The sequence below is a fragment of the Gastrolobium bilobum genome, unplaced genomic scaffold, assembly GCF_033153095.1.
Source record: "Gastrolobium bilobum isolate Gb01-03AN ecotype WA unplaced genomic scaffold, APGP_CSIRO_Gbil_v1 utg28129, whole genome shotgun sequence".
Classification (NCBI taxonomy): Eukaryota; Viridiplantae; Streptophyta; class Magnoliopsida; order Fabales; family Fabaceae; genus Gastrolobium; species Gastrolobium bilobum.
The window spans coordinates 100828-245006 of record NW_026896638.1 but is presented as its reverse complement, the minus strand read 5'-3'; the positions used below and the strand labels follow the sequence as shown (position 1 = coordinate 245006).

The 144179-nt window shown below is 33.3% G+C and overlaps 10 protein-coding genes, 1 long non-coding RNA gene and 2 pseudogenes across 14 annotated transcripts; 8 read left to right on the top strand and 5 right to left on the bottom strand.

Moving 5' to 3' along the window:
- The first annotated feature begins 33064 nt into the window (after positions 1-33064).
- LOC133301196 (cellulose synthase-like protein G2) lies at positions 33065-36929 on the top strand. Its single transcript, XM_061500819.1, has 8 exons — positions 33065-33688; positions 33780-33887; positions 34459-34581; positions 34853-35065; positions 35173-35272; positions 35383-35552; positions 35645-35992; positions 36294-36929. The coding sequence occupies exons 1-8, from the start codon at positions 33083-33085 to the stop codon at positions 36843-36845; spliced, it is 2220 nt and encodes a 739-aa protein (XP_061356803.1). The 5' UTR covers positions 33065-33082; the 3' UTR covers positions 36846-36929.
- A 10375-nt stretch (positions 36930-47304) lies between these two features.
- LOC133301188 (uncharacterized) lies at positions 47305-59606 on the top strand. Of its 2 annotated transcripts, XM_061500808.1 has the most exons (25): positions 47305-47436; positions 47722-47956; positions 51772-51989; positions 52866-52971; positions 53060-53161; positions 53260-53319; positions 53465-53543; positions 53713-53860; positions 54279-54402; positions 54673-54853; positions 55174-55202; positions 55375-55523; positions 55861-55963; positions 56089-56184; positions 56274-56329; positions 56413-56536; positions 57157-57219; positions 57342-57401; positions 57488-57649; positions 57914-57987; positions 58076-58169; positions 58354-58490; positions 58578-58658; positions 58758-58863; positions 59385-59606. In XM_061500808.1, the coding sequence occupies exons 2-25, from the start codon at positions 47783-47785 to the stop codon at positions 59445-59447; spliced, it is 2589 nt and encodes an 862-aa protein (XP_061356792.1). In that variant the 5' UTR covers positions 47305-47436; positions 47722-47782; the 3' UTR covers positions 59448-59606. The 2 variants fall into 2 exon arrangements, with proteins under 2 accessions (XP_061356792.1, XP_061356793.1); XM_061500809.1 differs by lacking the exon at positions 47305-47436 and having other exon boundaries at positions 47699-47956.
- A 1248-nt stretch (positions 59607-60854) lies between these two features.
- On the bottom strand, positions 60855-65521 carry LOC133301187 (heterogeneous nuclear ribonucleoprotein 1-like). Of its 3 annotated transcripts, none has more exons than XR_009750151.1 (3): positions 65137-65521; positions 61788-63118; positions 60855-61306 (listed from the first exon to the last, which is right to left on the bottom strand). XR_009750151.1 is itself a non-coding variant. In XM_061500807.1 (3 exons), exons 1-3 carry the CDS (start codon positions 65356-65358, stop codon positions 61928-61930), a joined length of 1323 nt encoding a protein of 440 aa, XP_061356791.1. In that variant the 5' UTR covers positions 65359-65521; the 3' UTR covers positions 61320-61927. The 3 variants fall into 3 exon arrangements, 2 of the variants coding, with proteins under 2 accessions (XP_061356791.1, XP_061356790.1); XM_061500807.1 differs by lacking the exon at positions 60855-61306 and having other exon boundaries at positions 61320-62040; positions 62131-63118; XM_061500806.1 differs by lacking the exon at positions 60855-61306 and having other exon boundaries at positions 61321-63118.
- An 8033-nt stretch (positions 65522-73554) lies between these two features.
- LOC133301186 (nonsense-mediated mRNA decay protein 2) lies at positions 73555-74679 on the top strand. The gene is made up of 3 exons (XM_061500804.1): positions 73555-73650; positions 73757-73821; positions 73911-74679. Exons 1-3 carry the CDS (start codon positions 73555-73557, stop codon positions 74677-74679), a joined length of 930 nt encoding a protein of 309 aa, XP_061356788.1.
- A 572-nt stretch (positions 74680-75251) lies between these two features.
- LOC133301199 (uncharacterized) lies at positions 75252-80936 on the bottom strand. The gene is made up of 2 exons (XM_061500822.1): positions 80070-80936; positions 75252-75736 (listed from the first exon to the last, which is right to left on the bottom strand). Exons 1-2 carry the CDS (start codon positions 80306-80308, stop codon positions 75676-75678), a joined length of 300 nt encoding a protein of 99 aa, XP_061356806.1. The 5' UTR covers positions 80309-80936; the 3' UTR covers positions 75252-75675.
- A 17513-nt stretch (positions 80937-98449) lies between these two features.
- Positions 98450-101910, top strand: LOC133301197 (peroxygenase-like). The gene is made up of 6 exons (XM_061500820.1): positions 98450-98558; positions 98921-99070; positions 99164-99249; positions 99814-99908; positions 100022-100147; positions 101754-101910. Exons 1-6 carry the CDS (start codon positions 98450-98452, stop codon positions 101908-101910), a joined length of 723 nt encoding a protein of 240 aa, XP_061356804.1.
- A 2591-nt stretch (positions 101911-104501) lies between these two features.
- Positions 104502-105196, top strand: LOC133301185 (chloroplast envelope membrane protein-like; annotated as a pseudogene).
- Positions 105197-105367: 171 nt separating this feature from the next.
- Positions 105368-106067, top strand: LOC133301184 (cytochrome f-like; annotated as a pseudogene).
- Positions 106068-108159: 2092 nt separating this feature from the next.
- Positions 108160-109149, top strand: LOC133301198 (uncharacterized protein At5g64816). Its single transcript, XM_061500821.1, has 2 exons — positions 108160-108259; positions 108497-109149. The coding sequence occupies exons 1-2, from the start codon at positions 108184-108186 to the stop codon at positions 108928-108930; spliced, it is 510 nt and encodes a 169-aa protein (XP_061356805.1). The 5' UTR covers positions 108160-108183; the 3' UTR covers positions 108931-109149.
- A 4347-nt stretch (positions 109150-113496) lies between these two features.
- LOC133301200 (uncharacterized) lies at positions 113497-117608 on the top strand. Its single transcript, XR_009750152.1, has 3 exons — positions 113497-114302; positions 116148-116215; positions 117345-117608. It is a non-coding gene; the product is annotated as an uncharacterized LOC133301200 (long non-coding RNA).
- Positions 117609-118816: 1208 nt separating this feature from the next.
- LOC133301182 (stem 28 kDa glycoprotein-like) lies at positions 118817-119864 on the bottom strand. Its single transcript, XM_061500803.1, has 3 exons — positions 119485-119864; positions 119104-119313; positions 118817-118994 (listed from the first exon to the last, which is right to left on the bottom strand). Exons 1-3 carry the CDS (start codon positions 119862-119864, stop codon positions 118817-118819), a joined length of 768 nt encoding a protein of 255 aa, XP_061356787.1.
- An 8434-nt stretch (positions 119865-128298) lies between these two features.
- Positions 128299-132531, bottom strand: LOC133301189 (uncharacterized). Its single transcript, XM_061500810.1, has 3 exons — positions 132064-132531; positions 129755-131537; positions 128299-128945 (listed from the first exon to the last, which is right to left on the bottom strand). Exons 2-3 carry the CDS (start codon positions 131453-131455, stop codon positions 128775-128777), a joined length of 1872 nt encoding a protein of 623 aa, XP_061356794.1. The 5' UTR covers positions 131456-131537; positions 132064-132531; the 3' UTR covers positions 128299-128774.
- A 6134-nt stretch (positions 132532-138665) lies between these two features.
- On the bottom strand, positions 138666-143835 carry LOC133301205 (putative zinc finger protein CONSTANS-LIKE 11; the record flags this gene model as incomplete). Its single annotated transcript, XM_061500826.1, has 5 exons — positions 138666-138773; positions 138935-139057; positions 139199-139384; positions 139969-140718; positions 143827-143835. Coding segments are annotated over 5 exons (1176 nt in total), but the record flags the coding sequence as incomplete, so codon positions are not given.
- Positions 143836-144179: the final 344 nt, after the last annotated feature.

The window sequence follows — 144179 nt, the reverse complement described above, 5'->3', positions numbered from 1 at the left end:
TGGAAATTGCTCGGAGTAAGGAAGGAATTTCTTTAACTCAGAAAAAATACATTCTAGACCTGTTGCAAGAAACAGGTATGCTTGGGTGTAAGCCGGCAGAGACTCCAATTGAAGCTAATATCAAGATGGGAGTTGAGGACGGGGAAGATGTTGATAGGGAGCAGTACCAGAGACTAGTGGGAAAATTAATCTATTTGTCTCACACTCGTCCTGATATTGCTTTTGCTGTGAGCATGGTTAGCCAATTCATGCATTCTCCTAAGGAAAAACACCTTAGTGCTGTTTATAGAATTCTCAAATACCTCAAAAATACCCCTGGTCGAGGAATTTTCTTTAAAAAGGGGCACAAAAGGATGATTGAAATCTATACAGATGCAGACTGGGCTGGCTCTGCAATGGACCGAAGATCTACTTCAGGATATTGTACTTATGTCTGGGGAAACCTTGTGACCTGGAGAAGTAAGAAACAAACTGTTGTTGCAAGAAGCAGTGCAGAAGCGGAATTTCGGGCTCTAGCCCATGGTATTTGTGAAGGAATTTGGTTACGAAGGCTTCTGGAGGAGCTGAAGATCTCTTATTCCCTACCTATCAGATTATATTGTGATAATAAGGCTGCTGTCAGCATTGCTCAAAATCCTGTTCATCATGACAAAACAAAACATGTGGAAGTTGATCGTCACTTTATCAAAGAGAAATTAGAAGACGGTAGTGTATGCTTGACATATATACCTACCAAGGAACAGACGGCGGATATCCTCACCAAAGGATTACTTAAGCCGACCTTTGAGAATTTGATCAGCAAGTTGGGAATGATCAATATATATCTCCCAACTTGAGGGGGAGTGTAGAATATTCTAGATAGTATTTATTGATGTAGTTGGTAGTTGTATATTTATTGATGTAGTTTGTGGTTGTATATTTACTAAAGTAGTTGAGGTAGTTGGATGTACTCAATATAAAAAGGACCCATTGGGTCTCTCAATGAATCAAGAAAGTATTATTCAGATAAAACACTTCTTCCACTTCTTCTTTTCTTCAGAAATATATATATTCTTGAACTTTGATGTTTGTCCATATAACTGATTTTGGACTATCAAAAGAAATTGATGAATTGGGAAGATCCAACTCTATGTGTGGGACCACGGAATATATGGCTTCGAAAATGTTTTGTGATACTATCAAAAGAAATTGATGAAAGGGGATAGATTCTTATATGCACCAGGATTTATCGCATCTAGGATAACTCACTTGGGAAGGAAGGGAAGTTCTCATGTCTTGTTTTAAACATGACCGTAAGTTGTGTTTTTCTTCATCTGTTTTAAACATGACCTTCCTGAAATTATATTGTAACTAACTAATTGAATATATTTTTATTTCTTCATTTTCAATTCTCATTTCACTATACAAGTTAGATTTGGCAGGAATTTGATGTGCCATTATACTCATGCTATATTTTAATTTTTTGCGGGGGAAGGGTTCTTGTTCATTGTTCTCTGTAGAGTGTAGAGTCTTTCCATGAAATCTAACTTGCTTCCATTTATGAATTATAAATTTTGCATGTGTATAATAGGGTAAGATTTTTTATTTGCAATCTTCACTCTGTTCCGTCACTGGCTCGGTGCCCATCTTATTTGGTGCTACTAAAATGTTTTAGAGTAATAATTATGTTGCTTCTATTCTTATATTTGTTTTTGTTATGCTATAGTTGGATGTGTTTGCGGTTTATATGACAAACTTGTTCATTTATTAGATCTGCTTATTTATAGATTCTGGTGTAGACCCGGTTACAGGTTACATCAGATGGGAAACCAAAAATTCTTGATGTCATTGAAGCTTTGCCTTGGTGCTTATTATCAATATTAAATTTGAAAGGATCAGTGAATAATGGCCTCTACATGTTGTAGTTGTACTATTGACTTGCTATTTTTTCTGTAACTGCAGCTCTGATGCAAGACATGGAGAAACATTGTAATATTGAAATTGCTGCACAGGTTTCACACCTGCCATCATAAAAAAATGGTACTTGTTTCTCTCAGCACATGAATACTTTCTACTCCTTTATGTTTTTCTTTGTCATCATAAAAACGATCTTCAGCATCTGAAATACATGGATAAAGATGAAGCTACCCAAGTCCCCAGAAGAACAACAAGTTTAGGGTTGTGGTAGATATTAGGCCCTCCATGGAAGGTAAAGAATCTTTTCACCTGTGAATAAGTGGTATCTAATTGCAATAATAACTTATATGAAGTCAGTTTTGATGTTTCTTTTGTTGGAACTTTTAAGTTTCCATGACTAGATGGCTCCAAAGGTACCAAGCGAAAGCTTTATAGGAGCAGAACACCTCAATTGGAAACCTATGGAAGGAAAGGCAGAAGTTGGTGTATGTGGGAAATATGCATTCTATCTATATATAATGATTACTGATTTTCTGGAGTTCTAACTGATGGAAAAGATGTATGGAATTATTTACATATCCTTTTTAGTCAAGAATATTTATTTTACCTATCATTATTAATTGTAGAATTGGACATGTAACTCAAATATGTTTCCTTTTTTTTGTTGGGGAGGGGGGGTTGAGGGATGCAGCCTGCTGTGCCTATTCATCATGGTTAATTTTTATACATTTTTTATTGATTTCAATTATATTACTAATATTAGGAAGTGGTTCGGTTAGTTTGGATTTTCTTTTTTCCGATAGTGGGGACATAGATAATTTTTTTTTTTTTTGCTGTATTGCTAATCAAATATTACATGTCTTAACTCTTAATTTTGCAGGAGCTAAGTTGCTTTCGGTTAAGCAGTCACCATGTGGCCCTGCAAATTTTGAGGCAATGGTCCACACTTATGGCATTGCATTATTGTTCACTCATTCTAAGGTGAGATTGGTACAACGAAAATGCCATGGGTTTTTAAGATTTATAATTAGAAAAGACAATAAAGAATGCTTTTTTACTTTTCTATTATTGTTAATTATTTATAATTGTTTACATTTTTAATTACCAGTTGACTATTGTTGTGGTCACTTGTACTATTATCTTTACTGTTACATAAGTTCTTGTAAAGCAGTCCGGTTCCATTCTATTGAGTGCAATTATGACACTTTTATGGGATTAATTCCAAGATATTATGTCTGTATTATTGGACTGTAAATCTTATCTGGGTTGCATATGATGTTTCTTTTATCAGGACTGTAAATTATTTTAATCTTTCAAAAAATGGAAAAAATAAATAAACGTATTTTCACAATTTCTTTTATTAATCCTGATAGCTTTTAAAACCAAATAATCTTGCATAATTAATTTGTCCAAGTTCATGATGATAAAATTTTTCCCACAGACATCCAGTTATATGTTTCTAACTGGCATTCTCCGTCATGAGCATCTCTTTGGACCCACAAGGTAAGTTGAACATATAAGTGATTTTTTATCTTGTTATCCTGATGTGTTGTCTCCCTTTGTCCAGTTCTTTTCTACGTCAACTTGATTTGGAACTATATAAATCCCCTATTTTAAGGTTTAATTTTTTATTAGTAAGCCTCAAACCACTGTTATCCCCTTAAGCACCTCTTCATATTTTGTAGCAATTGCAAATTCTTGTACACCTCATTTTATAGTTTACTTGAATTTTATCCTCTTAGTTTGCAAGTAATAGTGTAGATTATCTGTTTTAATAAAAAAACTATTGTAGAATGGGTGTTTCTAAGTATTATCGCCTTTTCACAATTCTTCAAGAGTCCCTAACTTTGTGAGCTTGTGGCCTTCCTCATAAACTTAAGTGCAACTAAAGTTCTAACGAAACAGAAACAGGTACCCATTGGCTATGAGATTGTAAGGCAATATCCTTACTCATATTCAGTATCTGAATTTTTTTGTGTTTAGCTTAGAGCTTCTTCAATTAACTTGATTGCTGACTTCTTACATTCTGAAATTGTTATGGTCAGCTATGCATGGGTTCTATGATATTATCTTTAATATTGGCCTTTTTTTTCTTTGATAGGATTTTTTTTTATTTAATAAAATTGTATATAGGGCATTATACACTCAATCATATGGCGGTCAACCTTTACTGATCTTGGGAGTGGCAGAACCTACCGTGATCATGTACACATTTATGTTCAATTTTGCAAAAGAAAGACCAGAGTTGGGCCGGAATCTATTTCTGGCATGGACTCGATGGTGAATAAGTTTTTCTTTTGATTTTTTTTTCTCTCCATGTTTTCATATGGAGACCCTGATGCAATTGTGTTCTAGTACCATCCATCATAATGTTACTTAACATTATCCTGTTTTCTTTTATAACTTAAATCTTGATGTCTTGTATAAATTCTTCAATAATATCAATAAAAAAACTTACATATCCAGAATTGGATATAGGTTTTGGAGTTTGATTCACGTTTTACCGTGTTTTTACTATTTTGCACGAGCTGTGTTTAATATTATTTTATTTATTGATGTAATTTTATTAAATTGAAATATTTTTAATTAAAAAATTTCATATATTTAGCCACATTCATGATGAATGTGGCTAAAAAAATTTCAGACATAAATAGCCACATTTTCGAAGGCATGGATCAACAACTAAGGCATGGATCACAACATTAATGTCTTGATTTTGGGCTTGAACCACAACATTACTTCCTTCCTCTAAAAATGTGTAGCTTGTAACAAAGGACCAATCAACAACTAAGGCATGGATCAAGATTGCCTGGCTGTCGGATGAGTTTGTAGAAAGCACAATGGATAATGGATTGTTGGGAAAACTCGGTTCCCTCAGATCGGCTCAGGGGCCTTTGTGCGGAAGTCAATCAACAAGATCCTGATCTCGGATCTCGACAATACCTCGGCCTGAACTTCACCAGGTCAGGCAGCGCAGCGGAAAAATCAAAACGTAAACACAGGAGAGAGAGAAGAAGAACACAACCAGATTTAACGTGGGAAAACCTTCTCCAATGAAGAAGTAAAAAAGCCCACGGGACCTAGTCCAGATCAGAAATCCACTATGAAAATAATGGTTACAACGAATCAAATACACCAATGTGGTGGTTAACTCAACCTCTCCAACAATGGTGATAATAAAACTACCCTAGAGATGTTTCACTCAAACTCTCTCTAGAGATCTCTCAAATGCAAAGCATAAAGCTTTACTCAAACAATCAAATAATTTTTCTCTCAAATTTGTTCTCTCAAATCTGACCTAGCCTCCACCCACAACTAATGAGTATATATAGAGGAGGTGGAAATTAGGGTTAGGGTTTTTTAGGAAACCCCTCAAATGGGCTTGGGCTTAGCATTGAAGGAGGAAGCCCAACAAATCTCCCCCTCCGACTTCAATGCGTCGGCTTCAGCATCAACCCGGCTCCTTCACAGCAGTCTTCAAATTTTCTTGCTGGAACCGGCTTTGTCATCATGTCGGACCAATTTTGGTCAGTGTGCACCTTGACGAGTTCGAGCTCACCACCTTCCACCACATCCCGGATCCAGTGATACCTCACATCAATATGCTTAGTGCGGGAGTGATAGGTTGAATTCTTCGCAAGATGGATTGCGCTTTGATTGTCACAACCCAGCTCGTACTTGTCTTGATCATGGCTGAGTTCCATGAGGAACTTCTTCATCCACAACATCTCTTTGCTTGCCTCAGTAGCGGCAATGTACTCAGCCTCAGTTGTCGATAGTGCAACACATTTCTGAAGTCTTGATTGCCAAGAGACAGCTCCTCCGGCAAATCTCATCAAATATCCTGTAGTCGACTTCCTTGAGTCGGCGTTTCCCCCTAAATCAGAATCCGAGTAGCCTTGCAACTCGGCTTTGCATTCTCCAAATCGGAGACATAAGTCGGTCGTACCTCGGAGGTACTTAAAGATCTACTTCACTGCTTCCCAGTGCTCTTTGCCGGGGTTTGACAAATACCGGCTTACCATTCCAACAGCATACGCCAAGTCGGGTCTAGTGCAAACCATTGCATACATCAAGCTTCCGTCAGCGGATTGGTAAGGGACCTTCATCATTTCATCTTTGTCTTCATCAGATCTCGGACATTGCTTCTGGTTTAGCTTTATGTGTTCGGCTAGGGGGGTGCTCACTGTTTTGGCTTTGTCCATGCTAAATCTCTTCAAAATCTTCTCAATATATTTCTCTTGACTCAGCCACAGTAGCTTCTTCTGTCTATCTCGAATAATCTTTATTCCGAGAATCTGCTTTGCAGGGCCGAGGTCCTTCATTGCGAAGGACGAGCTCAACGCCTTTTTCAGGGCGGCTATCCTCGATTTATCTTTCCCTACAATAAGCATGTCGTCAACATATAACAACAAAATCAGAAAATCTCTGGCCTCATACCTCTTCACAAATACGCAGTGGTCGGCTTCAGTCTTCTCAAACTTATGATCAGTCATGAATGATTCAAACTTCTTGTACCACTGTCGAGGTGCTTGCTTCAAGCCATAGAGGCTCTTCTTCAACCGACATACCAAGTCTTCTTGGTCTGGATCTTGGAATCCTTCAGGTTGCTCCATATATATTTCTTCTTCTAAGTCACCGTGAAGAAATGTCGTCTTCACGTCCATTTGTTCTACCTCGAGGTCCATTGAAGCCGCCATGGCTAACACGGTTCGGACCGAGGTCATTTTCACCACAGGAGAAAAAATCTCCTCAAAATCAACTTCTTTCTTCTGATTGCAGTCTTTCACTACAATCCGGGCTTTGTATCTCGGCTTTTGCCCGTTCTCTTTATTCTTAATCTTGTAGACCCATTTGTTTTTCAGAGCTCGTCTTCCTTTTGGCAACTCAGTCAGCTCATAAGTCTGATTCTCATGCAGAGACTTCATCTCATCTTGCATTGCCTTTTTCCATTCTTCTTTCTCTGAGCTCATCACAGCCTCATCATAACTCTGAGGCTCACCGTCTTCAACAACAACGGTGTATTCATCAGATGGGTATCTCGTAGAGGGTCTTCTTTCTCGAGTTGGATATCTCGGCTGTTCTTCAGCTTGAGGACCCGGTTCATCAATTTCATCCCGGATCTCATCATCAACTCGGACCTCAGTGTCTTGGTCATCTTCAGCTTGTTGTTGATCATCAATTTCTTCATTTTCTTGATTTTCTCCCTCTGCTTCAGCTCGGACAGGAGGAACGAGTTCTTCACGTCTGACAGTAACCCGGACTTTGGGCTTCGAGATGTCATGAATGTTCTCATGCTCATGAAAGATCACATCTCGGCTTCTCACTATCTTCTTATTGATTGGATCCCAAAGTCGGAACCCGAACTCACATCTCGGCGAACCAAGATAAATGCATTCTTTGGTCTTTGCATCAAGTTTGGCCCTTTCATCTTTAGGGATATGCACGAAAGCTCGGCATCCAAACACCTTCAATTGATTATAGGCCGCTTTTCGACCTGTCTAGACTTCTTCTGGAATTTCTCCTTCAAGTGGCCGTGATGGTGAGAGGTTGATTAAATCAATAGCAGTTTTGACGGCTTCTCCCCAGAATGACTTCGGCAATCCGGCATTGGATAACATGCTTCGGACCTTCTCTTCAATAGTTATGTTCATCCTCTCAGCAAGTCCATTCAACTGTAGAGTCTTGGGGGGCGTCTTCTCAAGTCGAATCTCGGCCGCTCTGCAGTATGCATCAAATGGGCCGCAATACTCACCACCATTGTCAGATCGGACCACCTTCAATTTCTTGCCAGTCTCCCTTTCAACCATAGCATGGAATTCTTTAAAGGATTGGAGTACCTGGTCTTTAGACTTCAACAAATATACCCACACTTTGCGGGAATGGTCATCAATAAATGAAACAAAGTACTGAGCTCCTCCAAGGGATCTTTCCGACATGGAGTAGACATCAGTATGGACGAGGTCAAGAATATACCTGCGTCGTCTAGGTTGATCCGGTCTCACAAAAGAAACCTGGTGCTGCTTTCCAGCTAGGCAGTGCGTGCAACTCTCCAACGCTTGGCCTTTCAACCCGGTCAGTAATCATTTCTTGTTCAGGATCTGTAGCCCTTTCTCGCTCATGTGGCCGAGGCACTTGTGCCATAGCTCCAAGCTAGGTTCATCTCGAACAGAATTGGCTTCTCCGCCATTGATTTTTCCTTGCATCACGTACAAGGAGCATTCTTTCTTACCTCGGGCCACGACCAAGTTTCCCTTGGCCAGCTTCCATCTCACACTACCAAAGTAGTTCACTAACCTGGCATCATCAAGCTTGCCTACCGAGATTAGATTCAAACGCATGTCAGGTACATGCCTCACATCCTTCAACACAAGTCGGCATCCGACATCTGTGGTCAGAGTTACATCACCGACACCAACAATCTTGCTGGTCACCTGATTTCCCATCTTCACGACTCCAAAATAACCACCTCGATAAGAGGAGAAAAAACCTTTGTGTGGAGTAACGTGGAAGGAGGCACCAGAGTCAACAATCCAGGTGCAGTCATCATATGCAACATTCAAATAATTATCCTCACCAAGGAGGAATATCTCGGCATCAGGGTTGGCAGCCACCGCAATGGTGCTCTTGTCTTCCCTCTTCTTGGGAATAATCTGATCTGGCTTCACAGAGCCGTTCTTCTCGTCATTCTGCAGGGTCCAACAGTCTGGCTTCTTATGGCTTGTCTTTCCACATTAAAAGCACTTCAACTCATATTTCGGCTTTGACCGACCTCTGGACTTGTCTCGTCTGTCACGATCTCTACCCCAGCTTTTGCTTTTACTCCGGGAGTCAGATTTTCCTTTGTTCTCAGCAACGTTGGCCTCAGACGTGCTCGAAGTACCTCATTCTCTTCTCCTGGATTCTTCGCCCAGGAGGCTGTCTGTCACGACATCCATCTTCAATTTTCCATCTGGAGTCGAGTTATTCAGGGTCACCACCAGAGTAACCCAGCTTTCTGGCAGCGAGCTCAACAGCAGCAATGCCTGCAGTTCTTCATCAATTTTCATATCAGCCTTTGACAGCTGATTCACAATACCTTTGTAGGTGTTCAGGTGTTCAATCATGCTCATGCCGTCCTTGTATTCAAGCTTAACAAGTTGGCGAACCAGGTGTGCTTTGTTCCTGGGAGTCTTCTTCTGAATCATGGACTCTAATTTCGTCCACAACTCATACGCGTTTGTGAATTCGGACACGTGTTCAAAGAGGCTTTTATCAATATATTTCCTGATCGTGGCTACCGCCTTCCGACTCAGGATCTCCCACTCCTTATCTGTTTTGCCTGCCGGTCTCTCATCAAGGATAATGGGCTCATGCAGATCTTTGCAGTAGAGATGATCTTCCATCATCGGTCTCCAATAAGTGAAGTTGTCTGCGATCAACTTGAACATATCTCCATCATGAGTTATACCACTGGTCTCCATCTTGTCTCCCTTAGAACCCGTCGAACTCGGGCTCTGATACCACTGTTGGGAAAACTCGGTTCCCTCAGATCGGCTCAGGGGCCTTTGTGCGGAAGTCAATCAACAAGATCCTGATCTCGGATCTCGACAATACCTCGGCCTGAACTTCACCAGGTCAGGCAGCGCAGCGGAAAAATCAAAACGTAAACACAGGAGAGAGAGAAGAAGAACACAACCAGATTTAACGTGAGAAAACCTTCTCCAATGAAGAAGTAAAAAAACCCACGGGACCTAGTCCAGATTAGAAATCCACTATGAAAATAATGGTTACAACGAATCAAATACACCAATGTGGTGGTTAACTCAACCTCTCCAACAATGGTGATAATCAAACTACCCTAGAGATGTTTCACTCAAACTCTCTCTAGAGATCTCTCAAATGCAAAGCATAAAGCTTTACTCAAACAATCAAATAATTTTTCTCTCAAATTTGTTCTCTCAAATCTGACCTAGCCTCCACCCACAACTAATGAGTATATATAGAGGAGGTGGAAATTAGGGTTAGGGTTTTTTAGGAAACCCCTCAAATAGGCTTGGGCTTAGCATTGAAGGAGGAAGCCCAACATGGATGACAGAGATTTTCTATGGAAGAAACATAATCTGGACCAATTAGATCGCGAGTTATGGATTCCAACTTATTGGTCGTTCGATTGTAAGGAGATGGGGAACTGTGCAAAGCTCATTGCAATCTTTAGTTAGATTAGAATTGGCTATTGGAAACCCCTCTACTACTTTATTTGTCTCTCCTTCCATGGTTTTTATGCTCTTGCTAACCAAGAAAATCGATGTTTTGCTGCTCTTCTGTAGAATGAAACACCAGCCCATTGTCGTCCCTCTATGCGTTTTCGTGCTTGAAAGAATTCGTCTTCCCATTTAATAAATTGAGTCCATTTAATACTTAAAAAAGAATTTAAGTATTTGTGTTGTTCTTAAATGGGTGGGGGGTGGGAGAAGTTTCGTTTTTAAAGAATTTCGTTTCAAGGAAGCACAAACACCAGCCTATTCGTTTCAAGGAAGCACGGACACCAGCATTCATCTTCCCACGTAGCGTCCTCCGGTGTCAGATCTTGCCATTGAACTAGAACTTTAGGGATGCTACGACCCAATCCTCAATGGCGACGGAATGCTTGATCGTGTCGGACACATTCAAAATCACATGTCGAAATAGTTAACGTGTCTCAAAATGTTGACTGCATGTCGGAGTCGGAACGTATCAGTGTCCGATACGTGTCTGACACACATTTTTATTAAAAAAAAATGTTTGTGCTTCCTTAGTTTGCAGATGTGACCACCTAGTTTATATTGGTAATAGGAAATTACCTAGTTAAAATATCTGCTCCGACTAAAATCAGAACCGTGACATTCAATAACAAATTCTCTACGGTGCATAACGAATTAGGTAAAATAACTAGTAGATACAATGTCAGTCTACAATAATTGCTCGTGATGGGTTTAGCTTTTTTATCCCACACGCGTACCCACAGAAATCCTAGTGCTGCATTGTCATCTGAAGATGTCTCTGTTTGTTGACATCTGGTACTGTGGCAGTGACCAAAACAAAATTGTCCAGCAAAGAAATTATACTTAAACTTTTTATACATAATTAGTATATGTATTTAATAAGGAAAAATATTTTCTTATATTGTAAGAGAATTATTTTCTCTTATCAATAACTCTCGATTTTCATGCATTATTTTTTTTAATAGATATAGGTAACACAAGATGTGTCTATAACATGAAAAATATAAAACCCATTTAATAAGACAAAAAAATTGATTTATTATTATTTAAATAAAAATTAAAAATATAGTTATTTTTTAAATCAATTTACGAATCTATTGCACTCAGTTTCACTGCACATAAGCAAAATTAATCTCGTCTCACGCAGGCGAAACTCCCACATCTAGGCAAGACTCTATTCACACTATAACTGGAGTGAAGAGAATAACTTCAACCCAAAATTATAAGGTGTTGGGTGAGAGTCTTTTTAATGGTTTATATTATTCCTTAACACACATCCCTCACGCAAGAGTCATTTAGGTTTAAAGCATGGATATTACATAAGTCCAATTTTTTTGTTGGTTTACCTTATGTTTATTTAATTTCATAAGTGGGGAGCGATGAAGATCGAACTCGTGATTTTATGGACACTGAAGCTCTGATACTATATAAAGAACAATTTCAACTACAACCTTAAAGTGTTAGGTGGAGATTTTTTTAATGATTTATATAATTCTTTAACATGGAGTAATCTAATGAATATGTTTGAATGAATAATACGTCATATCCACCGACATGCTCTTTGGGCCCAATTAACATGTGGCCACGTGGGTTTGTTTGTCAATTGACAAATTACATAGTTACTTTTTGTTTCTTACTAAGCAAAATTATGAAAAACTGAAAGCAATTTCGGAAATGTTATTATCAGAATATGCAGCTTGTGCAATGAAACTCAGTTAGGTATTAATTGCATATCTTAGTGATACACGCTAAAAAGACATTTTATTCACCAACCAGGACGTGTGAAGGCCAGCCTGGATTGATTGACCAACTTGTCCGATTGGTTGGTTGAAACTAAACTTTTTGTTTGGATGAAAAATGAGAATCAAGTGATTTAAGGAAAGTGGTTCGAGTTGTTTCGTTCTAATTTCATTACTTTTTTGCGCCTAATACGGGTCATGAAAATAATAGTGATGAAAAAGAGTATTATCCTCACACGTATGGCGACCTAATTAATTACTTAGTACTAATTATTTAACCAAATCAATTGAAACGATAACATTATTAGAAAAATTCATATTTTTGACAGAATTTTTTCATTATAAATTATAAAAATTCCGTTGAAAATGTATTTTTTGACGAAATTTTCAACGAATCTTTTCGTCTAAAAATCCTTCATCGAAGGGAAACAAATGTTTTTTTCCGTGACAAGCCTTACTTTTTCGTCGATAAATAAAGCCATAATATAATATTTATTTAATAAATTCCATTGAAAATTTCGATGAAAATTATTTCCGTCAAAAGTTTTGTCACACTTTGCAACAAAATTTAACTAGAATTTCGTCGAAAATACCTACGGAAATATTTTTGTTGGAAATTCTAGCACAAAAAAAAGAAGACACATTTCGTACTAGTTCAACATTTCTACTTTGTTCATCTTCTTCTTCACAAAATAGACAGACAAAATCAAAAAGAACTGAAACAATAGAAGTGCATCATCATCAATCCAAATCATTATCATACCAACAAAAGGATCGACCAGACCCAATTTCTACAACAATCTTATCTTCTTGTTTATCATTTTCTCCATACAAAAACAAAACTATGGCTTTATCACCATAACAAAAAAGAAAACTTGAAAAACAACTATAGAAATTTCTTTATCAAAGCATCGCTATTTCATCTTCTTGTTTCTCCTTTTCTTCTTTTTGCTGGCAAAACACAACCCTCCTTTGGTAGCTTCTTGCCAACTTTTGACTTTTTCTCCACCAGTGTTGGCTTTTTTGTAACCATGGATTTCTTCCCCTTTGCATTTGCTTCTTTGCTGCGTTTTGCTTCCCCATTAGCTATTTGGAACTATGAAAAATATTGAGGATTAATAAAATGGATTGATATGTAAATGTTTTATTTCAAAATTTTCAACGAAAAAAATTCTATTGCAAATATTCGACGAAAGAAAATTTCGTTTCAAATTATTCAAGTGTTCCTATTGGCTAATGAGATTTCACGGGGAATGTGTTTTTATTCAAAATTTGCAACGTAATTTTTTGTCGTTGAAATTTGCAACGCAATTTAATTTCATTGCAAATTTCAAATTATTCAAGCATTCCTTCCCATTGGCTAATGAGGTTTCACGAGGATTGTGTTTTTTATTTAAAATTTTCGATGGAAAAGAATTTTGTTGTATATTTTAAATTATTCAAGAGTTCCCATTGGCTAATAAGGTTTAACGAGGATTGTGTTTTTTTTTTTGAAATTTTTTGACGAAAAAAATTTCGTTGCAAATTTCAACGGAAAAAAAATTTCGTTGCAATTTTAAATTATTCAAGTGTTCCCGTTGGCTAATGAGGTTTCACAAGGATTGTGTATTTTATTCAAAATTTTTGATTTAAAAAAATTTTGTTGCAAAATTTAAATTATGCAAGCGTTCCCATTGGCTAATAAGGTTTCATGCGGATTGTGTTTTTATTCGAAATTTTCAATGAAATTTTTTCGTTGAAATTTGCAACAAAATTTATTTTCGTTGTAAATTTTAAATTATTCAAACATTCCTGTTGGCTAATGAGGTTTCACGCGGTGTTTTTTTATTCAAAATTTTCAACGAAATTCTTTTTCGTTGAAATTTGCAACCGAATTTATTCCGTTGCAAAATTTAACTGCTAATGAGATTTCTTGGGGATTGTGTTTTTTATTCAAAAATTTTGACAGAAAAAATTCTGCTGCAAATTTCAATGGAAAAAATTTCGTTGCTAATTTTAAATTATTCAAATAGATTTTGCACTTGTTGTGGTTTTATTAGAAATTTGCAACGAAATTTTTTTTCGTTGAAATTTGCAACAAAATTTAATTCCTTTGAAAATTTCCAAGGAAAAAATTTCGTTGCAAATTTCAATGAAAAACATTTCATTGCAAATATTAAATTATTCAAGCTAATGAGGCTTCAAGTTGATTGTGTTTTTGTTCGAAATGTTTGGTGGAATTTTTTTTCATTGATATTTGCAACGAAATTTAAAATTCCATTGCGAATTTCGACCCAACATTAATCTGTCGCAAATATTTACGGAATTGGTTTTTCGTTAAAAATTTCTACAAAATTATTTTTTCGTTGAAAATTTTCGTTACTATTTTCATTGGGTTGCTTTTCGTCGATAAATTATGTCTCTATTTTCGACGAAAATATTTTCCGTCTTTATTTTTTAGGAAATTGGATTTCCATTGAAAATTCTATCACTATTTGCAACGAAATATTTTCCATTGATAAATTTCGTTGATAATTAGAACTTTACAGCAAGTAAAGAGTTGTTCCAGAAGCGGTAAATAAGAAAATTAAGTTAAATTCCAGACACTTAAGATTGAATTAAAAATTTAATTTTCTTTTGTTACCCAAAGTTAATATTATTGTAATTAGTTCTCCAAAAAAAAATATTATTGTAATTAATTTGAAAAACTTTGTATTTATTAGTTTTAATTTTTTTTGAACAAATATTATCTTTTTTAATTAAAAACTAAATAAATATACAATTTATTTTTTATTTATTGAATAAATATTAATGATAATTAATCAAATTGAGCTTCAATAATTTAAATATTCGATTTGATCAGCATTAATTTATTTTATATTATTCTATCCCGAAAAAATATATTTTATCAGCTTCAATAATTGGATATGTCCCAAACGGTGCCAAATGCTATTTGGGAGCTCTTTATCACATAGCCGCAGCCGCTTTATCCTCGCCATCATATCACCATCGATCATCATAGATTATTATTCACTGTTCATACTTTTTTCTCGGATATTGACCATACTGTTTTTTTTTTTTTTTTAATATAATATACCTGAATGTTATGTAGTTAAATTTTTTTTCCAAATTGTCATGTCACCATAGTCGTTGAGGTAGTTGATAAGTGTCTAAGACACTATGTTTTATGGCTAAAAAGAGTTCAAATAATAATTAAAATAGTTAAAAATATAGTGTTAAAACAATAAAATAATAAAACAGAATGAATTGCCAACAAATAAACAAATTCTAAATATTTGTCGTTGTTTCAGGTTGTTGAGACTGGAATACTGGAATAACAAAGTAACAAAATGAGGCAATGAATCCGCGGAGCAATGGAAAATCAGAAATGAAATAATAAATAAAATAAAAATTGTAGCGCTAGCAAAGTTACTAGCTAGAGCTAGCAAGTAGGCGAGTAGCTAGCAAAGTTGCTAGCTAGAGCTAGCAAGTGGGCGAGCAGCTAGCAAAGTCACTAGCTAGAGCGAGCAAAATGGCCAGCAGCTCGCTAAGGTCTTAGCATAGGCTACCGATGGAGCGAGCGGATCCAGCAAATTAAAGCCCATATTTTCCCTTTAAATACAACGCGAAGGAAGCCGTAAAAATCATTCTGGAACGTGGAGAAAGACGAAGTCAGAGAAGAAGACGAAGGCAGGAGTGAAGAGGAATGCTGGAGCATTGCTTAGGAGAAGGAACAAATGCAATTCGCCTCATTATTTGTCTCCGTTAATCAAGTTTTACGATGAACCTTATTTCTTTTACTGTTTATTCTGCATTTATAATTATGTCTAGCTAATTTACTTTTAGTAGTTAGGAAGATACAAAACCAATGGGTTCTTAGTTGATGTATGTTTATTCTTATGAATTATATTCTTGTCTTTGAATTATGCAATCAATCGGATATATATGATTAGTTTTATTTATGACTTGATCACTCGTAGATAAACATACGAGTCACATATGACAATAGGGATGTTGGTATGTGATTCCGATTTGTTGATTGCTGGAATTTGCATGATCTAGGGATAGACTTGTGAATTTTATAACTTGAGTTCTTGAGTTAATGCTTATTCTATGAGAAAGTACTAAGGGATTAGGCTTTGGATTAGAGTAAAGGATTGGATTACCAAGGGATTGAGATTTAATCAATCATAGAAAGAATTGTTAATAATTCAATCTTGAATGTAATCGTGAGAATAGACAAACACGTTAAGAAACCATTGGGGAAGTTGAATCCTAACTACACCTTTTTATTGAAAACTTAAATCAATTTCTTTTAGCTTTAATTAATTCTGAATTTGTTTTCTTAAATATTAAAAAACCAAAAATAGTTTACAAATTCTGTTTTTAATTTAATCACAACATTCTCAAAAACACCTTTAATGATCGATCCAACTTTAGTTAAATAAATAAATTATTGCTTGGTCATCAGTCCTCGTGGGATCGACAACCTTCTTATCACTTTATTACTTGTACGATCGGTGCACTTGCCGAGTTCGTCAACAAGTTTTTGGCGCCGTTGCCGGGGACTGATTTAATCAACATTAATTTTATTTATAAAATTATAGATTGGATCATTTTTATTTTTATTTTAAACTGATTTTGTTTTTAGCTTATTTATTTTAATTTTCGTTTTTGATTTTTTTTAATTTTAATATATTAGTTTAGTTTAGTTTATTTTATTTTTGTTTCTTTTATTTTGTTTTGCTTATTTTATTGTCATTTTAATTCTTTGTTAGTTTTATATTTTTATTGTTATTTATTTTATTTAGTTTTGTTATTTTATTTTCTTAGGTAATTTATTTGCTTTAAATTTTAAATTTTCTATTTAGTTAGTGGTTTCCGTTAGTTGGTCCACTGAGCCTTAGTTTTCTGGTTTATGCATCTGCGAGGCACTGTTAATCCCAGTGACCTACAGTACGAACCAGAGTTAGGACGTTTAGAAAGAACTAATAGGAAACGTTTGACCGCAAAGAAGACACAAGACGCATCGAGCTCCAATTCTGCGGAAGGACTAGTCATGGCCGAGGAAAACCAAAATCCACCTGAAGAACTGATGAGTCACTTCTTAAACCCTAATTTCTCGCATCCAACTGCGAGTATTAGGAGACCTCAAATCCATGCCAACAACTTTGAAATAAAAGCCTCCTTTCTGAATCTAATTCAAAGTAATCTTTTCGAAGGAGACCCAATCGAAGACCCAAACCGCCACATCACTAAATTCCTACAATTGTGTAGCCTCATTAAAGCTAATGGGGTTCCTCCTGAAGAAATCTGTTTGATGATGTTTCCCTTTTCTTTAAAAGGAAGAGCACTTAATTGGCTGGAATTGCAACCTGCTAATAGCATCTCCACGTGGGAAGATTTGGTTGAGAAATTTCAAAAGAAGTTCTTCCCATTATCCCGATTCTCTGAGTTGAAGGAACAAATTGACAACTTCAAGCAACTCGAAGGCGAATCTCTATGCGTAGGATGGGGAAGATTTAAAGAACTAATCAGGAGATGTCCCCAATACGTTTTATCTAATGGCGAGAAGGTCCGAATTTTCTACAAAGGAGTTACTCCGACTTACCGAGTACTTCTTAACGCTGCAGCTGGAGGGAGTATCGGAGAAATCACTCCCACAAGGGCTATTGAACTGATTGAGAAGATGTCATCTGAAGATAACGAGGTCACACCAGTTCAACCTAAGAAAGGAGTGTTGCAGTTAGACGGGTACGACATTATGTTAGCCAAACAAGACAAGATGGATCAAAGGTTAGATTCACTTGTTAAACTCTTTACCCAAAATCAAATCTCTGCGGTTAATTCGCAATTTCCTGTAGTTTGCGACACTTGTGGTGGACCACACACTCCTGAAAACTGTGACGCTACAGTAACGATTGATCCGGCTCAGGTTCATGGAATCTGGAATAACCAGAGGAGAGAAAATCCTTATGGAAATACGTATAATCCGAGCTAGAGAAACCATCCTGGTCTGTCATACAAATCTGGGCATCAACAAAATAATACAAATTTCCAACAAGATCAACCTAATCAGAAAGCCGCTTGGGAAGTTGCATTTGAAAAGATGGCCCAGTCTCAAACAAATTTCGCAGAAGAAACGAGAGCATCTTTTAAGAATCAAGAAGCTTCCATAAAGAATCTGGAAATTCAGATTGGTCAGCTTGCCAAACAGATGGCTGAGAGGCCTCCAGGAACCTTTCCTAGTAATACAATTATTAATCCCAAGGAACAATGTAATACCATCATTACAAGGGAAAGTGTGGAAATACCAATAGCTGCACCGAGTAGTGAAAAAGATGCAGAGAAGGAAAATCCTGCTGAAGAAAAAGTTGATGATCATGTCATAATTATTGGAGGACCATTAAATGACACCCCACGTAAAAAAATAATAAAGAAGCCTTCTTTAGAAGAAAGAATGAAAGCGTTGGGGGATAACCCGTATGTTAAGGCTCCTTATCCTCAGAGGTTACAGCAGAGTGAACAGAAGAAAAACTTCTCTGAGTTCTTAGAGATTTTTAAGAAGCTGCACATCAATATCCCTTTTGCGGAAGCTTTAGAGCAAATGCCATCATATGCTAAGTTTCTAAAAGAGATCCTAACCAAGAAGCTGAAGCTCACAGTAGAAGGATCCACTATTTTGACAGAGGAGTGTGGTGCAATCACGCAGAAGAATTTACCTCCGAAATTAAAGGATCCAGGGAGTTTTAGTATCCCTTGCACGATTGGCTCGATGACAATAGAGAGAGTTTTATGTGATTTAGGTGCTAGCATCAACGTAATGCCATTATCTATGATGAAAAAGCTGGGAATCACAGAAGTGAAGCCGATCAATATGATTCTGCAACTAGCTGACCGCTCCACCAAGCAAGCATATGGAGTAATAGAGGACATACTTGTTAAGGTGGACAAGTTCATCTTCCCGATGGACTTTGTTATCTTGGATATAGAGGAGGACACTACTGTTCCCATGATCTTTGGGAGACCTTTCTTAGCAACCTCCGGAGCACTAATTGATGTGCCTAAAGGTGAATTGATCTTAAGGGTGGAAGGAGAAAGGGCTATTCTTAGAATGTTTGAGAAAGAGACTCCACCACCTACAACTCAGCCAGAGAAAATTTTCTTTATTGAGGAAAAGAAGGCTGAAGAAGAAGAAAATAAAGATCATAAGCCAGATGAGAGTTGCAAGCCGGAGGTGAAGATGGCAAACATCAAGACTAAGTATAGAGTTCTTGAGGCCAAACCTTCTAGCCCATATGCACGAGAGTACTATTACGGCAAATCAATATTTATGATAAAAGGAATGGCATCATCTTTGAATTCCGGCTACAAGCCGCCATGAGTAATGAAGCTGTAACGTCAAGCTAATGACGTTAAACAAGCGCTCTTAGGAGGCAGCCTAAGAATTTATCGCTTTTAAGTTAATTATTTTAGTTTATTTTAGGATGCCAGCAGATTTTATTTTCTTTTTAGGACCATTTTAGTTTTATTTTTCTTTTGTTTATCTATTTTGATTAGTGATGACTCTGGTGATGTACAGATTTTATTTTCTCACTCTGTTATGAGCATGATTGCTACTACTGACTTTATCTGATGATAGTTTTGAGTTGATGTGTGCAGTTCTTTCTTTTTGATTTATTAATTGCTGAGGACAGCAAATTCCTAAATCTGGGAATGGGGACGCACCACATCATATATATAGTAGCAGTTGGTACAACTATGATCCCTGTGATGAGAAGAGCCGCAAATATTTTCAGGGAAAATTCTCTTCCTTATTCCTCTTCATTTCATTTCATTTTATTTTTTTTCTCTGTGTGGATTACTAAATCATGCTAAGTTAGAATTAGTCAGAAAAATTAATTTATGATGTGATGACTTAGAATATATTTTTTATTTTAAGAATAAACATTGATTGAGTTAGTCTAACAGTCAGTAAGAATAATAAAATTACAGTATGAGTGATTGAGAAAGAGCATAAATTACTGAATTGCACACATATAACCGTGAGGTTTGAGCCTAAACAGAAAAATTCTTTTCAGTGTGCATTTTACTGTTGAAAATATTACCAGAACTTGCTTTGTTTCTCCTTAAAGTAATTATTTGCATGCATGATTGAAATGATTGAGGCATTTTATTGTTTTAACTAGTTAGCCAAAAAGCCAACCATTATGATATCCTTTGTTTAGCCCCTTGAGCTTAAGCCTTTTCTGTTCTTAATACCTGTCATCTTAATTAGCCACTCTACATACACGTCTACCTTAAATAAAATTGGATTATAGAAATTTCATGGTAGGGTGTAAACATGAGTACTTCGTCATGTAATTCAAAAGTGGTGAAAAAGGAGGTTAGGTGAAGGGAGCAAAAGCAAAGGTTGAAAAATGGTGAAAAATATTATTAATTATTATTTATTGTTTCTATGCAAATAAAAGTGTTGAAAAATGAAAATGAAAAGGAGAAAAGTATTGGAGGTTGGAAAAAGAAAAGAAAAATACAGAAAAAGAAATAAAAGTGCTGAAAAAGAAAAAGGAGGAAGGAAAGGAGAAAAAGGATTATTTTTTGAGTGTTTACACTTTACCATGATCTTTCTGTATTTAATTATTTTAGCTAATTTTTCCTTATTTATCTTACCTTCAGCCCAACCCCATTACAACCTGAATAAAGACCTCTTGATCTTTGTGCATGTGAATTAATTATGGAAAGTGAGAATATTATCAAGCTTATGAAAATATTGAAACAGTGAAAAATTGAGTGAAACACTTACCCTTAGACAGATGAGTGATGAGTGACTTGATATATCTAGTGAGGGATGTGTTAAAACTCAATGTTTATGCTTGATTGACTGAACTCATACTTCGATTTTATAACTTACTTACTTTCAAGTCTGCTTAGTTAATTGTTTGTTCTTAAAAATCCTATTATTTTTTTGGCTAAGTCTAGTCATTCATAAATTGATGTATTGCCTAGTTTTATATTAAGCATGCTTACATTATTCCATGTTTTTAATTCAATTCATTGCTGAGGACAGCAATGAGTAAATCTGGGAATGTTTTGATAAGTGTCTAAGACACTATGTTTTATGGCTAAAAAGAGTTCAAATAATGATTAAAATAGTTAAAAATATAGTGTTAAAACAATAAAATAGTAAAACAGAATGAATTGCCAACAAATAAACAAATTCTAAATATTTGTTGTTGTTTCAGGTTGTTGAGACTGGAATACTGGAATAACAAAGTAACAAAATGAGGCAACGAATCCGCGGAGCAATGGAAAATCAGAAATGAAATAATAAATAAAATAAAAATTGTAACGCTAGCAAAGTTACTAGCTAGAGCTAGCAAGTAGGCGAGTAGCTAGCAAAGTTGCTAGCTAGAGCTAGCAAGTGGGCGAGCAGCTAGCAAAGTCACTAGCTAGAGCGAGCAAAATGGCCAGCAGCTCGCTAAGGTCTTAGCATAGGCGACCGATGGAGCGAGCGGATCCAGCAAATTAAAGCCCATATTTTCCCTTTAAATACAACGCGAAGGAAGCCGTAAAAATCATTCTGGAACGTGGAGAAAGACGAAGTCAGAGAAGAAGACGAAGGCAGGAGTGAAGAGGAATGCTAGAGCATTGCTTAGGAGAAGGAACAAATGCAATTCGCCTCATTATTTGTCTCCGTTAATCAAGTTTTACGATGAACCTTATTTCTTTTACTGTTTATTCTGCATTTATAATTATGTCTAGCTAATTTACTTTTAGTAGTTAGGAAGATACAAAACCAATGGGTTCTTAGTTGATGTATGTTTATTCTTATGAATTATATTCTTGTCTTTGAATTATGCAATCAATCGGATATATATGATTAGTTTTATTTATGACTTGATCACTCGTAGATAAACATACGAGTCATATATGACAATAGGGATGTTGGTATGTGATTCCGATTGGTTGATTGCTGGAATTTGCATGATCTAGGGATAGACTTGTGAATTTTATAACTTGAGTTCTTGAGTTAATGCTTATTCTATGAAAAAGTACTAAGGGATTAGGCTTTGGATTAGAATAAAGAATTAAATTACCAAGGGATTGGGATTTAATTAATCATAGAAAGAATTGTTAATAATTTAATCTTGAATGTAATCGTGAGAATAGACAAACACGTTAAGAAACCATTGGGGAAGTTGAATCCTAACTACACCTTTTTATTGAAAACTTAAATCAATTTCTTTTAGCTTTAATTAATTCTGAATTTGTTTTCTAAAATATTAAAAAACCAAAAATAGTTTATAAATTCTGTTTTTACTTTAATCACAATATTCTCAAAAAACCTTTAATGATCGATCCAACTTTAATTAAATAAATAGATTATTGCTTGGTCATCAGTCCTCGTGGGATCGACAACTCTACTTTATCACTTTATTACTTGTACGACCGGTGCACTTGCCGAGTTCGTCAACAAGTTTTTGGCGCCGTTGCCGGGGACTGATTTAATCAACATTAATTTTATTTATCAAATTATAGATTGGATCATTTTAATTTATTGTTATTTATTTTACTGTGTTAGTTTAAATATTTTATTGTTTTTATTGTTATTTAGTTTATTTAGTTATTTTATTTTAATTTGTTTGCTTTAAAAATTTTCTGTTTAGTTAGTGGTTTCCGTTAGTTGGTCCACTGAGCCTTAGTTTTCTGGTTTATGCATCTGCGAGGCACTGTTAATCCCAGTGACCTACAGTACGAACCGGAGTTAGGACGTTTAGAAAGAACTAATAGGAAACGTTTGACCGCAAAGAAGACACGAGAAGCATCGAGCTCCAACTCTGCGGAAGGACTAGTCATGGCAGAAGATAACCAAAATCCACCTGAAGAACTGATGAGTCACTTCTTAAACCCTAATTTCTCGCATCCAACTGCGAGTATTAGGAGACCTCAAATCCATGCCAACAACTTTGAAATAAAAGCCTCTTTCCTGAATTTAATTCAAAGTAATCTATTCGAAGGAGACCCGATCGAAGACCCAAACCGCCACATTACTAAATTCTTACAATTGTGTAGCCTCATCAAAGCTAATGGGGTTCCTCCTGAAGAAATCCGTTTGATGATGTTTCCCTTTTCTTTAAAAGGAAGAGCACTTAATTGGCTGGAATTGCAACCTGCTAATAGCATCTCCACGTGGGAAGATTTGGTTGAGAAATTCCAAAAGAAGTTCTTCCCATTATCCCGATTCTCTGAGTTGAAGGAACAAATTGACAACTTCAAGCAACTCGAAGGCGAATCTCTGTGCGTAGGATGGGGAAGATTTAAAGAACTAATCAGGAGATGTCCCCAATACGTTTTATCTAATGGCGAGAAGGTCCGAATTTTCTACAAAGGAGTTACTCCGACTTATCGAGTACTTCTTAACGCTGCAGCTGGAGGGAGTATCGGAGAAATCACTCCCACAAGGGCTATTGAACTGATTGAGAAGATGTCATCTGAAGATAACGAGGTCACACCAGTTCAACCTAAGAAAGGAGTGTTGCAGTTAGACGGGTACGACGCTATGTTAGCCAAACAAGACAAGATGGATCAAAGGTTAGATTCACTTGTTAAACTCTTTACCCAAAATCAAATCTCTGCGGTTAATTCGCAATTTCCTATAGTTTGCGACACTTGTGGTGGACCACACACTCCTGAAAACTGTGACGCTACAGTAACGATTGATCCGGCTCAGGTTCATGGAATCTGGAATAACCAGAGGAGAGAAAATCCTTATGGAAATACGTATAATCCGAGCTGGAGAAACCATCCTGGTCTGTCATACAAATCTGGGCATCAACAAAATAATACAAATTTCCAACAAGATCAACCTAATCAGAAAGCCGCTTGGGAAGTTGCATTTGAAAAGATGGCCCAGTCTCAAACAAATTTCGCAGAAGAAACGAGAGCATCTTTTAAGAATCAAGAAGCTTCCATAAAGAATCTGGAAATTCAGATTGGTCAGCTTGCCAAACAGATGGCTGAGAGGCCTCCAGGAACCTTTCCTAGTAATACAATTATTAATCCCAAGGAACAATGTAATGCCATCATTACAAGGGAAAGTGTGGAAATACCAATAGCTGCACCGAGTAGTGAAAAAGATGCAGAGAAGGAAAATCCTGCTGAAGAAAAAGTTGATGATCATGTCATAATTATTGGAGGACCATTAAATGACACCCCACGTAAAAAAATAATAAAGAAGCCTTCTTTAGAAGAAAGAATGAAAGCGTTGGGGGATAACCCGTATGTTAAGGCTCCTTATCCTCAGAGGTTACAGCAGAGCGAACAGAAGAAAAACTTCTCTAAGTTCTTAGAGATTTTTAAGAAGCTGCACATCAATATCCCTTTTGCGGAAGCTTTAGAGCAAATGCCATCATATGCTAAGTTTCTAAAAGAGATCCTAACCAAGAAGCGGAAGCTCACAGTAGAAGGATCCACTATTTTGACAGAGGAGTGTGGTGCAATCACACAGAAGAATTTACCTCCGAAATTAAAGGATCCAGGGAGTTTTAGTATCCCTTGCACGATTGGCTCGATGACAATAGAGAGAGTTTTATGTGATTTAGGTGCTAGCATCAACGTAATGCCATTATCTATGATGAAAAAGCTGGGAATCACAGAAGTGAAGCCGATCAATATGATTCTGCAACTAGCTGACCGCTCCACCAAGCAAGCATATGGAGTAATAGAGGACATACTTGTTAAGGTGGACAAGTTCATCTTCCCGATGGACTTTGTTATCTTGGATATAGAGGAGGACACTACTGTTCCCATGATCTTTGGGAGACCTTTCTTAGCAACCTCCGGAGCACTAATTGATGTGCCTAAAGGTGAATTGATCTTAAGGGTGGAAGGAGAAAGGGCTATTCTTAGAATGTTTGAAAAAGAGACTCCACCACCTACAACTCAGCCAGAGAAAATTTTCTTTATTGAGGAAAAGAAGGCTGAAGAAGAAGAAAATAAAGATCATAAGCCAGATGAGAGTTGCAAGCCGGAGGTGAAGATGGCAAACATCAAGACTAAGTATAGAGTTCTTGAGGCCAAACCTTCTAGCCCATATGCACGAGAGTACTATTACGGCAAAGCAATATTTATGATAAAAGGAATGGCATCATCTTTGAATTCCGGCTACAAGCCGCCATGATTAATGAAGCTGTAACGTCAAGCTAATGACGTTAAACAAGCGCTCTTAGGAGGCAGCCTAAGAATTTATCGCTTTTAAGTTAATTATTTTAGTTTATTTTAGGATGCCAGCAGATTTTATTTTCTTTTTAGGACCATTTTAGTTTTATTTTTCTTTTGTTTATCTATTTTGATTAGTGATGACTCTGGTGATGTACAGATTTTATTTTCTCACTCTGTTATGAGCATGATTGCTACTACTGACTTTATCTGATGATAGTTTTGAGTTGATGTGTGCAGTTCTTTCTTTTTGATTTATTAATTGCTGAGGACAGCAAATTCCTAAATCTGGGAATGGGGACGCACCACATCATATATATAGCAGTAGCAGTTGGTACAACTATGATCCCTGTGATGAGAAGAGCCGCAAATATTTTCAGGGAAAATTCTCTTCCTTATTCCTCTTCATTTCATTTCATTTTATTTTTTTTCTCTGTGTGGATTACTAAATCATGCTAAGTTAGAATTAGTCAGAAAAATTAATTTATGATGTGATGACTTAGAATATATATTTTATTTTAAGAATAAACATTGATTGAGTTAGTCTAACAGTCAGTAAGAATAATAAAATTACAGTATGAGTGATTGAGAAAGAGCATAAATTACTGAATTGCACACATATAACCGTGAGGTTTGAGCCTAAACAGAAAAATTCTTTTCAGTGTGCATTTTACTGTTGAAAATATTACCAGAACTTGCTTTGTTTCTCCTTAAAGTAATTATTTGCATGCATGATTGAAATGATTGAGGCATTTTATTGTTTTAACTAGTTAGCCAAAAAGCCAACCATTATGATATCCTTTGTTTAGCCCCTTGAGCTTAAGCCTTTTCTGTTCTTAATACCTGTCATCTTAATTAGCCACTCTACATACACGTCTACCTTAAATAAAATTGGATTATAGAAATTTCATGGTAGGGTGTAAACATGAGTACTTCGTCATGTAATTCAAAAGTGGTGAAAAAGGAGGTTAGGTGAAGGGAGCAAAAGCAAAGGTTGAAAAATGGTGAAAAATATTATTAATTATTATTTATTGTTTCTATGCAAATAAAAGTGTTGAAAAATGAAAATGAAAAGGAGAAAAGTATTGGAGGTTGGAAAAAGAAAAGAAAAATACAGAAAAAGAAATAAAAGTGCTGAAAAAGAAAAAGGAGGAAGGAAAGGAGAAAAAGGATTATTTTTTGAGTGTTTACACTTTACCATGATCTTTCTGTATTTAATTATTTTAGCTAATTTTTCCTTATTTATCTTACCTTCAGCCCAACCCCATTACAACCTGAATAAAGACCTCTTGATCTTTGTGCATGTGAATTAATTATGGAAAGTGAGAATATTATCAAGCTTATGAAAATATTGAAACAGTGAAAAATTGAGTGAAACACTTACCCTTAGACAGATGAGTGATGAGTGACTTGATATATCTAGTGAGGGATGTGTTAAAACTCAATGTTTATGCTTGATTGACTGAACTCATACTTCGATTTTATAACTTACTTACTTTCAAGTCTGCTTAGTTAATTGTTTGTTCTTAAAAATCCTATTATTTTTTGTCTAAGTCTAATCATTCATAAATTGATGTATTGCCTAGTTTTATATTAAGCATGCTTACATTATTCCATGTTTTTAATTCAATTCATTGCTGAGGACAGCAATGAGTAAATCTGGGAATGTTTTGATAAGTGTCTAAGACACTATGTTTTATGGCTAAAAAGAGTTCAAATAATGATTAAAATAGTTAAAAATATAGTGTTAAAACAATAAAATAGTAAAACAGAATGAATTGCCAACAAATAAACAAATTCTAAATATTTGTTGTTGTTTCAGGTTGTTGAGACTGGAATACTAGAATAACAAAGTAACGAAATGAGGCAACGAATCCGCGGAGCAATGGAAAATCAGAAATGAAATAATAAATAAAATAAAAATTGTAACGCTAGCAAAGTTACTAGCTAGAGCTAGCAAGTAGGCGAGTAGCTAGCAAAGTTGCTAGCTAGAGCTAGCAAGTGGGCGAGCAGCTAGCAAAGTCACTAGCTAGAGCGAGCAAAATGGCCATCAGCTCGCTAAGGTCTTAGCATAGGCGACCGATGGAGCGAGCGGATCCAGCAAATTAAAGCCCATATTTTCCCTTTAAATACAACGCGAAGGAAGCCGTAAAAATCATTCTGGAACGTGGAGAAAGACGAAGTCAGAGAAGAAGACGAAGGCAGGAGTGAAGAGGAATGCTAGAGCATTGCTTAGGAGAAGGAACAAATGCAATTCGCCTCATTATTTGTCTCCGTTAATCAAGTTTTACGATGAACCTTATTTCTTTTACTGTTTATTCTGCATTTATAATTATGTCTAGCTAATTTACTTTTAGTAGTTAGGAAGATACAGAACCAATGGGTTCTTAGTTGATGTCTGTTTATTCTTATGAATTATATTCTTGTCTTTGAATTATGCAATCAATCGGATATATATGATTAGTTTTATTTATGACTTGATCACTCGTAGATAAACATACGAGTCACATATGACAATAGGGATGTTGGTATGTGATTCCGATTGGTTGATTGCTGGAATTTGCATGATCTAGGGATAGACTTGTGAATTTTATAACTTGAGTTCTTGCGTTAATGCTTATTCTATGAGAAAGTACTAAGGGATTAGGCTTTGGATTAGAGTAAAGGATTGGATTACCAAGGGATTGGGATTTAATCAATCATAGAAAGAATTGTTAATAATTCAATCTTGAATGTAATCGTGAGAATAGACAAACACGTTAAGAAACCATTGGGGAAGTTGAATCCTAACTACACCTTTTTATTGAAAACTTAAATCAATTTCTTTTAGCTTTAATTAATTCTGAATTTGTTTTCTTAAATATTAAAAAACCAAAAATAGTTTACAAATTCTGTTTTTAATTTAATCACAACATTCTCAAAAACACCTTTAATGATCGATCCAACTTTAGTTAAATAAATAAATTATTGCTTGGTCATCAGTCCTCGTGGCATCGACAACCTTCTTATCACTTTATTACTTGTACGATCGGTGCACTTGCCGAGTTTGTCAACAGTAGTCAGCTACTATGGACAAGACACGTGTCACTTTTCTAGCGACTGGAAATCAAAGTAGCTGACTACCTTAGCTACTTTGGGTTGCATGTCCAGCCACTAAGAAAATGACACGTGTCTCGTCCATAGTAGCTAACTACCTCAGCGACTATGGTACCGTGTTAGTTTGGAAAAAAAAATTGACTCTGTGAGGTATATTATATGAAAAAAGGGAGCAATATGGTCAATGTCCCCTTTTTTTTCTCCCTCAATTTACAAGATAAGCAATTAGTGAATAGAGACGGCTAGGCTAGTTTCGTCTGAGTGGAGAAAGAATAATTTTATCTGGGTAAAGTAAAACTCCTATAGATGTTTAAGATTAAATATCATTTTTGATCTTCAGTAAATTTTATGATATCCGCTTTAGTCTCTAACAAATAAAAAAGCTATCTGTGATCCCTAAGAAATTCAAAGTGCCATTTTAATCCTTTTGAGGACTAATGTGGATCTTTTTTGAATTTGTGAGGGACCAAATTGATTCAAAATAATTATAATTTTATAATTTTTTATTTAAATAATAATAAATCAAATTTTTCCATTTAATAAAGGGTTTATTTTTTCTACAATTAATATAGATAAGTTATCTACATTGAGTTCAAAATGATATTATTTTGGGACAAAAATTAAGATATTTTTATAATTATAATTTATTTCAGGGTTATAATAATTTTTTTTATTATAATTTTGTAATCTTTAAATTCAAAATAATATTATTTTAAAAATAAATATAAATAACTTATTTACTGTAGAAATATTAAAACCTTTAATAAACTATCAAATATTTATTATATAAAAAACTTAACAAATGTTTAAAATCTCTCCTGCAATTTTTTTAACGCGTATTGTACGACTCCAAATAATTAATTTAAAACTATGCAGGTCAGTTATCAGGTCACCATTGCACAGTATAAGTATCAGAATTTGCAGACTTTTATGGTTTTTAAACTAGCCGTGAAAACAACTAACTGGCTATGTTTTGAAACTAAAAATGTATATTATAAGAGTAAATACATTTTTTTAGGCCCTGACAATATTTACGAAGTCCCTTTCAGTCTCTAATAATAAAAAAGGGACAAATCGGTCCCTGAAATAACAAAAAAAGATCACGTTCATCCTTCTGTTAACTCCCACCTAACGGCCTAACTAACGGTGCACAGTTGGCACGTTAGTTTGCTGACGCAGCTTGGATGTGGGACACCGTGGAAGACGAGACGACGACGTTTTGGTTCCTGTCAAAACCACGAGGGCCATTTTGGTCCCTGTCAAAATGCACGAGGACGTTTTTAGTCCCTGACAAAAAACACGGGGCCCTTATTGGTCCCTAACTAGAGACAAATAGGCACATGACTTCATTGCTTTTCTATGCAGTCCAATTTTGCAAAACAGAAGTGCATTACAACAGAAACAGGAGTGCAATCCAATTTTGAAAAATAGGAACGTGACATTAAATTGGATTTGTATGCAGTCCAATTTGTTAAACCAGAAGACATGGATGTACAAGAACTACAACTACGTATATTAGTTAAAAAATATCAAAAATGATAAACTTAAACATTCATCAACCCTGTGAAACATAATAGCTAGAACATGATTTGACTATCATTATATTTGAAGACATGGATGTACAGTAGAGCATTACAAAATAAAGCCAACTGCCAGGAATTAAAAGAAATGCCTCTAATACAATATGGCCAGAATTTACAAAAAAAATATTGACATAATAAGGCCTCCAAATACATAATGGCCAGAATTTTCAAAAAAAGTCAGTCACATAATAATAAACCCTTCTCAGTTGGCTCATGCACTACTCTCAGGTCATATACAACAGCAGGTCATTTTCTTGAGGCAGGCCTTGGTGGCCTAAAACCAGGTGTGCTCATGAAGGCCAATAATTTGCTTCATGTGCCACTGGTTGCTGCATTCATTGTTTCATTACTTAACAGCTCATTTTCCTGTTGTGGATTTGATGGAGGTGGGTTGCTTCCTCTCAAGTTGCCTTCATGTGGCTGAGAACTACCAACTGCTGCAGTCCAGTCAACTGTAATGCATTGCAATTATCAACAATCATTTACGTGGCTTCTTTTCTGATTTTTCTCTGTATTTAAATATCAACAATCATGTAATTATCTTTTATAGAAAAATAAATAGTATAATTGTAATGCTACACTACTGAAGATATTGTTTATAAATCGCATAACGTTATGTCTTATACAGACTAAGAGAATTAAAGCAGTTCATAGTATTCTAGGGATCGTAAAAGCTGTTTGCAAGAGCCAAGAATCCCTTTTAACAAAGTGGGAAGCTTAATTAGCATTGAAAAAGAAATGAATAATCGTTAATAAGGTCGAAACTTCAGTTAGAAACACAAACTTCATTGAAATAAAATGCCAAGAAGGAGTATTTTACTTTGTGATGAAATTTAGTTTAATTACTTTGTGATGAACAAATGAATTACACTTCTGTTTCTGATGTAATGCACTTCTGTTTCACAAAATTGGACTGCATAGAAAAGCAATGAAGTCATGTGCCTATTTTTCTCTAGTTAGGGACCAATAAGGGCCCCGTGCTTTTTGTAAGGGACTAAAAACGTCCTCGTGCATTTTGACAGGGACCAAAATGGCCCTCGTGGTTTTGACAGGGACCAAAACGTCGTCGTCTCATCTTCTACGGTGTCCCATATCCAAGCCGCTTCAGCAAATTAACGTGCCAACTGTGCACCGTTAGTTGGGCCGTTAAGTGGGAGTTAAAGGAAGGATGAACGTGGCCTCTTTTTTGTTATTTCAGGGACCAATTTGTCCCTTTTTATTGCTAGGGACTGAAAATGGCTTCGTGGATATTGTCAGGGACTAAAAAGGGTATTTACTCATATTATAATAAGAATTTTATGTTTGTCATTTTAAATGACATAAGTTATGTCATTTTAGGAGAGAGATAGACACAAGAAATAAAAATTATTAGAAAGAAAATGAGTGTTTTTTTAATTTAAATTTTAAATAAAAAGATTTATTTTGTGTCTATCTCTTTTAAAATTATATAATTTTATGTCATTTAAAATTAGGGGTGTTCGCTGTCTGGATTGGATCATTTTTGGAAACAAAAATCATCTGATCTAATCCCTTCGGCTTGATCATATAATCATCCATTCGGTTTAATTTTTTTTTCAAATCCGATCCAATCTAATTTTTTTCGGTTTGAATTGGATCGATTTTCAGTTTTTTAAAAATCCTAAAATTTGTTTCATAATTATTGTGCAAATAACATCTTTTGTATATATTGATTTTGTAAAAAAAAAAAATTGAAATACAAAAGTAAACGATAATATGGTCTTTTTTTGTGCGATGAGATATGAAGCTCTACAAAGATGAAATTTTGTTGATTAGATGTGACTAGGTTTTTTCTTGGGTTTAGTTGATGGGTTAACGAGTCTTGTGTTTAGAAAATTTTGGGCTATGATTGGAAAAAAGCCCAAGTAAGTAGAGAGAAATTAATATATTGGATCAGTGTAGAATGGATCATTTTTCATCAATCAATCTGAAAACCAATCTAATTCAATTAAAATTTACGATTTTTTTTTGTTTTGATTTTTCAATATTCAGTTTATTCGATTTTCGATTTTTCTGTTCGGTTACCGCGATTTAAATCGATTTGGATCGGTTGATGAACACTTCTATTTAAAATGACAAATATTTTTTTCTTATAATAATAAAAACGGCACGGTGGACCGGTGGTAGCGAACTGTACCTAATTAGCTATGTTCCGTAACGAATTTTTCATTGGCTATCACGTCTCATACTTTTGGTCAGAGCAGCCTACTTAATTCACTATATCCAGTAGTTAATTTGTCATTGTCACGTATTTTGCTTTTAGTCGCAGCAAATTGATATTTTGGCCACATAATTTATTATTAAGTGGTATGGCCACGTCTGCAAACTAAAATTGCTGCTTGTTATAGCAAATTTCCATGCATATTACTTTGAAAAATTTCACAGTTTGCTGATATTTAAACAATTATTTCTGAAATATGTGACATTTGGGTCACTCTATTGTATAGGCTTTTTGACAGCCCATCAAATTGCCTTAATTATTATACTATCATTTTTCTTTTTTCCTTTTCTTTGTTTGATACTGGTGGCAGGTGAAAAGAAATACAGACAATTTTTCTTTCTTTCCTTTCAACACTTATACTTATCTGCACGCAAATTTTGACCAGTTTAGACTTTACTTGATTAATCTGAAAGTCATGAGTGGCTGCCAAGGAAGTTTCTCCGACTTCAAGTTGAATCATTGGCTCTCATATCATATGATCATTGAAAGCCCATAACCACAATAAATAAATTCTAATGAGATTACTAGTCAACATGATATTTCTCACACTGAAGTTTCCTTCAACTAAATATACGGTTTAATATTTTGAAATATATAAATTTATCTCTTACACCTGCGTAAAAATATATAAGATCTATATAGAATAATGTGAAGATAAAAGAAAAAAATACAAAATATGGACCCTCCACACACACACATATATATGAAAAAAATATTTTTGCAGTTAATGCAGATAAGTTATCTGCATTTATTTTCAAAACTACGTCATTTTAGTATTAAAATCTTAAAAAATTTAAATATAAAGACTATTATAATCCTGAAATAAATTAAAATTACAAAAATACTATGATTTCCGCTCTAAAACGACGTCGTAGTGGATTTACTGCATATAACTTATCCGCAGTAATTACCGAAAAAGCGAACTCTATATATATATATATATATATATATATATATATATATATATTTATCCCCTACAAAATAAACAGCATTAAACTCTTAAAAATAAACTATAAATAGGCATATACATTTGGAGAGCAAATACAATATATAACTGCATATGAACCTTTAAAACACAGTGAGAGGACAATGGGGGAGACTCTTCCTCTCAGTCTCAGTCATGTTCACAAGCCTATGGTTTTAACCAATAGGTTACACATGCTCCTTCATTCAACTGCTTTATGTTTCTTGGTTTATTATAGACTGTGTTTCTTCTTTCAGGATCCACAAACCAGAAGAACCCCATTGTTACCTTGGGTTCTTGTTTTTGCATCTGAAATCATTCTCTCCTTCATTTGGATTATTGGCCAAGCTTTTCGTTGGAACCCCATTTCGAGAACTGTGTTTCCAGAAAGATTACCAGAGGATGACAAGCTTCCTCCTATTGATGTGTTCATATGCACTGCAGACCCAACTAAGGAACCCACTGTAGACGTGATGAATACTGTGTTATCAGCCATGGCACTGGATTACCCACCAGAGAAACTTCATGTGTATGTTTCTGATGATGGAGGTTCATCTATCACCTTGAATGCTATGAGGGAGGCTTGGAAATTTGCAAAGTGGTGGCTTCCTTTCTGCACAAGATACACAATAAAATGTAGGTGCCCCGCAGCTTACTTTTCTGCTTCAGAGAATGATAATGGTGATTTTGCTGAGAACATTGAGTTTCTTGCAGATGAGAAAATGATCAAGGTCGGTTTTATTTGAGATGAAGTTAATTTTCTCTGAAATTTTGTATTTTAGGAGCAATACTTGATTTATAGATGAAGTCAATTTTCTGCAGGAAAAATATGAGGTTTTCAAAGAAAACATAGTAACAGTAAAAGAAGAACAGGGTCGCTCTGGAGATACTACTGGCATAACGGGTAAAAATCATCCATCTATCATAGAGGTAAAATGTTATCCACATTGCTTATAGGTTTTTATTAATCATGTTAAAGGAGATAAGTTATCTCATGTCATAGAGACAAATTAATGGATTTCACCCCTGAAAAAATAAAAAAAAATAAAATAAAAATGTGACACAGTTATCAAAGGGTATGTAGGAGTGAAAATATATCTCATGTAGTACGAGAATAGTTTTTCCCTTGCTTATATGGTCGTAGTACTAAAAATAGCATGACTTAAAAATAGCCTTGGCTCAATTTGCTCAATTATAGTTCAGTTATATCAAATTCAAAATTTTATATAGGGCTTGATTAGTGCTTGAATCAACCTCTTCTTGAATTTGACTTTAATATTTGTCTTAAATCACAACATGTCAACTCAAATGGCTTGGATGATTGATTAGTAAATATATATCACAATAATTTTCTGTGAGTTGCTGGTGTTTTCATTAAATTGCTGTGATATATGATAACAAAATCTTGTGAGTTTGCATTTGACACTTGGTTAACTACTTAACTATGATGAGAAACATCCAATTATACAACTTACCAAATTTTGAATACTGATGATTGCAGGTAGTGCAAGAAAATACCAGCAGTGAAATAGAGCAAGTGAAATTGCCTCTCCTTGTATATGTTTCCCGTGAGAAAAAGCCTTCACATCCCCACCATTTCAAAGCTGGAGCCCTCAATGCCCTTGTATGATTCTCTATCTCTCTCTGTAGGTGTTATTAAAGGCATTTTCCAGGGACAAAATTGTGAGAAACACCTTACATCGGTCCACAAGTATCTACAAAAAGAACTCAACATTATCATTGCATATTTAACAAAAACCGAGTGAAAAACAAATGTGACACAGATAACAGGAGATTCTATTAAATGAAACATTGGAACACAGTGAACATTGTCAACCTTCTTTACAGATTTACAATCAACTATTTGATTACTTATAAAATATATATTCTTGCAGTATCGCGTCTCTGCTGTGACAAGCAATGCTCCATATATTCTAGTGCTGGATTGTGACATGTTCTGCAATGACCCAGCATCAGCACGACAAGCATTGTGTTTCCACCTAGATCCCAAGATATCACCTTCACTTGCTTTTGTTCAATTTCCTCAGAAATTTCACAATATAAGCAAGAATGACATCTATGACAGTCAGCACAGATCAGCATATAAAGTAAAGGATACCAAACAAAACTTCAAATTGTGGTTTAATTGCATAGATATCTATATCTTCAAAATGAATTGATAAAGTATTTAACTATGTTTCGGCCACAACTTTAGGTTCTATGGCAAGGTATGGATGGGCTCAAGGGACCTCTATTGTCTGGCACAGGCTTCTATATGAAAAGGGAATCACTATATGGGAATTACAAAATTAAAGGTATAGAGCATGATGATTTGTTCAGTTGATTTGCTTGAGATACAGTATTTTGGAATGAACATACACATACATTGCTACATACTAATATAGCTCTATGTTTTCAATGTTAGACACTGATCTTGAACTCCGACAATACTTTGGAACATTCAATGAGTTCATCAAATCCTTAAAACAAAATTGCACTCCTAATGTAGTCTCTGTTGGACATACATTGCCCAAAGAAGAGACTTTGATTTTGGCTTCTTGTAATTATGAAATTGGTACTAAATGGGGTAAAGAGGTATGCAGATTTTATTATCCAAAGAGACTTTTTAATTAATCTATATAGCATACATAATGTACTTCAATATTATTATTTTTGTATGCTTGCAGGTTGGCTTCTTGTATGGTACTGTATGTGAAGACGTTCACACTGGAATCATCTTGAATTGCAATGGTTGGAATTCAGTTTATTGTGATCCACCAAATCCACAGTTCCTTGGAAATAGTACAACTAATCTGAATGATTTTCTAGTTCAAGGCACCAGATGGGCCTCTGGATTGCTTGAAAATGGTTTAAGCAAGCATTGCCCCCTTATATGTGGGCCTTTAAGGATGCCTCTCCTTCAGAGTCTTTGTTTAGCAGAACTTACATTCTTCCCTCTTTATTGCTTACCTCTTTGGTGTTTTGCTATTGTCCCTCAGCTTTGTCTAGTAGATGGAACTCCCCTCTACCCGAAGGTAACAACTAAAATTATGCGCATTTCCTATGCCTTCATTTTTCCTTGAATTGATTATATTTCCTTGAAAAGTTCACTTTTTGTCATGTCACATGACAAGAGCATTTTATCTGCACACACAAATCAAGTGTGGGTCTCATGTTTAAAAAAAAAAGTCAAAATACAAAATTGTATTCTCAACATACGGAACCGGATCCTTGTTGTAGGAATAAACAGTGTCATTCCAACAACATGATTCTTATATTTCCCATACTTCAAACATTGTAACATAAGCTAACTTATTTTTTTCTTTTTGGTGTCAGGTCTCAGACCCATTGTTCTTCATTTTTGTGTTCATCTTTCTATCAGCTATGACCAAACATTTAGTTGAAGTCCTCTCAACTGGAGGAACATTAAGAAAATGTATAATTGAGCAGAGGATATGGATGATGAAATCAATCACAAGTCATTTATACGGATTTTTGGATACTCTACTGAAGAAATTTGGTTTAAGGAAGGCTAGTTTCACAGCAACCAATAAAGTGGAGGATGATGAAAAGACTAGACTTTACCAAATGGACAAATATGACTTTAGAACATCAAACATGTTTCTTGTACCAATGCTTGCAGTCCTCCTCATCAACATATTTTGCTTCATAGGGGGCATCTACAGAGTGGTGTCTGTGGGAGATTGGGACGTGATGTTCATACAGCTTTTGCTTCCAGTTTATGTCATTGTTGTCAACTATCCAATCATTGAAGGGCTGCTGATAAGGAAAGACAAAGGACGCATTTCTCCATCAGTAGTTATACCATCTAATATCTTGGCCACAATTATCTCTTCTGCACTTTATCCTATACTAAGGAAGGTATAAACTCCCCTACAATCTAGCCAAAAACACTCATCAGTTTTGCTTTTAATGTAGAGCAATGCTAAATTGTGAAATATATATAAGAAATAAGGAAAATGTTATATTTACAAATTTTTTGTTTACAAACTACACTAAGTATGACCGGTCATACTTCAATCAAGAGTGTATGACCGGTCATACTTAGTGTAATTTGTAAAAATATTTGTAAACGGATCCTTCCTCGTATATATATATATATATATATATATATATATCCAAATTTTAACAGATAAAGTGGTGTTTGTTTGATGGAATAAAGTGCTAAGGATCACAAACTTATCTAAGAATCAACAAACATGTTATGTTATTATGCAAAAAAATTCTTTACCATTTTGCTCGTGTCAATTTTCTTGAGGCTACCCTTCAATGTAATATCTACCATGCGTTAGAAAATTGTACAGTGTTAAGATGTGAATTTCTTTTAATTAATTTTTCACGAGAAAACAAAAAACTAACCAGCTAAAACGAGCTGGGGGAATAGTGCTCCATTGTGTAACAATGGCTATTATTTATGCATTCTTCGATGTGTGGGAAATGAAACAAATCCAAAGCAATTTGTGGTTATTATAAAAATCCGTATAATAAAAAGTGATAAAATTTATTGAAGCAGCAAGTAAAGAGATTAGTATTTACTATTTAGAAATATATCTTAATTAGTTGCCAAGATTCTACGAATAAGAGATTTCTCTTCCACATAACTCTCTCGTCTCTTTCTTTTCTTCTTTTTTTCTTGTTTTCATGGTTTTGCTCTGGCCAATTTATAGTCCTTGTATGCGGGTATCCTAATCGTAAACGGGACTTTGACCAAAATAACACGCTTTGAATAATATTTTACTGGTATGCCACACTCCATTTTGAATTCGCCAAAATGCCACGTTCAATCTCGCTACACCACCAAGCGAGACTGTAAGATGACACGTGGCGGTCAATCATGGAGCCCCATTCCTGCTGGTCTGACAAGCTGGAATGGCTTGTCAATCAACCAGTCTGCACACTCTGAAAAGCAAGACACGTGTCACCCTCGCATCATTCGCGCTGGTCAGTCTAGTTGTATTGATTGTATGTTCTGCAAAGCAGGCCACATGTCACCCTACCGCCATTCGCGCTGGTCAACCCAGCTAGATTGGGTGTACCTTCAGACACGTGTCAGCACCCCCTGAATCGCGCTGGGTTGCCTAGCTGGTATGGGTCATACTTTTTCGACACGTGTTAGCACCCCCCTTATTCACGATGGGCTGCCTCCCAAGTTTGGTTCTTCTATAAATAGTAGTAAAACATGAACATTCCAGCAACCAGAAGAAGTAAAAAAAGGGTGGACCAAAATTGCGAAGGTTAGATTCTGTATTCATTTTTTGTTTTTGTAATTTTATGTTATTAGTTAGAAAATGAGTGACGGTAATGATTCAGTAATTGCTTTGTTATATTATAATGGGAGAAAATATTTGGGTCTAAATGGCCAAGTTTTTGAAGGAGAAACGAAAATATTTTGTATGAGCACGCGGTGTAGTTTTAATGAACTAAAAAAGACAATATATCAGAAGCTGAGATTACAACGAGGCCAAGTCTTATCTCGGTTGACTGCTAGATGTGCCTCGGGACCTGAAAGTTGGGTTCCTGTAAAGATCGCTGAGGATGAAGATGTTGCTTTAGTGGTAGATGCATTTCGAAATCATTCACACTCCACATTTACTGAACTATACGCGGAAGTAGACTCCGGTGGACAGTGTAGCAGTCAACATTTTCTCCCTTCCACTCACTCTATCGACATTAATATGGAGTCGGTTATGAGTCCTCAATATTCTCTCCCTTCAATTAACGTTATTGACATTAACATGGAGCCAGTTGTGAGTCCTGAAGACATAAATGTGTCACCCGAACCACCCCTTCCTGAACCAATGTGTGCAGAATATGATGTTGCTCATGATATGTTTGATTCGGCATGGCGTACTGACAGTTCCAACGAAGAGGTGGACGAAGGGTTAGTCCCGGGCAGTGACTCCTCGGACACCGACGTGGATGGAGATTTTGATTCATGTCTGTCCACCGCTGTGTGTTATGCGGTTCCTTCTCCGAGCATTGTTGGAATGCACGAGCCCAGAGTGGCAGCTTAGTAAATATAAAAACCGAACAATCTTATGTCTGCGTATAACATCTAGGCGAAACTGAACTCTCTCCAAGTTGGTGGATCAATGCTGCCGCCTATCATATACATTAAACCTGCGTAATTAAAAAAAAAATATTAGTAACCCCTTTATGGCAAACATAAGACATAACTATACTCAATATGTCTCATACCTGTGACCGTATATGGCCTCTTAGTCAACCACATCGGGAAAAGGAGGGGCGACTCGGCGTAAGCGCGTCCACGCCCAAAGTTGTAGAAGCAATACACATCCACCCATGTCTGAGCGAGCTATGTATGTCGCTCTAGCCAACTCACGATATAGATAAGCAAGCACCGCAGAACCCCAGCTAAAAGTGCCTGTGCGATGAAAAACATCAAGGAATAATAAAAATCATACAGGCACATAACTTGAGGCAGTATCCACGAACAGCAACCCCCCTAACACACGCATGATCAGGGCGCGTGTATACATAATGCGCTGCTGCTCAGTGGCATTATGCCCAGAGTAGTTACCATATTCCTCATGCAAACAATGGAGACTCAACCCCCCACCACTTAAATCTCGCACTGCTGCTGGCTCAAGCCCAAGATATCCACGAATCAGCTGTCGCCAATTATGCTGTCCAGCCCGACCAGAAACAACATGACCATCTGTGGGCAAGCCCAATAGATGATGAACATCCTCCAAAGTAATGGTCATCTCACCGTGGGCCATATGAAACGTCTGCGTCTCAGGGTGCCAACGCTCAACGAGAGCAGAAATAAGGGCATGGTCAATCTGGAACAATAAATACATGTGATGTATTAAAAAAAGTACAATTACAAAAACTTGTGCACACAAATCAACAAAACAATATATACTCCCATCATGGTTGCTCAGCCACGCAACGTGGAAGAAACCTGCCTACCTCAAGTATGGATGAATCTCCTTAGGAATGTGCATAGGATCGTGTGTGGCCGCCATCCTGACATTAAGTCACCAATCTGCCTCACCATTACACACATATGTGGATATGTGCTTATCCTGTAATGTCAGGAGAGACAGGTTAATAGGCCCGGGTGTAATCAACCTACGAGGAGAGTCAGGGGATCCGGGAGGTGTGGGAGCATGGTCCTCATGGGGCGGTAAACCGTGCAGTGAATCAGGTGGGAATGCCATGAACCTATAATAAAAGAAATTACATTTTTATCCTATAATTATTTATTAACGCTACTGAAAAAAAAATTTAAATATAAATACAAAATGTTATTACAAATTACGATAATTAACAATCCCTAAATAATATTAAACTAATTATTGTAATTAACATTAACAATGTCTCTTATCCTATAATTTGTTTATTAATAAATACTAATAATAACAACAATATTAAAAACTTACTACCCAAATTACTAATTAAATTTTTTTTAAATCGTACAATTTACTTATTCTACTAATTTATATAATAAAAAATAATTATATTTTTATCCTATAATTTTTTATTAACAAATGCTACTAATTAAAAAAATATTAAATTTAAATACAAAATCTAATTACTAATTACTATAATTAACAATCCCTAAATAATATTCAACTAAATATTATAATTAACATTAACAATGTCTTTCATCCTATAATTTCTTTATTAATAAATCCTAATAATCACAACAATATAAAAAAAACATTACTATCCTAATTACTAATTACAAAAATTAACTCCCCTAAAATTTACTTATTCTACTAATTTATATAATAAAAAAATAATTAAATTTTTATCCTATAATTTTTTATTAACAAATGCCACTATTAAAAAAAATTAAATTTAAATACAAAATCTAATTACTAATTACTATAATTAACAATCCTAAATAATATTCAACTAAATATTATAATTAACATTAACAATGTCTTTGATCCTATAATTTATTTATTAATAAATCCTAATAATCACAAAAATATAAAAAATTACTATCCTAATTAATAATTACACAAATTAACTAACCTATAATTTATTTATTCTACTAATTTATATAATAAAAAAATAATTATATGTTTATCCTATACTTTTTTATTAACAAATGCTAATACTAAATACAATATCAAAATTAAATACTAAACTAATTACTAATTCTAATAATTAACTACAATACAAAATTAACTTATACTACTACTTCATCTAATCAAATTATTAAAGTCATCTATCCTATGATTTTTAAACATTTAACTAATGCTGATAATTAAAAGAAAAAAAATTATTAAATATAAACTAACCTTTCAATGGAGCTGTGGTCCGGAGAGAGAGAAAGAGAGTTTTGAAAGAAAAAAATATTGAAAAGATCAAAAAGATGAAAGTGATGGGTGGGTGGTGGGGTTGGGGAGTGAGATTATATAGACGCACAGTTGCACATATCCCGCTTTGCTGACAAGCGCGAATAAGGAGAACCAGCCACGCATCCGACATGCATCAGGAAGTCAGGAAGTTGTACGATGTGTACCAATCTAGCGCGAATGGTGGCAACATGACACGTGGCGAATTTTTTAGAACTTTACGGTATCTGATTGATAAGTCATTCCAGCTTGTCAGACCAGCGGGAATGAGACTCCATGGTTGACCGCCACATGTCATCTTACAGTCTCGCTCGGTGGTGTAGCGGGATTGAACGTGACATTTTGGAAAATTCGAAATGGAGCATGGCATACCGATAAAATATTATTCAAAGCGTCTTATTTTGGTCAAAGTCCTTAATTGAACTACTACAAACAACTGAGAAACAATTTTACAAAACATTCTAAATTTATTTTAGAATATTGTATTTTTAATAAATCCGTTTTAATGTTTTGTAAATTAACTTTCCAAATAATATCAATTTAGATTTTTAAATTCCAAACTGACCAATATCTTATAATAATATTTCTTAATTAATCAAAATCAATATTGATTAATTGAGACTTTAATTATTATTTTTTATTATTATTTTTTGGTATGATTTCCTTAATTTCTTTAAAAGATAATTTTTCTTCCTTAAAGCTAAATCTAGTGCCAACACATGTTACTTTCGTTACACACGCGTATACACATTAAGTGAGAACATGAGAGTTGGGCTTAATTAATTTTGATCATTCAATTTTACATGGATAGCCAATATTAGTTTTACTTAAGATTAAGTACTCCTATACTTTTAGTTAGTACATTTCTCTTTCTCTGCAATTAACCCTATGATTAGGGGTGTTAAACGAACCAGAGGTCTTTTAGGGGTCTTTGGCTCGGCTCGTGAAGACCTGAGCTTATATGTCTAAAATTGGTTGTTGGCACTAAGCTTGAACTTGTATAAAAGCTCATTTAATAAAGAGGGTCTCAGGCTCCAATTCAAAAGCTTGACCTTAGAGCCTCTCAGGCCTAGTATATTATTTTTTATTTATATTTTATATTTTTTATACTACTTGTAATTGCCCTCTCTTTCTTCTTAATCCATTTCACCCCAATTTATTGGTTAAATAAATTTTTTGAATAATTTTGTTATATATTATGTTGTTTGGATATACATTGAATTTATGAATATTTATGAAATTATTAGTGTTGTTGATTGTATATTATGTTTGGATAAATTTTTATTGTCTTTTTTTTTTTAAATAGGCTAAATCAGGTTTTTAGTTTTAAAAAATAAGCCAGGTCACAAGTTGATAATTATATTTATAACATGTAACAGACTTGGTCAGACTGACATATTTAAACACAGGTTTAACCTTTTAAGACCAAAGCTCGACTCAGCTTGGCCTGTTAACACCCCTACTTATGATAACGGGTGCATATAAAGGAATTAAACAAGAAAATAAGATAAACCTAATAAAGATTATAGTAATGCAAAATTAAAGTAAATAAGAGAAAAAAATCTAATTAAACAAGAAATTAAGAGAAAAAATCTAATTAAGCTAATGAATTAATGCAAAAAATAATAGTAAATATCAAGGAATTTATGCTCCATCAATTGTAGTGATTTGGAAAGATTTAATTTGGAATAAAATCAGCATTTAAAATAAAAAAAACCTAATAAAGACATGGAATTAATGCTCAAATAATGGCAATAATTTGAAAATTGAAAAAAAAAATACGATATAATAAAATCAAAGAATTAATCCATCATTAAAAGTAATAATTTTTGGAAATTTTAATCTGAAATAAAACTAATCACACTTAATCATTTAATCCTAATTGATTCATTAATCAACTTAAGATTAAGATAGGATTCAAATATTTATATGATTGAGTTATTAATCGCACGTGCTCACACATGAAACTCCAAAAAGAACCTCAAATCGAAGAAACTGAACAACTTGAAGAATTGGCAAGAAGCTCTGTGCATTTTTTTTTTTATTTTTGTATATAGAAGCTCTGTGCATTTGATCAGGTACATTACACATCACTTCACTTTTTTTATTTTATTATTATTTCAATCTGATGTTGCTTAATTATAAAATCAGTATCATTGTGATGCGCGCTTACAAAATTATACCTAATTTTGTTTGGGGATGAGTGGTTTAAATCAGGCCTATTTGTCGATATAAAAGAAAGTTATATCCATTTAAAAAAAATCTCTTAATGAGTTGCAGCTCTGATGTGATGTTTGATTTTATCCATATGATTTTGTTATATCTTAACTTTTCTCCAATGTGATTTCTGAAGTATTGTTGTTAAAATTTTAATTTATCACTACGATTTTAAGTTTTTATAAAAAAAATTCATCAAAACGATTTTATTAATATTCCAAACGCTTTCACATTTTTATGATTTTTTACGATTTTTTTACATTATGATTTTACGATTTACGATTTTTTAATTTCCTTCCAATCTTACTTAAGATCTCGATTTTAACAACATTGGTCTGAAAGCAGAATACTCAATAAAATGATTGAAGGTAGATAGTGGTTTAATATTCAAAATCTTATTTCAATATCTTGCCTCTTTTATGTATCTTTTATCTTAGAGTAAATACATTTTTGGTCCTCAGCAAATTTCACGATGCCCGTTTTAGTCCCTAGCAAATGAAAAGGCCCATCGTGGTCCCTAAGAAATTCAAAATGGACTCATTTAGTTAAAATCGTGATCTCTCACAAATTCAAAAAAGACCCATATTAGTCCCTAAAAGGACTAAAATGGGTCCATTTTAAATTTCTTAGGGACCACGATGAGCCTTTTTATTTGTTAGGGACTAAAACGGGTATCGTGAAATTTACTGAAGATCAAAAAGGATATTTACTCTTTATCTTAAATGACTTTTTAAGGGTCTCTACGAGATTGTAGTTCTCACATAGACATGGTAGAGAAACAAAAATAATTGATTACATATTTGATTCTGCTTAAGGTTTTGGATTCAAATCTTTATAAATGTAAAAAAAAAAATTGGAAAGCTAACTAACCCCATCATGACGTGGATGCTCTTGGCTCTTAGAAACCTACCTCCCGTAATGGATATCTATAATTTATCTTAAATAAAATATGACTTCGGTGTTTTTATTGTAACGAGATACTTTTTTATATTTGTTTTGAATGAGTGATATGATATAAGAATAATTGTTTTACACCCAATGGGTGCAGCTCAGTTGGTAACTTGGCGCTGAGTTAGTGGGGTTGGATATGTGTTCGATTCCCGCTGAATGCATTCTTGGGGAGGGAGCTGAACCTTTAGCCATCAGTGTTCCTCTGCACTCCGGATTAATCCCATAGCCGGCTCAAAGAGTCGAAGCTCGTGGGGATATGATCGTCTCAAAGAGATAATTAGGGTTGGGTAACTCCAAAAAAAAAAAAAAAAATTGTATTACTAAAAAAATACTATCTAATAATAATAATAATAATAATAATAATAATAATAATGCATTAAGTGTCGCACATGTTAATATTTAATATGCATATGAATATGCTAGGTATAACTAGAGATATAAATGGGTTAGGCTGGCCTAACTTATATTAAGTCAGACTTGACCGAGTACATATACTCAAATAAAACATACTTAATTTTTTAAAGAAATCTATTTAAAAAGTAGGCATTAAGCTTTTTTTTATATGTCGGGCTAAGCCTATAAGGCGGCTTATATTATATTATTTATTTTAAATTAAATAAATAAAATTATTTTTTAATAATAAAATAATACTATTTTAATTATTTTTTTACTTATTGAATGTTTAATAGGTTTAAACAGATTAAACGGCCTAAATCAAAAAATTTATTTTTTAAATATAAATCAAGTTATACTTATAATTTAGACTTGCATAAAATTAATAGGTCAAATCAAGACCAAAGTATGTTAACAAATCCAAATTATTTAAGTTAAAATCTAACCTATCGTAACCTAATTTGTTTACAACGTGCACATAACCGCATAAGTACAATGTACGCATATGTACCATTCCATAGAAAAATTGAGAAAGGTTGGGAGCATCATTTATTGGAACATCATTAGTGTACTCTTTTGATGCTTGATGGTGATGCAAGCAACGTGTCATGGATAACACCGCCTAAAATCCTTAACGATATTAATCAACTTGACGCAAAATGCTAGCTGGTGGTATGAGTTACAACTAGAAAGTGGAAACCTAGCAATGACTTTTACACGTCATATTTTTTTTTAAATTTTTATTATACCTATATTCAAAAAGTAATGTCAAAAATGTGCAAATAATATCACATTTTTTGGGGATTATACTGTTGCTGACTTTTCTATTTAGCTTGAGAGCTTTTTAAGTTTCCCTAATGATTGTTTTGTTTGACTGATTAATTTTATGATAACTACACACACATCTGAATAAAATAAATAAAAATTAGCACTCAACTATTAGAAAAGAACATAAAAGCCACACCTCAATATAACATCATAGACTTGAGTTGAAATCATACTAATACTAATAATGTTATGTAAATTAAAACCCCAATTTTTAACTTTTTATTTTTCAGACAACAACTTTTTATTTAATAACACAAGTTCTACTCTTACACCTAAAATATGTATTTAATAACAATTACAGCATTATAATAAGCAAGTTATTACCTTGATATTTTCCATTTACCTTTTTTATTTAGGGAAAAGTGTTTATCATTCTAAATAACATAACTTATATATTTTCACTCTCACAAAGAGGTGGGACTCACACCTTTATTTTTTTTGTCAACTCTCTCCTTCTTTATCTATCTATTTCTCTTTCATAAAATGACACAACTTTACTTCCTTTAAAATGACACACATTTTACTCTTTTACTTATTCTTGAAAATGAAAATTGGTTCAACACGAGAATCAAAATTAGAGTATAAACGTGGTTTGACGAGAATCAAGGAAATGAATGACATCAGGCATCATCACGTGCACTATATAAAATCAGAAACCTCAATGAAGGGATGCAGAACCGCACATACGCAGGCAATATATAGTACAAGGTAACAAGACTATTTTTTTGTACACACAAATCAAGTGTGAGTTTCACGCTTAAAAAAAAAGTCAAACCAAAATCAGAATACGGCGCCGTATTCTCAAAATAAGTTGTCGGATCCTTGTTGCAGGAATAAACAGTGTCATTCCTGCAATATGATTCTTATATTCCCCATAGTACAAACGTGTTGTCACTTCAGTCTGCTACTATCAGTGTTTGAGTGTTTTCTTTGAGGATTTGAATGTTCTTCTGTAAAAAATAAATTATGTTATTTGATTATAATTATTTATTGATAATGACATAACAGAGAAAAAAATATATGATTTTTAAATGATTGATTATGATCAAATAACAAGATTATATGACCACTTTTTACGTGAAAGGATCCAAATCCTTTCTTTGAATAGACAATGATAAACTAAAATCGTAAAATCATGTAATATTCTCCCAAAAAATAAAAATTGAAGACTTAAAACAACGTAGTTACACTTGTTGTTGCTCATAAAAACTAACGTGAAGTAAAAATTAGTTGTAAGTTATAACAGCTTTTATCTGTGTGCGATATTATTATACACCGAACAAGTCGCCAATACATAGTACTAGAACTCTCTAAACTAGCTCTTTTCAACTACCTAATGTGAAATGATATATAAATAATAGATTGCTATGTTTGAAAATTTTGCAGACAGAATACTGAGATAGGTTTCACTAGAAGAACACGTACACTTGTGGGCCTACTTGTCACAACATCCACACATTACTTACTTTGTTAACCCAACGCTACAAAAGAAGACAAGATGGGTGATGAATGAATGAATGAATTACCCAATTTAGTTATGCAGTTGACACACATTTTAAGAAAGCCATTCATGCATTTAAAACCTGTGAACAAGATGATAACATTATTGGTTGGAGTTATAATTTCTTGTTCACCATCCTGTTTTGTCGGGGTTCCGTTCCCGAAAGAGATAAGAGATGAATGATGATGGAAGATGCTGACTTCTATATGAAAATTGTTTCTTTTGTCGTTCAGTAAGTTTCTTCATTATTTATATGTTAATTACTTCGTCTTAAGTTTGAGACTATTTAAGGAGCTCTAATTCAGGGAAAAAGTGTTGTGTATTTTTTTCAAGGGTAATGTCAATTGTTAACTGAAGAGTAATCTTGGCGTTTAAGTTTTAGCAATAAGGAATATATATTAAAGTAGTACATTCAACTTGCTAAAATCCCATTCTTTGTACGTGGACGTTTGAGCTCCACTTATCCATTTGAGTACCCTCATTCTAAAAGGGCTTTGAGTTCTGTCTACATTTACAGATTGCTGCAGAAAACTTGGAATCTTTTTAGTTCCTAGAGTAGTCTAGTACATTAGGCAAAGATGAGAGTTGCGGTGGTTGGAGCTGGGATTAGTGGGTTGGTTTCTGCTTATGTTTTGGCCAAAGCTGGAGTGAATGTGGTGCTGTATGAGAAGGAAGACTACTTAGGAGGACATGCCAAGACTGTGAATGCTGATGGGGTTGATTTGGACCTTGGCTTCATGGTCTTCAACAGGGTAAGCACTGAATTAATTTTTCAATTTTTTTCTTTCTTTCTTTCTTGTTCTGAATTCAATTTTTCATCACATTCATGAGGATTTTGCTTACTAGTTACTTCCTATAAGCATCACATTGTCCAAAACAGGAAAGGGGGAAGCTTTTTGGGTGTTTTCAATTTCCATGTAAACTTTTGAGTCTTTTGTGTAAGATATTATTGTCTACTCCAAGCTCTCATTGGAGTGTTAACACATAAACAAGGGGAGGGAATTAATAAAATGAGAATTATATTCGGAGTTTCAAAGATGAATCTAGAAGGAGAACTAGTAAAATGAGAGTTATATAAATATTCATGATTTTAAAGATGAATAAAATACTGCTTAATTTATACTCATTTCAATTTCTTCTCTGATCGAGTGCACAGATGAATACGGTAAGTTGTTTTTGTTCTTTAATTAGGTGCAACGCAATTGACAACAAATTCACAATACATGATAAATAGCATAGCTGATTGACTTGTCAAAAAAATAACGCGCTTTGATTCGGATTTCACTAGTGGCAATATTTGCAGAATAAAAATTAGTTATGTAGTGTTGGCTGATGTGTTGAGATAATGTGGTACTGTGTATCTCAACGTGATGTTAAACCAAATTTGAGCTTCACTGATTTCATGTTCATTTTGAACTCCACACCCATCAGTAACAGTAACCATCTATTTGTCCATACTATAAAACAATTTTTTTATTTTTTTTTGAATACATAAAACAAAATTTTATAATATTGCCTTCCAGAAAACCTACAAGTGTCTTAGTTTGTGTGATATTTTCGGAAAACTCTCTTTTTTAGGGGTAGAAAAGAAAAAAAAAAGCCGAAAAGAGAAGGGTCTTACACACGGGTGTTAACGGGCCAAGTCCAGTCGAGCTTTGGTCTTAAAAGGCTAAGGTTGTGTTTAAATGTGTCAACTGACTAAGCCTGTTATATGTCATAAATATAATTATTGACTTGTGGCCTGACTTATTTACAAAAACTAAAAGCCTGTTAAAAAAAATTAAGACAACAAAAATTTATCTAAATAGAATATACAATCAACAACGCTAGTAATTCCATAAATATTCATAAATTCAATGTATATCCAAATAGCATTATATAGAACAAAATCATTCAAAAAATCTATTTAACCAATAAAATGGGATGAAATGGATTGAGGAGAAAGAGAGAAATATTACAAGTAGTATAAAAAATAATATATATATATATACATATATATATATATATATACACACACATACTAGGTCAGCCTGAGAGGCTCTAAGGCCGAACTTTTGAATTGGAGTCTAAGGCCTTTTATTAAACAAACTTTTATACAAGTTCAATCCTGGTGCCAACAACCAATTTTAGATATGTAAGTTCAGGCCTTCACGAACCGAGTCAAAGCCCCCTGGTTTGTTTAGCACCCCTAGTCTTACATCTTAAAATATTTTTGGTAATGTGGTTGTAACGAATATTCGATATATCATTTATTAAATATAACTAAAAGTAATATTTTTATACTACTTTTATTTTTATAGTTATTTCCATCTATATCACATATTTTTTCTTTTTCGATAAAATAGTTATAATCCAGCAACACCCAAAATCGAATAAATCTTTGGTGCATCGAACTCAGTGCATTTACTTATTTATTTTGTGACACGTAAATAAGAAAATATCACATTATCTAAAAAAAGCATGTGTTATAAAATAATTGAACAAATATAAATCTTTGGGGCACTAAAGATTTATTCCCAAAAAATCAGCTCCTTATATCTCATTAAAAAAGAGCTCCTAACAAGGACTAAAGAATCACCAAAAGTTGTCTGTGGGCCCCATCTGTGGTCCTGGTCTTGCAGTTACCCCATCAGCCTGTGAGCCTCATTAATTTGGGCTATGGTGGACTGAACGCAACTACACTCCACAGTCTGTAAGGATACCATTATTATCAAAGAAGATTTAAGTTGCGTCTTATATTTTACCCAGATTTAAAGGTAATTAAAAAGGTGCATAAAAGAGTGTGACATTTTTTATTTACTATGGAAATGTAGTACAAATTTAGCATTCCTCTGGACAAAAATATTTTGGTTAAGACTTAAGATGGTGCTGCTCACAATTTTTAGTGGCACAACCATATATTTGTCTACAATTAAAGAAATAATATGCTTAAATGTAAAATTGTGATCCACATGAAAGACCTAATTGATTGGATTTCATGTAAGGATAAATGATGGGTATTCTTTGGGTAAAAAAGTAGACACACGTAACGCATGAGTATTGTATATGTATATATCATTATATTTAGAAGAATGATATTGTTAGATGCGTCATGAATTTATCTGTTGGTCTTTATACAAATTCTGAGATAGTCTACTTTCACATGTACCAGTATCCAGATCATAGAGGAGTCTTGTCAAAATTCTAACTCATAAAATGCAAATATTTCTACAGTCACTTTAGATAAGGTTATCTATTACTATTCTTTATAATTATATATTACCGGTAATACATAGTTATAACATTAAATTTTTTTTTCCCTCTTCTCAGTCACTTTTCATCCTTAGAAAAGCAATTTTAATGTTATAACTAGGGTTGGCAAAAACGAGCCAACCCGACACCTGCCAAAAATGAGTCAGGTTGGGTTGGCAAAAATGAGCTACCAACCCGAGTCAGCTCGTGAAAAAACGAGCCAACCCACAGGTCAAATGGGTCAGCTCGCGAGTTGAGTTTTTTTTTTTTTAAATACAAAATATAAAATACAAAAATGGACAAAACTCACACATGCTGTCGTCACTTTACTTCCTTCTCTAAACCTAAGTCCCTAATCTTCTCACATCTCTACCATTTTTATATTGTTAGGCTGTACTGGCTTTGTTTGGTTCAAATATCTTATCCATTTGGTAGCAAGTGTTCGGATTGTTTCTTGATGTTGATGCAAATTTGTAAGAAAATTCGAAACTAAAATATTTTTATTTTATTTCTCATTTTGTAATCCTTTGTTTAAGCTGATGGAAGTCACATAGCTGGTGCATTAATACTACAGGGTCATTTAAATAGGCTGAAAACGAGCCAACCTGCGAGCAATTTTCAAACCAACCCGTTTTCGAGCCAACCCGCAAGCCAACTCGCGAGCTATTTTTTCAAGCCAACCCACGAGCCATATTTTTGAGCCAACCCTAACCCGACTCGGGTCAGGTTGGGTTAGATTTTCTGGCTCGTTTTTTTTTTCGAGCCAACCTTAACCCGGCTCATTTTTTTCGGGTTGAATGCAGTTTGGGCCGGGTTGGCCCGTTTTGCCAACCCTACTTATAACTATGTACTACCAGTAGTACATAATTATAAAGGGTAGTTGTAGATAACCTTATTTAAAGTGGTTGTAGAAATATTTTTTCATATATATATATATATGATAAAATCATTTCTGCAGCTGATGTATGTACAACAATTAATCTTTACCATTGATTCTCCACGTTTTCACCCACCTTTGTATAGTTATGATTCCCTAAATTCAATTGTTGTACGTACAGCTGCATAAAGAACAACCCGTGTGTGATTTTATAACTTTTTACAGTTTTTATTTTTAATATTAAGGATGCAAGCTAGCTGTATGAAGAATATCCAATACAGTATGTAAGACGGCAAGCATTTTAAAGCATCCTTGATTCTTAATATTGTTAATGAAAATGTCACTTATTGAATGCAATAATTTTCTACCTTGAATGAAACTGATCGATTTTACATTATGAAGTGATTACAGCAATGGTATTGTGAGACTGTTGAGAATGTAACATGGATTATTGAACAGGTCACCTATCCTAATATGATGGAATTCTTTGAGAGTCTTGGAGTTGATATGGAATTATCAGACATGTCATTATCTGTCAGCCTAGACAAAGGCCGTGGCTGCGAATGGGGCAGCAGAAATGGTTTGTCCGGCTTGTTTGCGCAGAAGACCAATACACTGAATCCTTACTTCTGGCAAATGATTAGGGAAATTATCAAGTTCAAAGATGATGTTGTCAGGTAAGTTGTTACCTATGTGTATACTTAATTTTGTTATACTTGGTTGGTCTAGATTAACTAGTGATCCCAAGTTCGAGTCCTCAGTATATAATTTTGTTAAAAACTTGGTAAGGAGAGTTTTGCCGGCTTTATGGTCCAGCCCGGCTTGATCGAATTAGTCCATTAATCGCTGAACCGGTGGAGAAATCTCAAAAAAAAAAGAAGAAATAAATTATTATTGTAAAGAATTAATTCAACCCAAAAGCTTAAGTTGTTAAGTGAAGGCTCATCAATGGTTTATATACTTCTCTAACATGTCCCCTCACACGAGAGCTCACTAATCATGAAGGGTGGATAATGCATAGACAGACCCACTTACCTGTGCTAAGAAATTTTACAAGAGAAAATAGGGGTGATGAAGATCGAACCCGTGACACCGTGACTCTGATACCATATAAAGAATCAATTCAACCAAAAAACTTAAGCTATCGGGTGGGGGCCTTTTTAATGGTTTATACTATTCTCTGACGGTTATATTTCAAACTACAAAGTACATAGAAGTACTGCTGCACCTATTTTTGCTAATGCATTTATAAGGTTCAATCTTTCTTTAGGTGTTTGATTGTCAATGAACTGAGAAATAATAAATCATACGAACATCACCAAATTGGCTGGTGCTTTGTTTGTAAGAGTTACGTTTCCAGTGAAATGATTGGTATTCCAATTATTGGATTTGTGGATAAAATTATTCATAGTTCAGCTTTCTCTGTTGTGCATAATTCAAGTTGAACTCAACTGCACAAGGTTGAAAGTTGAGAAGAATACTAATTGGTAGTGTAGAGTAGTCTTCCTCCTGATGAATTAGTTGGTTTTCTCTTTTCTCATTTTGCAATGCAGCTACCTTGATATGCTTGAGAGTAACCCAGATATTGACCGCAATGAGCCTCTGGGACAATTCATCAAGTCAAGAGGTTACTCAGAATTATTTCAGAAAGCCTACCTTGTGAGTTTGATTACATCTTAAAGTAGTGTTTTCTGTAAAAAAATCATTTCTATGCTTAGTGCATATTTATAACATTAAATACCTGTAGATTCCAATTTGTGGTTCTATTTGGTCCTGCTCTTCTGAAGGAGTTATGAGCTTTTCTGCTTTCTCAGTTCTCTCATTCTGTCGCAATCACCATCTACTTCAGGTACCTTGACAATTTGCTCTTTTCATAGTGATGAATAATCTAGTTCTATTATCCAAATAACCAAAGATAACTTCTTGATTCCCTTGTCTTCTCTGCAGCTATTTGGCAGACCACAGTGGCTAACTGTCAGATGGCGCTCACAAAATTATGTCAAAAAGGTGCTATTTATTGATAATGATACTGAGTTTTAAATTTAGACCTATGTCACTTGGGTAGTAGTTTTCAGTGTCACTTATACCAGAGACCTTTCAGCTAAAGCTATAAATCAAATTTTCAACATTAACTATTTGTTATAAAAATCAGGTCAAAGAAGAGATTGTAAGTAAAGGTAGTCAAATAGTAGCTAATTGTGAGGTGCATTTGGTTTCAACATCTGAAAAAGGTGAGTAAGTAATTCATCCCTTGTCACTCTTTTGATTCCTTCCTCTTTAGAAAGGGAAGGTGAATTCAATCTGAATGATCGGCTTGGACATTTCCATTTTTCAAATAATAATTATAAAAAAAGACTAAGTTATGATGTTCTAGTAACAAGGCTAGAAAAATTATTGCAGGATGTGTTGTGTACTGCAAAGATGGTTCTCAAGAAATGTATGATGGATGCATAATGGCAGTACATGCACCTGACGCTTTGAGATTATTAAGAGATGAAGCAACATATGACGAGCGAAGAATTCTTGGTGCTTTTCAATATGTGTACAGGTCAAATCCATCCTAATATTTTTAATTGTTGGCTACCCTCCACTCATGGAATAAGATAACACAAATTGTAGTGCTTAACTTAGGTACTCTAATGCATACATTAAGGTATCTTTGTTTTATCATTTCTATAGTGCTGGTCATAGAGTTGAGATTGGATAATAATCTTTAATAACCCAACGTCATGGATAAACTTGTTATCACACCAAAGGATGACAACATTCTTAAATTTATTTTCTCTTAGGACCTAGAGCATAAAATTAAGTTTTATAGGCTTGGACCCCTTTTGTTTAGCACTATGCGTTCATGCCTTCATGCATGTTAACGACTAAAAATTGTAAGATGCTGAAATCGAGAATATTTTGATGTCCGTATTCAAATAAGTCCAAATGCACAATTATTCTTTGATCTGTATTGGCAGTGATGTTTTTCTTCATCGTGACAAAAATTTAATGCCCCAAAACCCAGCAGCATGGAGTGCATGGAATTTTCTTGGATGTAACAACAACAGAGTTTGTGTGACATACTGGCTCAATATTCTCCAGGTTGGTAACATTTCCATATTGTTGAGGAATCCAAGTGTGAGTAGGTGAAGTATCACATTAGTTAAGAATGGACTGATTGTGATGTCTAAGCCCACTTAATTAATATCATTGCTCACTTAGCCTATGGATGACGGTCTCTCCCCGCCATGAACTCCCCCTGACCGCCCAACACATATAAATGCATTGACCATAAGTGAATTCTATTAGAGTTATTCTAACTAAAGTGAGCAATAAATAAACTTGTTGGTTAATCTTTATTCTAATTTGCAGAATATTGAAGAAACAAATCTACCCTTTCTTGTAACTCTAAATCCAGATCATATACCAGAGAATACCTTGCTTAAGTGGTCAACTGGCCATCCAGTCCCATCAGTTGCTGCATTCAAAGCTTCATTAGAGCTAGACCATATTCAAGGGAAAAGAAGAATCTGGTTTTCTGGGGCCTATCAAGGTACATTCCTGCTTATGGCTGAGATTTAAAACGCTAACTGTATGTGGGATAGGATATTCCAAAATAATAAAACAATTCTGGCTTAAGGGAGTATCAGGTTAAAGCTTTAGAGGAGCTAATCTTGAATTCTTGATCAATCATTCTTATATGGAGGGATTTAGATGAATTATCAAGAGTAGCTCTTCTCACATTCTCACCTCATACTCATGCATGATGTATGTCTAATCTCCATTATTTTTAAGAAAAACCTTTATTATGTGGAGGGATTTATATGTACTTCAAGTATACCTGTGATCTAAACATATATTTCTTCTTTTCAGGTTATGGATTTCATGAAGATGGATTGAAGGTAATTATAGTCAACTTTATAATGAAAAAGAAAATGTAATTTTATTGAAAAATATTTTTTCTTTAAAGAGTTTCCTTAAGCAGAAATATATTTAGGCAATTAATTTTCTTACAGAATGTCACCAACCTATTGAAATGAAGCAGAAAACTGAACTGTAAGATTGAACTTTCAGGCTGGCATGATTGCAGCTAATGGCATTCTTGGAAGATACTGTGCCCTTCAGACCAACCCAAAACACATGGTACCTTCTTGGAAGGAACTTGGAGCACGACTTTTTGTGACTAGGTTCCTGAGTTGCTATATCACTACTGGTTGCTTAACGTGAGTTCACTTCTAACAGTATGTAGATATTGTTCCAATATGATTTCTTAAAAAAAAAAAAAAAAAAAAAAAAAAAAAAGGTATTTTTACTAATCATAGCCAACAAAAATTGAAGCAGGGTATTCAAAAAGAATAGAGGTTCTATTGGAATTGCTATTTCGGAAAACAATACTAATCATTTACTTTGATATCATGCTATATATTGATCTGCATGAGTTTCTTATTTCAAAGCTTGACAATAAACATATCCAAAATATACCATCTATATCATCTTCTATGGCTTAGACATGTAAAAAATTATTAAGTTACGGGCACATTTTACCTTGTGGTGTTACAGCTTATTGGAGGAGGGAGGAACAATGTTTGCCTTCGAGGGAACTGGGAAAAAGTGCTTTCTGAAGAGTGTTTTGAGAATCCACAATCCCCAGTTTTATTGGAAGGTATGTACTTTTAAATATTGCATGAACTAAGATTATTGATTGATGTCCTTCTAACTGCAGTAGTGACAAGATACGCTTGTCTTTGTCCATGCAAAATTTAAAAATCATTTGTACGTGTTTGTCAGGTCATGACACAGGCAGATTTAGGCCTTGCAGATGCATATATCCACGGGGACTTTTCATTTGTTGATAAAGATGAAGGTCTCTTGAATTTTTTTTCGGTAAGCATTTTCATCTGAATCTTACACAGATTTCTCTTTGGGACTTTACTCTTTACTTCATGTACCTTGGTATGGTATTTTTACTGCAGATTCTCATAGCCAACAGGGATTCAAATGCACCCAACTCAAAATTGAAGAAGAATAGGTGAGTTTATATGATGAACTGCAGCCTACACTAAAGTATTTATTGTATTTGCATATCAACCGTTTCTCATTTTATGTCTTTAGGGGTTGGTGGACACCAGTTTTATTTACAGCTGGTTTAACATCTGCAAAGTTCTTCATGGAGCATGTTTCAAGGCAAAATACTCTCACACAGGCTCGCAGGAACATCTCTAGGCATTATGATCTGGTATAAATATCATTAACTACAAAGTTTCATAGAGTCAGTGACTTTCAAGGAACAAGTTGCAGCAAGTACATATAATCCATCAATATAAAGTAGTGTGAGCATATAAATAGTTATGCACAATCACAAAAATGTTAAATGAAATATTCTTTACCTAAAAAGATGGTTCATAATTGAATTTTGAAGCCGAGGTTTGCTTTGAAAATGTATGTATCTGTTGAAGGAATAATGAAGAGGCTCGGAATAGGAATTATGTTACAGACAGTAGTTATACATTGTTAGGAGATCTCCTACATACATGAGTAACCTGGGGGTATGTATATCTTCATATGGTTTGGATCTTTCTTTTGCCTTGATGTAACTAGAATAGAGAAGAACTCAATGCACCTGTTACAGTTTATAGATTGTGAATAGCATACAGAGTTTGAGATACCACTAGATGTCAGCTAGAATGATTGCTTGACAAAGAAGTGTTATTGGAATTCTTAATTGCTCTCCTTTTGTCATTTTATACCGCATGGAACTTTTTCTAATTGATCTTCAGTATCTTTTCCTTCAATGATTTTTTGAGTGCTGAAACTAAAACAACAGAAGCTTACAGTTTTTCTTTGGTCTGTTTCTAGAGCAATGAACTCTTCGCACTTTTCTTGGATGAAACAATGACATATTCATGTGCAGTGTTCAAGGCAAGAATAACAGCTGTCTGGTGCTTGAGTCCAAATTTCATGTAGAAGATATTTCTCCTTTAATTTCTGCAGTAGCACTGGTTAATATTTTTCCTTTGATTCTTTGTTAAATTATTTGATAGAATGAAGATGAGGACTTGAAAGATGCACAAATGAGAAAAATCTCTCTTCTGATTGAAAAGGTGAGTGCCTTTGATTGCTGTTTTATTACTATTTTAGTTGTTATTTTTCTAAAGGTCTGATATCATTTTTTGTTAAATAAATCAAGGCTAGAATAGATAGGAAACATGAAATTCTTGAGATTGGTTGTGGATGGGGAAGTTTAGCCATTGAAGTTGTCCAACAAACTGGCTGCAAATACACCGGTATCACTTTGTCTAAGGAGCAACTGAAATTTGCAGAAAAGAGAGTTAAAGATGCTGGGCTTCAGGTATTAACAAGCAAATTTTTTTATGATTTGATGAACTTTTTAATATAAAATCTGATGGATTCCTTGTAAATTGAATATAAAAGCTAAATGAAATTGATTCATGTCAGAAATTAAACCTCTATCTTTATTTCTTTGTTACTGTGTTATTGCAATATTCCAGTACTTCTCATTCTGCAGGAGAGATTTGTTGCATCTAATATACATGTGAACCTAAAATATCATGAGCGAATTCATGCTAAATGCTATACTAATTCATGATTCCAGGACCATATAAAATTTCTTCTGTGTGACTATCGCCAATTGCCCAAGACATACAAATATGATAGGATAATATCTTGGTGAGCTATTTTTCACTTTAATTTTGCTGACTCATGTACAATTGCTATATTTCCATCATATTTCATAACCTGTAATATCATATTTCAGTGAAATGATAGAAGCTGTTGGCCATGAATTCATGGAAGAGTTCTTTGGTTGTTGTGAATCAGTATTGGCAGATGATGGGCTTCTTGTTCTCCAGGTATTTGATACATTATTAAACTGTTATTTTACCTTGGTTCTATATGTATAATTTCTATGCAATGATATGTTATAAAACTTTCTAGAGGGCATGCTAATATGTAATTAAAATAGTCACTACAAGTACATTCTGTTGGGTATTCAAATTGCTGCTAACTATTGAAGATGGTTATCTTGCCTTACAGTTCATATCAATCCCAGATGAACGTTATGATGAGTACAGGCGCAGTTCTGATTTTATAAAGGAATATATCTTTCCAGGAGGTTGCCTACCCTCTCTAAGTAGGATAACATCAGCCATGGTAGCCACATCCAGACTTTGGTACAAGTTATATGTAATTGCTGAGTTCTACCAATGAGCGTTCCATTCATTCTTCTCTTTTACTCAAATGAATATTCTTAAATGCAGCGTGGAGCACGTTGAAAACATAGGCATTCATTACTACCAAACGCTAAGATGGTGGAGAAAAAACTTCATGGAAAGGCAGAGGTATATGTTATTATTCTGATTGGAACTTATTTCTATATATTAAATTCAAGCAACTATTTACACCAACTAATTATTGAAAATTTATTTATGTGCTTTCAGCGAAATCTTGGCTCTGGGATTTAATGAAAAATTCATCAGGACATGGGAATATTATTTTGATTACTGTAGTGCAGGTTTTAAGTCATACACACTTGGGAATTATCAGGTATTTTACATAGTTACTAGTACAATCTTGAGCAATTTGAAGCTTTAAACTCACCAGGCATAGCCATATGGTGTCATTGTCTCATTGCTTGTTGAAGAATTTATTTAACCAGAATTCAGAAATCACATATTAGATGCAGGATTTTGCTAATTACTGCTTCACTTCACAACTAACTATACAACACATCACCCAATTCTACAAAATCCTTTGTGTAAACCACCCGTAGTTATCTCACTAAGTTGACTCTTCTACATGGATCAAACCATGCCATTTGCCATATAAAAAATAAAAAATAAAAAAATGGGTTTAATGTAATCTACCAGCAAGATATCATTTTCAAGAAAGCCAGGCCATAATTCTTTGACAAACTTGATATTATTGCTGAGATTTAGGCTACCCTTAAGCCTTAAGTACTTAATTAACAAGATAGTTCATTCAACTGTGGCATTTATCATAATTCAATATGTTGCACACAGTTGCAATTGTCACAAGTATATGATAGGTTTTATGTAACCATGTAGGTGGTTTTCTCACGCCCTGGTAACGTTACTGCATTCAGTGATCCATACAAGAGGTGGCCCTAAGCCTGTTGATTTGTCTTTCACAAGAGAGAACAAGCTTCACACATTCTAGCAAAGTACATTGATAATCCCAAATTATCTCTTTTGTCATTATTTATCTCTTGTACATCGTTGAATTAGAGAAGCTGAATTGTACTGCTTCACATTGGCAAAGAGTAGATTCGTGAGATTTTTTTTCTAATAAAAAAAAATGATAAATCTTTTTAAATGGAATCAACTTTATATGTAAATCTTTTACATCAACAAGTATTTCAGATTAATCATTAACTATGAGATTTCAATTATTTTAAAAAATTTGAGTACCAGATATATTGAAATTGTGGTTCGTGTTTGTTACCACAATTGTAACATAGAATTTGGTACCGTGGATCAATAGAGAAGGTAGACAAGAAGGTTATAGGCGTTGCATTTTTTTAAAGTAGACATAGGTGTTGGATTTAAATTTAATGACAGTAATAGAGGTAAAACTAAGAGATGCTAAGTGTAGACTGGTGGTAATTATAATCAGATTCATACTTTGAAACACTGTTTAAAAGAAAAAGAAAAAAACCGAAAATTCCAGGCCAGAAGAAGCGTTTATCCTCTCTATTCTCTAGTTAAGAAACCGAAACCGAGACCGAAATCATATTGGCAAAATATTGTTAAGCACCACATTCCCAGTCCACTCAGTTTATGTTTTGCTCCAAGCTTATCACATTTGCGCTACTTTACCAATAAAAGCTCCAACTCCTTTAGTCTCGAATGTATTGTTTTAGTAAAAAGTTTTTAGTCAAAGGTTTGTAAGAGGAAAAACTGAGTTCAAAATTGCAATGAATCCAAGAACACTAAAATGCAACTAACAGGAAAAACTAAGAAAATGAATCTGACCTTTCATTAACACATCAATTCAGAGTCAATGGACCAGAGATAAGGAGGAATTTTGGATTCATTGATGTGTTTCTACGATCACATCATGCTCCTTATATGGAGGTGTGTATGGTACGCAAATCAGGCAAATGTAAAAAACAGAACATGTGAACAACAGCAAAATAACTAGATAGCCAGCTTAGCACTAAAACAGAATATCAGTGTAAAGTTGGGGCCTTCTAACTAACTTCCCAGTAACAAGCTTTGCTTCAAAGCGCTTTCAAAGGGTTCATTATCAACAACTAAAAAGGCAGACAAAATTATCAAGTATTATCAATGAATAAAAACTAGTTGAGCATTGATACGCTCAGTAACTAAATGACCAATTAGCTTTTTTCACATCTATAGCTAGCTGTTTCTAACTCAAAAATAGCAACAAATACGGGTACCATTTTGTAGACTGAGAAAACCTAATAGAAGAAAATGACAGCAACAACAATATATCAAGTGATAAAGAACAGAAGGCACTTGCCGCATAATAACAATGCCAATTTGACCCCTTCAGAGGTAAAACAGAAAGCACTTGCCATATAAAACATTTAACAATTTTTAACACCTTCAGAGGTGAAACAAAAGCTAAAACTGAAAGATAACCATAAATACTAGGAATGAAGACGTGATGAGGAAATTCTACATATAAAATCTTGCCTAACTTGGTAAAAAAAATGTTTCAGACATGAACTTATCCCGTGCAAGTATATTAAAAAATAGGCCAAAATCTAAAGTATCAATCAATTCACAGCCAACTGGTTTAGTCAAATATGCTGCAAACCATCCCCTCAAATTTCTGTCAGCCACCACAAACCAGATCAAAAGTTATGAGATTTTATCACTTGAAAGTTCAGGAATCTTGACGATGCGTTGGCCCAGAAAAAACACAATACGACTGAACAAAGTTCATTCCTTAGCCATGAGTGGACACTTGGCTCCACTTCAATACTCGTGCACCTCTCCTCCTGTACAACACAAGTGCAAATACAGGGGGAAATGATTATGCCATCCTCAAAGTGTTTTTACTATCACTACCATTATCGCTACCCATTACGAAGTGATCAACCCAAGTGTCCACTGCTATCAGTAAATACCTTGACAATATCTTATTTCTAATTGTCATATCATAACAATTAATGTATATGATTAAACAATAAGATTTCCCATTGCCAAACTGTAATAAAAAAAGAGCAGATAAAGGAAAGAAAATGAAAACACCAACAAAATGACAACATAGATAATTAACTGCATCAAACCATCATATAAGGTGAAAAGCTACAAGAACTGAGAACTCCAGATTGACTAAAATCATAAACACGCAATTTAAAGCTACACGCTAAAACAAATACTAAATATAAAGTATCATCTAGTATCTCTTCAACCATACTATTTATTATAAACTAGAAAAGCAGATACTGCAAACTACTGGGATTCAAGCAACCCAACCAGTCCCATTGTGTATTGACATCGAACTTGAGTCACTCCTTTGCTGCTGGAAGAATTCATTGTAAGCTCATGATTTAAGATTAAAAGCCAGGGATCCGCAAGTGAAGTTTAGGATCCACCAAGAGATTCAACTATCAAAATTACTGTTGTTGGGCTTGTCGAGACTGAACACTGCCATAGCCACCACTATAACCAACTTGTCCACCATGGGAGCCATTCCCATGAGGAGTCCCATAGTTTCCAGATGCCTGAGCTTGTTCAGACCTCCAAGCTGCATTTCCAAAGCCTGAATTTCCATTTGCATCCCCATAGCCACTGCCCATATAGCTGCCACTGCCACCACTACCTTGTAGTTCACTCCCGCTAGCATTACTATTTGGAGCACTCCCAGTACGCCCTCCAACAGCACCATATACACCTGGATTCCCATATGAACTATCACTTCCACCGTACCCACCATACCCAGCATATCCATAACCCTGATTCCCATATCCAGCAGCTCCACTAGGGGATTGACCTGCAGTGACAGAACCAGGGCCGCCTCCACCAGATCCAGCACCACCACTTGAAGCACCCCAAGCAGCAGTGTTCCCATAGCCCATAGACCCATAACCAGAGGGAGTCTGAGCAGGCCATGAACTCCTTGGGCCACCTGGTGGACCACCAGCATAAGCAGCATTTGGGACGTTTGGATTCCCGTACGTTGCACCAGCAGGTCCACCATACCCAGCAGTGGCACCACCATAACTTCCATATGCACCGTAACCAATGCCATTATTAGCTGGACCATACCCATACCCAGGAGCACTATAGGCAGAAGAGCCATAAGGCGTGAATCCACCTGCAGCGCTTTGAGGCTGCATGTACCTACTAGAATCCATACGACCATCATATGCATTTTGGTTGCCACTAGATGCCCCATACCCTTGATATCCACCACCTCCAGCACCACTCATACGGCCACTTGCACCAGGATTTGCATCCTTGGGAAGTGCACGCTTTACCTCTACTTGTTTACCATTTAAATCATGAAACGACTTGTGCAAAACCATATCAACTGCTTCCTCACTATCAAAAGAAATAAATCCAAATCCTCGGGGTCGTCCAGAATTCTGGTCATACATGAGTACTACATCAGTTACATGTCCATAAGATTCAAAGTATTGACGAAAATTTTCTTCAGTCAGGGTGGGAGGCAATCCTCCAACAAATATCTTTTTTGTCCTGATATTTCCACCACTTCCAGAATTCATAGAAGAATTGGGGTTTCCAACTCTGGAAGTGACAGAAATCTGTTGATCCTCTCTTGAGAAGGCCCTCTTGGCATCAACCTAAATAATAAAATTATAAAATAAGTTGCTAATTAGGCCTATAACTGATATTGGGGAGAAAAGCAACAACAAGATCACAACAATTATCAACATTTTCAAAACTTATCTTTTAGGCTGAGACATTAAGTCATGTTTTCAGATATTTGGGCATACCCAAAACCATACGAAACAAAACATGGTAAAAACTATCACTAGATCCCATAAGATTCATTACTCATATTACATTCAAGCAAGGCCATGCTCATCCATGAAAACAAGTAATCCTAATTCATAAATACAAGTATTGTTGAAGGAAATAGATCACATACTAGCAACATCAAAAGATCTCTATTTCTTTATTTTTCAAGATATCATTAATGAGGATTCAAATCTTAAAATATCAACATTATTATAACCAGTCATAAACATTTACAAGTATAAGTGCCTTAATTTCTAGAAAAAAATAAAAGAGATAGAAGTAATATGGATAAACTGCAAACATAACAAAGCAAGAAGCATCTATTCAACTTCACTACACATTGATCCATTAAGAATGCTTAACTACAGCTAGTAGCATAATTATTATTTGTTTTCTAACAACTTTGTCTACAAACACAGTCCACAAAACTGTCATCATCTGACTGTGTTTATGCATATCTTAAACTAGGACAAGCAAACCAAACTACCAACAAAATAATTAGGCCCATGTTGCAAAAACTACTTAGCCAAAAATAGGCGTGCAAGGATGAAAACAACCAATCTAGAGATGAACCACTCAAAATTAAAAAAGAAAACCCCATTAAGCCAATAAAGCACAGAACCAAATGCACTAACTCTATGAATAAACCATGAAAACGATTATAAACCCCAAACAGAAGCCATCATTCATTCAACAAAACAAAAACCATGATTCATTTTATTCCCCCCACCCCAAAAAGAAAAGAAACCCACTTGGAATTCGGAAGCAGCAACAGTGAAGTGACAAAGGGAGAGCAAGAGCAAACCCTTGTGCAGGGTAGAACCAAAGTTATCAAATGCAGATTGCAGCATGTCGCGGCAAACCCCGAAAAACACTATAGCGTTATAGCGGATTGCGGTTGCGGAATAGATATATGACAGAAATAATGACAAAAAAAAAAAATTTAAAGGCAGAGATCGCAGAAGTGACAGAGAGAGACGCTGATAGACTAAAAAACTCTTAAAAAAATTTTGTTAGACATTTAAATTTAGGACAAAATTGACATTTTGCCTTATGACAACAATGTGGCTGCGATTTGACCGCAAATGTGATCGCAATGGCCGCTATTGCGTTCTGGTGCGGCGCGGCGCAATTTCTTGCGGCAAGGCACCGCAACGCCCATACGGCGCGGCAAGGCACCGCTATTGCGGCGCAATTAACTACTATGGGTAGAACGCCGCCTTTCATTTTCACTTTGCAAAGAGGCTGTTTTTAGTACTCGAATCTCAAATGTTTTGGACAAACGCACTGTTATTGACCTGATATAGAGGCCTATATTCTAGAAGGCCTAAGAAGTAACCTCTAATAGGGAAATTAAGTAAATATTCCTTAATTGTAATAATCCTAATACGGCAGCAATGGATCATAAACTGGACCTCCAATATTCCTAAGAGACCCAGAAGTCCACTTTTGCCACATAACCCATCTATAAATAAAGGGTTCCGCGGTATATACATTCTAAATCCTCTCTCTTAAACACACCTGGTTATGCCGTCTATAATAATGCACAGTGATCCGCTATCTCTTACATAGAAGAGAGGGCATACAGATCCAACAGCAGCCACCGGCTGGACATATCTATCATCATGACAGAACACGCACTATAAAATTTGCAAAACCAAGTTCTCTATGAAAAATAAACAGAGCACTCCCCACCAAAAAGAAAAAAATAAAATAAAAAGTAAACACCTAAAGAATCCCAACACAGTGACAAAAGAGGGGTTGTGGAACATGAAGTAAAAACTGGGGGAAAAAATACACCAAAAATTAACAAAAAAATAAATAACAGTAGAGACATCACCGTTCTTCCATCAATAACGTGCTTGTCTTCGAGAACCCTGTCGAGAATAGAAGGATCTGCGAAGACAACAAAGCCAAAGCCTCTGGGCTTGCCAGTGTTCTTCTCCCTCATGACTGAAGTGCTCAATACATCACCATAGTTGCTGAAATGCTCCTTCAGCTTGTCTTCATTAGTATCCCACGAAATCCCACCAATAAAAAGCTTTCCCTGATCCGAATCCATTTCCCTTACTCTATCTCTCTCTATATATATATATAAATACTTGTATAGATAGATAGATATATGAATATGAGTTGATTTGTGAAGAAAGATGAAGATGGGGATTTGGGTTTGGGTTCGGGAAAGGAAGAATCAAAGCGAGGGAAGAGAAGGGAAAGAAGAGGGTTTGGTGTGATGTGGCTGAGAGAGAGAGAGAAAGTATAGAGTGTGTGTGTGATGGATTAAGGCTTGTAAAAAGTAATCAACTTGAAGGGCTCTGATTTGTTTTATTTTAAGATAAAAGATTTATTTCTTAAAGGAAAAAAAATCTTTCTTAGATTACAAATGATTTTCTAATAAATTAAACTGAAAGAACTTATTATGTGAACCAAAAAAAGGTAAATATATAATTTATTAATGTGAACAAATTAGTCTTTTAACTTTATAAATCTGTATCGAATTACATCTATTACATCATATTTTTTAGTCATTTGTTCTTTTTTAAAAATAATCTTAAAGTTGGGTAATTATGTTATTTTATTTCAAACACATATTTGTTTAAGTTGTTTACATTTTTAATTATATCATATGAGAGAAAAAATAAAACAATATAAATATATTAAAAATATTTATAAAGAAAAAAGTGTTTGTCATTTTAAGAGAGAAATAGACACAGAAAAAAAATTATTTAAATTTTAAATTGAAAAAAAACCACTCACTTTATCTCTCCCATGATTTTTATTTTTTGTGTCTATCTCTCTCCTATAATGACACATCTTATGTCATTTAAAATGACAAACACCAAGCCTATATATATATATATATATATATATATATATATATATATATATATATATATATATATATTTGAGTCAATTTTTATTGCTTCAATTTCTATTATCTTTTGTATAATTAATCTCATATGTTTAAACATTCACTAATTTTTCTTGAGATAATTTATTTAATAAAGTTGTAATGTATAATAAAGCTAAGATTTTGAATTACATAGGGATATTAAAATAGCCACACACGATGCACATGCACGCACAAAATTAAAATTAAAGTGAAAATTCTAACCTAACAACCAGAACTATTTGTAATATTGGACAATCCAATAAAATAAATTAATGAAAGCGTACATACCTCTATAGTAATATTAAATTTTTGGAAAAATATGTTATTTAAAAATTTTTGATCCACTTTCATAATGAAAGCCTACATGCCTCTCTAATATAAATTTTCTCAAAAGTATGTTATTTAAAATTTTTGGATCTACTTCCTTAATTAATCTTAATATTAAATCTATAGTTATTAATTATTCAAAGATGAAAAAATATTACTTTTTGGAGTTACCCAACCCTAATTATCTCTTTGAGACGAGTTGGCTCCCTCCGGTATCCCCACGAGCTTCGACTCTTTGAGCTGGCTATGGGACTAATCCGGAGTGCGGGGGAACAGTGATGGCTAAAGGTTCAGCGCCCTCTCCAAGAATGCATTCAGCGGGAATTGAACACATATCCAACCTCACTAACTCAGCGCCAAATTACCAACTGAGCTGCACCCATTGGGTGAAAAAATATTACTTTAATTGCTAACATGATGCTAATTATTAATTTATCATTTAAAATAAGATATATTCCTAAATTTAAATTAATGAAAAAAAAATCAATTCTTTCAAACCAATGTTTTGAGATAAATATTAACTTATAAATAACATAAATAACTTATATAAAATAATTTTTTATAAAAAAAAATTCAGAAGTTATTTTTTATAATTTAAAAAATACAAAAATTTAGGCTTCTATTTTTATTAAAAAAAAATCTTTAACAATTATGATTTTTCAAATACTTTTTAGAAGAAGAAAAAATAAACCAATAAAATATATATACATATATCATTTTAACCTGAAAAATATATAATTTTTATTGACAAATTAATAACGTGGTAATATGTAATCTTTGTGTGTATCTTTCATCTACTTATTTAATGCTGATAAGAAGGGAGATAGACATAATTATAAATAATCAAGATTTTTTTACATTACATAATTATGTTAAGACAAGACATGTAGGGATACATTCCTGAATTTAAATGATCGGGAAAAAAAAATCAAATCTTTTTAAAACCAAAATTTTGAGAGAGAAAATTCAGTTATGAATATTGAATAACACAAAGCACTTATATAATATAATTTTTTTTCTACAAAAGTTATTTTTATAACTTTCAAAAAAAAATTACCAAAAAATTATTTTTTTTAGGTTTTTGTTTTCTTTAAAAAAAAAGTTGTCTAATTATTATAATTTTTTAAACAAATTTTCTTAGTTAAAAAAGTACTTTTTAGAAGAAGAAAAAAACAAATCCATGAAGTGAAAACGTCACCTAGTCATATTTTGAGTAATTGACCCATAAAGTAAGATAGATGATAGAGTGCTTAAAAGCATTTTAATATTGAACAACATTTTAAATGCATTTATGTTTTCTTTTTCATAAAAAATAAAAGTAAAAAGTCAAGACCTCATTAAAAAAAATAGAAAGATGCAAGAAAATTTCGTGCTATTAATTACAAAAGTTTTATTAATCTGGGATGTAAAAAAATATATTATTTGATATATATACCTTAAATTATTCATAAAATTGTAAAATTATTTTTTCAATAAAGGATAATTTACCATATTGCATGTGTCTCCTTATAATAATATTTGCCAAACTTTTATTTATGTTTTCATGATACTTTTTTCATTATTTTATGTGTTTTATAATAAAAAAAATACATAAATATTTCATGTATTTAATTCAAGAACTGATTCCTCAATAATTTACATGCTGAAGTCATGGGGAGAACAAAGGATTCACTTTTGCTATCTTACTTTGTTGGATGAATTGTATTATTCTCTTTTTTATGTAAGGGCTCAATATAAAAGATCTGTGTAATACACCATAGAAGTCCACTGGTACAAGTATAACCTCGTCATAGGTAATCTGAAGGGTTATTTGACCATTTTACCCCTCATTAATTAATTAATAATTATTTTGCCCCTGATTCGAAATTATCTACCAATCTGCCGCTCTTTAATCGATTACCTTGCATTTTTAATCGACTAAATAATTGTTGGGAGATTTAATCAACTAAATCTACCTGGCTTTTTGACCACTGTAGCCCTTTATTAATAATTATTTACCAAATTGCCCTCGATTAGAAACTATTACGAAAAATTAACCCTCCAAACAAACATAACACCAATCTGCCCCTGTTTGACCGTTGACCACGAAGCATACCCGGGTACCCCACTCCATACCCGGGTATATTTTAAAAAAATCAACCATACCTGAGTATGGAGTGGGGTACCCGGGTATTGTTCTTCAATTTGGAAATTTTTTGAATAATTTACCCGGGTAGGTAATGGGGTACCCGGGTAGATTTCGCGAATAGGGTACCCAATACCAAGGGTTTCGGCCATTGTTGCGAGGTAGAGTTTTTTCTCCCCAAATCAGTTTCCCTTCACGTCTCTATTCTGAAACATCACACATATATTTCATCTCATCATCTCAAAAAGCTTAATCTTGGTAGGACATTGGCATTACACCTCCACATTTCCATTTTGTGTTAAAAAATTCGAACCAAGATCCAAACCCAAAACCTAAACCCAAATTTTCGTGTGAAAGATGAGTTCAAGTCCTATCATGGTACCTATAGTTATTTACTACAATGGGAGGCATTTTGAAGGTCCGATTTGAAGGAAAAACAAAAACGATGAAAATCAAAGTGGGCACTACATGCAATGAACTCAAGGACGGAATTCTCCAAAAAATGGGGTCAGAAGGCATCCATTCCATCCACCGCATGATAGCCAGGTTAGAGACTGTTGTGGATATGGATACAATATACTACATTGGTAACGATATCAATGATGATGAAGATGTGGAGTTTGTCACAGATGCGTATGTTGGATGGAAAGTATTAAAAATGATTGACATATTTATAATGGTTCACATATTTATTTTGTCATCTTAACTCACTAATTGCATATGTCATTAATGATTTTGCAGGGTACACATGTTCAAAGATTAATTTTGATCTCAGATACAAGGAATTCATCGACAACAATCCAGAAGTTGCTTCATTGTTGGAGGCGATACCGAAAGAGCAATGGTGCAGGTCGTATGATGAGGCAGGACGTAGGTTTGGTCATATGACAACTAACCTATCTGAGTGTGTGAATAAGGTGCTTCGGGGAGCACGTAATCTGCCTATCACTGCATTGGTTAAGATGACATTCAGTAGATTCGTTGAGTATTTCGTCAACAGACGTGAAGAGATTGAAAAAGACGTCTCACAAGGCTGGATAATTTCAAAGAAGGTTGAGGCAGCTTTGCAAAAAAATGATGAATTGGCCGGCACTTATCGTGTGAGGATTTTTGATAGTCAGTTGTTATTGTTTGAGGTTGAGGATGCCTATAATCAATCTACACACGAGGTCGGTGACACCATGCGAGTGGACTTAATCAATCATAAATGTCAGTGTGGTAGGTTCACGGCAAGGAGGTATCCCTGCAGCCACGTATTAGCAGTTTGCAAGGCAGCTCGTTTGAACCATTATGATTATGTGGATCCTGTTTTCAAAATTCCAACCATTACTAAAGTATATGCTGCACATTGGTATCCTATTGGCAATGAAATGTTGATTGATTAAATGGAGGCCATCACATGATCAAATGTCCATCCTCCCTCAGGAGTTGTCCATCCCCCCTCAAGTGATGGTGGACCTGGTGGTCGCCGTGTGCGGCTGCGACGTGCAGGAGTGGGATCAACAGCATGGACAACATCATCTGAGTCATCATCATCAAGTCCTGCATCAACATCATAAAAAGTAGACATTAAAATGTGGATGGTGCAAAAACATTAACCCTACTGCTACCCTAAATCCAAAAAACATTTACCTGCACCTGCATCCTCCATCTGAGCATCGTGCTGAAGGGGGACCTCTGGTGGTTCAGGTGCCTTCTTCCAGTACCACACACCTGCTGCGCTCTGCATAATCCTGCATTGCTTCAAAAGGCGCTCCCCAAAGATGGCATTCCATGCTGTGGCTGTCTTCATGGTCTCAGTTGCCATAGGAACACCAAATCTGTGCAAAATCTTCTGGACCAGGAATGCAAATGGCAATTCAGCCTTTTTTGACTTGGTCGCCTTCCACATCAAGATGCATATGTAGTGCCTCTAGTTCACCTTAATATGGTGAAGGAGGGCCCACAATATCACAAAGTCACCTTCCAGCACCTTCGAATGATTATGAGGGCGCTGGAAAATAATGTGGGTCACCACATAATGAAGTATGCGGGCAGACACAGACAAATTGCTGACAGGATAATGAGCAAATTGTCCGGCCTTTGCATCTGCCCTCCTGGTCTCAGCCACAACAGCCTCCCTATCATAACCACCAAATATATGATGGTTGTCTCCGTCATATAGTGCTGACCCTGTCTCACCGTCGAAGTCAAATCCCAGCAACTCTGTCCATATAGGAGCAGTAAGGATGATATCAATCCCGCATACACGGGAAGTTAGCTCACCATGCACATAGCCCAGGTTCTGGTAGAATGCTCGCACCATGACCTCTGAGTACGGGCACCTCATCTCCATAAGCACCATCAAATGTGTTTGCTGAAGAAGTGGGACTATGTCGAACCGCTCCAAATTGAAGAACGCCGAATCCAGTGATTTCGGCTCATGAAAAACTTCACAAACCGCTCGTGTGCACCAGCGTCATCCTCAAATAAATATCTGAACGGCAGGTCCGGAGCCTGATGCACAGTCTGGGGCTGAGAGGAGGAAGATACATCATGTCGGTGCTTGCTCCTCCCTTCAGTATTCACCGCTCTCTTCTTCCCAGCGCGTTTGTCCTCCATGCAATAACACTGTAAAAAAAAATCAATTTCAGAGAATATGGATAAACAAGTTTAGGGTTAGGGTTAGGGTTTTTTATTAGCAACAAATCAGAATGCATTTTGAAAACGAAAATTAACAATACGCAAAGCAATAAATTAAAATGCATACATGATTACATCAAGGTCAGGCCGATTTTTATGATGAATCAGAAATTCAAACGGAAAAAAATAACAAATCTTGAAATTTCAATCGATAGAAGGAACCCATACCGTGCGCCAAGGATGATGACAAAGTCTTGAGATGATCGATCAAACGTGCTCCCAGAATGGACGAAATCGCACTCAGCAGCTCTCTACCCGGGTACCCTTTGTGGGTTTTTCAAATGGGGGTTGCTGGGGCTTTTAAAAAACCCTATTCGCGAAATATACCCGGGCACCCCATTACCTACCCGGGTAAATAATTCAAAAAATTTCCAGATCGAAGAACAATACCCGGGTACCCCCATACATACCCGGGTATGGTTGATTTTTTTAAAATATACCCGGGTATGGAGTGGGGTACCCGGGTATGCTTCGTGGTCAACGGTCAAACAGGAGCAGATTGGTGTTATGTTTGTTTGGAGGGTTAATTTTTCGTAATAGTTTCTAATCAAGGGCAATTTGGTAAATAATTATTAATAAAGGGCTACAGTGGTCAAAAAGCCAAATCTTCCTACTTAATCGATTAAAAAATCATACTGACTTGTTTTCCTTTGTTGTCTGTTGGGAGATTTAGTCGACTAAATAGGGAGATTTAGTCGATTAAATCTCCCAACAACCATTTTTGCCTGTTTTGACCATTTAGTCGATTAAAAATGCAAGGTAGTCGATTAAAGAGGGGCAGATTGGTAGATAGTTTCGAATCAGGGGCAAAATAGTTATTAATTAATTAACAAGGGGCAAAAGGGTGAAAAAACCTAATCTGAAGACTAAAAGTTCTCCCCATTTGGGTGATAAATTTTATTGTTCTTATTTTTTTAGATAAAGAATTTAATTGTTCTTTACTTTTAATAAAGGGTTAATATTTTCTCATAGTGGAGCTCACTCTATATTTTTTCTCTCATATATTCTCTTTCCTCTCTCCTTTATTTTGTGAGTGTAAAAGATTAATTTTTTCTAATGTAACATAAGAAAAGATTATTCCTTGAATAAAATAGGGGAGGGTAAATTAAAAGTGAAATATTCAAAGTGGACCAGAATTCTCATTTCCTGCGAATCTAAAATGACACACGAAGTAGGTATTTGTAGTTCAGAGGGAAATTAGTGAACAGTGATATTTATAACACTAAAATAACTCTCTTAAAGATCAAAAGCAAAATATGTTCATAGTTCTAGTTGTGTGTTGAATCACAAAGATAGCTCAAATAGAGCATTGTGTTTTTCATGTTTGAGATATGGCTTAGTTAACAATTTCGATACAATAAAGGAAGAAAGTTTGTCGTAATATTATGTCATTATAAAGTGATAGTATTTTAATTAATATTTAAATTAAAAAAAATCAATAAAAAATTATCGTAATAATTTTTTATTTTATGACAAATTTCTAAAATCATAAAACATAATTGTTTATTTAAAATGACAAAATACTTTATCTTTTAAAAAGACAAATATTTTTCCTTATTTTTAAAATGAAATAATCTTAATGTTTCTCTTTCTTTATCTTATACTTGAGTTTACAATTAAAAAACGCAAATCTTTTTTTGTTATTTTATTTCTTACCAATTCTTTATTTATTACTTATTTTTTATCTATTTTCAAATTTCAAATTTCAAATTTCAAATGAGGTTAAATATTAAATATAAACTATTTAGTAAATAATTTACATTAATTACTTCAGATTCAACATGTAACGGTGGTGCCAATGTCTCGGGCATATAAAATGCATAATTTTAAAATGAAAAAAAAAAAAAGGCAGAAAAGGAAATAAAAATAAGAGAGGACAAATAAATAGTAGATACGAAAGCAAAAGATTTAGGCGGCACTTTGCATTTTCAGATTTGAGACAAAAAGCAACTTACAAGTTGACCCTACCCTTCTTTTTAACTAATAAAAAAGAGAAAAAGAAAAAGAAAAAAAGAAACTCTTGTGCCCACAATCATCATTAAAAGCCTAACGTTACTATTTTCGAAATTGCTTGGAGCCAAACGGCTTTAAAACTCTTGTCACATGTTCTCTCCGTTTTCTCTCTGGGTGGCATGCAGTGTCACTTTTTTTATTTGAGTTGCTTTCATTATTATATGCCACCATAGCAGCAACTACACTTCTTCCTCCTTCTCTTCTCTTCTCTATAGAAGATGGGTTGTTTTCTTGCATGTTTTGGTTTTTCCAACAAAAGAAAGCGTAGAAAGACTCTCTACAAAGTCCTTTCTCGACACCAACACCAACACCATGTAAGCACTTCCTTTCTTTTGTTCTTATTTAACAACGGACACGTTCATATTTCAGCCACTTTTTCAGTTATAACTTCAAAAAAAAAAAAAAATTGTTATCTTGCAGAAATATGCAAACTATGAAGTTCTTGCCGTATCAGAAAAATCCATTATCCCATATTCTGGTTTAAGGTTACCATTTATCTTCTCTCTTCCTTTTCTTTAATGTGTGTAGATGATGGATTATTTGTTTACTTTTATTCTTATTTTGTTCGAGACAGAGATGAAGGGAAGGAGCAGAATAGTGTCAAAAGCAAGAAGAAGAAGAAGAAGAAAGTTACCTTCAATTTGAATGTACAGATATACGAGCCAAACCCCACTGCTTATCAGGTATTGGATAATGAGGAAGAAGAAAATAAGAACAACACTGCACAACCAGAAGGAAGGAGCTTACCTTCTTCGATCTTAGGAGGAGAGGGATCTGCAGCCTTGACTATGAGATACCCTTCAAATTACAGATATTACAACTGCTCAGAAGGCTATGATGAGGAGGATGAAATATCACATGAGGAATCTGACATTGATGATGATGAATTTGATGATGGGTATGATTGGGATGATGGTGGTAGTGATGTAAGTATAGAGAATGATGAGGATGAAGTACATGATGAAAACACTAAACAGAAAGTGTTGTCAGAAGACATGATAAAGAATCAGATGCCAGTTGCTCCAAATGATGCTGAGATGGAAACCAATTTAAGTGGACGAGACAGAAGCATAAACATGTATTCTGTTCTGAGCCCTGTAGAGAACCTCACTCAGTGGAAAGCAATCAAAGCAAAAGTCACATCAACTATGCACAGGAGGAAGGAGAATGTTCCCCCAGAACAAAATACAAGCATGCCCTTGAATTCTTCACCTTGCAACTTAGAATCAAATGTCCTTCAGTCCAAACCCCTGTTGCCAGAAATTGCAGTTGATTCCAGTCTTTCAAACTGGTTGATTTCTCCTAATTATAATGTCTCCAAGATCACAATTCATTGTCAATGATGCGGACATGTCATTGAAGAATCAGAGACTTGGAAGATATTAATCCCATGGACTTAACAGAGCAGCTTTTAATTGGTGGACATGAATTTCACACAGGAAAGTGCAATATGATACTACCAGCCTATTATTGGTGGAAACCAATTTTAAAGGATAACGAATCAAAATTTGATTCCTCTGTTGATTATTCATTCAGCAAATCAGTATAAGCCAGTTGGGATGATTTTTCATTGTATTTGTGTGTCTATCCTGTATTTTATTTTGTTTTGTTTTTTGAAGGGTTATGTTGTGATCAATGCAGAGTGTATTTGTCTGTGTTTATGTCTTTCATTCTGCAAAGCAATGTTGGAACCAATTTGATGAGGTTCTTGTGTAAACAATCTACGCAACATAGGGTGATATATAAAAACTATAATTGAATACCAACTGCAGAAGCACATGCTGATTCTACAGCAATGGCACAAACAGAACCAAAGAACCCTTTCAGCAAAATTACTTCAGAATAAATACTTAAATCATGAAAAATTTATTCCACCTATTGAGTAATAGGAAAAAATTAAAGAAAAAAAGACCGAGGTATCTCCACTTTAATTTGAAACAAGATTAAAGCAAATGAGTGTATAATTCTGAATAGTACACCAGACTAAGCATATGAAAATGCTCATTTAGTTTACATACATCGAAGCTGTGCTACTATCAGCACAGTCAGTGTCTAAATAATTTCGCTGGAAGCAATGTGTACTTTGATTTGCATAGAGAACTCCCAAAAGTCCACCTAAGAAATCATGTCAAAACCCTGTAAGCTGAACTGGATCCAAATAAATATTGGCAAACACTAGGAGCTGCTTTTCTTGGTTATTGGAGAGTTGGTCCCAAACCAGAACAAAGATCAAACATGCCGATTCATCATATTTACTTCAAATTCAGGCTTCACACACCCCAAGAATGCTCCCGTGATTAGTCCAGCAGAAAGTTTGAGACAGCTTATCAAGATGATCTCTACATTATTGAACAGATACAAGAATCCTCATCCTCATCCTCCTCTGAGTCACTGACATCACTGCACACATAATTGGGACACCAAACATGAGATAATTCTGGTTATATGACATATCTGGGGTTGATTATCATATTCAATTTTGTTTTGCTACATTTAAGTTTTACAGCAAATACTTTGAACTTGTATCCTAGTAGGCAAGAAAACTTTGGTTAATTTTTTCTTCCTTCTTTTGTTCCACCAGCATACTTAGTAGCAGCTCCTATCAATTTTAACCTTTGTATTAACTCCACATCTAATTACAGATTTGTGTAAATCAAGAAAAAGAATAGATGAAATAGTACAATTTGATCTCAAAAGTTCTTTATTGGTCACCGACACTCTAGGTAAGATGGCTTCTATGGCATATCTTCCCATCCCATAAAACAAGGACAGTTCTAAAATGTTACTACTTCCTCCGCTAATTTATGCTTTCACTTTCTCCCACAGATTCTATAGGAGTCATAAGTTTATCAATTTTAACGTATGCAGCAATTCTATTGTCGTTTCCACATGGATAAGAACTGAAATTCTTTTTCTCCTAATGTTTGTCTTACATGTCTCAATAAGCAGAAAAGTTGAACAATACATCCTCCCTCGATTCAATGATTGTTTATCCTTCAGAATCCACTCATGGCTAATAAGCCCCAGTGGGAGTAGTGACTAGCGTTATAGGTTGTTGGGCGGCCGGAAGGTTGCCACGAGTAAGTCAGTTTGGGGGACCGAAGGCAGTTCTCCGTGCACCGGACACGTAGCTTACCGAATCAGTTGCGACACCGATGGGAATGCATGCTACGAAAGAGAGGGTCGAGTCTGAAACATCAACCGTCTACTCAATATCCTTGTACGAGTCCACAATCACTACACGAGATGAACCTTGGTTTGGTGAATTGAAGTTGGCCTTAGGTGTCAAAAAAAAAAGGACTCCCAGTTACTGCGCGCGATCGTATACTGAGGTGCTCCCCGCCGGTTGTTGGAACGACGCGAGCCGGGCCTCCATTCAGAAAGATGAAGGGTCAAAACAAAAGTCAAAATAGGGGGTTACAAATTCCCCATCTCATTGGGGGCGGAAAACGAATCGACATATGTGATACAGCCTTTTCTATTTTCGTTGGGAAAGAACGGCGAAGTCCATCCGAACCGTTCAATGAAGAATAAGAGGAGAGCAAAGCGCCAATGGCGCGCGAAGCGCATGCGAAACGGGCACGGATAAAAGTGTGGAGGATAAGCAGCCGAGCTCATTCCCTTCGCTTCCTGGGCCCAAAGCAGTGCAGTCTTTCCTGGCCAAATCAAGGATTTGGGGCTTCTTGCTACGCTACTTAACTATAGAAATCCATTTTTTTTAGCATCTTGAAGAGTAAGCAGTAAAGATTTACATTCAATAATGGAAATCTCAAATCCCAAGCTATCTGCATTATTTCCAGTCTACATGTCCAAGTAAACACCTTATAAATGAACTCTTCCTTCAAAAAGCATCTAAGCCTTTTATTTGCTATTTTTAACAGTGCTTGTTCACTTCTTTTGCTTTAGAAACTCTATAAAATAAACCCATTTTTCATTGCTAATTTAGAGCTTAACAAGCTATAGAGCTTAAATCTAGTCTTTCATTTTTATAAAGAAAGAAAGATCAAACACAAAAGGCAAAAAAATTGATTGGATAAACATCCATGACACTTACGCAATTTCAGCAGTACCCTTTTGTTCAAAATTGATTAAGTTCATATTAATTAATTTAATTAAACTAACTTCATGTTTACAGTATGTGCAATTAATACAAATGCTTTTTGCTTAAGATCCTTTTTTTTTAAAAAAAACAAAAAAGATTATTTTGAAGTATAACTAAGACCAGACACATTTTGCAAAAGAACTGATGGATGAGGTTGAAAGTCTGAGTGCATTAACTATCTCTATAAAATTCCAGTCTTTTGCTCCGTATCCCCAGGGAAAATTTAGTTCCCGTTCCATACATGTTATCCATCCCACATATTCCAACACTAGGACACCCTTCTTTTTCAAAATAATTTTTAGGAGGCACATTGATTGCAGGCAAACTCGGCATCATTGTATATGCCTGCATTGTTTCTTGAGTTAACCTGATTTATTATCAGCAACTTACATGGACATTTTCTTTTGTAGTACAATTAAAAGCATAAACAATTATCAAAGATAAAAAATTAATGCAGGACAAAAATTATGACACAGATAGGATCAAAATACTTTGAGACTTTTATGCTTACTTTTCCTCAATGTTAATAGATAGATTAATCATCACAAACGTTAGACCAATGACCTTGACTTCAAAAATCTAGTCTAAAGCTAAGCTGTATCATAAGCCCATGCATCTCCTTGTGTCATTGACCAAGGTGTAATCCATTAGTTATATGCTAGATATAAGTCATTGCAAATGTTAATGATCAGGTGGTCGAAAGCGTGTAAAGAACACAGTTCCCAGGACAGTTTTGAACGGACCACAATGGAATTTTACCATTTTCGATTTTACACTAGTTATTCTCTCCATTTTATGACTAGTCCAGGAATGTGGAAGCAAAAGAAAAGGAATGAATCCATGAAGGAAAAATATTGTAGTATGAGAAAATGATGGAAAATTAGCAGGGAGCTTATAGGAGTAGCAGGAATGACTAACATGCAAAAAGTCTGAAAAAGGAATAGAACCTATAATTATGCAGGGCAATCTACAAAATTAGACACACTGATAGTCTGATACATCCACAAATGGAGTCACTGCGATATAATAACAGAGGACATGGAGAAAAAAAGAAGAAAAAACCAGATCAAGAAAACAAAGCAAGATCACATTGCAATTCAGTGACCCACCATTGCATTAGGCATATAAAAACAATAAATTCAAAGGAAGCATACATGAGTTTTCTAATTAAAAGAGAATATGCTTGAGTTAGCTGAGGAGTCTTCGCATTGCCTTAAAATATAGCCTTACTCACAATCAATGCCAGAATGCCTAAAAGGCATCCACAAATCTTCTCTGGTAAGATCTAACCTATGAAGGCAAAAGTGTTCTCTGGTATTTTACAAGCCTGCATAGAGTCTTAACTAATACAACTTATTTTTTAATTTTCATTTTTTATTCAATGATTTTTAATCTTTTTTGCTTTGCATTCTTAGCAACAAACTGAAGTCATTTTTCTTGGAACTGTCATTACTTAAGAAACTTGTTAGTAAATAAGAGAGAGTAGCACTTATCAGGGGACAAAATATCCTCCACTTAAGACGAATAGTTGGTAATTAAGGGCAAAAAAATGGAAAAGAAACCCAAACTGCCCTCCAATCCTATTAAGCATCTGTAAAAGAGAAGCCTCCTAAAGTAGCATTTGTATATTACCACAAAGATACCCTATAAACTGTCCAACCCAAAGCAAAGTTGGTGGCAACAAGTGTGGGAACTTTAAGTTTGCAGTCAGACTAAGATTTAACTAAATAGAGCTAAAGCCAAGGTAAGCTATTAATTGAATTTAAAAACAAGAAGACAAAAGTTAGGTTAAAACTAGATAACCTAAAGCAGAAAGAGAAGAGGGGGAAAAGGGCATGTTCCAATTTCATTTCTTTGAAATTTAAAGCACTGACAGAAAAAACCAAAAGTCAATAAAAAATGAAAATAGAAGAATAAAGAAGACCAAATATGTCTAAATTAAAAAGAATATGCTGGTTCAAAATATTTCTAGACAAAAAACTAATTATCACCCTACAAATATAATAGCAAGCAAATAGATACCACAAAATGATGCAACCCAACCCAATCAATTCCAATTTCAACTTGCCGTTTGATAGAGACTTGAAATCTGTATCAACTCATTATTCATGTGATTCTTATACTTTACAATAACATTAAGGTAATTTGAAATGAGAGGTGATCATCAGAAACACAACTCCACACTCTAACCAGAGCCAACTCCCTTGGCAGAGAATCTTAGTTCGGACTTCAGAGATAATGAACATGAAGATAATAGACATGAAAGCTTCTGCAGACTTCAGCAACTTATTCAGAAAAGTAGCTTATTTACCAAAAATTCCATATGCAAAATCAGAATCATATTACTTCTCACAATAAAAGTTTAGCAAAACCTCTAAAATTTCGCCACTTGCACAAAAATAGGAAAAACAAAACTATTCTTGTTTTTTTCTTTTAACATCAATACACAACTGAACTGAACCAGTACACAATTGAAGTTTAAGTTATAGGAGGTAACAAAAATGGAAACAATTTATAAAAAGAAACCAAATAAATAAATAAATCAAAGGAGAACAACAAACATTCAATTTTCCAATCAAACAATTACGTGGATGTAAAGTAACTGACCAAAATTTAGAACACACAAGTTACCTTGGCTCGTATTCCAACACCTCAACAAGCTTGTTTCCATTCTTATCGTTCCATTGCACTTTCCTACATGTCTTATCTGACTTCCGTGACATTCCTCCTCTTCGGGGTGGCAACAAAGAATTGGAATCACTATCATCTTCTCTATTAGCATGATCTTCAACCTTTCTACCATCTAAAGAAGCCACAGCCACAGGCTTCTTCATGCACCCATTAGCATCCTTGATGGACTCAGTATCCATCAACAAGAACGCTCTTCCAGATGCTCTCCCAGTTCCGTTTGGTGAAACAGACCGAAGAAGAACAACAACAAAAAATAAATAAATAAACCTAAGATTCAGGGAAATCTATGAATTTGATAGAAACCCATTTGACCCATTTGCCTGAAAATCACACCCCCAACTCCTTAATTCCACCAAAAATCAAAACTTTGGAGGAACCAAACCAAGAGGTCAACGCAGGGAAAAACAGGGGAAACAATGAGATTATGAAACAAAAAGTTTTAACTTTAACAAGACCCAGGTAATGCAAGGGCAGTGAGAGAATCTTAGTGTCAAGAAAAAGAAAAACTTTATCGAGAAAATAACGGAAATTTAATGGCTGCAAAGTGGAAACAATCCACAATCAGAATCCGAATTGATGCACAAACAGCACAGCAGCCAGCCAAAACGTGGAAAAAACAAAAAGGAAAACTAAAATGGATCACTCGCAGATCACACAGTTCATAAAAAAAGTTTCTGCAATTAGAAGGTAAAAAAAAAAAAATCACCACGCACTCTAAAATTAAGAATCAAACAAAGATTTGCAAACAATAACAATAAAAATGGGGGAAGTGCGTTTACTTTTTTTTGTTTTCCTCTTTAAGTAAAGTCGTTACGCACCCATAGGAATTGATCATCTTGTCTAAAAGTTTGGTAGACTTAATTTGAAGGATAGATTATTTATCTACCTTTTTTTTTATACTTATCTTGTTTATTATTTTTTAATATCGTTAAATTAGAATTTCAGATAATTTTTATTATTTTTCTTTTTTCTTTTGAGATTCTGAAATTAAAAAGTTGTTGATAAGATTGGCATAAAAAAAGTAAGTAGAATGATAAATCTCTAATTTTAATACACATTTGTGTTTTATTAATTTTCAAAGAAAAATTACCTTTCTATTATAAATTAATCAACACGGGTAATAATGAAAAATTAACCCTAATTATATATAAACTAAGAAAATTAAAAAAAAAAAAACTACACAGTTATGTTATTATTCGGAATATAAAATAAGTGCTACTTAAATAAATAAAAATTTAAAAATAAATTAATTCGATATAAGATTCTTTAAATCAATTTTGTACTATAAACTATTTTAAAAAGAAAGAAACTAATTCTAGTAGATATTTTAATTGCCCGAAAATTGTAATGTCTAATAATTTAATTCGTCTATTTCATTTCAATATAACTTCCATTACGAAATACTAACATATGGTATCATAATATTTGAATATACCAGTATCATAGTATCATAACAGAAGAGCTGCATCTACCATTTATATGCCATTGACATGCACAATATTCAATTTCCATAAAAATTTCTTCCACAAAAAATTAAGGGTTGGAATTTGGAAATATATAATATCCCAGATTCCCAGTTGAGAGCTGACAAACCTTTGGCCAATTTGTGTGTATGTTGCAGGGTATCAATGTTTTCACTGTCTTCTTCAAACGTGCCCAATCAAGCCGTGGTAATAGCGAAAAATCGATAGACGCAGCTCGTCGTAAAGGTTTATGATTAATATTATATGTCTATTTTTAATATATGAGTGCCCATTTCGGAAATACCGAAAGTATTATCTAATGTCACGGTTGTATTTTTCTTAAACGTTTCAAATGAAAATAGATGAATGGATTAAATTATTATAAATTTAAATTTTAATAAACGAAGTTGATGAAACCTAAATTGCACCGACACTTCAAAAAAAATCTGAAGTATTGTGTCCGACACTCTCCCACATGCTCGACATCTATAATATTTGAAATTTCATTATATCATGGAAAAAGAAATTGATCGTTGTTTTACCAAACTGATATAATAAAAATTAAAAAATAAATATCAAATAAATTTCACTGGAGTGTATAAGAGATTTTCAATTTAAAAATATAATAGCAAATATTTACATCTTATGTTTCTTTGCAAAATTGACGAGATTATAAGTTTAGTTTACTTTTTTGTTAAATTATTGAATATTTAATATATTATATACTACATAAATTAATTTTTTTTTAAAGTATAGCAGTGAAGCATGATGTTGGTTAGATTAAGTTTTGCTTAGATATGTAATGAGGGATGAAATGGAAAGGAATGGAATATGGTGGGATGAATGGGATGCCATACATTTTATTCGATATTTATGATGTCATATAACAAATCAGCTTCATTAAAAAAAAAAGTGTGGGGAATAATTTTTTATGTTAAGTTGAAGTTTTTTTTTTCTTTTCATATTTATATTTCTTGTTTTTTAATACATTTAAAACTTTCTTTAAAAAAAAAAAAAATCGAGGGAACTGCCTCTAAACCCCTGCCACTAAATGTGCGGACATATATAATATTTTCTGGGTCCGTCACTGGATGAAACTAAGGTGTTAATTAATTTACAATGCATAAACCACTAGATTTGGCGACAATGTGTTTGGATAGTTTGTATTAGATTATCTGTTGAATTTCTACCAATATATATATATATATATATGTGTGTGTGTGGGGGGGCTTTTTACCCTTTTGTCCCTCATTAATTATTTAATAACCATTTTGTCCCTTATTGAAAATTATCTACCAATCTGCCCCTCTTTAATCGATTAAATTGAATATTTAATCGATTAAATCTTCCTCTTCATCAGAAGAACAACATTATGTATGAGAGGTTTAATCGATTAAATAGGGAGATTTAATCGATTAAATCTTCAAGTCAACGATTTTTGCCTATTTTGACCATTTAATTGATTAAAGAGGGACATATTGGTAGATAGTTCTGAGTAAGGGACAAAATGGTTATTAAATAATTAATGAGGAGCAAAATGGTGAAAAAGCCTATGTGTGTGTCTTAATGATAATCTTATTAAAAATATTACATGCATTCCTCTATTTTTATCATTACATCTTTAAAGATAAACTTTCCACCTACGAAATAACCTAAAAAAATTTATATGTTAAACAAATATTACAAGGGAAATGTTTTATATATTGTCAACATAGTAAACTAAAAGAAAAAACTCAATTCAACAAAAGAAAGATATCAAGTAACTATTAAATAGTAACATATTAGCCGAAACAAAAGACAACATATACTGAAAGCCGAGAAAAGGAGACGTGAAAATGAAAGCCAAAAATAAGCCAAGGACTAGAGACCTGCAAGTATCGCAAGCAAGTTTGAAAAATGAAGAGTCTGCATGTTTTAATAATACACTTTCTGGTGATTTTAATGAAATGTGATTTTAGCCACCAACGTTTTCTTACTTAATGTGAAGGTGATTTGGTGATATATTATTATATTGGGGGAATATCAAGTTACATTAATATAAAAATAACAATTTTTAATCAATTTTTAATTTTTAATTTCATTTACATCTAATGATTTGCATGATTAAACTAAAATCATATATATAAAATCAACAATTAATAATAAATATAAAACTACCAATTGTAAGTTAATCTTGGCCATGTTATATATATGCATAAAAAAATCAAAATATGGAGGTCCTCCCCAGCCTTTTTTATTGTCTTAGCAAAACTTGACCGTTGAGTGTTAATTGAAATATGGATGAGAAATATTTATTATTTTAACTTATGTAATAATTATCATTAGATCTTCATAAATTTTGGTTGAATTTTTGTCAAAATTCTTTAACTATGTGGCCTTATTATTCTTATTAATCTGTAGGTTGAGTCAAAAGCTTAATTTGTCATGTAGTTTGACAAGCATCAAACACTTATACTAATCAAATCCTAAGCTAGCAATTTTTGTATTAGTGAGTCCAATCAAAATAAACCAACATTAACAACTATGTCTACTACTTGTTGCATTTTGATATTATTTTTTCAAAACAAAAAAAAATTACTTTTTCAAAAAAAAATAGTTAATAAAATAAAATTAAGCTATGCAAGACAACTTATCACAAATATATTCAAATATCGTAAGATCTCAGCTTAAACAAATTCTAAATTTATTTGATACGCATGCATGACAAATATCATCGTTGGTCTAAAATGATTGACAATACAAATAGAAGTGCATTTCAATTGGTTAAAGCCAATATATTTCATAACAACAAAATTATTAATCAACTGAATTTTATTTTTTTATTTTTTTCTGTTGTATGGAAAGAATGACGACGAAAAGAAAATAAAGAATGAAGGTAAGAACTATAAAAGTACAGAGGGAAAGCTTTTATTGAATGGGTAAAAAAGGTTAGGGATTTCTTTTTCTATTTATCTAGCAAGTATTTTATATTATATGAATATTTTAAATTTCGGTAAAATTTTAAAAAAGAAATAAAAAGTATATAAAATAAATAAATAAATATTTAAAATATAATAAAAATATCCATAATTAATTTAGGTAAATTTTAAAAATATATATTAAAAGAAAAAAAAATCTAAAACCACAAAGAAAATAGGCATAGTTAGTTTAAAAGAATTTAAATTTATTTTTTAAGGAAAAATAGTTCATATTGACACATGTCATTTTAAAAAGAGATTAAAGTAAAAGATCACGTCACTCTTGAGAAATTATTTTTTTGGATGAGTTTATTTCTTCAAAAGTTATTTTTGTAAAAAAATATTTTTATTAAATATAAGTGTTTGGATATCTGCTTTTAAAATAAAATAAAATTATGTATCTATTTTTTTAAGCTAAAATTTTTAGTTTCTAAAAAGAACTTGAAATCAAAAGTTAAATATTTTTTTAAAAACCAAATATGCTCCAACCCTAATATAACCAATCTCACGTCATCACAACCACCATCGTCACTATTGACACCTTTGCCCCCATCATTCCGTCATTACTACTATTGTTATTGTTGTCATCACCAACACTATACCCTCATCACTGCCGCCGCAACCACCACTGTATTGCGCTACTGCTGTCACCATCACCACCAAATCTTAGAGCCTATTTTGTAGAATAGTAATAGAAATAATTATTTTTTGAGTTTGTTTTGTTTTGAAAGTTAGTATTCAAAAAAAAATAAAAAAATCCTAATACATGTTCTCTAAATTTAATTCTAAAAACTAAAAAATAATTATAATTTTTAGAACTATTTTTATAAAATAAAATTTATCAAATATATTTTTATTTTTTCTGAAAAAAAATAAAATATTTCAAAACATAATTCAAACACACCGTATCTCATAATTTGTTTTCACATATCTTTTTTAGTAATTTTTTTTAATTTTAACATCAAAATAATATGTTTAATTAAAAGTGTTTTTTACATACCATATCCAAATGCAAAATACTTCCTTTCAGAGGCGGACCTACATGGGGCTAGAGTGGGCCTCCGCCTCCCTCTAAAATATGAAAATATGTTCTACCATATGATATGCAACATGGTCTAAAAAAGCAAAATTTTGAAAGTGCTTTTAAAAAGTGAAAGACAAGCGATGATATTCATAAGAAAAGTGTTACACATGTTCACTACACCCAATTAGAGATAACTATTATTTACCATATTCAACCTGCTAGCATATATGGCAGGTTTTGTTCTTGGTCTGCTATCCTCCCCAGTCAATATGAAAAGTTAGCTTTTCCGTTGTATACAAAGAAGAGTTCACTTAGTAATGAATATTTACTCTACTTGTCAAATTTGTCTAGAATTTGATTTTATATTGATTGATTATCTATTTTTCTTTTTATAATCATTAAAAATTTGTACAGATTGTCATGTTAGAACTCAGAAGAAGAGTATTTAAGTTTTGACTTTGTTGACAAAGAAAAAAGGTCAGTAATAGTTATCAGTTATTAGTTGAGACCAAATGTTAAAAAATAAATAACACATTAATTAATTTACTGTGTCTTTTGCTAAATAACTGATAAGGAAAAAATAAGATTCTAAAGAAATCAAAGAAAGTGCAATTATAACACCAGAAGGCATGAAGGTAAACAATAAAAATTGATCTTACAAACAAAATATAGGCTCTTAAGGCTAGTTCCTCGTTTAAATAGAGGGTGCATTGGACCACTTTAACCGGAAACAAAAAATTTGCAATTTTTTTTGTAATTTTATTAAGTTTTTCTTAATAGGTATTTTTGTATTCTTAGCATAATCGTCCAATCAAAACTAGCGTTATCTTTTCATAATAGTAATATAATTTTTTGCCCCTGTCATATAATTTTCTGGGTCCACCGTTGCTTCCTTTAAAAAAAAATTAAACTAAACAAGACATAAAAGAGTCATATTTTTCCAAAATCTCATCCATTGAACCTTAATTTAACACACAGGAGTAACATTAAGGGTCTGTTTAGTGTGACGTATAAGGCATGATAGTATAAGCTTATACTATACCTTATGACATTTTCAATTGTTTGGTGTGACCATCGTATAGTATAACCTTATACAGCCGGATCCCTTAGGCATGTTTGGTGCATAGTATAGGATAAGGCATGATAGTATAAGACCTAAGGGCCTGTTTGATGTGACGTATAAGACATGATAGTATAAGCTTATACTATAATTTATGACATTTTTCGTTGTTTGATGTGACCATCGTATAGTATAAGCTTATACAGCATAATCCCTTAATACATCAAAACGATGTATAACTTAATCCTGCCTGAGGGTGAGTGATAAGGCCTGATAAGAGATTGATGCATTAACATCGGTGACCAATGTAATTCTCAAAAATTAATACACCAACCTCTTATCAGACCTTATTCCTCTCCCTTAGAGCCTGTTTGGTGTGACGTATAAGACATGATAGTATAAGCTTATACTATACGTTATGACATTTTTCGTTGTTTGGTGTGACCATCGTATAGTATAAGCTTATACAGCATAATCCCTTAATACATCAAAACGATGTATAACTTAATCCGGCATAAGGGTGAGTGATAAGGCCTGATAAGAGATTGATGTATTAACATCATTGACTAGTGTAATTTCCAAAAATTAATATCTTATTTTAATATCAATATATTAAAATAAAAATTAATTTTTCAATATTTTAATTTTTAAATATTGAATATTTTTATTTTTATAAAAATTAATTTATGTTTTGGACACACTAATCAATAAATTTTTATAAAAATGAATATCATATGACATTTTTTGAAGAATTATATAAATTCTTTATTAAAGGATATTTTTATTAAAAATTTATTTTTATCCTATATAGTATTATACAGTACATTACCAAATATTAGATGATATTATCTTATCCAATATATTATTTTATACAATACCGTACCAAACGCTGAATAGTATTAAAATTGAATCAGTCCTTATACTATTTAAGTCTTATACTATCAGATGTTATCCTATAATATACACTCAACATGTCCTAAATAACTATCCCAAGTTGTGGGCTGGACGCGTGTCCTTATAAGATCCACTGAGATCAGAACCAGTTAGATCCCGCCATTTAGAACTGGTTTACCGATTTTGTGATTTTTATTTTTTTCTATATATCCGTATCTGCAATTACATTTTTTTTCCATCCTAGAACTAAAATTTGTTTAGTTTTAAAATTCTAGTTTGTCTAGTGTAGAATATTTGTAGGATTTTTCAATGCAATTCAATTATATTCTTAATATAAATTTCTTTTTGACCTGGGTACTGAACCGTGATGCTGTCTAACTACTAGCCCAGTTTCAAATTTACAATCCTAAAATCTTATATATAAAATCTTTATTCTATGTTCACGCTATTTTTGTGACACGTGATGCGGTATAAGATTGTCCTAGGAACGCAGCCTGTTGTGAGCGTGACTGTAGTTGCTGTGCCCAACAGCATTAAATTCTTGGATTAATATTTTTTATATTATAGAAAATACTTTTATTTTTTATACATATAATATATATATATATATATATATGAGAAAATTTTTATAAATAACACATATATTATATATTGGTAGGAGATAAAATTATTTCATATAATATGAAAAATATTAATCTAATATATCTAACTAATATCCATACAATATACAAAAAAATATGTTATCAAAAAAAATATATACAAAAAAATAACAAATATAATGAATAAAAGAATATAAATAATGATAATTTTAGAAATTATAAATTAATATGAAACATTTATTTATCTTAGAGGTTCATGTATCTTAATTGGGTTATATGTCTCGGTTGATTTATATGAATGCGAGAAAAAAATATTGTTATAGTATTTTATCTTTTAACAATATTATATAAAATAAGGTAACGAATTTAAATTGATCAAATAATTATTTTTGCAAAAATATAAAAAAAAATATATATAATCGATTCAAATTCTCTTATACACGTGAACTCATTCTTATAAAATAGAATTTCATTTGATAATATTTTTCTATATAAAATTCTTTAGGATATACCCAACAAAAACTTTGGAACATATAAATAAATAAAAATGTGTATCCTTTTAAATGACACAATTTATATCATTTTACTTTTACAAAAAGGTAGAACTCATACCTTTATTTTTTTTGTCAACTCTCTTTTCTTTTTTATCTATCTCTTTCTTTTTCTTAACATGACACAACTTTACATCTTTTAAGATGACACACATTTTTTCCATAAAAAAAATCCAAGTCGGATAATATCATACATCACCTAAAAATGAAAAGGTGCAGGAAATTTCCCAGGTTAGGGGCACTATGATTTTGGCCGACACAAGTACGTGATTCCAGCTAAGAAAAGCACGGGGCTCTGTGTCCTGCAAACTTAGTCGGTGGGAACAATCTTAAACTTGGGGTGATGCTTCATTCATCAATCAACTTACTTTCGAAAGCGTAGGTTTATTACGCGCTTCATTTATAACCTTTCTATAAATAGTTTTAGGGTTTTAGGGTTGTTAGGTTATATGATATAATATAATTTTTCTATACATACAATTGAGAAGAGAGAAGAAAGGAGAGAAAAAAACCAAAGGATGGGACTACATAAAATTATGTGTGTAGAAAATTATGTCACATCATGTAACATAACAAACATAAAACCCATAGTTATATTTAGAGTAAATATCATTTTCGGTCATCAGCAAATTTTACGTTATCCGCTTTAGTCTCTAGCAAATAAAAAGGCTATTTGTGGTCCTTAAGAAATTCAAAGTGGACCCATTTTAGTCGACTAATATGAGTCTTTTTTGAATTTGTGAAGGACCACGATTTCAACTAAATTGGTTCATTTTGAATTTCTTAAGTACTACGAATAGTCTTTTCATTTGTTAGGGACCAAAGCAGACATCGTAAAATTTAATGAGTATCAAAAAAGATATGTACTCTTTTATTTATGTAATTTTATTAACGTGTGTGTTCCGTGTATATTTAAAAATTGAAACGGTAAACAATTTATTCCCCTTAATTTAATCAGGGATATCAAGTTTTAAGTTCTGAAAATAGAAGGTGATATCTGACAATGATATTAAAATCGGTCCGGTTAATGATTCGATCGAGGTACTGGGTTACTGGTTGTATTGTATGACCCGGTGATTATATATAAATTTATAATTTATATTAAAAAAATGATAAATATATTCAAACAGTTGAAAAACATAATAAATTATAAATATTTTAATATAAAAATAATAGATTATACATTATTGTCTAATAAAAGATCAAACAAACACATAATGCTTGTTATATTGGTGTTTCAAGTTCTGTAAATGACATCTTTAACTATCAAATCAAGATTTTTTGCATAGTGCATAATTGAGATAATATTAAGATTGTAGGTACATCATTGTTGTTAAAATCTCGATTTATCACTACGATTTTACGTTTTTACGATTTTTTTTCATGAAAACGATTTTACTAATATTCCAAACACTTTTACGTTTTTACGATTTTTTTACATTACGATTTTATATTTTATGATTTTTTAATCTCCTTCCGATTTTACTCAAGATGTCGATTTTAACAACATTGAGATACATAACTTATGTAAGTCAATAAGTAAAGATCACTCAAATATGTCAATTACGATTTTTTTTGGAAAACTTTTTTTTTGAAAATATTTTTTTAAAAAAACCCAAGTCGGGTCACTGGTTAACCGGCCGGGGTCACCGATTTTTCATCAAAATTGGTCGGGTTGTACCAGATCTAATACTTGACCAATTCAATGTGATAACCAGACCAGTCAGATGACCGGTTCACCAGATTCTGAATCGATCCAGATCCGATTTTCACAAGAGTGATATCTGAAATAGGACTCGTTAGCAATTATTTTAATATATGACAGTTATTGCTTATAATTATAAACAATTTGTGTTTAATTGCTAAAACGGAAAAGATCCGAGAGGTCAGAGGAGAGAAAGTTCTGCTCTAAAAGTGTAAACGAGTTAACCGTTTACATTGAAGACGAAACCATTTATTAAAAGTTTAACGAGTTAATTGTTTGTCAAAACTGAAATGACATGAAGCTAGACTAAAAGTGTCAAAGTTGAAGCAATAGTTTATAATTTAATAAACAAAGGTTGCATATAAATGTTTATATATATATATATATATATATGAGGTAGGATCCTTTGACACCGGTGTCAAATTTGAAATTTGAAACCTCATCTGATAGTCGTTAGATAAAAAAAGATCAATGGTGTCACATGCTTACAAATCAGAGTCATTGATCTTTTTTTATCTAACGGCTATCAGATGAGGTGTCAAATTTCAAATTTGACACCGGTGTCAAAGGATCCTACCTCTATATATATATATATATATATATATATATATATATATAAGGTTTATCGTTTCTCAAGTTGCTTGAGATAATTTTATCTCCGGTTACTAAATTATAACCGTATAAAGATGAATCAATGGTGATAAAAGAAAAGAGAGAAAAGAAAATCATAACCATTCAAAGGTAAATCAATTAATATAAAAAAAATAAAAATAAAACAACATTGTTTTGGAATAGTCGGAGATAAACTTATCTCAATCTACTTGAGAAATGTTTTATATATATATATATATATGGGTTGATCAAATAGTCCATTTATGCATTATGAACCCCATGGTTCACAAATATGCACTCTGAAAATATAATTTACTTGGGGTTTATGCATTTATCAGTATTTTGGGTTAGTAACTCGGCCCAAGGCCCAACATGGTCTATCATCTCAGCACAATAATTTTATTTTTTGATATCTTAAGATTAACTTTATGGGAATTGTTTATCTCAGATAAACTTATTTTACTACACTCACATATATAGGAGAGAAGAAAGAGTGTATACAAAAAAGGAGAGAGGAGAGAGAATAGAGAAGAGAGAAAAAATATAAATAGGTCTCACCACTCAATATGTGAGTGTAGAAAAATGAGTTTATCTTATCTTAAATGAGAAAATAATTTTTCTAACGTTATTAACAGATTTCATTCTATATATCTGTATTGTGTGAATTCTATTTCTAAAGACAAATTAAAATTGTGATGACATCCATTAAGAAAGAAATTTTTAGTTAAATATTTCTATTATTTTTATAAGGAAAAAGTTATATTTATAAACTCTTACAAACTACATTAAGTATGACCGGTCATACTTCAATCAAGAGTGTATGACCGGTCATATTTAGTGTAATTTGTAAACAAAAATTGTAAACGGATTTTTCCCCTTTTTATAAATACAGGGTTAGTCTTTTATGTATAACATCTAATGATAATGACTTTATTTTCTTACTTTTATTGATTTGAGTATCAGTGTCTCTTACATATACTCCATCTCTTTGCTGCAATCACTCACGAAGAAATCTAAGAGCATGAACCAATCAAGAAATCACCATCAACTCTCCGTTCAGCCCGCTACTTCCAACAAAATAATCTGTAATTTAAAACATTAGATTCATAACGTGTACCTAGGTTCATTCAAGAACGTGTCCCGTAAATTAAGGGTGTGCATGACAACTATTATATTCTCTAGTACTGTTTCTGAAAAGAAACAATTCTTTTTTATTTCTGTGCCTTAGAACAGTTTATGCGAAAAAAAATGTTTGATGACATATTATATTTTTATTTCGAGAATGAGAATTATGTTTGATAACACAACAAATAAAATAATAAAAAATAATTTCTATTAAATATAATTTTTTTTCCAGAAAATCACTTTCCTTTTTATATGGTGTGGTTGTGGTGGTAGTGGCAGCGAGGGGTGGCATGGTGGTGGTGGTGGTGGTGGCGGCGGTACAGTAGTGGTTGTGGCAGTGACATGGTGATGATAGTGGTGGTGGTTGTGACAATAATAGTTGCGGCAATGGTGGTGGTGATGATGGCAGCGACAGTGGTAGTGGTGGGGATGGTGGTGGTGAAGGTGACAGCAGTGGCTGCGACAATGGTGGCGGGGATTGTGGTTGGTGACGGCGACAATGGTAGAAGTGTCATGGTGGTGGTGGTTGTGATGACATCGTGGTGGTGGTGGCAGTGGTTGCGACGGTGGCGGTGGTGGTAGGTGATAATGGTGGTGATGGTAGTGGCGGGGTTGGTGTAATGGTGGCGATGATGGTGGTAGTGACGGTAGTGGCTATGGCGATGGTGGTTGTAAGAACCTGCACCGTTAATTAAGAAAATTAAGTAATTAATTATGGTAAATTAGGAAATGATTCCATAATTGACCCTAATAATTATTATGAGACTCTAATAATTATAGTAAGTGATTAAGAATGCTGAAAGTCGCTTTTCGGAAGAAAAATGCAGATACCGGTTCTGTTAGTCAGTATAAATGCGTACCAAAAAAGTATCCCGGAAAATTATAATAAGTGCATGATAATTATTAGAATAATATATAAGACTTCTGAAACGAGTTTCAAGTCCAAATAATGAGAACTGGTGCCATAAACTGATACTGGCTATGAAAAGCGCGTACCGAAAAGGTGCTCCGAAAAATATAATAAAAATATGACAATTCTTGTAAAATTGAGTAGGTTAAGAATCCAAAGTTTGGGATTAAAATGCTAAGCGTAGCTAATTAATTTAATACTGTGTGTTTAATGCTTAAGTGGCCTATAAATACACTGTTGAAGGGCACAAAACCCTAGACTCCTTCATTCCTACGTGAGAGAGGCTGGTCAGCTTGTGTGTGTGTGCACTGTTCCATTGTTTTCTTCTCTTGTTCTTGACAAAAACTCAACCTTGAACCCATTTCTTGGTTGTTTCATCATCCTAAACACTTGGTGTGAGTGAGAGGCATCATTGTGGGTGAGAGAGGGTGTTCTTCAGTGGTTTTTGGCTGCTGTGTGTGAGGTTTTGAGGCTGACTTTGGTTGGTTTGGTTGGTGGAGCTTGTGTCATGGCACATAGTGCTCCAAGGAGTGATCTTTGAGTGCAAGAACCCATCTTGTTGGTCCATTTTCGTGTCCTTGAGTGTGCTGGGCTGTGGGAGCTTCAAGTGAGCTCCAAGAGCATCTCTCTTTGTTGTTTTGAGCTTGTGGTATGGTCATCACCCTTGAACATGAGTTTTTATGCTTAAAAATGGAACCTTGATGCATGTAAAGGTTAAAAGATGATAACTTAATGTTGGGAAATGCTTAACACACTTAGAAATGCATGCTTAAGTGTCTAAAATCAGTAAAATCCCAACCTTGGAAGGATATCTTCTCGAAAATGCAGAAACTACGTTCTGTCGCGAAATATCCGGATATTGCCCGTGAAATATCCGGATATGGGTATCCAGATATGGGGATCTGGATATCCGGATATTGGATATCTGAGATATTGGATATCCGAGATATTGGATATCCGAGATATTGACAGTGAGATATCCGGATATTGGATATCCGGGTATTGTCAGTTAGATATCCGGATATGCCCCGAGGAATATCCGGATATTCTGGGATTTCGAAGAACAGTAGTTGTGCTGTGATGACAGTAGGCTATTGGGGGTTTGTGGACCCTAGATTGATGAAGTTGAACTTCTGTAATTAATGAACTAAGTCAGAATCATGTGATTAAGGGCTTGTGGCTTTGTTGGAAGCCTTAAGACGTAAATCATAAAAGGAGAACGTAGTCTTTATGTTAATGCTTTTGAGCTATGTATATTGATATACTTGCTGGTCCTAAATCAGATTGTGATCTGCTGTGTGTTGGACTTGAGCCGTGAGGACTCTTGGCATTGGAGAGTGAGCTTGCAAGGTAAGCTTTCGTGTCCTCGGTTTAGCCATGTTGTTGTGGTTCCACCATGTCCCATGGGGGTATGGTTATATGCATGCTGTGTTACATGCTTTTGATGTTTTGAAAATGCTGTTGAGCTGTTATATGCTAGTGCCTTTATGATATGCATGTGGTGTTCCACCTATACGGTAAGCCAGAGTATGTGGTACATACAAGATGGTGAGGCTGTGGGTGAGGTGCAAACGGTGTTCCTTGTACTACATGTAGGTATAGACGTATTCCTGCATTTCTCTGGCCAGTAGAATAGTGATAAACACACATGGCATGAATATCTGTTGCACTGCATAGTTTTGGAACTGATATTGATATAAATGCTTTTAGAACTTATATTGCATATGTAAGTGAGCTTGGGGTGGAAGATCCTTGAGGACCCCTAGTCTTACTGAGATTTCTGGTTTAGAGATCTCACCCCACGTTTGGGGAATGCTTATTTCAGGATCAGGTAATGTTGGGGTTGAGGCCCCAGGCGGAAGGAGGCCAGAGCTGAGTTAGATATTGATGATATTATATGCTGACTTGTTGGATGCTGGATATGCATGCTGCTTTTATGCTTTGAGCTTTATTTTATGTTTATGATTATCTTGTTGAGACACTGTTGATTTGGTGAGCATGAGGATTGTCCATGACACATAGACTAGTTATGTCTTAGTTTTATTTGGAGTTGTATTAATGTATCAGGATATTGTCTGGACTACGTGATGTAGATCTGTGATTTAGATACTCACTTTATTTATATATTGAGGTATTTCAGTAGATGTCTTATTGCAATTTACATTCAGGCGATATTGTATGAAATTGATTAAGTAATCAAGTTGGTAATTTATAATGACGTCATAATTGAAAAGAAAAAGAATATTTCGCATTTTTAATTAAGCGTAGCTTAATATGATGTAATGATAACACTACCGGATATATACGAGGTGTTACAGTGGTGGCAGCGGTGGCGGTGACGGTAGTGGCTGCTGCAATGGTACTAGTGGTTGGTGACAATGGTGGTGATGGTAGCAGTGGCGTTGTGGTGGTGGTAGCTAGTGAAGGCGATGGTGGTTGTGGTAGTGACGTGGTGATGACGATGGTGGAGGTGGTTAATGGCGGTGGTGGCGATGGTGACGATGATAGTGGTGGTGGTGGTGGTGGCGGTGCTAGTTGTGGTGGTGGTGATGGTGGCAGTGACATCGTGGTGGTGGGGGGTGGTGACGACGACACTAGTGGTATGACAGAGGTGGCGACGATGGTGGCGGTGGTCGTGTCGGGATGATGATGGTGGTGATGATGATGGTAGAGTTGAAGAGTGATTGAGAGAGATAAGTATTTCACATTTTGTGCCAGGGAACAAAAAAGCAAAAATTTTCTGATTCTTTTTGTGTTCCCCAGCACAAAAATTAAACCGGTTCATTCCGAGAACAAAAAAATAAACCGGTCTTACCAAACGAGTTTTCTATCCATTTCTGTTCCCGGGAATAGAAATTAAAAAAAAATAATTCCGAGAAGATTGTTATATATCTTGACTTCTAAGGTTTCTATCATGTATTTTAATACAAGAAATCCAACTTATACAATATCTCCCAGTTAATGAGACCATTGTGTTCACGAAAAAAAAAAGAAAAAAGAAAAACAGTGTGTAGCACACACTATTTTTCTTGAATGTGTTGATCCTCTCCAGTATCACATTTGAGAGGAGTTTAAAACATTAATCCTAGATCCGCCCCGAATTAGACTAGTCGCGAAGGGATGAATCGATTGAAATATTTCAAAAAAAGAAAAGAAAAACAGTGTGTTGTAGCTTACACCTCAATACATGTTTTTATAATTACTTGACCAAATTTAATAAATAAATAAAAATAACACACACAAAATTTTGTTAATATAAATAGGTGAGATTTTATATTATTCATCAATTAAGCCTAACACTCTTTTTCTGTCTAGAGAAATTTAACATAAAACTAGAAATACATTATTATATCTACAATTCTATCTACTTATTTTCAATACCATTGGATTAGAATCTCAAGAAAAGAGAAAAAAAGAGAAAGTTAATTATTGAGATTCTAATCTAACAATGATGGAAATGAGTAGGTAGAATATGTATGAAAAAAGATAATTAAAATATCTTATCCATAAAATTATTAAAATAATCTTTTTACAGCTTTTGTTGTTACTAGAACTATGTGGTATGGTTCAATAACTATCCCAATTAAATTATTTGTTCTCACTTGTTATCAATGAGATCAAGGATATTTTCAACAAGAAATATATCGAAAAGTTGGAACTGGGTTAACCAAAAATCAAAGTTTATCATAAGCTTAGTATAAAATTCATGAAAAATTACATCGTAATAAGATATTGAGTTTTTGATTATATGATTATTTTTTTTATAAACCACATGTATTCTTCACGGAAGGCAATCCTGTTTGGGGCGGGTTCTGGATTAAGACTTTAAACTCAGAGATGATATTGGGGAGGATCGAATATATGCTCTCACCCTACCTTCAGCCAGTGACGGACGCAGAAATTTTAATTACGGGGGGCGAAAATAAAAAATATTATATTATAAATAAAACTATTTGAAATATAATACAGATCTAATATAAAAAAAATTAAAAGAAATCTATTACAGAGATTAATATCACTTCATTTGACTCTTATTTTACGTATTTTCTTATTGTTAAACTCATATATAATTGAATCCGTGTTAAAACTTAAAATAATTTCTTTTTTAATGTATGCAATCAAAGAATCATCAAGAAATTGGTCTTCTATTTTATTTCGAAGCTTGTTATTGATTTTATTTTACGCATGTGAATCCTAACTTTTTTCTTTCTTTTTAAATGTCAGAATTTGCATGTGTAAATATATTTGCTACAAAAAAAATCATATGATATTGCTGCAGAAGAGACGAACCCATAAATAAATAATGTTATCCATTATCAATAAATTAGATACCCACAAAGTTATATATGTCCTTTCATTCTTTTTATAGCTAAAATTGTTGAAAATTTAAAGAGATTAAAAATAATTTAGAAGAACACACTACAATTTTTTAATCTAATCACGTGTTTGGTAGGAGGTGAAAAAAAAATTTCCTAAGAAAATGGGGTTAGAAAATTATTTGCCTATGTTTCGTAGGAGGTGAAATAAAAATATGGCTAGAAATTTTTTTTTCCCATCATTTGCTTTTCTATGTAAAATAGTTGGGGAAGATTACTACTGAAGAGTGAAGAGGTACTTGAAGAGTGTTTCAAGATTGAGTCCCACGCTCCCCTTCAATGAAAATGCTTGTGCTTCCTCTTCAGTTGTCTTATCTCGCAATTGCAAGTTGAACAATTTTCAGAAGTTTGATTTGAGCCATTGAGGTTTTGTGCTTCCTCTTCACGCTCACGCATGTCAGTAGTTTACCCACTCACACATATTTTGTAATATTATTAAAATACCATTTATATATATAATTTTTTCTTATCAAATTTTAGGGGGCGAGAGCCGGCTCTAGGTCCGTCTCTGCCTTGAGCTCTCATGCATAACTAGTTTTAATCATACAATTGTTTAAAATATCTCATCAAATTGTACAAAAAAAAAATAAAAAAAAATCATACACAACAACATAGCATCTAGGAAAATATTCATAAAAATACAATTGTTCAAACCGTGCATTCCAATCCAATTCAATCAATAATGTTAGACAAAGAAAATATAGATCCTTGGTAAATTGAATACATGGGATGCTAGGACAACGAGAAAGATATCCGCAGAGGACAAGGAACCGACGAAACAATTACGTGCATCACTCCCTAGCATGACACAATATGCACTACAAAATTGTGCATGTATGCCACGTAACTTGGGGACCTTTGCTGGCTCTTGCTACTGTGTCCATCTATTTCTCTCTCTCTCTCTCTGCTTCTATGCTCGTATTCACACCCACCGATTATGCTTGTTTTTTGTTTCTAAGCAATGCTGCTTCTCTACAAAAGCAGGGTGAGTTGAAAAGGTTGGAGAAGATATCAAAGTGAAGTGAGAAAGAGAAACATATCAAAATGGCTGCAGAGTTGGAGATGGAGTCATTGATAACTGAGGCTCATAATGCACCCGTTACTTCTCAGAGAAGAGTCAGAAACGACTTGGAAACTGTTCTTCAAAAGCCATGTAAGTTTCAGTCGTTTAAAAACTTCTTTGAATTCCATTACCTCAAATGAGGTGAAAGTTTTAATCACAATAGAGAGTGAGAGATAAAAACAGAAGGCCACGCTATACTATCTTACTGATTTTGTGCTAATTCTAATAATAATATATGTTTCTGTGCAAATTCCCTTATATAATGACTAATATCCCGTTTAAGCTTCTCTCCCTTTAGGAAACAATTTCATTACCAAATGAACAAGAGCATACAAAGTAGAAAAATGACCTTTTACCAAATGGGTTGTTTTAAAAATTTATGGATTTAAATTTCCTCTTATTGTGTAACTAAACCACTTTTATTTTTTATTTTTTATGTGACATGTGCTTAGACATGCCCAGAGCATTGAAAGCTCCTGATACAAGCCACCCAGTTGGAACACCAGGCCATAGGCACTACAACTTGACTGTTCTTCAGCAGCATTGTGCTTTTTTTGACCAAGATGATAATGGAATTGTTTACCCTTGGGAAACTTACACGGGTAAGACTTTTGATTACAACGGGTCTTCACTCTTAATTATCTTATGCAAAGTTCTTCACAAAGATATGACTCCTGATCTTAAGAAGTTTTCAGGGCTGCGTGCTGTTGGATTTAATGTCATTGCATCTGTTATTATGGCTGCTGTTGTTCATATTGCAATGAGTTATCCCACTCAGCCTGTGAGTCATTCTCCTTAACCATATTTTACATTCTAAAGATCTCTTAGTTATGAAAAATATTAAGAATTCGTGCAGTTTTGAGCTTGTTGATTGAAATCCAATACATGAGAATTAACAGATATTATACTATGCTACCACAATTTACTCTTTAAATTAATTGCACCAGCACCTTGGAAAAGCATAATCCAATCCTATGCTCCCGGAGGCAGTTGGTGACAAAACCATACTGGAAATTGGGAACTAGGAAAATTGGCAGATAGCATATATATATATATATATGTGTGTGTGTCTTTGTTGTATTTTTTCAATTGGATTTTTCAGGGTTGGTTATGTTGTTAAAAAGTTTTTTCTGTTGTTCAAGATATAATAAATACACATGTATTCAAGATATAATCTAATTGATAAAAAGATCAATTCTCTACACTGGCCTTTTTAATTATCTTTCCCCTGTATGTAACATTAGTTGGTGGGTCACTGCAAGTCTTCATTTGAAGGCATCTCACATTCCCTAAGATAAAATTAATTCTTGTATGTGTGAAAAAACCTAGTTTTGTAATTGTACAGAGTTGGTTTCCCTCTCTTCTCTTTCCTATCTACATACGCAACATACACAAAGTAAAGCATGGGAGTGACTCTGGAGTTTATGACACAGAAGGGCGGTAAGTGATGCTAATAATTATTTAAGTAATCCATGTATTACACCAAATTATTCAGGTAACTATTTTGACCATGAACCCCTTACACATTTGTCTTTAATGAAATGAAACCACAGTTATGTACCAGCAAATCTTGAGAACATCTTTAGCAAGTATGCTCGTACAGCACAAGACAAGCTCACACTTGGAGAGATCTGGGACATGACTGAGGGAAACCGAAATGCATTTGACCCATTTGGCTGGTGATTTTCTGGATTCTCAAGTTACTTTATTGTATAATGTGTTGATTAATTTATCCAATTATGTTCTAACATGACATATATGGCAAAAAAATTTATTTATTTTAATTTAATTAAATAATTACGCATTTATTGCAGTTTGGGAAGTATTTACAGATCTATTGCACAATGTGACGCCCGAAAACGGGCGTCACATGTGATGCCTCATTTAGGCGTCTCTCACCATAGGGAAGACGCCCCAATGGAAGACGCCCCAATTGGGCCTCTCTCATGAGGTATTGACACGTGTCATTTCTCTCTCCAAAAAAAATAATAATTTAATCATAAAACTTCTAAAGGCCATAACTTAATTTTTCGAGATCTACGTAATGACATCTCATTTGATATATTTTATTTCTCACAAACATAATTCAAATTTGCAAGAATCGTACTATACGAGCGTTTAAACCTAAAAGTCTCTTAGTTCTTTCCGAATCAACACCAAACACACCAAAACCAAGTGTTTGAAAAAAATAGTGTACAATGTTATTGAACAGAAATTCGTATTGTGTATCGTTTGGTTGATTTTTCGTATCTTGAATCATACGGTATCATAAGTTACATCCTTCTGTTTTATGACTTTTTTCTTTAAAGCCATTTAAATTATAGCTTCTGAATGGTTTTCAAAGATAAAATACTTCTTACTTAGAGATTTATAATATTTATTTAATTATTTTTTTATTATACAGATTTTTCAAAAAAATAAACATAAAATAAAATAAAATCCTTCTTACTTAGAGATTTATAATAGCTCATGAGTACTAGATTTGTGATTTTTGAGTTTAAGTCACAAATCAAATCTTTATTTTGTTTTCCTTATTAACGATAATTTTTTAGATTTTTTTAAATTTAAATCACAAACCAAAACTTTATTTATTTTTTATATTAAAAATTAAAAAAATGTGATTTTTTTTTAAATTTAAATCACAAACTAAATCTTTATTTTTTTATATTAAATCACAAATCTAGTACTCAGAGGCTTGTGGATTTAAACGCTCTTATAATACCATTCTTGCAAATTTAAATTATGTTTGTGAGAAATAAAATATATCAAATGAGATGTCATTGCGTAGATCTCGAAAAGTTATGTGGAATCAAAAAAAATTACCTGAATTGGATTATTTTTTAATATTAAATCACAAATCTAGTACTCAGAGGCTTGTGGATTTAAACGCTTTTATAATACCATTCTCACAAATTTAAATTATTTTTGTGAGAAATAAAATATATCAAATGAGATGTCATTGCGTAGATCTCGAAAAGTTATGTGGAATCAAAAAAAGAATTACCTGAATTGGATACTCGAGTCAAAAGTTATGACCTTCAGAAGTTTTATGATTAAATTATTATTTTTTTTGGAGAGAAAAATGACACGTGTCAACACCTCATGAGAGACGCCCCAATGGGGCGTCTTCCCTTGGTGAGAGACGCCTAAATGAGGCGTCACATTGTGCAATAAATCCGTAATTATTTCCAAAACTGTAATAAATGTTTAATTATTTAATTAAATTGCAATAAATAATTTTTTTTTTCTCACATATATGTGTGTGCGTGGAATATGTGTTTGCAGGACTGCAGCTAAATTGGAATGGGGGATTCTGTACATTCTTGCTAGGGATGAGGAAGGTTTCTTATCTAAAGAAGCTGTGAGAAGATGCTATGATGGGAGCTTATTTGAATACTGTGCTAAAGTGCAGGCTGGTGGTGGTGACCCCAAGATGGGTTGAATTGAATTATTTGTGTGTATGGTATTGAGAATCTATGGTGTTGTTTACTATGAGACTGAGAGAGATGTCAGTGGTGTAATGTAACCAAAAATAACTTTACCTTGAGGTCTGAGATTGACCCAATCTAATAAGTGTTTCAATATTGCAATATGTGACTGTCTTGCATATGTTAGTGTAATGTTATTAAATTATATATATTTTTTGGTTGAAAATGTTATTAAATTATATTAAATTCCTCTTCTTTCATCTTTATTCTCCCACTCTATATTAATTAAATTATATTAAATTCCTCTTCTTTCATCTTTATTCTCCAACTCTATACTAATCATATTAAATTATTATTATTAAATTAAAAATTAACATCAAATTGATCGAGTTAAGTAATTAACTATAAGTATTTTATTTTCTTTGATAATTTTTTAGATTTTTACAAATTTAAAAATTTTAAATTTATTTTTAAACAATAATAATTTGTAATTTTTCTCCTAATTTACGAGAAAAAAATATTCATATATAAATAATTATTTTGTACATAAATTATAAATTAACATCAAATTCAGTGAATAAATAATTCTAATTTATTCGATGATCTTTCGAAATTTTACAAATTAAAAATATTAAATTTATTATTAATAATTATTTTTATAATTTTAACAAACTAATATTAAAATGATATTAATATTTTGTCAAAAAATAGGAATTATTATTAAATTTAAAATTTATATTAAATTGATTGATTTAAATAATATTTAAAAACAAAATTAATTTTATTTTTGTTGTTATGTTTTTTCAGAAAAATTTTAACTTAAAAAATGTTAAATTTATTAATAACAAAAATAATTTAACGATAGATTTTTTTCTTGTTCGAAATTCAATTTCGTCTAGAGTATTTTCTATTCGACAAATTAGGAAATGAAAAAAATTAATCTTCAAATTATTGTTATTAACAACAAATATAATATTCTTAAATTTGTAAAATTTTAAGAAAATTACGTGTAATTGAGAAATATTTATTGTTAATTATTATACAATTAAATTGGTTTTAGTTTATACTTTGTTTAAAAACTTTTAACGTAAAATTAAAGGAGCCGGACGTGCTCGACGGGTTGCTACGGCCTGTAGGGACTAGGGGTGTAAATGAGTCAGGTTAGACTAAATTTTGACTTTAATAACCTAAATTTATATATAAAACATTTAGAATCTATACTGGCAATTACTTAAAGGCTTTTTATTGGCCTGCCCTATTATGAAAAAATAAAATGGCTAACACAAGTTGCAAACTAAAGTTTATAGGCGCAAACCAAATTGAAAATATAAGAGGTAAAAACTTTTAGGATTCGCTTTTTCTGCGGTCACTGCAAGTACGTTATCTGTAGTAAGCCCAATACGATGTCGTTTTGACAAAAATCATGATATTTTTGTAATCTTAATTTATTTCAGAGTTATTATAGTCTTTATAATTATAATTTTTAATCTTTCAATCCCAAAACGACGTTGTTTTGAAAATAAATGCAAATAACTTATCTGTAGTAACTACAGAAATATTTTTCTGAATTCTTTATTCACAAAAATCACATGAATAATATTTTCATTAATAACACATGAAACAATGTTCATAAAGATTACATGAAAATGTTCATAAAGATCACATGAAAATTTCATATACATATATATATATAATTTGTACTTTTTTTATTAATTTAATTTAATGTTATATTTTAAATTAAATAAATATTTATGATTTGTTAAAATAACATCAATCCTATTACTTTGAAAATTAGTGTTACAAATCATGATATCAAAATATATCTTTAAGGAACAATATATCATAAATATATTATATTATTAAAAAAATTAAAAAATTAGAATATTTCTGGCAAAATTATTATAAAGAGAATGACTGTGTACATGGTTCATGGTTGCCTAAAATGACCTCCGCTCACCCTTGTTTCTTTTTGTCGTGCTGTATTTACTTTCCATGAATTTTCGAAAAAATAATCCTGCATTCAAACTCCTCTACTTCGTATAAATCAATGTCTTCGTTCACATATTTAAGGAAATCATCAACAATTGAATCTTCTAATTTTGAAATTAAATAGGACTTTTCACTTATTTTTTAATCTCCCATAAATTTTATTAAACACATGTCGACGGCATTGCATCTCAATAATGAGCATGGATCTTAATAAATTAGGATTAAACTTATTTTAATTCACTGACTACTGGATATGAGTACATGAGTATGAGTACTCTTTTATTTTTTATAGAAAAAAATTATTGAAAAGAATCTTGTGTTGTGGACTCCACCCTTAAAACTCCACCATCCAAGTCGACAGAATCAAAGATGTAACCTCTTTATGTTACAATGTTCTGTATGTTTTGGTAAATTATAGATTTTTTAAATTATAGAAACACATAAGTGGGAAATTATGAAGTGATGAAAGGTTCTTTTTTTGTTCATTCGAATTGGCAGTGGATTCTTTCGCTTTCTTATTTTATTAGGTTTCTGTTTTCTTTCTAAATTAAAGATTATTATCATATAGGGTTTGACGAAACGAATGAGGTGAAGCTGAGTTCATTAAAGATGAAAAATGGCAAAAAAGAAAGCATTGATTCCCCTTCTATATATTATATCTATCTTTTTGCCCTGGTGCATCTCTTTTATATTTACGAAAAGTCTGGAATCTTGGATTGTAACCTGGTATAATGGTGTAATATTAGGCAATTTGAAATTTTCTTGAATCAGATTCAAGAAAAGAGTATTCTAAAAAATTTCATAGAATTCAAGGAACTGTTTCTATTGGATGAAATGCTAAAGGAATACCCGAAAACACGTCTACAAAACCTCTGTACCGAAATTTACAAAGAAACAATCCAATTGATCAAGAACCACAACGAAGAGCATATTCATACTTTTTTGCACTTCTCAACAAATATAATCTATTTTGTTATTCTAAGTGGTTATTCTATTCCAGGTAATCAAGAACTAATTATTCTGAATTCTTGGGTTCAAGAATTCCTATATAACTTAAGTGACACAATACAAGCTTTTTCTATTCTTTTATTAACCGATTTATGTATAGGATTCCATTCAACCCACAGTTGGGAACTAATGATTGGTTCTGTCTATCAAGATTTTGGATTTGTTCAGAATGGTCAAATTATATCGGGTATTGTTTCTACTTTTCCGGTAATTTTAGATACCATTGTTAAATATTGGATTTTTTGTTATTTAAATCACATATCTCCCTCACTTGTAGTGATTTATCATTCAATGAATGGCTGAAAAACAATTCATTGGTGAAATTCTAAAGTTTTTTATTTTTTACAAAAGTTCTAAACATTCAAAAATTGACTTTTTTTCTTTCTTTCTACCCACTCAAGGGATTCTTTCTAAATTCTAGGAAAATTATTCCACTAAATAGCAGAATCGTGGATAGGGAACTATACCACCCATCTACTGAATCTTATTGTAGGAATTTATAGGATCAATGGATTGGACCATGCAAACTAGAAATGCATTTTCTTGGATAAAGGAAGAGATTACTCGATCTATTTCTATATTGCTCATGATATATATAATAACTCAAGCACCCATTTCAAGTGCATATCCTATTTTTGCACAGCAGGGTTATGAAAATCCGCGAGAAGAAACCGGTCGTATTGTATGCGCTAATTGCCATTTAGCTAATAAGCCCGTGGACATTGAGGTTCCACAAACGGTATTTCCTGATAGTGTATTTGAAGCAGTTATTAGAATTTCTTATGATGTGCAAGTGAATCAAGTTCTTTCTAATGGTAAAAAAGGTACTGTGAATGTGGGGGCTGTTCTTATTTTACCGGGGGGTTTTGGATTGGCCCCTCCCGATCGTATTTCGCCTGAAATAAAAGAAAAGATAGGTAATCTGTTTTTTCAAAGCTATCGTCCTACAAAAGAAAATATTCTTGTGGTAGGCCCTGTTCCTAGTCAGAAATATCACCTTTCTTATTCTTTCCCCAGATCCCATTACGAATAGAGATGTTCACTTCTTAAAATATCCTATATGCGTAGCGGTAACAGAGGGAGGGGTCAGATTTATCCCGACAGGAACAAGAGTAATAATAATGTTTATAATGCTACGACAACAAATTTGAAAAGGTTCAACTGTCCGAAATGAATTTCTAGGTCCGCACATTTATCAACATATTAAGCTCGTAAAAAGAAATAAATTTTAGTTTTGATCAATTATGTAATTCTATTCTGTATTCTATATAATACAAAAATCTTAAAAAGATCTTTGCTTCTTTTTAGTCTTTTTTTTACCCCCTATTCAGAAAATTCTTTGTACTTGGTACTAAACATAAAAAAATAGACAGAGAATATAAAGAAACACTTCAGAAATAGGAATGGGAAAAGAATAGAAATGGGGAAAGTGGGATTCTAGGAAGAATTTTTTATCTTTTCCTAGAGTCCGATTCCTTCTTGCTTGTGTCTAATGTGTGTAAATAGAAATTGTAAAATTGTAATAGAATAATACTTATGGATCCCCTTCCTGAAAGAATCATATTAAATATCTTAGCTTAGTTTCTATTTTTTTCAACTTAGAACCTTTTTGACATAGAATATTTTTTTGTAAGATCATGATTATTTGGATTAATATGATATGGAGCCCAATAACTTAGTATGTTTTCCTTAAGTTATACTAAGAAAATTGAAATATAGATAACTCAAATAAATTAAATAATGAATTTTTTTATTTGGTAGATATCTTGGAGCAATCCCCATACAATCTCCTCCAGCCACATTGTCCACGGCCCTAAGGCTAGCTCGTCGTTGAAATAGATGGTGTATTAGACCACTGTCACCAAAATCAAAAAATTATGATACATTTTATGAAAATTATAGCAAAATTTTTTTTTGTCTAAAATAATTTTATAATGTTATTAGGTTATTCCTTAGCAGACATTTTTGCAACTTTAGTGTGATCATTCCAATCAAAATTGACACTTTTTTTTATAATAGTAATATAAATTTTCGTCCTCTATCATATAATTTCCTGGATCTACCACTGATTTCTGAAATAATTCAGAAAAAAACAGAAGAAAAGTTAGGGAGCTCCTTCTTGGAGAAAGAAGCCTTCGAGGAGGGAGGATTTAAATTACTAGTTGCAGCATCTTTGCTTTTGTGAAATGTCCTTGTTAAGTCTTAGTATTCCTTGTACATGGAATTGGTCTTGTAATGGAAAATGGACTTATGCAACGCATTCTCTGGGTGGATTTTGTTGATTTGTGCTAAGAATACATTTTGTTGCTTTTATTGGGTTTTGTGTTCATCTCATGTCCTTAGGGTAGTTTACATGGGATTATAGATTTAAACTATGGGTAAATGATTTCTCCGATCAATGTAAATAAGTTATTTTTGAGGAGTCCAAAATAACATCATTTTGGGACAAAAATCAAGAAATTTTTGTAATTATAATATATTGTAGGATTATATTAGTCTTTATCATTATAATTTTTTAATTTTAGAACCCCAAAATGACGTCGTTTTGAGTTTACTGAAAATAACTTTATCTCCGGTGACTGGAGAAATACTTTTCCCTTAAATTATTGTATGAAAAAAAGGATAGAATATTGTAACAATCAAGTAGTGTTACTACCAATCAATTTCACCGTTAGATTGATTACGTTGATCCAACGATTATATTTATTTCTATCTTTGTATGGTTATGATTTCTCATGTTTAATAATTTATATTTATTTCAAACCTTTGTATAATTATGATTTCTCATATTGAATGATTTCATTTAAAATATGAGAAATAAGTGAGGTCTAATTATCATTAATAAAGAATAAAATAAATACAAAAATTTCACATTTTCTGATCATGTGAAATTTTAATTTTAATATAAGAAGATCTATTTTCCGAAGATATTTTTTAATTTAAATAAATGTTTGATGTTTATCATTTTAAATGACACAATTTATGTCATTTTAAGAGAGAAATAGACACAAGGAATGAAAATCATGAGAAAGTAAGTGGTTGATTTTTTAAATTTAAATTGTAAATAAAAAAATTATTATGTGTCTATCTCTCTCTTAAAATGACATAACTTTATGTCATTTAAAATAACAAATACTTTTCTCATTAAATATTAAATAAAAAATATTAATTTCAAGTAAAATGATTGCACTGTAAAAGGATAAATATTTTTCGGAAGTTAACAACTCTTCAAATTTATTTATTTTTTTTCAAAAAAACGAAAGTTTAAATACCTCTGAGTGGTTGTTGGCATGGTTGAGGGTTTTACGTTTGTCGAACGCAGAAGCACACAGCGACTGGCTGCGCCGCTCTCTCTCTCCGCCGCAGGTAACACTTCATTCCTTCTTCAATTAGCTTAGACAAAATTCTTCAATGCCTCATTCGTATGTTGTTAATTGGAGATATCGATTGTGAATAATTGGTGGACTTGAGTTCTGTAAATTCGAGAAATTTGATTTTAGTCAAAGATTTTGGTAACTGGATTTATCTTGTATATCTATTGTAGATAATCTTGATTAAAAACTCAAACTAGAAATTTAATTACTTGTCCTTTGTTTTGTTAAGAGTGTGGAGCATATGAATTAAGAAGAAGGAAGCATCTGAAGTTGTGTATTAGAGAAATGGGGGAAATTTGGTGGTCCCTTTTGGGAGCTGCAATCCCTGTGGTTGTTGCAGGACAAGCTTTTAGAGTGAAGAAAAGGCGTGCAGAGGAGCAGAGGTTGAAGAGTGCAAGGGGAAGGGAAAGGAGTTCTGATGAGATTTTTGTCTGTGAAAGGGTTTGTACATCAAAGAGGATGTTGAAAAAGGTTGGATCATTCTCCAAAGATCCCATTCCTGATACCTGCGTCACTGTATGTGGTGTATCTGATCTTGATGCATGTGCTGATGCCTGTGCCCGCACTGTTTGTGTTAACCAACATCAAGTGCCTAATTGGAATGACATTTGCCTTAGGAGGTGCCAGAGTGAATGCCTCAAACTCTCTTCTCAATCTTCTTAGCAGCTACCTTGCATTCATCCTGTTAAATGTGTTTGTGATTATGGTTAATGTTTTCTCGCATCATTTTAGCTCCAGAATCAAGATTTGTTATAAACTCTATGGAAATGCAAATGGGGTTTGGTCAACTGGTGGTTCTAGTTCATTTAGCATTCCACTAACATGAGATCTAAATACTTCTTTCTTTTGTTGCCTTATTTGTGCATGAGAATTGCAAGCCTGTGAAGTTTGGAAGCTTTGTGGAGGATGGTGGAACATTTAAAATGGGTAAATTAATTTTACCTCCATAAAGTTTTTATAAAAATCAATATAAAACAATAACATGTCAACCTCTTCATGGTTTACAAACATGCACTTCTTTATCTTAACCCCTCGGAAGTTCAGAACCACTATAACTATTAATAATTTAGTGAAAATTGCACTGTTTCTAGATTCTTAACAACCAAGTCCCAATGAAGAAGATAGTTCTTTCTCCACCCAAAGTACTGTTAATGAAGAGCTACTATTGCAAGCTAGAAGACACCGACAGCTCTTTTTGAGTGTGAATGAGCTTCAGATCTTATTCACATTGGCTAGTAGACAAAGCTTAATAGAAAGGACACTGTACATCATTGGTGAATACATGGAATTCACATAGTATAAACTTTTGAAGTTGATTCTCTTGAGGAGTATTCTCTTTATCATTCTATGATGCTCTGTTCTTCCAAGCTTGAAAACGAAAATAAACTATTCCATTGGTGTTAGTTTTAGAGAATTGCAATCTTTTATTTTTTATTTTTTTGAAAACTGATAGAATACTGGAATCAGGTACTGTTTTATTGAATTTTCTACTGAAAAGGTGAAATCCCTCACCTGTTACTGATATTGATATGATATCCGTTGCTGCTGTTGGTCCGTACATGGAGACTTCTCTCTTACTCCCTCCCTAGATCATAAACTAGTACACACAATTGGAAAACCACGGATAATGCAGTCACTTCGAGGAAGTCTTAGCCCTCCTCACTTTCTCTCTCCTTCTATCCCATACTCATTTCCCTTCTTGCAACTGAAACCTCTGAGATATGATTCCCTGCTATGTGGCCCTTTCTTCCTGGCGTACACCCTAGTAATGGGTGGACACCTAACTGAAACACCATTGTGGGAGTTCTTAGTCAAAATTCTTTTGTATAATTGTGAGTTTTTTTTTTTTTTTTTTTGGATAAATCACATGTATCCTCCATGAGAGATAATTCTTTTCGAGCCAGGAACATTTACATCATGATAGGACTAGGTTTCCCTTTTTTTTTTTTTTTTGCATTCATAATGACTTGAATCCAAGATCTTGCTTAAACAGAATCAAATATCTACCACTTGAATCAATCTCTTTGGTTAGTCGTGAGCTTCTTGATTTGGTTCTTTAGTGAATATAGGATTTCTAGTTTTAAGAAGATATGATCAAAGAAATACTACTCGTTCTAGTTTGGGGAGGCTATGATTGAAGAATACGACATTCAATTGCTATAAAATCTCTGCCGCCTTCCCTGATGTAAGCATCAAAATTTAGCTGAGCTAGTTTGAAAAGGTGTTCTGACTTCTCTTTTGTTACTCTATTCATTTTCATCTTGGTAACTTATTCTTCTGCAAAGCGTTTGCATATCGAGTATGTCTCTGCAAGTTTAGCAAAGTGGGTACTAAGTTCGGTGTTGAATAATCAAGTTTTTGAAAGCATTTTTCTTCTGTGTTTTTCGTATTTTAATTTTGTGCTTTATTCTTGCTGTTTTGTTATAATTTTGTTGATAAAGCTTGTAGCTTTGGGTTCGTTTTACTTGATCTGTCTCAGTTTTGAAGCTCTAAATGATCATTGTAGGGTTCCAACTTTTTCTCGTGTGTTAATCTTTGATATCTTCTCCTCGCCTTGGTGGCATTTGACGCATCTTGTGATAGTTTTCTATTTGTAGGAGTTGCCCGGCGAGGCCCCAAATCTTTTATCTTATCCTTAGTTTTGGTTGTTTCTATCTCTTATTTGTATTATAAGTTTTCTCCATGTGCACCGTAGTAAAGAGGGGTGTAAATAGGCTTAGCTAGACTAGGCTTTGACTTAAATAGGTTAAGTCTGTGTAAAAAACATTGTGTCTAGCCTAGCCTATTAGCCTGTGTAGGCTTCAAATTACAAGTTTACCCTAACATATATTTAAAAAATAAAAGCCTTGGGCTAAGGCCCGTTAGCCTGTTTAAGCCTATTAAACATTCAAAAATTAAAAGAATAAATAAAATATTATTTTATTTAAAATAAATAATATGATATAAGCCGGCCTGTAGGCTTATAGCCCAACATATACAAAAAGGCCTATGGCCTGTTTTCTAAATAGATTTTTTTAAAAGTCTAAGCTTGTTCTATTTTACTATTTGTAATAGGCCAAATCTGATCTAATATAGATTAGACCGTAGGCCCCTGTAGGCCAGCCTAGTCTATTTCCATCTCTAATAGTAATTGCCATTGTGGCTGTCACTATATGACACCACACCTAGACATGAAATACGTAACTTACACGATTCTAAAAAGTAAAAACATTTCACAAGCCTTTTATAGGATTGGGCCCCAAGGCGCAAAGAAAAGTAAAAAACGAACAACAAAGACCCATTCTGAGGGTAAACACTCTAATTGCGTAATAAATGAATAACCCTACTTTTAAAGTACTGATATACTAATGTCTGAATCTGAACCGACCATTTCCACATGGTAGACGTCTTTTACTTTGTTTGTTTTCACAAAATTGGATTGTTGGATATAAAATCTTATTGACTACATATTTAACTCCTTTTCTAACGATTTTGGATTTTTCAATAGAAATTGCAATTTTGCTTTCTTTTATGATTTGTGAGTGATAGTTTCGCATGCTAAAAGTAAAGAGCAAATTTGGGGATTCAAATGTCATGAATTACCTCATTAGTAGATCTGTCATTTTATTGAACTTCATTATAATGAACTCATTTTTGCCTTTTTTTTTTTTTGGTACATCTTTTTTAAACTATTAATTAAGCTTCAGATTATGTATTGCATGGTGCTCAATGTCCATGCTATTTAATTATTTTTTTTATTGAAGAATTTTATATTGCAAATCACAATTACATTAGTTTTTTTTTTTTTTGGTAACATTACATTATATGTTTCTATCATATAAATTAAAATTACATTGGTTTTAAATTAATTAATATTAATGTGATATGTACTTAAAATATATGAAAATAATAAACATTTGATTATAATTTTTTATTACTTAATTTTTGTAAGATTTAATACAGATTATAATGTAATGAACAGTTATAATTGAATGGTTATAGGTCCATAAAAATTACATTAATAAAAGTTAATTATGTTAAAGAAAAAATATTTGTCATTTTTTTTTGGTAAGCAAAATATTTGTCTTTTTTAAATAACATAAAGTTATGTCATTTTAAGAGAGAGATACACACAAAATAATTTTTTTATTTAAATTTTAAATTAAAAAAATCACTCACTTTCTCTCTCTCTTATGATTTTTATTTTTTTGTATCTATCTCTCTCCTTAAATGACAAACACCAAACTCTTATGTTAAAGGGTTTAGCTTTTCTTATGTTGTAGGATTGTAGGAGAGAAAAAAAGTAGAGAGAAGTTAAATGTGGGTCCTTTATTTTATATTAAAAAAGAAAAGAAAAATTATTTGGCACGAAAAACGAATTTCTGTAGGAAAATGAGAGTATCTCATGTGGCATGAGAGTATTATTTTCCTATGTTAAATTATATAAAAAATGTGGTCAATAACAAATTATAGAGAACCGTGCATTTAGTGCAAGGCCAAACAAATGGTTGCCCTAATCACTATAGAAAGACATGAAGACATGAATTTGTGTAAGAATTTTATATTGTGCAAATAAATAATTGAACTATCCCAAAGATAACAGATATATTTGAACACCAAATTACCTCTTTTTCATGGCTTTAGTGTGCGATTGTTTGAGTTTATAGAAAAAATAGTTTTTATTTTTTTTTATTTTAGAAATATTTTTTTAAAAAGTTAAAATTATTTATATTTTTATAAAAATATTTAGTTTTTGAAAAAAATATTTGACTTTTAACTTCTTTTTTTGTAGAAGTTAAAATTTTTAATTTTAAAAAAAAAATAAATTTTTGACTTTTTTTATAACTTCTGCTTTTTAAAAAAAGTAAATATCCAAACAAACTTAAAATAAGAAGTATTTTTTTTCTTGAAAAAAAAGAAAATCCATTCAAACGGACTCTTAATATTATAATTTTAAAAAATATAAAATTATGTCATTTTAATAAGTGAAAGAAAAATATAAATAATAAAAGAAAAATTGAGTTTTTTTTTTAAAAATAAAATTTTGAATTATATATTTTTTATTTAAAATAACATAACTATATTTTTTTTTTAAAATACAAAGATTCTCCTCTTCTTTTCATTGGAATAAAGCAATGCAAATTACCTTTTTTTGAACCGAACATAGCGGTAACCTAACTTTGCTTAACCATTCATTTGATTGGGCATTTCCTTCCCCTTTTCCTCTTTTGGAAATAAAGAAAAAAGTGATATTTCCTTCCTCCTTCCTCCTTCGCTTCGAAGTTCCAAATAAATGACTGTCTTGAGACTCTTCACTCTTGTCTGAAGTGGTGAGGTGAGATCTCTGGTTTCAGGAGGAGGAGGAGGAGGAGGATTCATACATACATAGCACGCAAAAAAGTAAATAAATAAATAAAAGCACACACATGACACAACCTCAACCACGAGTATCTTCTCAGGGGCATCATCCATGGTTGACACCACAGCAAGCACAGCACTCGAGTAGATTTCGCTATCCTCTCGATGGTTTCTAGGCCTTCCGGCCGTGGAGTCTCCGTGAATTCCCTCAGCTGGAGGAGGAGAAGGTGAGTTACCATTTCCGTCGTCAACAACGGTCATGAAAAAATCCCCCGTAAGATGAGGTGGAAGAGTAGGTCGTAGGTCGCAGATCGAATAATACAATGGCAAAGGGTACAATACCTATTTGAGCAGATTGTATGTGAGATAAGCGTGGAAGATAAAGTATTATTCGATCAGCGACCTCCTCCTCCGCCTCCGCCTCATATTATGGAGGATTTTTTCATGGACGTTGTTGATGATGGAAATGGTGACCGACCTTCCCCTCCAGCCGGCGCAATTCAAGGAGACTCCACGGCCGGACAGACTAGAGACCATTGAGAGATAGCGAAATCTATTCCAGTGCTGTGCTGGTTGTGCTGTCATCTCATCTGTTAATTTAGGGTTTCGGTTGTCTTTTTTTTCTGAATCTGTTACTTCTTACAAAGCTTCTGCTGTCAATCTCATCCCTCAAGGCCGATTACATTCCGTATGAACCGGTATATTTTGATTTGAATTATTTTAATTTTTTAATTTTTGTTTTTTTGGATTTCTTTCACGTCAACTGGTATTAGTTTGAGTTGAGTTTGATTTGATGCAATTGTTTTTTTACGTCAACTGGTATTAGTTTGAGTTGAGTTTGATTCGATGCAATTGTTTTTTATTTTTTTCAATTTTGTTTTTTAAAATTACAATTGTTGTTGTGTGTGCTTGAATTTGTGAATCAGTGTCATGGGATTCCAAGTGTCATAAAAGTTTTGCAGATTGAGCTGATAGCTGTACCTCCGGGGTGAAACTTCGTATACGAAGATATATTGTAAACACGGCCTTTTAAGACAGTCCACATTTGGCCCTCTGTTTTGTGTTTTTTAACTTCATCCATAGAAATAAGTCTCCTGTTCGACTGTCCCTTTAAACCTGGAATAAGATAGATGAGATTAAGACCTTGCATTATCTCTAATTCAAAAAAGATGTAATGACAAGTAAAGAACTAATGTGTATGTTTGCAGAAACAAGTAGTAACCAAAAAATTAATGTAAGTATTTGCCAATGGAATGTCTGATAAATTACATGACAGAAGCTACTAGAAGAAGTGCAAGTAACCTCTTATATGTGCATATACATGTGGTAGTTATACGATCTTCAGACATATAGTGGTAGTTAGTAATGGTTCATAGCTCTTTTCAATCTTGCTATTGTTTTCTGGTATTGTGTATTCAATCAGTAATAGCATATGATTGAATAAGGAAATATATGACGGCAATTCGAATCTATCCTTGTGCTTTTCTCAGATAAAAAAGCACCATAGAAAAGTTACATTTATTAATTTTATCCAGATTTAGTTAAATTGTCTTTAATATATGCGATTATTGTGAGGAGTAAATATGTAACTTCAGTAAGACAGGGATTTTGTCTTCCGAAAGTTATTTCAGTTTTATTGTAGGGTAAAAGAAAGGTAAAATTAATAGCTGAGATTCGTTGGTCCCCTGTCACAGTCTTTCTCTGGATAAGCCTGTGTTAGTAGTTCCTCTGTTAATTAGTTTACCTAGGATTTCTGTCATTGACTTAGCAGATGGCATGATTAGAAAATGATGATTTTGGTTGTTTATTATTATTCTCTTGCCTTTAACATTATACCTGACATTGTAAATAACAGCTCAGTTTAGAGGTTTAGGATGCAATTTAAAGAGGCAACCTTGCTGAATGTGCTTCATGTGTTCATTGTTAAACTCAGTACAGTTGCAGTGATATTGACTGTTTTTGACTTGTGATAAATGACATATGATCATATTGTACTTAATACTTGTTCTTAGACATCTTTAAATATTGACACCAACGCTCTGTATGCTTGTATTGTATGAAAAGATTCAGATGATGGTATGCAAGCCATGGAATTCCCTTCTCTGCTGTTGTCTTTTTCTGTACAGGCTATTTTACCTCAACCACATGTAGTTCTCGCAGTTAATTTTGGCTGGGAGACTGTCTTATGCATCTATTTCACTTTATACTATTTCCCATACCTGTTTGTCCACAATTTTAGTATTGGTCCTTCAGTGCCAATGATTACATTGAAGGAGAAACCATGATACGCATGTGTATAACATGAAAAAGTAGAGATAATCTTATACCGAGTTTCATATGAAGACTTTCTACTTTTGTGTTGATCCTCTTCCTAGTTGATATATATTCATATAACTAGACTTGATGGCTTTCAGTTATGTATCACAATGCTAAATTTCTCCTAGTTTCAAACATGTATGTTTGGAATTCATTTTTTATGTGAGATGCAAACTGAACTACTTTTTACTGATTCATTTCTTTCATTTTTTGTCTTGCTTACACAGGGCTGGCCAATCTCTCTGTCTCAAGTTAGAGTTTCTCCTTATGGCTTTTCTCAAATGTATATTTGGATGTAAGCTTCTTATTGGTTTTTTTTTTTTTTTTTGGTTGAATAATGTGAACTCTGCCCATCATAGTTTTCATGTTAATGATGGCAATTCTAAGCAGGCAATCTGCCTCATCTAGTATTTAATTATCATCTTATTGACAAACATTGCATAGTTTGTGGTATTTCAAGTTCCACATTGGATTTTGTGAGGGATTAATTAATGGTGTGTAGGCACTAAGAGCTAACCACTAAACACAAACATGTACAAAGAGCTAACTACTAAGAACATGAATAACTTAGACTAGCCTTTTATTCTATGTGATTTGACCTTTTGAATGGGCTTCAGGCATAACTGATATTATTCCTTGCAATTAGTTCTTTGTCAGTTTAGATAATTAGAAATATATAGGTTAAATTAAAATTTTAGTCCCTATAGTCTTTTCCTTTTAAAATCAATCCTCATACTTACAAACGTGTTCAAAATGCTGCTGTCAGTTCCCATTATAATAGGGTCAATTGGTTCTCCTGATAGGTATTTCTTTGTCCACCTATACTGTAGAATAACAATTGCCGTCAACCACAGGTTAGCAACACTCTAATGCAAATGGCCTATAGAAGAATATGGGACCTTACGATTATTTAGAGGAAAAAGAACTATTGACATTGGCCAGTGGCTAATTTTCCCATAGTGCCAAGCTAATGTCAAATGAAATTACATATTTTAATATCTGCCTCTGAGTCAATTATTTTAATATCTCAAGAAGAGGCCCTTCAATCATATATAGCAGTAACAGCGTGAAATCTCTATTAAGAAGAAAGAAGGAAAGTTAGTTAGTTAGCAGGAACAGATGCTGATGCTTGATATAGTGGCATTGTAATTTATATCATACGTGAACTCTATCCTTCACTATATTGTTGAGAAGATATAAGGACCTGATGCCTTTTAGGTGCTTTGAACATATAATTTAATTGGTTCCTGCCACTATTCAATAAGTATAAGACTTTCAGTAGGACTTGGAGAGAATGAAAAGGGGAAGCTAATTGATCAACTTTTATACTTCCTGTTCTTACAATGGTAAATGTTATTCATTTTGACTTAGTGGCTTAGTGGGTGAGTTTGATGAATATAAATAATTTATTTCTATTCGTGCAGGGGATGTTTTTCCAACTGTGGGAATCTGTTGTTGCTAAGTGCTGACAAAATAAGATGATAATTATTTGTTGATTTATATTTCTCATTTTTACAGTAGTACCCTGTGATTTGTGCTTCTGACCAATTTGTGATTTGTTCTTATCATTTTAGTCAATCTGACTTGCTACTTCATCTCAGTATCTTTTAGATGTCAAGGGATGGAGTAAAAAGTAAGTAATCACATAAGAAACAGAGTCTAATGTAGAAAGTACTTGAATGGCATTTACGAGCATCTTTGTATTAGATAATTTCAACACAATTATCATGTTACGCATGCTTTGTTTATCTCTTGAACGATGCCATGAACATCCTTTTTTTTTTTTTTTCCTTACTTTCCCTTTCACTATCAATAGCAACTATCGGGGGAACAGTTGATAACTAGTGATCATCTGCATATAAATTATCTTTGCCCAAAATGTCAAACCCAAAAATCAATTTGACAGTACCGCAATAGTTGAAATTTCCTTTTAGGTATGGAACTTTTGGATCAATTCATTTATCTTCTATATATTCAGAGTCAGCATCAGTTATTTAGAAGTTAGGACAAAAAAAATACAAATACTCAGAGTATCAGAAGAGATAGCTCTTCCTTTAGATCCTATCCATGATTGATCAGTCTTCATAATATAACAGTTTGGACCAAAGCTGATGTGATGTTATGTGCTAATATGATTTCCAACTCCTCATTCTGGCTCCTCTTAACCCACTAGAAAGAAAATGCAAATGAGAGCTAATGGCAATTGTCAATAGATAATTGATATTTAGACACACAAAGTTACACGATGCTTACACCACTTATTTTTTGATGATACGATAAGAAAAACATAAATTCTAGACTTCTAGTACATTTGCTCACCAACTTGTTTTCCCAATTAGGAAAAATGTGGAGGTGTATTGATATAGGTGTTCAAATGAGATTACCCTTATTTCTAACACATGTAATGGGTAAAAACAGAAGGATTTCACACAATACAGAAGTGACCTTCTTTCTACAAGTTCTCAGAAACACTGGATCATATGACTTTTGAGCATTTGAATTTTTATATAAGCCTGTGCGTGAAACTGTCAATACATACTTTAACCACAAGGATGAATACATTTGAAAAAACGTATGCTTCAATTGCTAGTCCCATGTTATTCCTTGATGTTTTTCGGATTGATGTACTTGTATAGTGTGAGGATTTACCAGTGTTTTCAAATATATGTTCAGAAGAAGAAGAAAAATCGTGTAGCATGAAAACCTTCAAAAAATAAAGGCCGAGTAATGCTACTAGTCTATTAAAAAATAAGTAACGCAGTTACATTACAATATATAATAAATTAGGCTGAGTAAGGCTGCTAAATGGAGAATTCATTCCTTAAAGACTCGTGCAACTTATTAGAAGTTTAAGATGGGAAATAAGTAACGCAGTTACATTACAATATATAATAAATTAGGCAACATAGTACATTGGATTTGGGAGTTTAAATGCTCTTATGCCGCTTGGGCCTCCCTCAATGCTGCTATATTGGTCACCTAAAATTCCCCAAATGCGATAACCATTGCTAATGAATTGTTTTCTCACTTCAGACTTAAAATTTTCCACTGATGCCAATTCATTAGCAGGATCCCTGCATAGAGGTGGAAAAAAGAAAAGAAAGAAAGATTTAGTCAGGTAATGAGAAGCAAAGGGAATATAGTAGTGACTGATAAAGAGAATTTTATTTTGATTGAACTAACCTCAAGACGAGACTAGTCCACCCATAATAACCAACCCTGACAAGGTTGTCAATTGTGGCTGATCTTAGATTCTCCCTCCTTGCAGAAATCAAAATGATCTGAATTCCTCTTGATTTAAGGTCACTGAAGAGCCTCAATGAATAGTCAAGAGCAGGGGCATTACCCTTGCTCATCCATTCCTCCAAAGCTGTCACATTAATTTTCTTTCCCCTATTGTCAATAAAAAGGCCTATCAATCAGAATTCTAACTTCAGAAAAATAAATAATAAAATAACAAGTGGAGGGAAAGGGTGATAGTGATATTGGAGTTAAGCAATATCAACTAAATAGAAAACTATCTTGCATACAGTGATTAGTACATGAAAGTGGATTTTGAGTTACCCGTATAGATTATTCTTGTAGAAAGGAATTGTAGAAACTAGAGTATCATCAATGTCAAAAATCCAAGCATCTTTGCCATCTTTCTTCAGATTGCAGCTGGTGCTAAGATAAACCAAGCATTCTTCAGTTGCCCTTTCTGAGTCCACTTTGTATTGAGTTGACCTGACATATTTTCCAATGTAGTCAATGCATTCTTCAGGCACAACTTCGAAGTCTCTAATATTATGCAGCTCAACATTCATTCTCCAACTTTCACAGTAGTTCTTCAAGCTGATCTTCAATCCATTATGTGTCTTCTGACGTAGTATGTTCCAGTCTGCAACTGTTAAAGGACTCAAAAAGCATAACAAACCCAAAATAAAACAAAGTGCACTCCCCATTTCTACCTTGAGAAAAAAGAGCATGAAAGTAGATATGAAGAATGGTGGGAAATAAATGGACCCAAATATTCCATTTATATTTGCAGTAGATCCAGACTGAGACCAGGTCACATGGACCTAATAGTACACAGTTGCTATAAACCTTCATGTGCAGCACCATCACATGTGCCATGGTTGGCACATCAATTATGCCAATAAGATACCTCTGAAAGCCACAAACTTGCATATAACATGACAAAAATAACATGCTTGCATTCTCTTCTCACAGATGCGTTTATGCATTGAGTCACGTATTTTATAGAATGGGTTTATACATTCTAAAGTTTTATTATTATTTCAATTATTAATGGAACCAGATCAGAGATGACGCAAACTTTTGTGCCCTGCGCAAACACTAAAATCTTATTGTAGTAAATTTTGGAGTAATAGTAAGAGAAATCTCTACCTACTTTGAGAATAATAATTCAATGGTTTACACTTTACTATTAAATATTAAAAAATGCATGTGCCAAAAATAATTATGAGTTTTATTTGACTTCCTCGTCAGTATTAAATTTTGTATACTATATGCATTATGAATAGAGTTATATTGACAATTTTTTTTTTACAAACTTATAAATTACACTATGTCTGATCGGTAACACTCTACTCAAGAGTGTTTTATCGGTCAGACATAGTGTAATTTGTAAACAAAAAGTCTATAAATATAACCTTCCTCGTGCATTATATATGTTACTAAATCATTAAGGCCATGTTTGGTGTGACGTATAAGGCATGATAGTATAAGCTTATACTATACGTTATGATATTTTCAGTTATTTAGTGTGACCATCATATATGTTAGAAATCATGCTTTAGAAACTGCAATATTTTTAATTATTTAGGAGTCAGATTTTATTTCTGTTTTAATGAGTTGTTAAGTAGTGAGCAATTACTTTTCTGCTTTAATAGGTAGTTATGAAGTGAGCAGTTTTCTTTTCTATTGATGGGAAGTTATGTAGTCGTGAGCAGTTTCTTTTTTCTTTTTTTTCTTTATAAGTTGTATTGTTATGCATCAATAAACTAGTACTTCATTTCTCAATTATATTTTTCATCTCCAAAACCAACAATTGGTATCAGAGCCCTTTTCTTACGGGACCTGTAGAATGGATTCTGAAACAAGTTTTTCCCAAGCAGCTCTTCCAGTTTTCAATGGGGAAAACTATGATCTTTGGGCCGTCAAAATGGAGGCTTACCTAGAGGCTTTTGATCTTTGGGAAGCTGTAGAAGAGGATTATGAAGTCCTTCCTCTGCCGGACAATCCCACCATGGCCCAGATCAAGAATCATAAGGAGAAAAAAAACCGAAAAGCAAAGGCAAAATCATGCCTTTTTGCTGGTATCTCTACAACCATCTTTACTAGGGTCATGACTCTCAAATCGGCAAAAACAATTTGGGACTATCTAAAGGCAGAATATGCTGGAGATGAAAGAATTCGAAGCATGCAGGTGCTTAACTTAATGAGGGAATTTGAGATTCAAAGGATGAAAGAGTCTGAAACAATCAAGGAATACTCAGACACATTGTTGGGCATTGCCAACAAAATAAAGTTACTGGGCGGTAATTTTGCAGATTCCAGAATTGTTGAGAAAATTCTGGTAACAGTGCCAGAGAGGTACGAAGCATCTATTGCTTCGTTGGAGAACACAAAAGATTTGTCTATTTTCAAATCATATGACCAATGACAGGGAGCTTTTCAAAAATTTAAAGCCAACCAATATCACCAAAGTCAGAATAGGCAATGGTGATTATATTTCTTTCAAAGGAAAGGGGACTGTTGCAATAACAAGTTGCTCAGGTACAAAGTTTATTCCTGATGTCCTTTTTGTACCCGAAATTCAACAAAATCTGTTGAGTGTTGGCCAATTGATTGAAAAAGGATTCAAAGTGATTTTCGAAAATAGAGTTTGTCTCATTCACGATGAGAATGGAAAGGAAATCATCAAAGCAAAAATGAGAGGCAAGAGTTTCTCATTTGAACCAACCAAGGAGGAGCAAACTGTTGTTTCCACAGAGGAGAATGTGACTAAGACTTGGCACAAGAGACTAGGCCATTGTCACCTCTCAAATATGTTGTTGATGAAGAAGAAGGAGCTGTCAAATGATTTACCAACCTTGTCAAATGATTTACCAACCTTTGCAGATTATTTTCCAAATTGTAATGCCTTTCAATTTGGCAAACAAAACAGAAATCCATTTCCTAAGTCAAGTTGGAGAGCCTCCAATAAGCTGCAGTTGATCCACTCAGATGTTTATTTTCATGAAGATAAGAAGTGGAACTGGACACAAGCACAAGAGGCATCCATGAGTAAGCAGAAATCAAGTCTTCTCATCCAAATAAGCAAAGAGCAAGGAGTGGAACATTGGCAAGAAGAGTTAGAAGATGACCCACCAGACCCACCAATTCGTGGAACAAGGTTGTTGTCCAATATTTATCAAAAATGAAATGTAGCCATTTGTGCACCTGCAAGCAAATTTGAAAATCTAAGGAAGAATATTGGTGTTTGCAGCTCCAAAAGAAACTGCAATATTTTTAATTATTTAGGAGTCAGTTTTTATTTCTGTTTTAATGAGTTGTTAAGTAGTGAGCAGTTACTTTTCTGCTTTAATGGGTAGTTATGAAGTGAGCAGTTTCCTTTTCTATTGATGGGAAGTTATGTAGTCGTGAGCAGTTTCTTTTTATTTTTTTTCTTTATAAGTTGTATTGTTATGCATCAATAAACTAGTACTTCATTTCTCAATTATATTTTTCATCTCCAAAACCAACAATATAGTATAAGCTTATACAGCATAATCCCTTCATTTTCTTTACTACTTGTTGGTTTTTGTGGAAGTGGAGAAATCTGGAGATCCATGAAGATCATTTCTGTCATGATGAGCAATCGCAGGCTTCAATTTGGATGTTTGTCCAACAGATTCTGCAAGCCCGAATTTATCAGCACCGTGGTGATTCCAACGATAGCGTTTGGACAGCCCCCAAGTAAGGGTGGGTTAAGTTGAATTGTGATGGAGCTTCTTCTAGTGGCATGAAAAAAGCTAGTTGTGGTGGTATATTAAGAGATCACAATGGGTCCTTTTTGGGAAGCTTCTATTGTAATTTAGGTTCATGCAATCCTCTTGATGCAGAATTATGGGGATTACTGAAAGGTTTGGAACTGCTTTGGGGAACAGGATTAAAAAGAATAGAGCTAGAATGTGATTCTAGCCAAGCCATCCAGATGTTAAAGGAGCAGCATGAAGATTTTAGGGACTCTCAAGTCACTAGCAGATTGAGATTATGGTTAAAAGCATATTGGACTATTCATCTTGTTCATACCAAGAGAGAAAACAACAAATGTGCTCATTGGTTAGCTAAAGCTGGGCAGACTAATAATCTCCATTTCAAGATTTTTAAAGATCCTTCTCCTCAGTTGATGGAACTTATAGTTGCTGATGCTAGAAATATGTCTAGCTTGTTAGTTTTTGATTAGTAATTTCTTTCTGTTTCTGGGGCTTAGCCCATCTTTATTTACAAAAAAAAAAATGATGTATAACTTAATCCAGCCTAAGGGTAAGGGATAAGGCCTGATAAGAGATTAATGTATTAACATCGTTGACCAATGTAATTATCAAAAATTAATATATTATTTTAATATTAATCTATTAAAATAAAAATTAATTTTTCAATATATTAATTTTTAAATATTGAATATTTTTATTTTTATAAAAAATTAATTTATATTTTGGACGTACTCATTAATAAATATTTATAAAAATTAATATCATATGATATTTTTTGAAGAATTATATAAATTTTTATTACAGGATATTTTTATTAAAAATATTTTTTTTTATCATATATAGCATTATACAGTCCATTACCAAATACTAGGTGATATTATCTTATACAATATATTATTTTATACAATACTGTGTCAAACGCTAAATAGTATTAAAATTCAATCAAGTCTTATACAATCAGGCCTTATACTATTAGATCTTATACTATCAAGCCTTATCCTATACTATGTTGGCAATGAGCTGGATTGCAATTCACGATGGCATAATGTTTAAATAAGACTACCTTTTTTTATTTCATTTTCATAGTTAAAACTCTTAACAATATGTAGATGATATTATAATTTTTTTTCATTTATAATAGATTAAAATTAAATTAAAAAACTAATCTAATATCAATCTTTTAAACCACGTCTTATATTTTAGAATAAATATTTATTTTGTTCTTTAATAAAATACAAGACATCATATTAATTATGTATTTATAATTACATCATATTAACTTTTCAATTAAATTTAATTTAACATTTAACCACACGTTATTTTTTAAAATTAGATATAATAATATACGTGGCATCTTATTAATCTTCCATTAGCAAGTATCTTTAGCACTGATAAGTATTTTAAATTTTAAGTAAAATATAAAAGTATAAATCAAAAGAAAGAATATTTAAGATCATAAAGAATATATATATATATATATATATATATATATATATATATATATATATAATTAATTGAAAATAATTTATATTTTCAATTTTAAAATAAAAAATAGAAAATAAGAGAGTAGACTAAAAAATTAAGTCACTTTCAAAAAGAATATACTCTGATTTCATATATAAAAGTAGGGTTTGCTTTTTCTACAGTCGATGTAGATAACTTATCTACAGCGAGCCCAAAATGACGTCGTTTTGAGGCGAAAATTAAGGTATTTTTGTAATTATAATTTATTTCAGAATTATAATAATATTTTTCATTATAAAATTTTAATTTTTCAACTCAAAACGACGTCGTTTTGAGAGCGAATGTAGATAACTTATCTACATTCGCTTTAGAAACATTAAAGCCATAAGAGTAAGGGAAAAATATTCCTGCAGTTACTGCAGATAAGTTATCTGCATTTACTCTCAAAACGACGTTGTTTTGGGATTAAAAAAATTAAATAATTATAATTATAAAGACTACAATAATTCTGAAATAAATTAAAATTATAAAAATATCATAATTTTTGTCCTAAAACGACGTCGTATTGAGCTTATTGCAGATAACTTATCTGCAGTAACTGCAGAAAAAGCGAATCCTTAAATAAATTTTCAAACACATTAGATTAATTATCTTAAAATATATAACACGTTAAATTGATTTTTCAATATCACAATTTTATTATATAAATCCTCAAAACAAAACTAATTGCATGAGACAAACATATTGTTGGGTATAATAAATCCTCTGCTAAGGATTGAAGAGGTTCCAACAAAAATGTAGAAAGCGGATATAATAACTATTTTGGCAAACATGTTGATGTGATCTTACTGAAAATCTCATTAATGTTGGGTAAAGATTTCTAGAAGTGAATCAATTTCTTAGAATAATTACAGAAGAGAAAATTTATAGTCAATGATATAGCATCTCTAGAAAATTTATAGTCAATCAAAGAGCAACGGTTTCTAGCCATTAGGATTGGGCCGGCCGGAATTTATTGGAGGTCATACATTCAACCCTCAATTCTCACCATTGTATCAAAAAAAAAAAGCAACGGTTTCAATATAGATTGGATAGAAAAAATTTTTTTACAATTTTCATATATTGTAAAAATTTTCTTTCCTTGACCCTTTTTCTATTTTTGGTATAGGGGTACAGAGTGGGGGATGCAAATTGCTGTAAGGTGAAAACATGACACACAGAAACAAGCAACAACTACAACCACAACATAATAAAATCTACCTTTTCAAGCTAACCTTTGGATGCAATATGATTCACATGAAAAGAAAAAGAAAAAGGGTAGAGCTCATTTTTACCAACTTTTAGGACTTGACAATTTTATCTATCTGATCATCTATCACATTATTTTTTTCCTTTTCTTTTTAATTGACTTGGTGACTAAGCAAAGACCATTTTTATAATTGTTGTAAATAATATTGATTTAGTTATTATTTAGTTTTTATTTAGTCGTTTATTGTTGTATTGGGTCAAGCCCTTTGTTGTATTGGGCCAAGGCCTTTAGGTTAAAAGTAGGTCAATATTCTCTATAAATAGAGAACCCCCTGTACACATTATTTACAATTCTAAAATATATCAGAATACCCTTTTTCAAGTTGGTATCAGAGCCTGGCCCTGGATCGGTGTGTACAGCGGGGACGCTGTATTCCCAGTGGGGGAGGATGTAATGTCCCACATCGGTTGGAGAGGGGAACGAAGCATGCCTTATAAGGGTATGGATACCCCTTCTAGTGTGAGGCCTTTTGTGGGGTGTCCCAAAAAACAAAACCGTGAGCCCGAGGGCAAAGCGGACAATATCATGCTACAGGGTTTGAGGCTGTTACAGAAAGAAAGCAGTAGGGTGCAGATGGGTTTATGCCCTAAAATATAATTCTGATGGCACTCTTGAGAGATACAAGGCTCGATTAGTCGCCAAAGGTTACACTCAAACCTATGGCATTGATTATGAAGAAACCTTTGCTCCAGTTGCAAAAATGAATACAGTGAGAATCTTGTTGTCCCTTGCTTCCCATTACAATTAGGGTATAAATCAATTTGATGTGAAAAATGCTTTCCTCAATGGTGAGTTAGAAGAAGAAGTCTACATGGAAATCCCGCCTGGTTTTGATTCTGTGAAGGGGGAAAATAAAGTTTGTCGATTAAAAAAGGTCTTGTATGGATTGAAGCAGTCACCTCGTGCTTGGTTTGGGAGGTTTACTAAGGTTATGATGACCTTAGGATATAGACAGAGTCAAGGAGATCACACTCTTTTCTTCAAGCACTCCCAAAACAGGAAGCTTAATGTGCTCCTTGTATATGTTGATGATATTATTATCACAGGTAATGATTTTGTGGAGAGACAGATTCTGCAGACACGGCTTGCCTCTGAGTTCGAAGTCAAAGACCTTGGGAAACTGAGATATTTCCTAGGGATAGAAGTAGCTCATTCAAGCAAAGGAATTTTTATCAGCCAAAGGAAATATGTTCTTGATCTTCTCAAAGAAGCAGGAAAGCTCGGGTGTAAACCCTCTAATACTCCTATTGAGCAGAATCACAAGATGGGCTATGAAGAAGAGAGTCCTCAAGTTGATAAAGGACAATATCAACGGCTAGTTGAGAAATTGATATATCTGGCTCATACTAGACCAGACCTAGCTTATGCTGTTAGTGTTGTCAGTCAGTTTATGCACGATCCAAAGGAAAAACACATGCAGGCAGTAGAGAGAATTCTTCAGTATCTTAAAGGTACTCCTGGTAAAGGATTGTTATTCCGACGTGATGGCGATCTATCTTTAGAAGTCTACACAGATGCTGATTATGCTGGATCCATGACTGACCGTCGTTCTACCACTGGTTATTGCATGTTTCTTTGCGGTAACTTGGTGACGTGGAGAAGTAAGAAACAAGATGTGGTTGCCAGATCAAGTGCAGAAGCTGAATTTCGAGCTATGGCTCAAGGCATTTGTGAGTTACTGTGGCTGAAAATTGTACTTGATGATCTCAAAATAAAATGTGAGGGACCTATGAAGCTGTTATGTGATAATAAGTCCGCTATTTGTATAGCTCATAATCCAGTTCAACATGATCGGACTAAACATATTGAGGTCGACCGTCATTTCATCAAAGAGAAACTTGATAGCTGGTTGATTACCACTCCATACATTCCCACTGGGCGTCAATTAGCTGATCTATTAACAAAGGGGCTTCCTTCAGACAGATTTCAAGAACTTACTAGCAAGTTGGGAATGATAAATATCTATTCCTCAGCTTGAGGGGGAGTGTTGTAAATAATATTGATTTAGTTATTATTTAGTTTTTATTTAGTCGTTTATTGTTGTATTGGGCCAAGCCCTTTGTTGTATTGGGCCAAGGCCTATAGGTTAAAAGTAGGTCAAATATTCTCTATAAATAGAGAACCCCTTGTACACATTATTTACAATTCTAAAATATATCAGAATACCCTTTTTCAAGTATAATACTTCTATCACAACCTGTTAGAAAGTAAAAATTAGACTACCATAGTAATCTTCATCACATTCTACAGAAGATGTCAAGCATTTACCTTGCTGATATGGCCATGAAGCTAACTCTCCATGCTTGGTCCTATCAAAAGATAAGCTTCTGGAAAAGAAAAGCTGTAAGACCAAGATAAAATGTGCATGGGTTCATTCATGTAATAGTGAACATTTAATTTAAAGGGAGGTGTATCAGCATTGTAGCTCAGAATTCAAGTTTGAATACACAGCACAACATGCAAATTATCCACAATATACAAGTAGCCATTGAGAGATCCCACTACATGGAACATGTCTGCTATAAGGGTAGCAATTGGATCATGCAGCATCTTGGTAAAATGAGTAAACACTGCACAGAGTTTAAAATCAGAAAAGTGGGAACTACCATAATTCATGCGTCAAGAGAAATTAGAAGAAACAAAATCTCACATATGCTTTGTATCAAAGCATCATGAGTCATGATACATTACTGAATTGCTATCTTCAAATAGTTATTCTTCAGATTAAGTGCTAATTCCACTTCTCATCCACAACCATAACAAACCCAATCTCAATGCTACAATTTACCAAATTTTCTTCAACAAACCCTTTTACATTCTATCCTCTTCAACAAAAAAGAATGAGGAAATGGCTACAATAGTTCTTGTCTACGAACTGTGAGAAAAGACAAACAAAGCTAGTTCTCCTAAATAAGATAACATCTTACAGTATGAAAATAACAACCTTAAACATCGGAACAAAAACCCCGATTCACTCACCAAAAAAATAAAAAAACCCCAAAGATTCATGTATAAAAACCTAAATCTTCTCTTCAGTTGCTTATATAATACAGTAAGGGACTTGTGACCGTTAAATAACCTCAATTTTTAACTTTTTGTTATGACAGCTCCTGTGCACTGTTGGGCCGAAGAGAAGGACTTTGCGCATGAATTATTGCCACAGCAATGGAGAAAGATTGTAGTGCAGACAGAGCTGGATGAAAATGAATAAAATATAGACCGTCATGAACATTGACCATCCTCAAGGTGGAGCTGAAATTGCTTGAACCCTGAAATTTGATGGGTATGGTCATCTCATTGCATACTTAAATAATTGTCCTTGTTTAAGAAAGTAACTACAAGAATACAGATGCATGGATGTCTAGAATATACAAATAAAAATGGCTTAAACTTGAGAGAAAGATTGCTGTAGATCATTTCGTTCCATTTTTCATAGAAAAGTGAAGGATATTCAATTAGTAATGAAAAAAGGGGTTTCGGGGATCCATATATGTTGTTCCGGTCGATCATAAGGCGCAGAAATAGCTAGAACTGATATATTTAATGTCACAAACAGATTATGGAATTTTCCACCTTCTCTAGTCGGGGTTTAACGAGGAGAGATTTAAACAGATTATGGAATTATTATATTTAAGCTTTGGTGGCCATCAAATCTAGAAAAGAACAAAGTTAATTCTCTATCATTAAACGGTAGAGAAAAATTGAAGAAAACTATAGGAGAAACCATTAAAAAAAGACCTTAGCTAAATGGTTTTATTAAAAATTTGGTTCCTAGTGGAATCCAATAGTGTCCAATATCCATGTAGCTTACCCTACCTAGTGAGATAAGGTTTGGTGGTTTTTGTTGTATGCGTTATAAATATAGCAAGGGAGATCAAATGTGAAGTTAATCAAAGAGGAAAAGAAATTGATGTTTTGAGGAGAAAAACACACACACACAGGGGAAACTTTTTTTTTTTTTTAATTAAAACCAAATTTTACAGTTCCATACTCTTTGCCTAACATGCAATGATAAAATGAAATCACTAACATTGTTTAAATAGAAAGGTGAGTAATAGAATGTGGGAAATAAACAGACCTGAGTAACTAAATCAACTGACTTGCACTCTTGTGTATCAACTTGAGACAGAACCTCTCCTTTACTAGATCTTCTCTGAAGTACTGTCAGAGGACATCCCTCATCCCAACCACCACAGTCACAGTGGCCCCCAGACCTCCATCTATCTATCAGACTGGATGGGCCACCATTTCTGATTCTTGGCCCGCCATGAAGGCCTGCTGGAATTAGAATGCTCATGCTAGTTGAGCAATCACCATTATTTCTATTACAACTTTCAGAAGGCAATGTGAATTGATTTGATCCAGATTTGTGGAGAAATTTTAAACCCCAGCCACCTACTTTGTCTGCTCTATTACAAGGAAGATGGTCTTTCACAACAATTGCAGCCATCTCAAAATTTGGAGGAACATTATTAGTCTCTAATAAATTGGTCCTACCAACAGCATGTGGATCCCAAGGACAACTCTCCTCTATGGAACTTGATCCACCAAACCTTGAGAGTGTTCTGCGTTTTGATGATGGACTAGTTCTGAAAACTTGTGACACCTTCTTTGACAGCCCCTTGTTCTTCCTGTGAGGATGTTCTGATGTGTACATTTCTTTGTCATAAATTTCAATGTTACTGAATAATGTAAACTCTCTCTCCATTATTCTACAATTGTTCTGGCAAAGGGTGAAACTTGTGGATACATGCATCTTACCAACAAGCTGCAAATCACTCTCAGGAATATGACGACTCTTCTGGCCCCCCTTATTCAAGTGAAACTGGTACACATAGTCCAAAGCCTTATCATCTGACGAATCAACCTTCCTCAAGTTTGCTACATAGACCTCCTTCTGATCATCTGCAGAAAAAACAAAATGAGGAATCCCTCGTTTCCATGTACATTGGATCATTCCCTGAGATGGAGTAGAAGAAGCCGAAGACAACCAATCGGAACAAGTAGAGGCAGTGCTAGAAGTGGAAGCAAGCCTTTTATGAACAGAAATGGGGCCATACTTATGACTTTGCACCAATGGTGTTTCCTTTTCTAATTTATGTGATGAAGAGATACTTAAACTGCTCGGAGAGTCCATAAAATCATAGCATATCATTCCTTTAGCATCAGAAAAGTTCATCCTGTTCAAATTGTCATTTCTATCTGAAGCACCAAAGTGCTGAAGCAGATCACTATTCAATATATTTATCATACTCTTGCTCCCCATTACTGAACCTAAAGTCCACTCTTCTCCACCATTAGCACTTATAAATACTCTCCCGGTCTCGGCGGTTATAGGACATTCAAAGACAAATTGTCCTGAACCACATGGCATTCCACCAAAAAACTCAGCTGTATTCAAGGTTTCTGATAAAGTCCCCATGTTGGTGGCTCTTAAGCTTACAGGTATGCTGCATTGAGCTGCTTTTAATGCACTGTTATGCACAAATTCCAGACAGCGACGAAGATATTTCTCGTCCACACTCACCATATGCTTTGGAATCCTATTATCTAGTCCATGGACACGTCCAAAGAATAAATCCTTGAAGAAAACTTTACTAATTTGAGATTGGATAGCATTTACAACTAGTGCCCGATGAGAGTTTGATCTTTTAATCAACTTCTTTAACTGTGATTTTGAAGAGTCTTCATCTGATAATTCCTTATCATTGCACAAACGATGCAATGAATCCTTTTTCCTGTGATTCTCTTTTTGAATCAATAAGCCTGTATTTTCCATCTTCTACCTCTTTCAAACTATTCAGGGTTCTCTCACAGTCATCTTCTTTCAATTAAAGACTAAGAGTTATAAGATCAATAACCTGAAAAAAAAAAACACATAAAAAGGAAAAAAGGGTAACGTACCAAAAATAAAAAATTTGTGAGTAATGGACATGTTCTTGATAAAGAATAAGAATTTGCAGAATAATGATTTGAGTAAATTATTTGGATAATGAAAATCAGAGAACGAACAATTTCATTATTTAATTTAGCCAATAGTTCACTCAGTTATAGTAAAAGAACACTTTTTTTTGGTGGTTTAATAAAACAACACTTTAGTACCTACTATTTGATATAAATAGTTTTTTATATATATATATATAAAAACTTTAAAATAAGTGAGGATGAAGAAAAGAGCAAGGCTCAATCATAACGTATCTTACAACCTTAAATCCCAGAAAGCAAGGTCAATCAACACCTTATAACAGACATCAACTGAACTAAATCCATACAAACGGAAACCCGGAAAGTGCTCCAATTACAAAATAAACAAATTCAATAAAGAAAGGCAGAAAACAAACACAAAAGCCAAAAATAAATAAATAAATAAAACAAAAATTCTATTACCAGAAAAACCTGGATCCAGGAAGAGCCAAGAGCACCTCAACACAAACCCATTAACAAGCTGAAGAGAAGTAGCTGATTTTTCACACACCAACTCTCTTTCAATCCTCAAAATTTGAGCTTTTCAACCCCAAGACCAAAGGAAAGAGGAAAGCTAGTAAACCCAAATGGAGAAAGATTAAACGGTAGGAAACGAAAAAAAGGGGTGAAGAAAACCAAGTCAGCACATGGGAAACAAAGATCAGCACACAACCACCACCACAGGTAATGATAATACTAGGTTCCAAAGAAAACTATGTTTTTGTAATCCTTCAAGACAAGGGTGCAACTGTATTTGTATTTGACAACATTCTAGAGAGAAAAAGAAAGGGTGGGAAACAAAAACAAAAAACCAACTAAACCAAACCAAAACAACAGTGGCATAGAGGAGGCACGAACATGGAGTTTGGTTGGACACGTTTGATGGTTGAAAATTTAGCACTCTGAGGAGAGAGAGAGAGAGTGTTTGTGTTTTCACACTTTAACCTCACCCCTAAAAATCAGGATGTTCCTGTAGGACCCACTTCCTTGTTACTGCATTTCCTGGGGCCAAACATGGATAGAGAAATTCAGGGAAGATAGAGAAGATCCACAGACTAATGAGCTGGTGCGCATGATAGCTATGTATGTATGTGACTCCACTAAAGCCAAAGGTGCTGCCACTTGCACATTTTCTGCTATTTCCAATGGTGCAGCCACTTTTTCTTTGCATGATAATTATTTTCATTTTTTATTTTGTGATCACTCGAAAAAAAATGTGTGTCATTTTAAATGACATAAAATTGTTTCATATGAAAGAGAATGAACCAAAAAAATAAATAAATGTGTAAACTTTATTTTTTTATCTCTAATAAAATGACACAAGTTGTGTCATTTAAAGGAACAAATATTTTTTTCTTAATCCGATTTTGATTCGGCATAAGTTTCAGAACTAAAATTTTAATTTTTTTTAAAAAATAATATTAAAAAGATCGAATATAAGAATATATATTCTCACGTTTACCTACTTAATTATCTAACGATAACTGAATTATGATCGTTTGATTTTTTTTTCTTTTCCATTTCTGATTTTGATTCAGACACAAAGAGTTTATTAAATTTTATATTTTCTTAGGCACGTGATGGAGAGAGAAAAATGGGGGTGTTTGGCAGTTAACGTGGCAATAGGTCAAGTACATATATACCTTTGCAGGCTTGTTGACCCAACACTTAGACCATCATAGATGCTCGCTCGGTTTCACTGTTACACACATGACATGACAGTGTGACACATTCTTATTCTTTCTTCTTCTTTTCGGTTTGTTTGTTTATTTAATGCTGTCATTTATTATACTCATATTCATCCCTCTTGTTTATTAATTTCTTCAGCGGCGTTGCAACTGAATTTTTTTATTATTTATCTTGGTTTGAGGTAATAATGAATCTCCTTCATAAATTGGCTTTTAGAAGCCGAAATTATAGAATTTATAGTTTTTACTTTTTATCTTATGACCTACTGCCAAAGATGAACTCCTTTTTCTTCTGACTTCACTATATAATTATTAAAGTTTTGAAATAACACCAGCATCAATGTTTCTTACTTTCTCTTGTGTTTTTTTTATTTTTTTGCTGTTTTTATTGTTATTATTAAATTGTTAATATAAAAATTTAATAGTGAAACTAAATTAAAATGACCATACCAATGGCTAAAATCCAAAATTAAGAAATAAAAAATATAAGGGGATTATAAGCATAAGAATTTTGTAAAATTTGGAACGTGACAAATAACAACCTGCTTTTAAGCAATAGAACTTAAAACTAATTTTAGATAAGTGTTTTATTAATCTCATGTTAAAAGAGATAAGTTATCTGATATAATAGAGATAAACTTGTAGGCTTTATCACCTGAAAAATAAAAGTAAAAAAAAAAAAAAACATAATTATCGAAGAATGTGTAGAAAAAAAAAATTATCTCACATAAAATTAAAAAAATTTCCGTAATTAATTGAACTATATTATGTCATTAGTGAGTTACTGTGGAGGCCAGCCTTGAATGGGCCCAGAGAGGATCGTTAACTGAAATTGTCAGGGGTTTGGTGAATCTTTGACAACGCATCACTTTTTAAGATATAGACCAAAGAGATGGAGAGAAAATTTCTTGAAAAACTTCTAAATAAATTTTTTTTTTTTTTTGAGTTTCTTTAAATTAAAAGATTTTGAAGTAATAATAACTTAATTTGCTTGTTTATCTTCATTTATATTTAAAAATTACTTTTTCATCTTATTTAGAAATTTTGTAGAGTGTTTTTTCAAAAAGGTAGGAAATTTTTGAGAAAAAATAATTTTTTTGTTTTTTATGATTCAATTTTAATATTCAAAATATTTTTTTTTCAAATTTTATGATTTAATTAAAAAAATTATTTTAAAAAAAATTTAGAAGATCATTTTAATTTTTAATAAAAGTACCAAAAATATTTTTTCTTGTTCTTTTTTTTTTCCGTCAAACCAATCTGATTATCGTAAATTTTCTAAAAAATATTCTTTTTTTCTTATGAAAAGCATGAACAAACGGTTCGTAATCTCTTGGGCCAGAAATTTAAAGGTAGACTCAGATGCTGTTTCTTTGAAAAGTTTACCCATGTGTACCCTAACTCTAGTTAGTTGTGTATCTGGTCACTCTACCACTACTACTATTTATAATTATATAATTAAATTTAAAACGAAATTAAACAAAATATATATGTGATTAGGAGTAGATTAAGGCTCCGCGTGCTTGTAAGGATCGGCTTATTTTTTTTATTGGATTCAATAATTAGGTCATATATTACTTGATATGGACATATACTTTTAAGAATGTTTAGAGGTAGATTAAATTTTACACAAAATATTTCTGCAGTTAATACTGATAAATTATCTGCATTTACTTTCAAAATAACGTCATTTTGAGATTGAAAGATTAACAAATTATAATTATAAAGACTATAATATTTCTGAAATAAATTAAAATTACAAAAACATCATGATTTTCGCCCAAAATAACGTCGTATCGGACTTATTAGTTATCTGCAGCAGTAACTGCAGAAAAAACATTAAGGTTTAATTCTTTTCCATTTATTTTATTATAAAATATTGAACTTTTGAATTTTACCAAATTATATCAAAATAAGGACTAATTTGATTTTAAATTGGAGAAGTGAAAATTAATTATAATGTATGAGTTAATATGGGAGCGCACCTTAAAAGCACTACACCATTGAATATCTAGGTAAGCATTGTTTGTATACTTAAGAAGTGTGGCCACACCACAGCCTTGTGTGGCCAATTTTATTTATTTATAGGGTGGTTGGAATATAATATGAAGCATTCTATTTGTATTTTATTTTATAAGTCCGCAATTGTTGCTTTTAGATTATGATTGACAAATAAATTGTATATTTCAGTCCGAACCGTCTTACCAACAACCATTTTGAAATTTGGAAACATTGTTTTTAAAAAAATACCTAACTTCTTGGCTTCTTTTATTAAATTCATATAAAAGTATATGTTTTTTGTCCGTTTGGCAATTGTCCAAGACTAGTAAATATAATATTGATATGTGGAGGGGCCAAATTTCAAACCAAAGACATCACTAGTCATGAGTTAGTAAAATATTTCCTATCATGTTCTTCTTCCTTCTAATACGATCCTATCATTTGAATTTGGTTATGAAAATCTCAATCAAACACACTGTTAGTGATTGTACTATATTTTGAGCAGCATTAAATCTCAAATAAATTACGTATTGATTATATAAAGTTTGAAACGCAATTAATGTATATATCAGAGGCTCATTATGATAGTGATTGCTTTGTCGCAACTTCCAACTAAGTCTCACTATGTGAATTTCAGGAGCGCAAAACAAAGGTTTTCTGAATGTTTCGCATATCTATGCAGGCTTGGGCATCATGATCAACCCTCTCTTAAATAGCTTATATTAGGCCCAGTAAAAAACCAAAGGCCAGCATCATGAAAAAATTTATGATGCTCCCGTCCCACCATTTATTTAGTGATCTATTTTCATAAATAAAAAAATATCTTCCATTCTTATCTTTTTCTTTTTGATTGTTTATTCTCAATTCCTACTTTTTTTCTATTTTGAGAAGGGATCACTGTACTTTCGCCCCACCAAAAACTCTCTCCAGGATCATTACTCGAGATGTTGCAATGTTAATAGAGTTTTTTTATTTTATTTTTTGGATAAATCATAGGTATTCTTAATAGGAAGTAATCTTGTTTGGGGTGAGTCCTTTAAATTCTTCCCAATGATAATATTTGGGAGGAATGTTAACATAGTTTTTTACCCAAAGATTTAAGTGTCAAACGATTTTCCCTCGAGGTATAAGTTAAAAATTTTATTTTATTTTTCTACATAGTTCATCAGAAATTAGATGAATCCTATAATCTATTAGAGCCATGTCGGATTCAATTCTAAGCAGGGACAATTTTCCTCCTTAGACCCTCTTTTCTTCAGCATTTCTAGGATTTAGGGAGGGCAAAATAAAAAATACCGTGTACTAAAAACTCTAAAATATCATTATAATTTAGTATTTGGGTGTGTGGAATTTTAGAAAAATATTATAAAAAATATTTCGTGGCCAACAAATTTTTTTTTTTTTTCAGAATAAGTTGACACCATGATCATATCAAACTTCCTTGGAGTTGAAGGTGCCTACCCTCCTTACATGTATAAATTTTGAAACTATGTACGATCCTCCTAATTTCATATCAAAAAAAGGCTTTTGCAATCCTGTTGGGTCAAATTGTTTCTTCTGTAAAGAACTTTGGGAGACACCATCCCAAAAGCTAACTCAAAGAGTGAGAATGCTCAAGGTCTTATAAAGGCCACGTTAGTTGCCCACATAATCAATGTGAGACTATATATCTCAACACGCCTTCTAACGCAAGAGCCCTTTGGGCTAGAAGCGTGGAATTGCACGCCTTCTATCTTCTTGTGCTTTTTATTTTAATTCCTCTTTAAAGTGGGAGGCGGTGAGGGTTCAAGCTCTGATACCATGTAAAGAATCTTGGGAGACACCACCTCAGAAGCTAGCTCAAAGGGTGAGAGTGTTCAAGGCCTTATAAAGGCCACATTAGTTGCCCACATAATCAATGTGAGACTATATATCTCAACATCTTCTTTCGTTTTCTCGTCAAGAACATCACTTCCCCTCTCATGATTAAATTAGATATTCTTAATTTAGTCTTTTTCTCTAGTTGTTTTTTTTTTCTAATATTTATTTTTGGAACCTATATTTGTATCCCTTATTTATTTCTAAAAGTCGTCAATTTTCAATACAAAAAAAATGTCTTAAAAAAAGAGAGGTGTATATATGTTGCTCAATTAGTCAATCGGCGGCATGCCAGTTTAAACTGGGTTAGCAGTTATGTAAAGTTTATTATTTGTGTATTTATTTAAAATTAGATGAGTAGGTTTATACTAGTGTAAGACTTATTTTCTTTTACATTATTTAATAATTTTATATAAAATGTAATTTTTATCAATTCAATCACCAAATTATAATTATCTGTTATCTTAATTGTTTGTGCTAAACCTAAAAAATAACAATAATAAGAAAATAATAAAACGGTTTTTATTTTCATATATTTCAAACGAACATATTATGTTAAACTTATATATTCTAATAAAGTAATAAATAATTTTATATTAATATAATATTTTATAAATATGATCTATATGATTGGAACTTTGTGGGATGAAATTATGGAATAAAAAAAAAGTTATTGAATGGTGTAACAATGATTCTGATTTACATCCTTATAAACCGAATTCTCCATTTAAAAACATTTAATTAATCAAATCGGGGATTAATCGAATATTTTTTAAGAAAAACACACTATAAGGGATACTATAAAGGCCTATTTGGAGTACATTATCTCTTGTTTGGTGGATCAATAGGATATGATTAGCTTATCTTATTGTCTCATTTTATCCTATCTAATACATGATTTTTTATCCTATGGGGAGAACTGGGTTAGAATTCAACAGGATAGGATACCAATATTGGATACCCAATATATCCCCACGCTACTCAATATATTTGTATTTATTACATTATATTTTGTTTTTTCTTTCTCCTTTCTCCTTCTACATAATCTTATCAGATTATTAAATTAATAAGTTGCAGTCAAACAGGACATAGAAATATTTAAAACTTGGGCTTAGGCTCTTCAAAAAAAGAAGGAAAAAAAAAAAAGAACTAGTTGGAGAACTATTATAAAAGAAACTATATAAATGAGCTCCACTAGCAAGTGGAGGCAACTGAAATTTTGGATGGGTTAATACAACTTGTGATTCGTAGTAGTATAAGAGTAATGAAAAAGATAGTGTCTGCAAAAATGTATACAGTGATTTAATTTCTATTTGTTCTTCATTCACTTATTGGTATAGTATTAGGACCCCAATTATTCAGTTTCCTCGTCCATCAAACCCATATATACAGGAGATATCTGGGGTGGAGAAAAGGGCCTTGCAAAAATCTACAAAAGCTAAATGTAATGTAGGTATATATACTAGCCAAACTATTGAGTCAAATCCATGACTGGATGGAATAGTTGCATTTGAAGGAGTTCACCCCACTGATATGAGCAAATATATCTGAGGAATCAACCATGTCATCTTCATCTTTCACAACTACCTGTAAGTACCAATACCAAGGGAATTTAGGGATGCATGATTAAATATTATGCCAACAAATATGTCTAAAGGTATAGGGAATTTTTTGACTTAAGCAAGTTGAATGAATAAAAAAGTGTCCTCTTGTGTTTTTAATAATTGAATGTGCCCTGAGAATCTTACTTCATCATCTTCTTCTTCATGATTGCTACCAGCAGGTCTATGGGTATCTCCAAAGTCATCATTCTTTGCAAACCTTCCTCTAACCCGAGGTCGGCTATCTGCCAGAGTTTTGCGGCATGCATACTGCATATTTGGTGTGTAACATTAGTTGTAACTTGAAATTATGCAGTAACAAGTTGTTCATAATATGACATGATATATAAGATTTCAATTTTGTTTGATGATGTGGCTTTTTTTGAGGGAGGGAACCAGGCTTGAGAGTACCTTAATTTTCTTGCTGAAGTTTCTTTCATTTCTTTTCTTCATGTATCTGTGAATCTTTTCTTTCCTTTGCTCAACAGAAAGTTTTCCAACCTTGAAGGTGGAGTCCTCCAAGTTTGAGATTTCTGGTGTCAAGGATGCAGAACTTCCAGCCCCAGCTACTAGTTGCTGACTCTCAGTACTAAGTGCCTAGGAAATAAATTACAAATAAAATAACAGTTATTTCTTGATCAATAGAAAGGAAAAACATGTTATTACAAACTATATATCATTGACTTTAGCTAGAGGTTCTGGAAATGGATGTACAAAAAGAACCATCCAAGAAGTGGGTCTTTTCTAATGATGATTATGCTTGTTATCAAATTTCGTTGAAAGTTATGATTCCTTCCTGCTACTAGCCCAGATTTTATGTTACTTTTTACACGTGAGAATGTAAGACTATCAGGGATTGATATGCTAGCTTCTGTTTTGATGGATATGGGCATATATTCTATGGGACATAAGTTTCTTAGAAATTTGTGGGCCATGATCTTTTGCAAAATTTTCATCTCTGATAAAGCCTCTCTTAATTTTTAAGAAACTAACTGGTGCAACCTTTCAGGATTGAAACTTGAAAGAGCAAGCTTTGGAGCATAAAAAAAGAAAAAAAAAACTTCTCCTTTTTCTTCTTTTTCTTAATTTCTGAGTATATTGAACATTTTTCATTTGGACTGTGCTGTTAAGAGAAAGCAATTAAGGAGAACTTACCTAAGTAGTTTGAAATTCGTGCATACCTGAAGGTCTGGAGGGTTAAACACCCGCTGAATTGAATCTGTACAATATAATCTACTATTTTCTCCCTGGTATTCCAGTTCTTGTGTCTGAAGTTCAGAACCAAGAAGAATGCTCCCTCCAAATAAACTAGAACTATCAGCTGATAAGGCAGTAGTAAGGGGCCCAGGAGGCATGTATGCTGCCATGCCAGGATTGAGGTAAGTGCAAGAGGGAGATGAAGGGTTCAGAGGCATATAAGAAGGAACAGAAGATATGCAATCCTCTTCAAAAACAGATGGTAATGGAGCTCCCATAAGAGGTGCTACAGAGTCAATGGGATACTGAGAGAAGCCCTCCACAACTGAACATGCTGCTACCTGAGGTTGCATTGAAGAGAAATCAAACTGTTCTTGCTGGTTTGTGACTGGGAGAAATGGTGGAACATTGAAAGCCGGTGATAGTGAGAAGTCTATAGAGGCAGAGATGTCATTGTCAATTTCATCTGGGGAGTCAAAGATAATAGACAGATTACTACTGTTGGTTGTGTTGTTGTTGGTGGTGGTGGTGCTACTTGGAGTGGTGACTGTATTGCTATTAGACTGCTTGTTTTCTACATCTAAAGCTAATGGCATATTTGTGGCATATGAGGAGTTCTCTTCATAGCAACAATTTGAGCTTGAAGTAACCTCAGAATTCTGCAAAGCCTCTGGGAAAAATTCAGGGTTACAAAGCTCGAAAATTCGAGCACTAAGAGGGCTTGAAATTTCATCCTGCAGCCAGTGATACAAAAAGCAATGTGAACAACATCACTACCAAAAACTACTAAACACACATTGAGAATAATTTCTTGATAGACATATATAAAACAAGTAGAAGACTGATTCTACACATTTTTTTTTTTTTTTATTTTATCCATTATGGGCCTGAACCCAATTCCTCTTTTTGCTGATAGAAATGAGTCTGATCTGATCACATAGGCATCCCAGAGTTTGAGCTTTCAAAAGATAATATTCTCTTATTATGAGTCTAGGCTTTGGTTTATTGCATGTCTTTATCAAATAATGAGCATTTTTAAGTGAAATATCAGTTATGTTCATCAATACAAATCCTTTGTCTTGAAAGAAAAACGAAATAAATCAATGTGTAAAACTTCATAATGGGACATCCTACATACAAATCCGGTTGATTACGTCGTCCAGTTGTGTTTTCATATTTGGTCAAACACAGATAAGAAATTCTCCAAAAGGGTTGGCTTTTTTTAGGATATTGATTGCAGAAAAAGATGTGCATCTATGCCCTTCATGTGATAATGTGACATGTAGGAGCCAAGGTACCCAAGTTTGTACGAAAGACAAGACACTTGTGAAAACAAAGAAGGAACCTCATGCCATGCTACGTTATGCTTGTTCAATGTATGGAAATTATTATTCAATGGGAATTTAAAAGCATTTAAAGGAACCCATAATGCTATACATGTGAACAGTTGTCCTTAAGTCCCTTCTTGCTCTCTAACTGAATAAGAATATCAAAATTAGCAAAATTTAGACAAGCACAAAAATATATATATTCCACAATGATCGAAAGCTATGTTTAAATGGCTATCACGCAGAAAATTATGCAGAATGAGATTTCTATGCAGTTTTACAGTGTTGCCCCTCAGAAAATGACATTTTGGTGGCATTGGATTGGATAGGATAGGATAATATATATTAAAAAAAAAAAGGACAAAGCCTAACTATTCCGGAACCTCTGATTCGTTCTTATTACCAGCCAATAAGCATTATGCTCTCCCAACTATATAAATTGAGAGAAAAGAACACGCAAATTGAGAATGTCTTCCGGATTTCTAGAATAGCTAATAATACAAGCTTTCCTTCAGCTCTGGCAAAAGAAAATAGCACTAATAATAGGAAGGAATAATATTCAGAATTTGATTCGAAAACCAAACATGGAAGAAACATAAACAAACAAACAAACAAACCAATCATTCATGCATGAAAAAAGAACAAGTGCAGGCAGGACAAAAATTAAAACAACCAACTTTATAAACAAACTTAAAAAAAGTTTCATAAATTAAATTCCATGACATCATTTCATGACACAAAAAGGTAGCGCTAGAACAGATGCATGCAATGCATTATATTATATAACATAAGAGAAGCTTGATGATGAGGTGATGATAATTACAATGGGAAGTTGCTGGTGTTCGGCCTTGGATGGCAGTGGCTGATCAAAAACATCCTGCAACATGGTGTGTGTGTGTGTGTGTATATAAATATAAATATATATATATATAGCCCCTTGCACAAGAAACAAAAGCACCCCAGAAAGAAGAAATAATGATGATTAGACTATGAAGTGGGAAATGTGGTAAGTTGGAGAATAAGTATGATATTGTTGGGGTTGGTAATTAAGAAGAAGAGTGCACATGGTGAAATAAGAAAGAAAGAAAGAGAGAGTAGTTAGCTATGAAGATGGAGAGTAAGAGGGTTAGTTATGGTTGATATATAAGGGTTATAACAAGAGCCGTCAGCCTGGCACTCGCGGGCGTCAACGCGAGATTCATGCTTTGCCATTCATATTGACTTCATTCCTCTCTCCTTCTCCTGTTTCCGTGGCACTGTGTCCTTAGTTGGATTTTGGGTTGACCAAGCCTTATATACTATTCACAATCTTCTTCTTCTTCTTCTTTTCTTTCTGTTTTCTTTTTTTCTTTTTTAAAAAAAAAATAATTATCAAAATTTCATGGATGATATAGATGATAAGGAATATTGCAAACAAATTATACTTGATTCTCCACTCATAATTCATTTTTCCTACTCTCTTTGCTTGGTCCCCATGAAATATTAGTTTTCCATAACATTTTGTTACTTTTATTATTCTTCTATTGGTATTTCTCAATAACCAGTTTTTTTTATTTCTTTTTTCAAAATATCCTAAGTTACAAGTCAAACTTATCTATCCATATATAATGAATTCCATACCCTTTTTCCATTAAATACATAATTGTTTGTTAAAAGCTACGTGTCTATATACCACACACAAAAAAAAAAAAAATTACTTGTCTTCTTTTCTTTTTATGTTTAATACTCTCAATTTACTCTCCGATTAACTTTTATTAATTATAAATAAAATCTTCTTAGGCAATATTTAAATTTACTTAATCAATTCCCAGTCAATTTTCCATTTATTTATTTATTCCCTATTTATATTTTTAATCAAATATCAAATTTTGATGAAAAAAATTATGAAAATATTGATTATATTAAATAAGATATTTTTAAGCAATTCACCTTTATATATATGTACGATGAATTTATGGCCCTCATGTGCGTTGTTCAGTTGCTATATATATATAACAAAAAGATAGTAATTCGCTTATGCTGTTATGCATGTCTACTGATTAATTTGGTCTTTCAGGTCTGTATTATTTACTCTGCACGTGTTCCTGTTCCTTTTCTTTTCTCACTTTTTTTTTTTTTGGTATAAATTTTCTTTTCTCACTTTCTTTACTAGAAATAGGAAAGATCCTACTTACAATTAGAAAATAACAATAGAAGATCATTATGAGTAATAACTTAAGCTAATTCACTGGTTTTTATAGAAACACATTCAACAAAAAAAGAACATGAAGATTTTAAAATCTGAACATCTTTAGTATATATATATTTTTTTTTTTTGTAAATATCTTTAATATATTTTAAAGGTATGGGGTTTGGCCAATCAATGAAAAACGGGAAAAATTAAAAAGGCTTAGTTAGGCTTTTTCTCCAAAAGCCCAATAGCTCGAAGCCCAGGCCGACACAGATACTTCCTGACCCCCAATCAAACAAAAAGTAGGGGTGTTCATCAACCGATTCAAACCGCGAAAACCGAACCGAAAAACCGATAACCGAATAAACCGAAAACCGAAAAATCGAAAACCGAAAGAAAACCGCAAATTTTAATTGGATTGGATCGGTTTTCGGATGTGTTGATGAAAACCGATCCAATATATTAATTATCCTCTACCTACTTGTCCTTTCTCCAATCATAGCCCAAAAATTTCTAAACTCAAGACCCATTAACTCATCAACTAAACCCAAAAAAAAAACTTAGTCACGTCTCATCAACTATAGTATTGTTTACTAATATTTTTGTATTTCAAATTTTTTTTTACAAAGCCAATATATACAAAAGATGTTATTTGCACAATAATCATGAGACTAATTTTAGGATATTCAAAAAATCG

Excerpts from the sequence above, each read along its gene's own strand:
- LOC133301188 (XM_061500808.1), top strand. The coding sequence starts at position 47,783 with ATGAGAGTTGCGGTGGTTGGAGCTGGGATTAGTGGGTTGGTTTCTGCT. Across the intron at positions 55,524-55,860 it reads ATCACTACTGGTTGCTTAAC|CTTATTGGAGGAGGGAGGAA; the intron begins GTGAGTTCACTT and ends GTGGTGTTACAG. Across the intron at positions 55,964-56,088 it reads ATCCCCAGTTTTATTGGAAG|GTCATGACACAGGCAGATTT; the intron begins GTATGTACTTTT and ends CGTGTTTGTCAG.
- LOC133301182 (XM_061500803.1), bottom strand. The coding sequence starts at position 119,864 with ATGGGGAGTGCACTTTGTTTTATTTTGGGTTTGTTATGCTTTTTGAGT. Across the intron at positions 119,314-119,484 it reads TACAAGAATAATCTATACGG|GGGAAAGAAAATTAATGTGA; the intron begins GTAACTCAAAAT and ends TATTGACAATAG. Across the intron at positions 118,995-119,103 it reads TGGACTAGTCTCGTCTTGAG|GGATCCTGCTAATGAATTGG; the intron begins GTTAGTTCAATC and ends ACCTCTATGCAG.
- LOC133301186 (XM_061500804.1), top strand. The coding sequence starts at position 73,555 with ATGGGTTGTTTTCTTGCATGTTTTGGTTTTTCCAACAAAAGAAAGCGT. Across the intron at positions 73,651-73,756 it reads GACACCAACACCAACACCAT|AAATATGCAAACTATGAAGT; the intron begins GTAAGCACTTCC and ends GTTATCTTGCAG. Across the intron at positions 73,822-73,910 it reads ATCCCATATTCTGGTTTAAG|AGATGAAGGGAAGGAGCAGA; the intron begins GTTACCATTTAT and ends TGTTCGAGACAG.
- LOC133301189 (XM_061500810.1), bottom strand. The coding sequence starts at position 131,455 with ATGGAAAATACAGGCTTATTGATTCAAAAAGAGAATCACAGGAAAAAG. Across the intron at positions 128,946-129,754 it reads CAGTTGATTTAGTTACTCAG|GGTTCAAGCAATTTCAGCTC; the intron begins GTCTGTTTATTT and ends ATCAAATTTCAG.
- LOC133301187 (XM_061500806.1), bottom strand. The coding sequence starts at position 65,358 with ATGGATTCGGATCAGGGAAAGCTTTTTATTGGTGGGATTTCGTGGGAT. Across the intron at positions 63,119-65,136 it reads ACGTTATTGATGGAAGAACG|GTTGATGCCAAGAGGGCCTT; the intron begins GTGATGTCTCTA and ends TTTATTATTTAG.
- LOC133301198 (XM_061500821.1), top strand. The coding sequence starts at position 108,184 with ATGGTTGAGGGTTTTACGTTTGTCGAACGCAGAAGCACACAGCGACTG. Across the intron at positions 108,260-108,496 it reads GCTCTCTCTCTCCGCCGCAG|AGTGTGGAGCATATGAATTA; the intron begins GTAACACTTCAT and ends TGTTTTGTTAAG.
- LOC133301199 (XM_061500822.1), bottom strand. The coding sequence starts at position 80,308 with ATGGATACTGAGTCCATCAAGGATGCTAATGGGTGCATGAAGAAGCCT. Across the intron at positions 75,737-80,069 it reads GTGTTGGAATACGAGCCAAG|TGATGTCAGTGACTCAGAGG; the intron begins GTAACTTGTGTG and ends TTATGTGTGCAG.
- LOC133301196 (XM_061500819.1), top strand. The coding sequence starts at position 33,083 with ATGGGGGAGACTCTTCCTCTCAGTCTCAGTCATGTTCACAAGCCTATG. Across the intron at positions 35,066-35,172 it reads AGCACAGATCAGCATATAAA|GTTCTATGGCAAGGTATGGA; the intron begins GTAAAGGATACC and ends CCACAACTTTAG. Across the intron at positions 35,553-35,644 it reads GTACTAAATGGGGTAAAGAG|GTTGGCTTCTTGTATGGTAC; the intron begins GTATGCAGATTT and ends GTATGCTTGCAG.
- LOC133301197 (XM_061500820.1), top strand. The coding sequence starts at position 98,450 with ATGGCTGCAGAGTTGGAGATGGAGTCATTGATAACTGAGGCTCATAAT. Across the intron at positions 99,909-100,021 it reads GTTTATGACACAGAAGGGCG|TTATGTACCAGCAAATCTTG; the intron begins GTAAGTGATGCT and ends ATGAAACCACAG. Across the intron at positions 100,148-101,753 it reads GCATTTGACCCATTTGGCTG|GACTGCAGCTAAATTGGAAT; the intron begins GTGATTTTCTGG and ends ATGTGTTTGCAG.